The 144179-nt window shown below is 45.3% G+C and overlaps 1 protein-coding gene across 1 annotated transcript; it reads right to left on the reverse strand.

Annotated features, from left to right (window-relative positions):
* Positions 1 to 7543: 7543 nt before the first annotated feature.
* Positions 7544 to 106827, reverse strand: LOC142582614 (uncharacterized). The gene is made up of 6 exons (XM_075692513.1): positions 105833 to 106827; positions 23867 to 24232; positions 14852 to 15277; positions 12040 to 12057; positions 9009 to 9113; positions 7544 to 8124 (listed from the first exon to the last, which is right to left on the reverse strand). The coding sequence occupies exons 1-5, from the start codon at positions 105894 to 105896 to the stop codon at positions 9022 to 9024; spliced, it is 966 nt and encodes a 321-aa protein (XP_075548628.1). The 5' UTR covers positions 105897 to 106827; the 3' UTR covers positions 7544 to 8124; positions 9009 to 9021.
* Between the last annotated feature and the right edge of the window lie 37352 nt (positions 106828 to 144179).

Genomic DNA, 144179 nt, shown 5'->3' on the forward strand with positions numbered 1-144179 from the left:
TCCGCAGCCTTTGTCAAACTCGATTACGAAGCGGCAGCTTTAAATCGCATTGTAACATTTATGCAGGGTGTCCCAACTATCATGCACAAAGATTAAAAAGTATGCAAATGCCTCGTAGGTAGACAGAACCTAGGCAATGTTGCTTGCCGTCGTTTCAAAAAACTCAGATTATTATTTGCATTCCGTCTAATTACATAATTAGTCTTCTTTAATTAATCAACTTCTCAAATGTTATAATTTAATGAACTTTATTGATGAGAAAATTGCAGAGCAACATGAAAAACTACCGATACTGCTGTCTGTTGCTCAATAAGTGCTACATAAAATTCTTTTTCCGAGTGGTAAAGAAGCCCGCGAATGCACGCAAAGTGCCCCGAGCTGGCAGTCGCGCGGCTATTTTGCGTGTATTCAGGGGCTTTTTTTCACGCTCGGAAAAATACTTTTATGCAGAACGTATTGAGCAACAGACAGCTGTATCGGGAGTTTTTCATGCGCGGAGTTGGTAATACCTTGCAGTCAGGTGGTGACTGCTGCTTCGTTCACACCACCAGGATTGGGAGACCTGACATACTGCCCTAGTTACCTCCTCTGGAGAGACAGCTTAAAATATGAACGGTGCAGTTCGGTGGGAAGACGGTGCTTCTAGTGACGAATACATAAATACTCGTGTCCCAGTGCTCGTCACTCCTAAATAAAGCAATTGTCGGTGATTTTTGTTGGTGTCATTGTTTTGTTGAATGTTGTTGTTTGTAGGTGTGTTCGCTTGAATGAAACTTCAGATAAACGGAAGGCCTTTTGTTTTAAGTCCCTTCGAATACAGTTCACTCTATCGTTAAAGAACCCGCGTATGAATGCTCTTTTGCGAATCTTTCCTTGTTCATTTCAGTACCTTTTATCTTGCTTATTTGCTGGTACGCATATTAACAGGTCCAAGGTGATATTGTGGCGTGTGAATTGACGCCGCGCACACACACATTATATATATATATAAATGTGTGTGTGCGCGCGCTTGTGTCTTCGTGTGTGTGTCTGCGTGTGCGTGCGTGTGAACGAGAGAGAAAGGGACAGTTGGGAAGTTAAGGAAGTTACAATGAGATTCTTTACTGAAGATTTGACTTGCAGTGGTGCCAAACCACTGCTTTCAAGTTGCGCAAACGCTGGATATGTTGTTTTCTAGAACGTTATTCACCTGAAATGTGCTTATTGACCAACCAAATGTATGTACCTTTTAACGAGCATTTCATCATTCTCATATCATGCATGCTTTGAGAAGTTCTCTTGCTTTGTTTACTTGTCATACAGCCCTTTAAGCTTCAGTGAGACTTGCTTATACGCGGCGGCATTCCACGAGACACCAGCTTGGCTTAGACCTGTTCGCGTACAAGCAAATAAGCTATATATGTGGACGAAAAGAAAGGAAGCTGCGGGGCCTGAATATTACTAGTCAAATATATGTTTTCCTTTCGAGAGTCTAGGTGCTAGAATACTGCTTCTGGTAGCCATGAAATGTGCGTACTCTTTCATTAGGTTGTGCACGTACATACTTATGAAAATTTATTCATTATTTTGGGAAGTTGTCGCAAGAAAACGCGATACTTGAAGAAAGGGACAACACGAAGCGGTTGTTGTCCCTTAGTGTCTCGTGTTTTCTTGTGGTAACTTACGAAAATCATGAATAACCAACTGGCCTACACCCACACTCTGCTATGTAAAATTTATTGGTTAAACAGTTAATTCGGATATCTTCTTAAACCTCTTTGATACGTAAGTTGATTTAACCAGTGCTCCCGTACGAGTTTGGTGTTCTGATAGTCTATGATTTTGTTTTATCTTGATGTTTGGCATGGCTTATATTTTATAAGTATATCGATGTCCGAAATAGTGAGCTAATCATTTCTTGTAATCCTTGTTGAACTCGTCTTTCTACATTTTATAGACATCTGCTATATATACTATATGCAAATTAAAGCGGGCTCCGTGATCAAAGTTGGATTTGAGCAATATGGGATGTTTACCAAGGTTAATAATTGCCATTTTAAAAAATTACGACATTCAGCGAAGGTTAGGGTGATTTAAAAAAAAGAATAAAAAGACAATCCTGTCCTGTGTTGCTCATCATTATTTGTGTCTTTTTGCCCTCTCATATGCGTGTTGAAGAAATATAACCCGGGTAGATGACATTTTGGCTTAAACTACGTGGACGAGGTTAACTTAGGCAGGCTGTGTGATCTGCAGAATGTATAGTCGATGGTATACCTATGTAAACAAAATAAAGGTTGATGCCAAGGACAGGGATAAAGACCCAAAAGCGACCGCAGGTTGAATTTTGTCATAAGATTTTGAAAATTGTGAGTGTAAGCTATGTTCCCGTTGCAACACAGGCAGGGGTCCACTGCATTTCTTTCAATCAGAGCCACGGCGATAATATTTCGATGAGGCTCGAATGCAATAACACCTGTGTACAGTGCACTGGGTCACCAACAGAGAGCCCCAGCTGGTCAAAATTAAACCGGAGCCCTCCACCACAGCGTACCTCATGATCAAATCGTGCATTTAGTTACTAAAACGCCCGAATGTAATTTCATTTATACATCTGGAAAAGATAGTCTAAAGGTGACACTTAAGCAATGTAACATAGCTTATGAGAGGGATAAGCGGAGACGGCATACGCACGCGCTCTTGTATGTCGCCTCGTCTTGTCTCCTTCAAAAGGGCTGTTTCTTCAATCAAGTAGGTACCGAGCTGCCCAAATTAACACAAGTTTGATAGCGATGACACCACTTGCGATCGTCTCGCAATAATATTTGTGTTTGATATTTTCACGAGGTGCCTGTAAAGTAGTAAGGCTGACAGTGTTGCTTAGCTATTATTTCGTTACCCTGTCTGTCATTCAGTGCTGCCAAGAGTAGAAGCTACTTTTCCCGTACTTCCAATAAATAAATACCGTATAGCTGTCTCCAGATTTTGTTGTTGAATTTGTCGATATGGGAGGTTTCCGTAGTGATAATGTTCTGTTATGCAAATGGTCTGCAAAGTTACAGTATAGATTTATTTCTGACGTTGTTTTAGTATATTTAACAGATGAAGTCGATCGATACACTCTAGCTAAATTTATGACACATTACAAGTTGTGCTAGCAACACAGCCTACGGTGTGAAGCCATATTCAGAGATGAAGACGTCGATACGTTTCTACTTTGCTCTGCATACTAAAATATCTTAGATACCATCCAACTGTGCAGATTGACAAGGAACTTCATTCAGATTCTAAGAAATATGAGTGCCGGACTATTCTTACATATTATAGTATTCTTAGAACTGTGTTTCACTTCACGGCGTTATTTTGAAGTACGTGCAATAAATTTTTCTTGCACACCGTGACATACTGACGTGGCACCACTACGCTTACGCATATACGCACTTACGCGTCGGCTGGATGAATGAATGCTATGAGTGTCCCCTTTGATATGGGGCCATGGGTTGCGCCACTACGCTCGATATTTATGTTGCCTAATGTCTTGCTTACGTAAATTGTTTTAACAGGCCAAGAATTCCTGGCATCAAACTTTCTGAACATTTCTGTCATTCTCAGTGAAGCTCGCAGCTACACGGCCAATTTGTTTGCTTTCCTCTTTGCCAAAACTCACCCGAACGCGTGACCACTCGGACTGTACAACGAAGCCCCGCCGAAGGTTGCTCTTCTTATTGTTCAGCTCTTCAGTGCCACGACCCCCTTGTTCTGCTCACCATGCTCAACGCTAAGTACATGCATCCGCTTATGACAAGATTTGCCTGTATTGCTTTGGTTGATATTGCGCCGTACATTTCTCTGCCGGTTACAGATAAATATTTAATTGAAAGGGCACATAAATGGACGGCACAGCTAGCGGTGCTAATGGCAACAGCGCACTATCTGCGCTCCGGTAACAAGCCCACGGAATCCGCACCTTGTCGTTTCCTTGGCGAGATGGGTGCACTGGGCTGCAGTACGGTCAGAAGTCATGCTTCGCATGCTAGTGCGAAAGTTATTTGCGGTCACTAAAATCAAAACATGCCGTCAGGTCAGTAGCTCCACGCATTGGTCATCGCGGCAGAGATTTCTGGCGTCTCTGAGGTTTTCTTTCCTCCATGTCCTGGCGGAAATCGTTCCTCCTTCCATTACAATAAAGCAGGGGTGTTCAAGATGTTCAAGATGAAAAGTTACTGCTTGGTCCCTTAGATAAACACATGTATGATACACAAGGTTTAATTTAAGGTTCATGGCTTTCAGTCTATGGCGTATTACAGATCTCCTTCGAACAAAAAACGTCCGAGGAGGTCGATAGTGATTCATGCCTTTTGGTATCATGAAATCTCATGTTTTTCTTACAATGCAGCAATTTTCTTTACGGTGAGTGTCAGAATTGAAGAAAGGAAAGAAAGCTTCAATGTATTAAGCGCAAGTTGCTTCCTAGTATTCTGGTCTCTTTTGACCAAATGAACAGAGCCTGTACTGTGTTTCGCCTGTGTAGTGTCAGGAAAAAAAGAAAAGCTCGCGAGCAGAAATGAGCCTCAAGTATGCGGCCTATTTCAGCACAAAAAATCATCTTAAGCTTCTTGCACACCCTACGTACCAAGCATTTCAATGTAGACACTTCGTGTCGCAGTGCTCGTGTAATATTCACATCTTCATGTCATTGAACACACATGACACACTTTGGCGCATAGGCTGTACTTACGTGCTATTTTGTTGGATCCGAAATTGTACACTGAAATAGAATGCTACACTGGGCTAATTTACATCGCAAGTTGTTGCGGCAACAGCGCGGAGAAACGAGGACTGAGACACCCTTGATGTGGTGTGTGTCAGCGCTGGCGTATGTGTTTCATTCCCCGTTTCTCAACGCTGCGCCTACTGCAACATCGTATAGTACATGATGATAACGCCTTTCAGGGTGTCTGCCAACCGGGAAAATTGGGAGTTGGGAGTTGGAAAATTGGGAGTCTGGAAAAACTCAGGGAATTTGTGCCTCTATCAGGAAAAATTAGCTGTAATTTTATTGAAAGGGTAGAAAGTCCAAGTAATGCTAGCTCGAGTAACAAACACGAATCGTAATAAGTCGTCTTTGGCGCCCTGTCATTGGCTGGAGGAGTTGCCAGTGTACAGTCAACGACCGACTTTACGGATGCGCGATAATTTGGACGGCTTCGCGGCTCTACCACGTACCCGATAGCGTCAATGTATCAGAATGTCTGAAATTTTGTACGCAAGAACCCTTCAACGCCTAATTTTGCTGACTTTTTGCCATGACCGCAGGTCCGAAACGGTATTAATCAAAGCCACCACCGCTGCCGTTTTGATTACTTCGCCGCCTCGAACCGGCGCTCTCGCACGCAAATTTGCTGGCAGCCGTAGCCACCACTGCGGCAACGCTGGACCTAGCTGTTTCGACATTCGCTATTAAGCTTCTTGCCATTGGGTGCCGCATTTTTCATTGAAATAATTCGCTGCTGTAAGCAATGGCACCGACTCCGCCTTTGTGGTCCTCGCGATTGGCTTGGAAGCTTAGTGCGTTTCATAATGCCGGTTTCCGAAAGTAAGCTTTGCCTTTTAACAGCAATGTTACTTGGTGAAGCAAACCTACCGGTATTGCAGTGAAGTGTAACAAGCGTGGGAAGGGGCTCTTGCCACGGGACACAGTATGTATTCCTTAATTATACACGCGTGCACCCGGTATCTCCTGTCACAGCACCAGCACCGATATGCCTAAATACGTGTACTGAGAGCCCTTCACAGCGTGTTAGAATGTGCCTGTGGTGGTTGGAGCCCTTAAGGGCAGTAAATTACGTGCATTTATTTTTTCCATAGTACATGACCGGGGTTGTTGGAGAAGTATGGGAGAGGCCTTTGCCCTGCAGTGGGCGTAACCAGGCTGATGATGATGATGATGATTTTTTCCAACTTGCCGATTTTTCTGATGTTTTCGCAGCCCCTAGAGAGTACGAAAAATCGGACGTTGACTGTGCAACTGAATAATGCTTGAAATGGTCTGTAGGGTCAACGAGTGGCGGAAGGAGTACAACAACAGAAAGGACCTACGCATTGAGGAATGAACGGGAAAGGAAGCGTGCTGCTGCCGTTTTGAAGGAGCTTGCGCTCAACAACAACAAAAAAAAAATACTGGCTGATGCCGAGATGCAGGTGTCACTCATCCAAACCAAAACAAACGCTTTAAAGCAGTGAAACACAACGCTGAGGCATCGCGCGCGGGCTGAGAGTATGTCAGGAGACAGTTGAGGTTGACTTACTAGCTGTTGAACGAAAATTTCAATTGTGACAAAGTTCAGGGCTCATACCACTGAACTTTCTATCAGTGGATAGAAATAGCTCATATTCGAAAATATTCCCTTCTGTATGCATCTCCTTTTTATTCGAATTTGAGAATGTCCGACTCGACTTGCAATTTTTTTGAAGACTTTTTATTTGCTGTGCACTTTACTAACCCGTCCCTTTAACCTCGTTTTGAATAACATAAGCACTACACCTTAGTGTTCAAACTGGATGAAGTCATTTTTGTTTAATTTTTTTCATGTAGTTACCAGAGAGTGACAGCATCGGGCGGCATCGTTTCAGCCCGGCTTGACATAAAACATAATTCTGCGTCACGCAGCGAATTTTGCAAGGGCACTCAGGGAAAACCTGGAAAACTCAGGGAATTTGGAAATGTGAACTTGGTAGACACCCTCGCCCTTCCATTGAAATGCTCAACCTGTATGCCTCCACTCTCCTTGCGAGTAGTGTGCATCTAGTATAATACGTTACCGAGCGAGACGCTCAGTAGTAGATCAAGAAATGAGGGATGCACTAATGGAGACAAATATGCTCATTCTCTGAGTACCCTCGTTTCACTGCACCGTCCCCAAACAAGAGCGTCAAGTCTCCAGTAAACCTCTTTTTCAGTAGTCACAGTCACTCGTCACTTTCATTTCGTTGCTCAAAAATCTCGACACCTAGAGCGTAGTGCCGAGCTACACACACACTGTTCGTTTTCTTCTTTTCAAGCATACGTTTGCTGCCGGAACCCACCGTAGCTTCCACTTCGTACTATCAGCCTTGAATCCTAAGAGTGATTTAAGCTACAAAATAACAATTTATGATCTCTTTTCTACGTGTAACCAGTGTGCTGCAAGAATTTAGCACCTGATGGACTTAGTACTGGTGTTACCTATACATCTGCAATAATTTTGACTGTTAGTCACATCATAAAAAAAATAGAAACAATACCGTAGATGAGGTCGCTGATTAGTGAAACTGAAGATTGCAGTTAATTATTGCTCTGGCACTACCACCAGAAATATTTCCGTGCACATCAAGAAAAATGATATAAGCACCAAACTGCAACATTGTCATTAAAAAACACTTCCGATGAGTGGTTCAGCCAGGCATGGCCTTTTCGGCGAGAAATGTGGATATTGATATCTTCTCCATACTGTAATAAAGACAGCTTTTTGATGGATAACAACAACACAACAGGAATCGACGCAATACTGCCAATCGTGTTGGTTTCATAAAAATATTTATTATTTGTTTGTCGCGATTGCGGTAGTTCCCCAAGCCAGCCCGGCCTTCAAAATCGGCACTGCATGTTTTGTCCACGACATGTCCATACGCCAAAACAGTCGACCGATGTGCTCCAAGAGATACGTGCCTGTAGAAACAACCGTTGCATTCTTCTTTGGTATGCGCTCTTGGTCTCTGCTTCGGGTTAGCATAGAGTAGTCCACACAGCTAAGCAGCCATAAAAAGGAAGTAGTTATTTTGTCTTTGGTATTTGAACGAATGTTGACTACACAATGCGGGGCTGTTAAACATGTAGTGGGCTTCAACAAAAAACATAGTTCATCACAGTAAATGGACGATAACAACGAAGGAAAGCCACCATAATTGTGGGGTTTCCTCTTAAAGGAATGCGGGCGAAACAAAGAAAGCTGTAACCATGTGCCGCCTTTCTGTCTTATATCATTCTTCTCCAAGAGAGGATACCAGATAATTACAAATATATGTGCGTATGTACATCTTAATTACAAAACTTTGAACGTCCGACTAGGCGTCCTTCAAGCTTCTGGCACAGCTTCTTCAACAAACCTGCAACAGAGGTACGAACCAAGTGAGAAAGCAACAAAATTGCGACGTAGCGCGCTGTGACAAGGATGTCAGAAATGACCAAGCCAGTGATTGTGAACAAGATCTGTCATTAGCCTTTGGGCTGGGATACTGTACTATGCCTAATGCGCCGAAGATCACGCATAAAACGACCACATAACTCTCCTCAATTTCTGGAGCTTTGGAGCAATTGAAGACTTACAAGGAGCTCGACACACAGTTCCCTGGTAGGGCTTGTCAAGCACGCAGTGGCTTGAAGTCTTTTCACAAAGAATGCACGCATGTTTGCAAAACTAATATGAGGCCGTGATATCAGTTAGGGAGGACGTCTTATCGGTTATAACAAAGTGCTGCTAAAGTTAGCACAGTGCCTGAACTATTGAATTTCGAGGAACGTCTAAGCAGCTCTTGGTGTGTACTTAGATGAAAGGAGGCCTAGCGAAACACTGCAATTTGTGGGAAGATAGTAAGTTAGGCTCTCATCTTTGTTGTTTAACGGCCGCGAGCAGTAAGCTCCTTGACAAGTAATAACGTGAAGAAAAAGAAAGCATTCGATAATAGAGAACAATAATGTATTATCTTATGATGGGCAAAATTTTGTTTCAGTAATACTTGGTCGTACCAGAAAATGTAAAAACTGTTTTTCTTTTCATAAAACTGCGGTGAGATTATTTTTTTACTGTGCTGCTCAGCAGTAGGGAAAGTGAGGACATATTGCACCGCAAAGACCGCTTTGTGTGTGCATTTGGCCGTATTGGCAAAATTCACCTTAGTTAGATCATCGCTAAGGAAGCTTTATTAGATGGAGCAATCATCTGTCGACACAGACTTAACGTCAGACTTACGTCACAAAGTCTAGCACTCACCTGAGACTAGTCTTCAACTCGTAGAGGTATAGGTATCCTTTAAAAGCGTGAGGGCAAACACCAGGACCAGTAAGCTCTTTCTTGTAGTGATTTCTGGAGAAGCACCTGAAAATCGGAGTAATTTTTAAGACAAACTGTTTAGTTGTAAATACGTAAAAATTACAGTGTGGCCTAAATATCAGCAGTAGACACGCTTTCACCGGTCGCGGAACGTTCATATTAGACAAAAAGGCAATGGCGAATATATGCGAAGTAGGATACGCAACCTGAGTGCCGTACAAGTTCATTTTAATACACGCACACGACAACAGAACATATTGATAAGATAATCGTTTATGACAAAAAATTTTCCAGCAGATACCGCACACAAGTTGGAATCTATGTGTATCGAAGCTGTATAGAGAAGCGGTTCATTAATGGCTGCACAACTAAGGGTGACGTGAAAATTATGTTTACTTTCATACTTTGCAACGTAGCGTGTAATCTCGAACAAGTGTTTTAGTTTATCCACCACAAACGTCACAGCTGTAACTTCATCTAATGTTTATGCTTATGAACTACACCACCCACAAGCTGTGTCTAAATACAAGCACCAAATCAGGTGGTGCTTATATATATATATATATATATATATATATATATATATATATATATGGTAGAATTCACTCAACCAGCAAATGACCTAGCAGCAGCCAGCAGTCGCAAAAATCAAGCAAACGCGGGAAAGTAGGTGAAGAAAGGTTCGCTTTCAAAACCATACATAGCCGACAGAGCCCCCAGGGTACAAGAAATGAACTGACACGACGTCATTTATATGTTCGCGACACCAACACGTGAACACAATAGCAAGACACCTAAAGGTCGATATTGAGAAGGAGCCAAGAAGGCCATGCGCATTCATATTTTCTTTTAAATAAGAGAAAGAAGCAGAAGTATTAGGCAAGCTGTCAGTTTCATTTAGTAAGCCAAATTGCTCCTTCTGCAAGAGCACATCCTTCCTATTTCCTGCTCCAGGAGGAAATGTATTGTTTCTTTTTTTATATACATGAGGGCCGTGCTGCTTATGTGCAATTGTTTTATGTGGGCAGCCTTTTTCTCCATCTGCTTCATATACGGGTACTTTTTTATTAAAAAACGTGCAACTTTGAGTCAGGGCTCGAGTTGTGTATGTTAGTTTGCCGTCATCTGTTTTCGCACTGTTCATCGGATATGCGCATGCATATTACCGCGAAGCTACTAGCATCTCGGTGGTCGGCAGTTTTGGCCTATACGCCCCTAAGCAAGCGAAAATGGAATGGCTCGTCCCCCTCGTATGCCGAGACGACAAGCACTCGGCGAAGTGAAGCGAGCAGTGCATACATTCATTAGAATCATGCATACAACGTACGGAACATCGTACGCTTGGATAAAGAACAAGCTCAAAACAAGCATCCGAACCATCAAAAATTTGGCGGCATGTTTCACTCCTGTAACACGTGAAGGCGAAAGCCTGCTGCCCGAATGGTAATGCGTTAAGTCATGCGATCGGAGGAGCCAGACTTCTTGCAAGACATAACGAGCTGCAGTGTGCAGTAAACGTATTGCGCTGTAGGTCAACCTCCGCAACGACACATGCGAGTACCTAATGCAGTACCTAAAGGTTCTTTCCTACTTTCTTTCGTTCTTTCTTTCTTCCTTTCTTTCTTTCGGTCGTTCTTTTTTCTTTTATTCGTTAAATCTGTCTTTCCTTTGTTCATTCATATTCAGCCATTGCATATTTGCTTGCTTACGCGGGCATGAGCCATTCCAGTTGATATTTTTGCATCACTGGACTAGACGCTGCTTTTTTTGGGCATGAGCCATTGCTGATGACGATTTTTTTTTTCACTGTACTGGACGCCACTTTTTTTGAGTATGAGCCATTGCAACGGGCCACTTAAGGCTATCGCCTTAATAAAGCATTGCATGCCCGCCTCAGCAGTTGTAGAAATGGTTTTCCAACAGCTTCGCTGGACATCCAGTTTCACAGGACCGGGATGGCGACTCACTTTTTCGCCATTTATATATTAACATTTACCTCCAATCAATTAGCCTATCTGGCAAGTATTTCATACGAGCCAAGCTAGGTCATACTTGCAGCTGCAGTTCTCCGTAGCACTATATATGCAGTAAGCTATATCGTCAGAAAACCTGCGTTGTTTGTCCATAGTTACATGTTTTATCTTTGCACTAGCCACTTGTGGCTTGACCTTTACTGGTAACTTGTTCGTTAGCCCAGAAAGCCATTCCAGCACTCCTTCACTACCTGAAGGCAACCGACTTGAGTGCCCGGCTGTAGACATGTTAAAGTGCGGTACAGACTCATGTTTTCTCTCTCTCTCTCTTTCAGCCCCATCCTCCTCTCTACGTGTAGGGTAGTAAACTGGACTCAGTTTAGTTAACCTCCCTACCTTTCCTTCCTCCCTTCTCTCTCTCTCTCTCTCTTGTTCGATGTCCTACGCTACTGAAGATGCCACCAAGGTGCACTGCAACAGACGCCCGGAGAGAGTGGTGTCTAACAGCAAACACAAAAGCGCCCTTATCAGGTTGCTACTACTCTAGTAGAAATATTGTATTGGCAATGCTTCACAAAACTCAGAAAGCATCTCCAGTTGAGGCTACTATCATGACTTAGAACTTAATGTTAAATCCTCCTGCTGGTCTTCCTCTGACTGCACTGAAGCCTTCGAATAGATTGGGTAATGTTGACCCGTGATACAATCGGGCCTGTAGAAAGCCTGTAGCTTGAACTACAATCGAAAATCTCCGTAGCAAGCCCATTTAGCTTGAACTGTCTATCCTTTAGCGAAGATACTCATGCTTTACTCATGCTCATGCTTCAGCACTCATTCTCATGATTGAATGCTATAATTCCAATTGTGTCATGGTTTTCCCAACATCTGAGCAAATTGCTCACCAATGTCAAAGAATGAATGAGTTTAAGTCTCCTTTACTACATAAGCAAATATTGTATACTGCTGAGGAGTAAAATGAAATAAATAAATGTACGTACCCGTCAGGTAAAGATACCCTGGAATAAAAAGAAAGTGTCATGGTTAAAAATAGGTCATTGGGTGCTCTTGCTCAGTAACAAGCACAAGACACTCGATAGCTCTATATAAAGAAATGAGCCATGGCTTCCAAAATCAATATGGAAGTGGTAGAGTAGACGATAAGACAAGGCCCTCGGTACAAACGCATAAATGTATACATACACTTACCGGAATCGCTTTTAAAGAAATCTTTCAGATAAGAACAGAATTTAACTGTAGGTTTATTACGTTTACCGCTTTTCAGAGAACAAGGTATGTATTTTTGCTTTACACATAACTTGCCCTGAAGTCACTTCGAATGCGAATTTATCGCTCTTGCAGGAAACTACGTTGGCAACTATGTTTCATCTTCACTGAGGTTAAAAAATATCTAAAACAATTACAATATACTGCGAGTTGGTGAAGCGTGAAATTACTCTTGAGTGCCGCCCTTCCTTTTTAGTCGAGCAAGTAAATGACATAAATGAATCTCATGGTGTCATATTCTTAGATTGCTCTTCAAGCCTTATACCGTCGTTGGACAGAAAAAATAAGGCGCTGACACTTCCATTACCGACGCGTCAATCTCACGTTCACTTACTGTTTTTTTTTTCCTCATACACACATGACTGAAGCTTTCGTATTCTCCGTCACAATAGTTCTTTTTTTATTGGATTCTAATTACATTGACCGGCCGTGAATCTTTGTGATGGCATTTTAAATAACCTTATGGCATGTCCCGTTCGTGGTTAGAGCGCATCTTTAACTAAGGCGTGAATATATGCAACAATCAACAAAAGACACAGCTGTCTTTTTTTATTATTGCCGGTATTGGGAAAGTATTCTGTAAGAGTCCATCTAGTGGGCTGTCAATTTCGGCTATTCCTGATTGGCTAGGACCGCTCGTCTCCTCCTCGCTCGTACAGCTGCATCCACTCAGCAGCGGCCGAAATGGATACTCCTCTCGGTCGACTCTTACAGAATACCCCTCCTTTCTCGCATCCCGCATTGGCTCTTTACGTAACGGGTGTTTCAAGAAATGTGTCCGAAAATCCTGAAAAATAATGAAAACGCGATATTTGCTCGCTAACTTTGACATTACTTTTTCTGTGGCGGCAGACATCCTAAGATGAGTGGATACATTAATCAATTGCGGTAATTGTTACAGAAATTAAAATAATCAATTTTTTAACCAGGTGAGGCCCACGGTCGGGCCAAATGGGTAAATCGAAGCACTTTCTGCAATAAGTCCATGGCCATCTTGAGATGTTCCAAAAAGCGCGCATTGGTAATTTTTGCGGAGTGATGAAATCCGACCAATTTCACCTGCGAAACCGAAACCGAAGTGCTGAAAGGTGCCCGTCACCAGTTCCAACAGCAGATCCCGGTACTTGCGGAGTGACTTTGTAACGTTTCGTAATGACTACGTTGCCCAGACTTGCGCAGACACACACTCAAATGTTTATTGCGTGTACGGGCATGCACATGTTCCTATTTATGATGGATAAGAATCGCAACAAAAAACAAATCTGTGCTATTCCACTGTGTGAAGGTAGATGACCAGCAAAGCTGTGTATAGTGATGACTATATTGATTTAACATATGGTGATTACTGTACTTATTGAATAAACACCCATACATGCGACTTCTGGATTCTACCGTCTTTTATTGTATTTTGTTACCATAGTGATCATCGCTTTATGGTCACTATGGTAGAGGCCATAGGCTGAACAACGATGCTGGAAATATTTTCAGCAAACGTCAAGGCTCTACATGACCGATGACGCGTAGTTGGTACATTGACATGCGTATAGCATTGAATACCGAACCTATCTAGCAGGAACAACACTGATCACTTTCCGCCCGGTCACGTCAGATCGATGTTGAAATCACCTACAATGACGGTGGACATAGAGTCGACAGGAGTGATCCAACCGAACACGTCTGCTAGAAACGTCACAATGTCCCTCTTGGACGCAGCTGGTGGGATAGCATATACATAACGATTCCTTGGTCTACGCGAACCTCTTCTACGCACGCAGAAAAGAACTGAAAACTACCCATATGCAGCATCGTTGTAAAATAACGGGAGAAATACGGAGGGGGCGAAACGCAGCGCTGCTTCCTCTCACCGCTATCTTTCTCCGATTTTCGCACTGTTTTTTCGACCTTGAAACCAAACCAGCAAGCTTAGGTTATTATGATACTATGCGCATATGCTTGAAAACGATTAAAATATATCTTAGCTGTGGAACTATGTAGTTGAATGCGTCCTATAAGCTTACTATTAATTATTTACTTTCAAGGTAAAAATTCGAGGGCGCCTAATCATTTATGAGTTGTGAATGCGCAAGCATCAATATCCAATTGAACAGCGCTGAGCGGTCGTTCGAGTTATGAACTCTTCGCGGGACAGCGAGCGCCGTGATACGCTTGGCGCGTTTTGATTTGACCCTACCGAGGCGCAGTTATAACGCAGGCGAAAGCTTGCGCGGGCAAGGAACGCGCGGATAACGCAGGCTTCCGAGAGCGAGAGCGAGGGTGACCTGGCATGTCGGCGACTCCCTCTCCCCTCACGCAATAACGCGGCAGTAGATGCGCCCTTTCGCCCTCTCTGCTTCGTCGAGGCCCGAGCCAGCAAGCGCACGCCAGCGTCACGAGCGCACCTCTCGCGCGCTCGTGACGTGGTGTTGGAGCTAAGGGGAAGTTAGCAGCCATTTCGCTGCTACAGACGCCGCCGATATGTACGCTCAACGGGCCACTTGAGGCTTTCGCATTAACAAATAGGCTCACCGGGATTGTAGACAGTTCGCCGGCGCACCTCGTAGTCAGTGCCCGGTATCTCGAGCACGCACTCGAAGGTCACTGCGGGCGGCAGCTGCTCGGCGCTGAACGAGCGTGACAGCTCGATGTCGTACGTGCCGTTAGTTTTCCGTGTCCGAGGCCTTCCGCGCTGAACCTCGGTGCGGCGCATGTCTGGTGTGATGCTGAACAGCCGCAGCGTGGGACGCGGGTGCAGCCCCAGGGCGCCGCAGTGAACCTCCACCATTGTGCCAGTGCCACTGAAGCTGCCCGTGCTCGAACTCGGTCCAGTGGAAGTGGTGTCAGTGGGAACTCCCACGCGTGCGTGCGCGGCGGTTCCAAGGTATGGGGCGGCAGCGGGTGGCACAGCGGGCGCTGGTGTGGTCACGTAGGTCAGAGTGAAGTTTTTCGCTGGTACTGCGAGACGGCAAGAATGGTGCGTGCACAGGTTGAAAGATTGAGCATAATGCCACAAAATTACTGTTACCTCATATCTTTGACTGCACTAGAAGCTTCCCTCCAGTAGTTTAACTTAAGCCAGATACTTTACTTATACGAAAAGTTTGCGGTGGTTTCACATGAACGAGATGCATAATTCCCAGCGCCGCGTTGTCTACAGCAAAATGCGTAGTGTCGGCAAATTGTACTACGTGATTCAACGAAGTCTAGTAAGGATTGTAAGATGTGGTTTACAAAGTTTGAGCAGGTGATCTTTAAAAGTCAGTAGTAATACGCTATACAGCTTGATTTTCGGGCAAGCCAGCAACCATTTATATTTTCTCGATACGGCGGCACATAGAGCCAGTATGTGGCCCCCCCAGAAGCGCTGTCAGCTAAAAGAAACAAAGCAACGTGGTCAGAAAGGTCAATATTTCAATTTCAACAATTTTTCTAGCCTCGAAACAACGAATCTTTAATTCGTACGCACTCCGAACATGGCCGGTTTCTTATGAAAGTGCGTTAACTGGAAGGAAACACGAGCTCTTTAATAAATACGAACCTTCATAGATCACTTTCAGAACTGACAATATCTGTCCGGCACATCGGTACCCAATGTTTAGGCACGCCTATCAGGCTGAATTATTACGTACACTCCACAGCATGAAATGTCGTTTCGGGAAATGTGCTTTAACTGACGCTACACTAAATTTACAAGGGAAGGGAAAGAAGACAAAGTGTTACACGATGGCGACTTGGCCATGCGCACGAACTCTGTCCAAACAGGGGCGTCTGGCGATGGACGACGCAGTGGGTCTCAGATTCATTCGACCCGCGAGCACCCGCGTCGGGGTCCTCATGCATGAAGCTCGCGGGGCCGCCTTCGCTACGAAACTGAGCAAAAAAGAAGCTCTCCTCTACAAACGACGCGGAGAAAACGGATGTGCGCCGTTCCAAGCCTGCTGTCGGCACGTACGCTCACGCGTGCTGGTTGACAGTGAACACGCCCAGAGGTAGGGACGGTGCCTGTGTCAGTGTTGAACGTGTCAGCGCTACCGCTACGGCATTTCGCTTTCACTTTGTATTCCTGCTTCCATACTTGGGACCCCGCAAACGGGGAGCGCCTGAATGACTTCCCACACCTCGTCTGGAGGCCTCCAGCCCTCTTTTCTTTTTTTTTTCTTTTTCCTGCTTTTTTTTTTCGTGTCGCCTCATCGAGCAAACGTGGTTCACGAGGCGTGAGGATCCGAGGACCACGACGCCCTGTCGCAAGAGTATCATGTGTATAAAAGCAGGACGTGTAATTATTCCTTGCAGACGGACGAAGACAATAGCGCTGAGCAATACGCTATATGTGTGTGTGGTTACTTGTAGATTTTAGTTCTCTCTTTCGTTCACTTCGCCCTTGATGATGATACTAGCTGACATGAGGATGCTTTTTCATGTGGGTACTGCCACCCGAGGCTGCAAACAGAAAGTACCTCGCCGTCTGCCCGAGAACCAACGGTATATCTGCGTGTCCCTAAGGGGGCAGGAACTGGAGGGAGGAGGGAAGAAGGTGGAGGCTTAAGCGGCTCAGAAGGATGAAGCAAATATAACAGTGCACAAGTAGCGAGTAGCGGGTCTTTCGAGAGGCGTAGAAATAATAAATGAGAAGGTGACAGCAACTTGCAAACATCGAGACGTTCTCGGGAAGTGTGGCGAATGTCGTTACGCGTAGATGGCTTTCTCCTACACGTGTCTCATCTTGAGCAGTGTATGCGCACTGGTCCTGAAACTGCTGGCAGCATCATGCTTTATGCATTGGGAGTAGGCACCATCCTTGTCTCTCAGCAGACAACGTAATTACAGCCCTACGGAACTGCTCTACGCAGACTTCTTTAGTGATAGATTCTACTAAGCCCTCCCCTTCAAAGCTGTGCTTCCGAATAAAAAGAAGGGTACCATATATGAAACCAACAGAACGCTTGGAAACCGATGCGGGCATCGTCGTAATGTCGTATTTAATCGCAAACGTGCACATTATTTCAATATTTCATCTCATCTAGAATTGTGTCAACGTTCTATGAAATACGGTACGTGTTTTGCATTTCCCACTGTGCAATACAATGCCCACATTCCGTGAACCTAGCAGCGCTGATTTACATTTGAAGACACCAGAATAGACAGTTGTAATGAAGCAGGAAAAGGCTCGGAGGACTGGGCAGAAGCGACCCTACGCGACTCCGCCAATGGACCCTGATGCAGCTTGGCCTCCGAAAACCCACAATAATTTCAGATCTCGTTTACATGTTCACGCACGCACATTTAACTGTTGGTCAATGTGAGAGAGGGGAGAAAAAATTAGCGATAGTACAGGCTGTAAGCAAAATACAGCGATGTACCGCCTGCATCGGGTGCCACGAGCTAAGCAGTGTGAAGAAGAAGACAATATATATTAAGTTTGACGTGGTGGAGTGACTGTGGTACAAGGACGTTATTTCTTCGTAGCAGTGTTTTCGAGAACAGCAGCTGGCCATGGCTCAATGGCGGACAGCCGACAACACACCGGCATATCTCCTGCGTGTGCAAAGGCACCCTATCCCGTGCCTTGACTGAAGAGCCCACTCATTGCAGTGTTCTCCTGTTACGTCCCAGCAGCCAGATCTAACATGTATTCACATGTGCACACAAAGCTGTCTTCCTAGAATCATATTTGCAAAAATTACAATTTAATTTTGTTGAGCTCTGTCCTAATCGAAGTTGTTGTCAAAGAAGCTCTTTATGTTTACTTCGTCTAAGTATTGCAGCGCTGCATGGTCATCGTTTTAATGTTCTCTTAACGAATAAGCGTTTTGTTGACCCTTCAGCCCACGCTTTCGCCCGCAAGTAGAAGACGAAGGCATAGGGTGCAAGAAAACCTAGTTTCTCAGCAACACATAGCACCTTCATTTGCTTCACCTTATGCATGCCCAACGCACCACTTTACTAATGCGTCTTTGCTTGCACTAGCTGAATTTCTCGTAAGTTCTCCGACCTTCCTCTCAGGAATGATGCCGAACATAGCACGAACCAAAAACGTTATCCTGTTTACCGCGGCCCACTCATGTTACTCACACGCATCCCGAAAGAGTAACTATGCGAGTCTGTTTACACGATGCTTATTTCTGGAACCAAGCAGCTTCTATTTTTGGCACCTCCGTACCACCTAACACTCTTCGTCGCCCATTAGAGATTCTAAAGTTCTACTTTCACTCAACCTTACTTTTATAAGTAAAAGCATACCCCATTCATATTAAATGCGTGCATTGAACTTCACTACATTAGCTTTCATTTTCCGCTTCTTCATCCACAGCTTGCTAATCCTTTTTCGCGAGGCAAATGCGAGCCAGTGTGCTTCACTTAGTCCGTCCATCCAGGACGGGTGTGTCGCAGTCTGAGCCCAAACATGGCAGCGCAGACTCCTTCTCGCGCTTGTTTCTTAAGATCTCCTTCGCATCTGCCCATCTATAATTCACGTAGTTCGCATCTCTCGGTGCTCAGGTTGAGAGCCTCTTGCAGCATGTATTACTTTTTGCTTTGCTTGTGACATGCTGAGGCCTCGGGCGCAGCCATTCGCGGCACCGTGGAGCTTATACGAGGGGATTATGCGGTTTCGTCGAGCCAGGGAGTGACTGGTAATGAGCTATGAGAGGGGCTTATGACGGGTCGATAAGTTTAATAAGTGCTGCCAGGATAAGCATCATGCATAACACATGCGGGAGTAGAAACGGCGAGACAGAATTTAAAGAAAAAGAAAAGAGAGAGACCTTTGACGTGGTTGAAAAGTTCTTTCGCTTCAAACTAGCGGTTTAGTGAAAAGGCAGAACAGAACGGAAACAAGAGTGCCACCTGTTTACCACCACAGTGCTTTCATGCGTCATCTTAAGGTGCCTCATCTGTATAGCCACGGTTTGACATCGCCCCCACCGCAACATATTCAAAGCGAAAGCATATTAATTGGAATTTCAAGACTTGAAGTGATCGACAGTGGTCGAACAAGGGATGTTTTAGGATACAAACAATACGTTCAGCAAGAATTTCTTCATTTGAGGGCTTTCACGAGCTTTGGCGTTAATATAGCCAACTACAGGGATTCATTTATCATTTGCGCACACAAGTTCGCAGTAAAAAAGACAAAAAAATGCGGGGTCCCCATTTAGGAAGTAGTTATTGTGTATTACTTGGTTGTAACCCAAGGGTATTATCGCTATTATTATTTAGGCCCTCATGGTTGCCCAGCTCCTACTTCTACTAAAATGGTACTCTGCCTTTCCTTGGCTTTACGCAGCGTCTACAGAGTAGCTCAAGAAAGTTAGATAACCAAATTACAATCTATGTCAGCGAGTCATACTATGTACAGGGCGACGCAAACATTGATTGATTCGTAGGCTTCATCTTCCCGAGGCAGCGCAGAAGCTTCAGAAATACCGTAATCGATGATCCCAGACAAATTTCGATCTTGTGATTCTTGTAAGCGTGCACTTAACGTTAACGTACCCAAAGGAACTTTTTCTTTTCCATCCCACTTTTACTGGAATGCTAAAGCATCGGCTGAGAAATGAAATGGTGACCTGGCGCGCATCAGCCGATCAGCTACATGTAGTAAGCTACCGCGACCGGTAAATAGTAAAGAGAAATTTAACCGCTGCCTTAAGGCAGCTTTGACTACAAAGGCTGCAAGGGACAGTGCACAACATTTGGGATAAAGGTAGAGAAGGAATTCGCACGAGGCAGTGTAAGACTGAGCTCTGCACATGAAAAGTATGGCACTGAGAGAGCCCAAAACCGAGAAAAAAAAGTAACTACAATGAACAAGATCCCAACAAAGGACACCGAACTTGTTCCTAGAGGGACGTTGCCAATTGCAAACAAGATTGAAGCTCACTAGCGTAGGATATGCTCTATGCAGTAGCGAATGCAAAAGAAAAGTTTTAATTTCGCTCGAACTCTCCGCGTTCATATGAACCATCTCAAAGTGCCCCTTCGCGTGTTTGCGCAGTTCTGTCGTAGGCGGGTCCCAACCGAGCTCCTCGCTGCATAGATTGAGACCGAAGACAAAACAATAACAGACATCCGAAGAGAATTCAATATCAGCGTGAGAGTTGCCAGCTGTCGAAAGCTCGCGGCCGCTTAGGTTAAAGTCAGGCCAAGGAATTATTGATGTCTAAAGGAAAGCCACGAAACAGACAGAACGTAGCACGAAAAGTAAAGAATGCACTCTTTGTCGGAAAGCCTTGGTGGTAGAATGGACGGAGCAGCTGTTTCAACAATTGGTCGGCTCCTCTTTCGCAACGGCGACGTTGTAGCGTCCACGTATTTGAATTGCACCGCAGTGCCTCTACAAGGGCAGCTCGCTGGATTTCGCGTATACATTGGAAAGCTATAGCTTTCTCTCGCGTTGAACGCCCGGCTTTTATTACCACGCGAAGACTGCGCCCACAAACAACGCTTCAACGCACCATCTTGCCTCGTTCCCCGACTTCCTCCCTGAGCTTTATGTCCTTCCTTTTTCCTTTTTTTTTCTTTTTTACTGCTTCATGCCTACGAGCCCGTTGCGTAACACGCTACACTTGTCTTATTGTCATTATTTTACTAAAAAAAGTTCTCGTCTTTCGGAGGGTTCTTGTAAGTTGCTTGCCCCTTTTGCATTGTTCGGCTATGTTTGTTTCCTGTCGGCCCATTATATTTTCGGGCAAAGTTTACAAGTTTACACCTTTAGTTTCTTTTTTTTCCTTTCCCAGTTACATCCTCTCACCTCTGTGCTACTATACGGGATGGTAATTTTAAAGTTTTCTGGTATATTGAAAAATAGCCTCTTACAGATCAAATAGTTCCACTTCCTGAGCTGGATAATCCATTGAGGCCGACATTCCTTGCACGAGAAATCAAAACACATATTCAATTAATTAAAAAAATGTACTAATTACTATATTTTGAATTATTTACTTTGCGCTAGATATTGCAATTTAGGAATTGTTCGAGTGAGTTTGCACGGCGTATCCACTTGGAATTAATTTAGAGAATGACGCTAGTTTTGAGATATGCGCCATCAAACTTGCCGTAAGAAATATGCACTGTTGCACTTTCCTTTTCATCAGAACTCTCTTTTATGCATTGAAGCACAGAAGTAATTGGAATGCCCATGTATTTCGTTCTGCACTTTGGCAAATAATAGCGCGAAACTGGTGTCATCGTAGAATTTTAGTTCAAGTGGATACGTCTTGCAAGCTCACCGGCTACAATTCCTAAATTGCAATATGAGCCGTAAAGACATTAATTAAGAAGTTTACATGTGAATTTTTCTCAGTTAGTTGAACATGGGTTTCTCTTCGAATAACCCAGCTCAAATACAAAAATTATACTATCTGTCACAGGCAATCTTTAAAAATTCCATAAAAAGTATAAATGACTACCCGGTAGACTCATTTTTACTTGCTTCTTCCTTAACTTGGCTAGCGCGTACTTCCCTGCAGTTCTTGCTTGATTCCTGCAGAAAGTTCACGTGTCGCTTCACCTCAGCCACCTTCTACAGATCGCGTGCTTCGTTCTTACTCTTTTCGCTTGCTTTTCGCCAGTGTGTCTCAAACGGAAGAAGCTGGAACCGAGACTATGGGGACGGATTGGATTCTACATATGGACTGGAACGCTGCCCTCCAATAGTTGTGCTCGTTTTCTTTTGCCGCGCCAAGGGGAGGGCGCCTTACTTTGCATTCACTTTGTTTTTACAAGATCATTATTTTTTCCTTTAATTTGTTCTGACTGAACGCGCAGGAAATAGGATCTGTGCCACCAAGACATAGTTATAAAATAAGGCGACATGCTCACCGTCAAGGTACGGTTTCCTCGCTATATATATATATATATATATATATATTAGACGGAAACCGAACAGGATGCCAAAAGACAGTGCGCGAGCCCTAGCAGGACGTGTCTAGACAAACTCACGTCAACAATGGATTTTCCACAGTGTCTTTTGGGAGGATCCATATGTAAGATTACGTGAACAATAGTGACTCGGCGAATTCCGACGGCAAGATACTATGTGACAGAGAGGATCATCAGTTGGGGAGCGGATTTCCAACAGAAACAAATGATAAGGTGTTGGGAGCATTCCCTTGTGATTACACCTCATCGCACAGTGAGGATGTCAATGGGTTCTTTTCGGATTGTTCTCCGAGTGCCCATAAGTAGAGCCCGTATACGTCCCGCCTTATTTTGTCGTTACCTGTTGCTTTTGAACAGCTGGACAAGTAAAATATGCGGGAAAGAGTTAAGCTGCCTGCTTTCGGCGAACTGAAGTGGTCTGGTGACCTGCACGACCAAAACATAATGACTAGACGGCACATTCGGAACAAATAATTCGACGAATGAAGTCGTTTTCTTCTGAAGACAAATTTCTTCGGCTCTCTCACGTGCCTTTTTAGTGTATAAACTTTAACGAATGGGAATGTTGTCTAGCATATACGGCACCGTATTTGTTGCTTGTAAAGTTCAACAAGCTGCTCTGGGCTTCACATTTTACGATATCCTTCCAGCCCGCCCCCTAAAGCAGGAGATTCTTTTTTTTTTACTGCTCTTCTGTTTTATGGGTAAACATTAGCGATGTGAACGTCATGATTTCACTGCGCAACAACGGGATGCACTTACCAGTTAATCATTCACTGCACCATTTTAATGTGATTGCTTTCTTTAGTTACTACGCTCGCTTTTGATGGAGTCGACCAATCTCGCACAATATAAGTAATACGCAGATCCAACGCAACCATGAAATCTAAATGACGGGAAGCTTCCTTGAGTTACCGGGGTAGCAGTTGTAGCAGTGGGTGCAAGAAAGAAGCCTCGTCGTGTGTAGCTGTTACCTGTCCGCGTCATGAGGACGAAGGCAACGTATGATGCTTTTGAGGGAAGAATTTCGATAACAGATGCTTCAACAAAAAGGTACGACGCATATCTCAATGCATTTAAGGTTTCACACGCGTACTGTCACATTAGAACATCCATTCTAAAAGATAGGCCATGAATTGTCGCAGACTGATCCAAGCTGTCTACTAGTCAAACAAGACACAGTAGCAATTTGGCTGATCGGGCAAATGTCCAATGCCAAACACCGGGGAATGGGCGAAGAAGGCTTTGTCTTAAGAAGCGAGAGGAGAGCCAACATGGGGTGCTAGGCATGCGCTGGCTGCTGTTTCGAGTAGACAGCTTGACCCACTGGGTTCCAGCTACATTTTTCATACCCCCTTCGATTTTGTTCATTTATAAATTATTCTTTCCGATATACCAAGCGAGTCCTTTTTGACATCCCCGACTAATGCGAAGCAGGCAGTGTCGCCTTCACTGCAGCTCCTTGGTGGCACCTGCGCTGAAGCTAGATGTGACTGTCTGAGACAAGCTACATTCAGCAAAGTAGTCCTAAGGAAACAAATAATATCTTCCTTCAACAGCAACGTCTCTCCATCTGATCTGTTAGGGGGTGCCAGCATGGTATAACTTCACTTCGAAACACCTACAACTGTTCAAGAGGCGCATTTTCCGAGATGCACTCACCATAGACCATCATAGACTGCTGCCTCGAGTCGATTCCGGCCAAGGACGAGACGACACATGTGTATAGACCACTCATCTCGGTAGTGGGCCTGATGATCCGCAGCGCCCGGTACTGTGAGTCCCGGGGACCGCCCACAGTGAACGAGTCGTCAAGGCGGCCTGTGAGAATCCCGCTTGTTTGCCGCGAGTTCAGCTCAGGTATCCATTGGTACACGGGCTCCAAGAGGTCATTGAAGAACCACTTGACCACGAGACGAACATCGTGCTCATTGTACACGTACTCGCAGTCCAGCAGCACGGGCTCCTCGGTGCCGTTCTGGACCCAGCGAGGCACCGATAACTTCCAGATTGCCACACACCGAACGCCTGCAATCGTTAAAAAGAATGAAAGAAAGAAACAAAGAAACCATAGCGTCAATGCTTTTTAGCAAAAGAAAAATAACGCTAGACAGGGACAACAACACAAATAAAGTAATGTCTGCGAGAAGCACTGTGAAATAAGCCAATAAACTGCGCATAATAACTTGGCACACATTCTTCTAAATACATTGTGTCAATTCTGAGAGTCACGTGAATAAAATTATGTACCTCACTACATGAGTAATTTTGCAGTAGTAAAGGTGAAGCTTCTGACTATTATGTTTAGTGAGGATTATGTTTAATTGCTTTCGTTTGAAGCTAGGTGTACACACCACTCGCGTTGAACATGTTTTCAGAATACATACAGAAAGCTCATCGAGCATCGTCTTCATGATACCACTAGTGTGACACAAGATACTTCACGCTGCCAACAGTCGTCGTATGTATTTTTTCGGTCCTTTGGGTTTTGCATGGAAATCGGAATGAATTCTGGGACAAGTTCACTTTGTTACAGTCGATGCATCGTGCATTAGGCGGTTGAGTCGTGCCGCATCTGCACTTTAAGCTTACGATAGGTTCTGACTCAGGCACGGGACAACATGTACTCACCATTGCGCGTATGAGTCTGCATATAATTAAATTCATATTACTTTATGCCCACTTTTCGCATTACACGCCATTCCTTGTATCTCTTATGCAGTCGGAGACCGCATCCTAGTCGATAATCAGTCTGAGATTACTTTCTCCGTATGCTGCTCCTCCTCTACTTCATAGCTCGCTGCACTCCCGGCAAGAGCTTTGCAAGTATATACTATGAAAATTGCCCATCATTGTCCCATCAAAAATACAGGGCTTAGAAAATTGACTAGAAGGAGGCAGAGTCGCTGTATGTCAGGGTTGCCTGTGGAATATATTGTTGCGGCAGCTGAGATATCCCGTGTCGTTGATGGCGAGAGACCAGTACGTGCATCGCTAGGCTATCGTGCAAAGAGAACTTAGTGCTTTGAAAGTCGTTCCGTGTTTCCTAATTCTGGCTTTTTCCGCATATTTCTGGCACCACGACGGGGAATACAAATGTCGCAGCGTTAAGTAACGCCTATGTGATGGTTAGCTAAATCAAAGCAAACAAGCAGAGTCATGTAGGCAAGCCGTGCGCGTAGCCCAAACTCTGCGCCACTTTCTTTCGCGTAGTACGTTGTCAGAGTTTGAAGAACCAACCACATTAAGCTGCCTTCCTGTTTCTGTCCAAGCATTGTGCTCGCATTATAGCGTACGCCCATAGTCTTTTGCGGGAATCAGCCTTTGAGTAGGTCTTCTGCGATCTCTGTCCCTGGGAAGATTGATTGGCCCATGGGTCAAATAAAGGCAAGAAGAAAGAATGACAGCGCGAGTTTCTACGCACTTCCGGGTTTCCGGAAGGCAGTCGCACTACAGCTTCCGGGCACAAGGCCGTCCGGTAATTATGGCGTGCTTGGTGCCACAGAGAGTGCTATAAAGGCGGCCTGAATGTGTCTGTGAGGGCTCTTCTTGCTAGACAGGAAAGCGCGCCACTGCCCTGCAGGTTTATTCGTAGCCTCGGCTCCTTCTCCAAGCAACGATCATATTTTATATTCCATAGTCATATATCCCTATCTAAAAGCCAGCTATGCAGTCAATGCAAGGTAGTGGAAAAGTAATGGACGCCACGCCTGCCCCCCAGCAGTTTTCAAACCGTGATTGGGGGTCACTTGCCCGAAGAACATCGTCAAGTCAAAAGAGCAACGACATCTCTGCTAGCTGGATCAAAAATTGAGCTCAAATATGAAAGGGGGCATCACATCTTGCTTTCATTAACGCGCGTCGACACCATATTGCATTGCTGTGATGCAGCTGAAAATATTTTTACTGCAGCTAAGGAACTTGTCTTAGCGGATTTTTTTCTTGTTCAGGATGTCCCAGTGTCTTGCCATTGCACACTTTGGTAAGGCTCCAAGCTCACGCTGACAGATATCCAATATCTATCTGTTCCGAGAACTGCGCTTCATTCAGCGCTTTTTTAAAGCTTAGGTAACCACTATGGTAAATAACGGATTGGAGGAAGGTGGCTACTTCCGTGGCGCGAGCGCTGTCTGAGCCATATAATGTAGGGACTGGACAGGCATAATTGCTTGATTGGGTGCAGAAATTTAACTTCGGCACGCGCTAATGACGTACAAATGAAAAGCTGAAATGCTTCCGCTTTGCTATCACTGAGCACACCCTAAATTGCAAATTTAAGAGTAATGTTCCTCTCTGGCAACTGCTCACAGATAAGTATTTAGGCCCTTAACTATTTGATTCCCAAAAAAACAGCAACTGATGAGATCCTAATAGCATACTAGATTGGTGTCATATTTGGAAAATGGAACTAAACATAATAAGTGTAAGTCTATGAGGGTTTCTCAATTGAATACAACTTGTCCAACTTATTATCTTGACAGACATTCCCTTGAAAGCGCAACATCCTACTGCTTTATCGACGTCCATATAAGTAACACTCTGTCCTGGAAATTGTATACTGAACATATATCATCAAAAGCAAACAAGACACTGGGTTACTTTCGAAGAAACTCTTTTCTTACTCCATCATCACTAAAAACATTATTATATACCACCTATGTGCGACCACAAATGTAATATGCTTCATCTGTATGGGACTCTGGACCGGTCACGCTAGCACTCAAGCTGGAAAACATGCAGAATCGTGCAGCTCGTTTTATCTTGACTAACTAACATTGTTCGGCTAGCGTCACCAAAAATGAAAACGTCTTTAAATCTCATTCCACTGGCTGCCCGCCGAAAGCACACCCGCATTTGTCTGTTCTATAATATTTTCTTCTATAATATTGTCATCTTCCCTCCCGATGGATTCAACCAGCACCCTTCATTTTTCACCACCGAAATCATTCTATTCAATTTACAAATGTCCTTGCAAAGCTGATTACCCAATTACCGCTTTTGTGTTTTCTCCATTAACTGATTTTAGTGTCCTCTTTTTGTTCTCTGCCTAGTATTATTGTTCATCAACTGTCTGATAAAGTTGTTAGTATATATATTGTTAGTTAGCTGTTAGACAATTATGATAATTGTTAGTATTTTAAATCCTATTTCCTCTATTGTTGTGTAGTCTTGTATGAAACATGCTTTGTGTTTATTTTCATTGTTGTAAATTGCAGGCACGTACCCAGAATCTTTCCTTCGGGGGGGGGGGGGGGGACAATCTAAGGTAACTCTTTCTATGCAAATCAGGAGGGGGGAGGTAGCTTTACTAGTACAATTGTGAATAATGCCCCCCATTTGCCACAAAGACACGTAAACCCGCACAAGATAATTGAAATAAGGTGTAACTCACAGCTACGTCTGTGAGGTACGCCTCTCCCTTTCTTGGCAACCAAGGAACCACATCAAATGGACTCGCGCATGATAGAAGTGCAGGAAGAATGCTGCCAAGAACAAGTAAACAAGCGAAAGTAAAAAATAAAGATTTCTGGTAGCGTTTTTTGAATTGGCCCTGGAAAAATTACAGAGAAATATATAAGTCTGCTGAATCAATCACAGTTCTTTTGGATCGCTCGTTTACTGCTCTACCAATTTAAGTGCCAAAAACGAGCCGTGTTGCTATTTGGGATGTTGCGTAACGATGCGTGGTCGCCAGCCCCGTACAACTAACTACGTAGAGCGCCGGACGCTGCGGTTCTAGACGTACTGCGCCCACCGCGGAAGGTTAGAAAAACACTCACATTAGTACAGCAGAGAAGTGGCTACGTCAGGTGGCTCCACTGATAACTGTAGAAGCGTGATTCAAAACACACGGAATTATTATCCACTTCCGGCGGCGTTTTCTCTACTTCCTTTTCAAATAAACAGATAATCATCCATAAGTATTTTCACAAACAACAGTTAAATTTGTTAATTTTCGCTTTTCCTTCCTGTTTGGCTGTTGCCTTCGCCCTCTCCCTTAGTAGGTCGCTTAATTTCTCAACTCTTTGCGACACTTCTTTCCAGTTGCCAATTTCGCACGAAAAGTGCTGTACAATTACGAAAAAGCCAGACGAGGCAACGGGTGACAATAATATTTTTTATGGTTTTAACGTTTATTGCAGGGTCTGATGATGGACGCTGTTTCGCATTATTTTATTTTTCACCTTATCTAACCCATACCGCGGGTATATGCATCCGAGGATCTGCCAGCATAGCGGCGAGCTGTCGCTCGAGAAAATATTGAAATAAAAGGACTAGTTTAACGCAACTGGCGTTTTCTCTGGACGCAGCTCGTTCGACGAGCATACAGACCAGCTGACTACGAACCGAATCCCTTTCCTGGTCCCTGCATCAGTCTAAACAAAGAAGGTTGAGCTAACAAAGCAACAGCGATGCGCTTGATCGTTGAATAAAAAGATGGTGGCAACTGAACTCATCTAGATTTCATCGCGCTGGCACCGAATCGATGAGAAAACTGGCCTTCACACCCTAGGAGATGCCGATAACTACCGCCTTTCTAAAGGAGTGAAAAAATTTACGACCATTCCACTATGTGAAGATGGAATGGCAGCGAGAGCTGACGACAGTCAAAGCTCTCAAAGGAAAACCAAAGTGCTTCCCCTCCACAGCGCGTCGGCCTGACGGTAGTGAATATCGGGCCGACGGTAGTGAATATCGGGCCGACCCCCGGCCTGGCATAGATACAGTAGACATTAAGCACTCCCCATAGGTAGGCCCGTTCCAAAGATAGTGCAATACCGGGCCGACCGGCGGCGGAAGTGAAGCCGGCGTTAAGCACTCGCCATACGTGGGCCCGTCCCGAAAATTTCGAAGGGCGTGTTACAGGTTCCCGAGCCCACATGGGTATGTGCCATTGAGCTTGGACCCTTTTTGCACTATCACCAGGATCGGCCCACATTTTTTCTGCTGACGGATGACGAAAAAAAAACTGTGTGCTAGTCATGTACAGCTCTCGCTGTGAAAGGCAGCATAACGTTTACTGCCGAATAGCTTGATTTTTCAGCGCTTTAGGAATGCGTGTGAGGAGTGGTGGTGTGGGACTGGAGGGGGAAGGGAGGCGTACGCCACTTAAATTCAGAGGGGGGGGCGCCTCCCCCCGGGCCTCCCCCTGGGTACGTGCCTGGTAAATTGCCCTTCCCCTCTGAAATGTACTCTGTACCATAAGGGTAACATAAATAAATAAATAAATAAATAAATAAATAAATAAATAAATAAATAAATAAATAAATAAATAAATAAATAAATAAATAAACTTTTAAAAAATATAGACTCGGACCTACAACTTCGGACTTCGCAATTCCACGACAGAAGCAGATATGGTTATTCTGTAATTTTTTTCTAATGTAACTTTTCATGAGAACACACCCTAACAAGTATAGTGCACATTACCACAAGAAAAATAATATTTCATGATGTTTCAATTTATGTACGTATAGCGCATGAAAATTCATTGTATGAGCTTCGTGCACGCAACCAACTTGCTAAAAAGACTAATATAGGCTAATAGAAAGGAAGCTGCTCCTAATAAAATTTAATTGTGGGTTAGCACTTGTCCTGTGTCTGCCTTTCTTTCCATCCCGTTTAAAGCTTGCGTTTTCCTTTATCTCACTTAAAAGAAGACGCGTTGTTCACCTCGCGGATTAAAATAGTAGCGGTACAAGCACTGCATGCATGCGGTCCCTTCTTCTTCGTGCCATTTGTATACGTGCAGGAACTTTAACGCCATGTCCTTCTGCAACTAAGCATTGACAGTTCACCAGTCATGTATGCAACTACGTTAGGTTTCAATGGCTTGCCCTTAAGATAAATCAAAATGGCTGTGGCTTAGCTAAGGTTAAGCCCAGAATGCGAAGCATACTAGCCTTTATTTTAGTTGTTGAACCACTGTTTAGCCTGGTGAACTGCAGTTGCTTGGCTATATTTGGTTCGGCTAGTAGAAGAAACAACTCATGCGTTACTCTGCTTCGCCTTCGAGAGTGGAACGCGACAGCGTTCCCGTCGACCCGCCAAGGGGTGTAAGACAATGGGCTACGGCGCAGCGACTACGCGCCCCGCATTGGACGCGGTGAGCGTCGAGCAACGCAGCGTTCGGCGCGGCAACGAAATGTGCGCCTGAGCAAGCGACGCACGCCTGAGCCTTAGAAACAGCTCGTTTCTAAGGCAACACCGCATTCACTAGAGGCGCTTTTGTACCGCTTCGAAGCATCGTACTCGTGGCTCAGTGGTAGCGTCTCCGTCTCACACTCCGGAGACCCTGGTTCGATTCCCGCCCAGCCCATCTTGCAAGAGTTGAGCCAAAGCCACCTAGAATATAGCGCAGCTGCGACACGAGCTCCTTAACGCTATCGCGTTAAAAAGCGCAGCTGCTATATTATATACCACCGCGACGCCGCGAGCGACGGCGCGAGTTGGAGCCCCGTTTCTCCTCTGTCGTGACGTCACGGTGTCACGTGGTATTGAAGGCGACACCGCCGCGCCTGAGGAGCTGGGTTGAGCTCTAGTAATATGCTTCGCATAAAACAGAAATGGCGCATAACGTAGCATGGAAGGCTTACACTGGAGCGTCAGATTCTAGCTTTCAGTCATGGAGAGGTGTTACGTTCACACGGGTAGCGCGGAGCCGATTTTCCGCATCGAGTAAGCTCCCCAGCGGGTGCGTTTCAAACTCACCGTGCTGTGCTCATCGTTTGCAGGCTTACCGACTACCAAACGGGTTAGCGTGAAGTGAATTTAGAGTCCCTAGTTGGCCTTAGACATTTCTGACTCGTGCTTGAAACTTGCTTGCAAACTCCCCGCCTAAGTTGCATCGCTCGGCTGCCTTAATTGGAAGGCTTTTAGAACATTGAGCCGGGGATTATCTGCGTACTTTCCAGAGGCGAAAGCCATGTTTGAGAGGATTTAAATCGTTCGCCCGTATCCGTGTTCGCAGCCTTAACAAGACCGAGGCGCAAGCTGTGGCACATCTCTAAAACTCCGGATAGTATTAAACTAAAGTGGCCTGTTCGTTGTTATTTTTTAGGTTCTGTGTCAGAAATGTTTGCGTGGGCTACATAGATTTGCTGCGCTCAGTACATGCGCTTTTTCTGAAATGATTCCCCATAGTGAGTGACGCTTTAATTGGTATAAGCAACACGTTGGTTTTAGTTAGTGGCACTCTGACAAGCTACAGAACAGGTATTCGGCTTTAACTCAGGAAGAGGACCTTAGTGTTGAAGCAATGAACGACAATCTTGTGGGCATCATTAAGGAGTGTGCAATGGAAGTCGGTGGTTACTCCGTTAGGCATGATACCAGTAAACTATTGCAGGAGACGAAAGATCTGATCAAGAAACGCCAATGTATGAAAGCTTCTAACCCTACAGCTAGAATAGAACTGGCAGAACTTTCGAAGTTAATCAACAAGCGTAAGACAGCTGGCATAAGAAAGTATAATATGTATAGAATTGAACATGCTCTCAGGAACGGCGGAAGCCTAAAAGCAGTGAAGAAGAAAGTAGGAATTGGCAAGAATCAGATGCATGCGTTAAGAGACAAAGCCGGCAATATCATTACTAATATGGACGAGATAGTTCAAGTGGCTGAGGAGTTCTACAGAGATTTATACAGTACCAGTGGCAACCACGACGATAATGGAAGAGAAAATAGTCTAGAGGAATTCGAAATCCCACAGTTAACGCCGGAAGAAGTAAAGAAAGCCTTCGGAGATATGCAAAGGGGGAAGGCAGCTGGGCATGATCAGGTAACAGCAGATTTGTTGAAGGATGGTGGACACATTGTTCTAGAGAAACTGGCTACCCTTTATACGCAATGCCTCGTGACCTCAAGCGTACCGGAATCTTGGAAGAACGCTAACATAATCCTAATCCATAAGAAAGGGCACGCCAAAGACTTGAAAAATTATAGACCCATCAGCTTACTGTCAGTTGCCTACAAAGTATATACTAAGATAATCGCAAATAGAATCAGGAACACCTTAGACGTCTGTCAACCAAAGAACCAGGCAGAATTCCGTAAAGGATACTCAACAATAGACCGTATTCACACTATCAATCAGGTGATAGAGAAATGTGCGGAATATAACCAACCCTTATATATAGCTTTCATTGATTACGAGAAAGCGTTTGATTCTGTCGAAACCTCAGCAGTCATGGAGGCATTGCGGAACCAGGGTGTAGAAGAGCCGTATGTAAAAATACTGAAAGATATCTATAGCGGCTCCACAGCCACCGTATAGTCCTCCATAAAGAAAGCAACAAAATCCAAATAAAGAAAGGTGTCAGGCAGGCAGATACGATCTCTCCTATGCTATTCACAGCGTATTTACTGGAGGTATTCAGAGACCTGGATTGGGAAGAATTGGGCATAAAAGTTAGTGGAGAATACCTTAGTAACTTGCGATTCGCTGATGATATTGCCTTGCTTAGTAACTCAGGGGACCAATTGCAATGCATCCTCACTGACCTGGAGAGGCAAAGCAGAAGAGTGGGTCTAAAAATTAATCTGCAGAAAACTAAAGTAATGTTTAACTGTCTCGGAAGAGAACAGCAATTTACAATAGTAGCGAGGCACTGGAAGTGGTAAGGGAATACATCTACTTAGGGTAGGTAGTGACGGCGGATCCGGATCATGAGACGGAAATAATCAGAAGAATAAGAATAGGCTGGGGCTGCGTTTGGCAGGCATTGTCAGATCATGAACAGCAGGTTGCCATTATCCCTCAAGAGAAAAGTGTATAATAGCTGTGTCTTACCAGTACTCACCTACGGGGCAGAAACCTGGAGGCTTACGAAAAGGATTCTACTCAAATTGAGGACGACGCAACGAGCTATGGAAAGAAGAATGATGGGTGTAACGTTAAGGGATAAGAAAAGAGCAGATCGGGTGAGGGAACAAACGCGAGTTAATGACATCTTAGTTGAAATCAAGAAAAAGAAATGGGGGGGGGGGGGGGGGCATGGGCAGGACATGTGATGAGGAGGGAAGATAACCGATGGTCATTAAGGGTTACGGACTGGATTCCAAGGGAAGGGAAGCGTAGCAGGGGGCGGCAGAAAGTCAGGTGGGCGGATGAGATTAAGAAGTTTGCAGGGACGACATGGCCGCAATTAGTACATGACTGGGGTTGTTGGAGAAGTATGGGAGAGGCCTTTGCCCTGCAGTGGGCGTAACCAGGCTGATGATGATGATGATGATAATGATGATGATGATGACACTTTAAGGCATCCCTTTGAGATTAAAGCGACCAGCTGCTTCATGGCGTCGTCTTTCTACATATATAGAGGGTAACTTTTGTGACGTATCCATGCATCCACAGCCCTTGAATGTAAACTATTTTTGCCAGATATGACAGCCTCAATTATTTCACGGACTTGAACATCTTTTTTTAAGAATCAGGCGCATTTAACGTGCACTAGGTGCCATATTTTGTAGAGTTATGCAGCAAAAACCCGCTTTCGCAGCTGGTATTTATGCTCGGTTGTCTATGTTGATTATTATACGCATCCTTGAAGTGGGGGGGGGGGGGGGGAGGAGCGCGTCTTGCGTGATGAAGCCCGCTTTTGACTGTTGTGTCTACGTGCATGCATTATGTCATCTGTACATGTTCATCCCCTGTGGGCCTGTTCATCTAAGACCACATCGCGGCCTCGTGTACGTGTTCGGAACTCGATTTATACCAGTTGTCGAGACTGATAATAGCGTGTCCTTGCATGTTGGAGTGCACTTAAGATTGTATGCGGATTTCATTTGCTCTTATAACTACCTCCCCTCTAGATCTTGTGAACCTATGTTCTGAACCTTCGAAGGATATTTCGTTATTATTATTATTATTATTATTATTATTATTATTATTATTATTATTATTATTATTATTATTATTATTATTATTATTATTATTATTAAACGAAAACAAGTAGCCGTGAACATTAGCGGTTACTTAATACCGTTGATTTACTTTTATTTCAATAATAAAAAAGAATATTCGATGACGATGTCCGAATGTTTTAGGTATCTTTTTGGCACTGAAAAGTTCATGGAAGTGACGTTCTCGTTGCGATGTAATGTTCGTTGTCACTTTGTTGGTGCAAACTGAAAATAAAACGCTACTTTTTAACTCGCCATGCTATAGACAACCTCACCTGAAATTTCTCTTCGCCGACGCCAGTGGTGGTATTTTCCCTATACCGGAACGAGGCGAGCCTACACAGGTGCTCAAGTCCGTCCCTTCACCATCTCGCCCCTTCGCTAGCTCGCTTCACCATCTCGCTTCACCACCCCCGGTCGCGTTGAGCGTGGCCGCTTCTTTATCAAATTTTGGTGAAAATATCAGCAGTTGTGGAGCAAGAGATGTCTTTCGAGCGAGCCTTTCAACAACGGAATTTGCCTTCATGGAGCCAAAATATTCCACGGATGCTAGATGGAAGCATGCGGCCGTGAAATTGCCAAGTGCGTGTGTAGAGTAAGATTATAGAAGTCGAACTGTTCAAAAACCGAAGTACTTAGTCGTGTTAGCGAGGGAAGTGGGGGGGGGGGGGGGGAGGGAGGGGGTGTACGGGCCGGTGCACTTGATTCTTTCATGTGGTAGCAAGAATACAAAACTGACAAGGATCTTGAAGTGTAAGTCGGCCCTGTCAATCCTGCGGATCAAGTGTTTTACAAATACAGAATAAGGAGATACACTGTTTTGAAAGTTTAAAAAACAAGTATTAAAAACAAATTTTAGAAGAAAAGTTAACAGTAAGATGCGCTGGCGCGCAAACGTCTTTCCTCTTCTGTGTTTGAAGTAAGAATCCATGATCGTAGGCAGCGCAATGACTTAGAGGGACACTAAACAAAGGAACCGAACCACCACAAGCACTCATTAGTTTCCAAATGCTTGTTCTGAGCTAAGGAAGCGGCATGTGCAGGCTGTACTCACGTTGGCATTCGTTGCTTTACATCGGCATTTTGTTCTCCACTGCTTTCGCGCATTCCGCGCTATCTTTCTTCACTGACTGCCGTCGAGAAAACTCCGGCGAGTGAGAAACTCAGGGTATCCTGCATAGCAACTCTAGATACGAAGTCGTTGCTTTCATTTCACATTTGGTCTACTTACTCAATCCACGTTGCTTAGCACAAGGGCGTGGGTGCTATTCCCAGCCACAGCGGCCGAATTTTGGTGGAATTTAAATGCGAAAACCCTTGTGCACCACGCTTTTGGTGCGCAGTCAAGAACCTCATCTGGTAAAAATAATCCAGAGGCCTCGAATACGGTGTCTCTAATAGCCCACTTGTAAGCTTCTGGGCGTTAAACACGACAAGTTCTTATAATAAAACACTTCTCACAGTGCAGTGAAGTGGAAGAACAACAGGCCACACTTTCAATGCAGGAAAGCGGTGATTTAATTATTGTCCCTCCGCATACTGTGTTTAATTTTACGATATATATATATATATATATATATATATATATATATATATCGTAAAATTAAACACAGTATGCGGAGGGACAATAATTAAATCACCGCTTTCCTGCATTGAAAGTGTGGCCTGTAAATTGAACAGAACGCACATTAAATCAACACATACCTACATTTGCTGCAGGCTCCTGAGAGTGAACATAGCCTCCTGCTGACCCAATGCATATTATTTTGAAGCATTAAGTTAGCGTGAGTGCTTAAAGACCAGGACTTAATGACCAGGAATCTGAGATGCGCATTGGTACTATATGTGTTCATAAATGTCTCTGACAAAATAAGGGTCGTTATCATATTCTACACGCATGTTATACTTGCGATACGTTCACTCACTTCTATCGTTGGGGGATGCATTAATATCAAATAACCAACGTTCTAAACAAACATGTCCTAACCAGAGTATCTTGTCTTCTCTTTTCCCTCACCTCAATTAGCTAAACTGAGCTGTGAAGAAGTGTGGGTGGAGAAGCTTGGTCTCTGCAGCTTCATTTCACTTCTGAATACAGACAAAAACTATAATTCTTTTGAGCAGACAAAGTACATGCTACACCTTCAGAAGGTGAAGCCATATCTCTACCATTGATTTCTGCCTGACTCAGTGAAAGGAATCCTAAACGACGTTAGATTTTAATCACACGTCGTTTAGTGTTATTTTCGTTGCTCCAGAAAGAACATACCACTGCGATTGAACATTTCTCATACGAGGGCCTTTAGTTATCAGAAACTTCGAGGCAGAGACTTTAACGGCTTTTTCTTCTCTTTCTCGTATAGCAGGCTAACGTACAAGTGTTGAAAGCAGTCATTAATAAAGCAGCAAATTACACGAAAACATTCCTCCTATCTTACTTCGTTCACCGTGCGTCATTTAAGTTACCGCATTACATTAAAGGCTTGCGTTAATAATGAGCCAATTTTTTTAAAGGCGAGAAACGTGTCACTGTGCAAATGAATCTGGTATGTTTCTTTTATATTTATTTTCTGCTCATAAGCGTAAGAGGCCCCCCCCCCCCCCCACATTTACGACCAAGAGCGATGTACAAGAGTCGGAGTAGAATATCGCCATGGAAATTGACCTGTAAAATAAACAGCTTATCTGAAAACACAATGAGCAGGCAAGAAGAAATGAAAAGAGGGAGAAAAACGACGGTGAGAGCATAGACAGAAAGAATAGACGAGCGAGCTGTAGTCGTAAACTTGTTTAGGGCAAACTACATAGCAACTATCTCGGCTCGTCAAATGAGATTCCGGCGAACGCACCGAGTTCTTGATCACGCAACTGCTTCCGCCTTGACTTCGCGAGCTCGTTACGCGGCCATTTCGAGCGGCTTTCGCTCGTCAACCAAACTGATCTCCCGATCCTTCTTGCGAACGAGCTTTCCCGCCAAATAAAGCGTGGTAGATAAGCGCGCAACACAAAAGGAGAACAAAGGAACATCGTTGCGGTGAAGCTACCAGGAAATAGGAACTACAGCAAGAAAGAAAAAAAAAAGGGGGGGGGGGGCAACTTGTAGATGGGCTCTAAGGTCCACTGTAGAAGGAAATAACAAAAGCCAATCAAAACGCTCAATTTTCCTCCCAATTTGCTGCGGTCTTCGGTAACAACTACAATCTGAGTCATCTATGTTGGCTCAATAAAAGACGTCGCACTATTCTGAGCTCTGTTTGAGTGCCTTATGCGTCTCTTGGTTTCTCTTGTTCAGATTAGTTTCTCTCGTTTTCTTCATCTTGCTGTGCACTTCTCAAGAGGAAGAGCTTTCGCGCTTATTTGTAAATCGCATCGAGACTGGTAGTGCGTTGCTTCCAGGTGGTGCTTATGGTCTGCGCTTGTCGCCCACCTGATGATGTCTCCAGTAAAAGGTCTCTGGCGTCATCAAAGACCAAAACCGCACCAAGGTCCACACGCCACGAAACTAATCAGGGTTCCGCTATACCCTGCGTTGCTCTATTATTTTGAGGTAAAATCTAGACAGCGACTTCCTGTGCGTTATCGTGGCCAATGAAGAAACATAGAATGAATGATCCATCTCGAATACCAGGAAATGCAATTGTTACGTTTAACCGAAATGCTGAAGTAAAGGGAAGAGAAAAGAAAGTGTAGGAAAGGGCAACCTGCCGAATATGGGATCAGAACCCACATGCACTGCAACCACGCATGCATGCAGCTACCTCGAGTTCTCTAGTAATTGCTGACCCACCAGTTTCAGTCATACGAACGGCTGAAACATGCCTACATGTTTATCGCATCCTAGCTCAAAAGGAGAAGCATTCATTAAACCTCGCACTTAGCGAACAACAGCAGAAGTCACGATGTTGTTCCGCAACATCCATCATTATTACCAAGCTTTTAATTATGCAAAGTGGATTTTGGCAACCCTCCGTGGATTTAGCAAGTTCTAGAATATAATTATCGGTCGAGGCAATAGTAGCTAAGAGAGACATAGTCATGTAGCCGCGCAGCAACTGGCACTATTCAAAATTTGCTCGTTATATCCGCAGTACATGCACGTGTGTACAGACGGTTCGTGTCATACAAATCCTCTGTTTCAGCATTCGTCATTCCATATTTGACGCTAGAGCAAATATTTAAATTATCCCGAGATACATCTTCCACCATGGCAGAACTGTTTGAAGTCCTCTGTGCTTTGTACTTCATAATATCAGTGAAAAAGGCGCTAATACTTGGTTACTCTTAGCGATTCAGAAGCAGCTCTCACTTTACTACAATGCAATAAGAAATATTCTTTGAATGCTTTGCTATTGTATGAAGGGCTCAAAGAATACACAGAAGCAAGCGCTATGAATCACATAATTGCATTTGAGTGGATAGCCGGGCACTGCAATATTCCTGGTAACACTGCAGAGGACATTGCTGCGAATCGGGCGCACAATAAGGCAGAGAAAATCAATCTTCCTCTTTTGCAAAGTAAAGGCCGTCTGCTTCCGAGACAGATATCCTGTCGTCTCAGCAAAACTACCTAGTTTGATCAGCAACCTAAGGACTCGGAATTATACTTCATAGACCAATGTATTCACCTATAATTTTCGTTAAATCTGACAGACAATAAAAAACTCGAAACATTAGTGCACGACATGCGGCTTGGTACTGCATTTACGTGACACATTTTATAAAGGATAAGATGTGCCTCCAGTCCGCATTGTTTTTGGCCCATCCAGCAGATGTGTATCATCTCCTCCTCGAGTGCACAAAATATGATTCACACACGAAGAGCATTGAAAGTAAATTTGTTGCTTTTAGATAGAAGACCATTCACACCAGAAAATGTACTTGGCCCATGGTCAACTGCTGGACTCCACAAAAGAGCACTGCTCGCTTTGAAAAAGCTTTTTTGGAAGACACAAACATTTTGGGGAAATATTAAACTTCAGTTCATCCTAGTGAGCTAAACGAGTGATATAAATGTTGTTTTGTGTCCAAAATTGATTTATGTTGTGAACGCGTTTTTCACGCTACGTGCAGTAGTTATTCGCGTTCTTAGTTTTGCAGAGTAATTACTTGTGTTCCGTGCCTCGGCCATTGAAAATGTTTGACTTTATATACGCAGGTACGTACTGAAGTCATGCACAAAACTTTGTGATTCATGTACTGTTAGACTGTATTGTATTCATATATCTCAGGTTGTAGTGAGCCCAATATTTCGTGACACTATTCGCGCATTTTTCGCATATTTGTTTCCTTCGCTAAGTTTATTAATAGTTTATTATACTCATGCTGAAGTCATTGAGCTCAATGCAAAGCGCCTGAAAAGACACCGATGGAGAGAAGTTTTCACAATCATTTACATATTATCCGCTTTGGCGCACAGTGTTCTTTTTTTTATCTCAATTTTTTTTATACCTCAAAGATCTCGTGGAGCATTCCATCGGCCAAGTCGTCATGGTTCAGCGCCCTCTTTCGTCGCTGAGGTATTACCTCAAGCACCAAAAATGAAGTACAGTTGCTGAAAGAAACTTTCTTTTTTTTTTCTTCACCTCACAGCTCCATGGAATTATTCTTACTATTTGCTTCTCTTGTGTTCACTGTCTCGAACTCGCGACTTCTCTTGCCAAGTTAACGGTCGCGGCTCGACACCTTTTATATAGGAACGCAAAGTTTGAACTGAGGGCGCGATGGCATTGCGCTGTCGCACAAAGGAAATAGAGGGCCGAGCGAAAAGATAACAAAACGTGTTTTGAGAGCCCCTTAGCGCCCCGATTCCCCTCTTTTTTTTTATTATTCCTGCGCTTTTCCGATGAAAATCCCCGGGGGCGGTTCCCAACGACCCCCCCCCCCTCCCCCGCTCCTTGCTCTCGGAGAGAGTTTGAGAGCCCTGAATCTGATTTCATTCCACGTGATCATCACTCAGGAGCACACTGTGACATCTTCCCCGTCTTTCGTGAATCCCACCTTACGCCCCTGCGTTCGGATTAGCACCGCCTGCACTGATAGCCTCGGGGTCTCGAGACAGCGAGATGGCTCAATATAAGGTGGAATGGCACGACCCCGCCGCTACGGCTTACCACATTGTTTACTTCTCTGAGTGGAGAAGGCGGGATTTCGATTGCGCGAGGCGTCGCTGCGGTTCGTAAAGCACGAGGTGACGGTGGTAGCGGGTGCCAAGGCGGTTGCAAGGGTGAACGTTGCACGCACCTTTATTTGTTTTGAGAACTGGAAAGAAATAAGGTCCGTTAATGTGCTTCATTTCACCAGGTTATAAACGTAGCCAAAGGATTCAAGTACGCGAGCAGCAAAGAATGTACACAATACCAAGCCTTACGGTCTCCTTATTTTTTTTATTTCGTCTTACTTTTTTTTGCGTAACTGTTATTAGGGGGAGGGGGAGGTATTGGATGTAACTCGATCGCGCTATCAGTGTGTTTGTGCTAAAATAAACAATGAATATTAATTCGTGTAGGCAGAACTTTGTATGAAAGCCAAGACTGGTGCCTGAGTGAGACTGATGGCCAGGAGGATTATTTTTGTTCATTTATTTAGGTTTGACATTTTATCTGCTTGTTACACAGAAATGCCCATTCTGCATGTGTTCTAATGCGCCACTTTCTGTCGGTTAGATACATATCCTTGAGGCATTGATAAGACTCTGCATCGTAACCCCAGTGATTTAGCCCTGAGGTTATTTAGTTATGTTGACAATTCCTTCGGTTTTAATGTTTGTGGATAGCTCTTGCTATAAAGTAGCACTTGTAGATGCACTTAAACTTTTAGAAGGATGCGGTAAAACGCTTTGTTTTATCTTACAGCTACCTATTAAAAGGCATCTGTATTTTTTTAGAATGTTGTCTTTACACAGGGTGTCCCAGCTAACTTTAGCCAGAGTTTAAATATATACCGATGCACTCTAAGACGACGCGACCAAATGCATGCTGCTGACTATTGTATGGAGTACGTCACACCATTCTTCGTATTCTGTTTAATTGCATAAACCTAGGGTATGATCAGCCGCGCTGCACCTTCGTTTTAGTTATTCCTGTTCTTTTCCTTCTTCTTTTTTTCTTTGGCTCGGCTCTTGCTCTCTTCGGGTGGTTTATATACGTTTGCAATAATATTAGTAACAATAATAATTTGGTGAACTGCCTCTGGAATGAGGACGCTTAAGTATAATGATTACCACGAACTTCAGTACTTTCTAGACGAAACAACAGATAACCCTGGTAGGCGCTGTGAATTTATGAGATGTGCAAACGCCTTCTCATTACTCGCCGCCTGCCAATAACTATTATTATTGTTCATTCAATTTTGTGCCAAGAATCAGACGCAACGCTCTAAAAATTGCAGTTCATGTCCCAAGCATCCCCCAATGTACAGTCAGCGCTATTTTTACGTGCTGCGGTATCGAAGAGAAAAAAGAATAAAAGAAAAAGAACTAATATTTCTACAGTTCCGGCACGCAGCCTAATATTCGGATGTTCAGTTTGTATGGTAGTATATGCAAGAATCATAATATTCCACAGCTTTTCAGAGGCTGCTATTACAAACTGTTCGGCAATTCAACGTTTTTCAGCTCTCACAGTGCGCGAGGTTTGGACGCTGACAGCGCAAGTAAGGCGGTCTCCTGTACAAGCATGCACATTGCACGCGCCAAGAACAAATAAAAAGGAAGATCTATATATCGAGCCGCACCGTCCAGCCGACAGGCTTAGCTTTCTTTTTTTTTTTTTCGAAACATGTCTTATCGCGTCTCGCTTCTCTCGAAGTGTGCCGGCACTGATTTGGTCGTGCAACGCAAACCCAGTTCATGTTAAATACTTGCGTTGCACGTCATGCTCTTTTTGCTCTTATTTCGAACGCATACAAGCAGACATGGAGGCGATGGCAAGCCCGATTAATGACAGTACATTTTGCTCTCTCATACTGTTTACACATGCCCTTATCACGGCAAACTTTAAACAGGCGCCCATTTTCAATTTCCTAGTCAATAGCCGCACTCTTATCTTAAGTAATGGGAATAGCCGGGTCTGTGCTGGTTTATTTTTTAATGTTGAATCTGAAGGTGGCATTGACAGAAGCAAATAAAATACAAATGCAACGTATCTGTCCATAAATTTGTGCCTATAACGCGCTTTCGAGGATTAAACTTTCAGTGAACTTATTTAACCGCTACATAACCCATGAAAATTAGGTTCGCATAGCTCCTTTTCATTCATTTGCGAATACCCTGCACGGCGTAATTTATAGGCACAAGATTAAAGTTAAGAAGAATAAAAATATGTACAATTATAAAGCTGTACAAATAAGTACTCTTCAGCAAGCTTCGACACAGTCACATCCTAAGCTGCTTCGTTTGTTTTTACTACAAGGTTCGTCTACCAAGGTATTCATACACGAAAATTGGCTGTCCACTCCGATAAATTCGCATTCCTAGAGCGCGGATATAGTCCGGCGTTTCCAATGCCAGACAGCAGCCGGCGAAGTCGGATACGTTATGCTGACGACGCCAGGATCGTCGATGTTTCGGCCCCTGTATAATCGGGAGCATTGAACTTGGCCCGCAGTAGTGCGGCACTCAGCTGTTACCGCAGCGCATGCGCTCGAATGAGCGGCGAGCGAACACTTTTACTCTGGCGAATGCGCTAATTCTGCACACTCTCCTCGGTGTGCCCGAAAAGCACGCCAGCCAGATAGTCCGACGGCCAGCCAAGATATCCATAGATAGCGTGCAATGCGCTCCGGTCTAACGGCTCCGGTGTGAGATATGACCAATACGACATGTTCCATTCCCGCGCTGGCCACGCCAAAGCCCGCCGCTTAGCACACTGGCAGCGCATTGACGCTATGCGCTGCCGTAGCGTAACCAGCGCAACAGTGCAGCCGGGTTATATCCAAGGTCGATGCAAATGGGTCGCGAAGCTTCGGGCGAATAGTGGTACAGTACAGATTGTCACCGACATCAGCAAGGGGGTTTATGGGAGCAGCGATTGGAGCGCGACTATGTTTGGAGGGAACAAACATTGGGAAAGAAAAAAAAGCGTTTTCTTTAATTCAAGCGAGACGCAGTTAGATTCACGCAACGAAAATAAAATTCCTGGTCAATTTTATATAATCGTGCCGAATTAAGAAAATGCAAGTTTATTCCATTTTATTGTTAATAATAAATGCATTTATTTTCAGCGCCCATCGTTAGAGGGGGCGTTGACGCCACTATCACTCCCAATGCAATGCACGTCTTGAAATGGGCAGAAAGGCGCACTCGTAAAGTTCACCTGTTGAAATACGCCCCCCTCACAGTTTGTGCTTTCTTGCTTGTCGAAGTTTGTCTGAATTTGGTGACGCGGGTAGCTTCATCGCTTCTTAATCTGTTCAGTCAAAAGTAGTGAGTTACGACCACCAGATAATTGTGTAGTTTTCGTGCGACTGCGCCAGCCGACGGGCTTGGCGTCCGACGATAGGATCAGCGCTCTACACCTAAAGCTTTCGTCGGCCTCCAAAGAAAGTATGTTCTTTGCAGGGGTGCGATTTCAACAACCGTACGGCTGGCTTTTTCCTGCATCGCTTTCCGCGCTGAAAGCTCGAAACGCCCATCAAGTCGAATGGCGGGGCATTTGAATGGCGGGGCATTTGAAGCTCCAAAAGCAGGCCAACAAAACAAATTTCGCACCTTCGAAAACAACAGGACGTCACTTCTGCTTTTAACGGACATGGCGTCACATTATTTTTTCTTCCGCCGGAAGTGTTCCCACCACATACAGATGGCGCTAAGCCCCATGAACCGCCGATGGACCGCCATGTTTTGAACGTATGGGCTCCTATGGAAGCTTCGCTACCACGTATATTTACCTTGTTATATCCATGCTAAGTGTACACGTGGTAGCGAAGCTTCCATAGAAGCTCATGCGTTCCGGCAATGGCAGTTCATCAGATGTTTATGGGGCTTAGCGCCATCTATGTGAGGACGGGACACTTCCGGTGGAAGAAAAAATGAAACGGAAGTGACGCCATATTCAGTAAGAAAACGAGTCAAGTCATTTTTCTTCTTTTTTGTAGGTGTGTTATTAGGGCCGCATTTTTAAACATACTATAACTCGACACGAGGTCGCTTTGAACTGGGCAATGACATCTTCAAACTCCGCTCGATGACGGCTTTTCTCGCTTTTGTCGCAAGACTAATGATCGCTTTTTAGACCTAAAGCCTCATCAACTGCGGACTCATGTCATGTCGGAAGTTAATGAAATTTCGCCATGCTGCAATTCCGCCTTGGTTTCGTAGCGAGAATTAGTAGTCTGCGTGTTGGTGACCTTGCCGTTAACTTGGCCCTTGATCAATATTTATTTTACAGCCCGCCAAGCCCACCCGATCACGTACCGTGTGTTTTTTACAGCGAAGCTGTTAAGGGCTAGTCCCAAAAGATTGTGCCCGTGCGTAGACACAAAACGCCCATACGTGGGCCGATCCCGAAGTTAGTGCAATACCGGATCGACCCATGGCGGAGGTGACGCAGGCGTTAAGCACTTCCCATACGTGGGCCGATCCCGAAAATAGAGCAAACCCGGGCCGACCCGCGGCGGAGGTGAATCAAGCGTTAAGCATTCCCCATACTTGAGCGGATCCTTAAGATAGTGCAATGCTGGGCCGAGCCGCGGTGGAGGTGAATCAGGCGTTAATCATTCCCCATACATGAGCCGATCCCGAAGATAGTGCAATACCGGGTCGACCCGAAGCAAGGTGACGCTGGCGTTAAGCGCTTGCCATACGTGGGCCTATCCCGAAAATAGTGCGATGCCGGGCCGAGCCACGGCGGAGGTGACGCAAGCATTATACCCTCCAAAGACTTGGGCCGATCCTGACGATTTCAATCAATCAATCAATCAATCAATCAATCAATCAATCAATCAATCAATCAATCAATCAATCACTCAATCAATCAATCAATCAATCAATCAATCAATGGAGCAATCAACCAACACACGAAATGTATCATGACAAGCACGGAAAACAGTGATCGTACGAGAAAACAGCGATTTTTTTACAAATGAGTTGAAGTCTTGCATGTGGGGAAATTAGTCATCAGAACGTGCCCCTTGCGTACACTGAGTAACCTCACGTGCTGCTCAGATGCGAGTCCATCGGTCACAGCATTTTCACGGAACCGCTAAGGCCGACACTTCTCCGGTGTTCCTTACTTGATTCACGTGAAAACTATTCACTCAATACTTTGACTGGTGATGTAACAGACCTCGCAAACACCGAGCTCAGCAAGCGTCACAAGAAATAATGCACAGGGGCAAAACACCAAACAGTTGAGTGGGCTGTATCATAGCAGACGAACTTTACGAGTACGTTTTTCCAAAGAGGCGTGAACGCCCCCGTTTCCCTGCATGGGCACTAATAAAGATATATTTCTCATTGGTACTAAAATAAAAGGCGATCGTTCTTTCTTTGCTCATCACATCTATCTGAGACTAAATAAGAATTACATTTTGTTTGATTAAAATTGAGCTTGCCATGTTTTTTTTTTACTTCAAGATATTATTTTTTTGTTAATAATGTTTTCCTCCTCACTCACATAGTCGCGCCTCAATCGCAACTCCCATAACCCTTCCTTGTGGATGTCGCTCACAATTGGCACTGAACCTTTTTTTGTCCTAAGCTTTGCGACCACGGGAATTTACTTGCTATATCCTCTGCTTTAGATTAGATGTTAACGCCAGGGCAATGGTGCGGCTCAAAGTGATACAACTTTTCAGTTATTGCCAAGTAGACTGGAAGCAGGTTGCAGGCACTAACAGTTTCACTGTCGCTGTCGCCAAACGATGATAATAAACAACTAGAAGCCAAGCTACGCTATTTTCGCTGCGCGTCATAGGGAGGGAAGGATCACAAGGAGTGCGTACACATAGCGCTCCCCATCACATCTGCACTCGGCGATTGAGGCCAATCGATGTATGCACACAGCCGGTAAGTCAGAATTTATATTACTACACGGCGCAGCAGTTCTGCTTTATGGCTACGTGGGTTCCGGTAAAAAGGTGAACATTAAGCAAAGTGTTTCTTTGGACAAGAAAGTAAAATAACATCAGGAATGAAACAGAGAGAGAGAGAAATAATAAGGGAAAGGCAGGGAGGTTAACCAGGCTGAGCCCGGTAGGCTACCCTGCACTGGGAAAGGGGAAAGGGGATTGAAAGAGGAGAAGGAAGAAAGAAGTTAGTTATATAGGTGTACAAGATGAAATACGACTCCCAACCACTACGGCACTTACAATTCAGCCGCTTAGCATTCCCTAATAAAACAGCCGCAACTGCTTTCCGTGTGCCTAGTTCACCCCGCACCAACTTATCTTCCCCTCCTCAGCGTGCGTTACATTTATCTTGTCATTAATAGTCAGCTGCCATCTGGTAACACGTCCTAAGCAATACGTATAGTGACAGAAGGCGTCACCTGCGAGAAATTTATGCAACAGCATATAAGCTCAAACCTATAAGTTGGAGGTCTAAATTCATGCCTCACCTACGTTTGCCCCACATACACAAAACAAACCAAAACATCGAAGCCTGCGTACCTACGGCCACAAATATGCAAATTTTGGTGCCTGTAATGGCTGGCGTGATAAGAGTGCATGCATAATTTCCCGCGCTGTCAGGTCGGCACCAGAAACTCTTACTGATATGGGTACACAGACGATCACGACTGTCCAGTAAATGTGCCTATTCTGTAGTTCTAACCAAGTAAAACAGCCAACAGTTACCGGTTCTCGTGTAAACGAAAAGCACTACCGTGCTCTGTACGTGGGCGCCATATAAGGTCGCATTCGCGTGTGTACAGTGTGCAAACTCTCGTGTTGCCTGAGCAGCCGTGGTCGCTGATGGTTGTTTAGGGGGAGCGCGACAGCGAGTCAAGCCAGCTACTCGCCCCGCAGTCTCGATAGCGAGCCGCGTACATTATGTAGCGCACATAAATCAAGCCACTGACCTAAAGGGCAACGCACGCAGGCGCGCAAAGCGTTTTGCTAATAGCGCCTCGCCGTCACCGAGACGCGGGCCCCGAGTTCAGGCGGCAACGAAGGGCGCACGCGGCCAAAGCAAAGGAAGCAAGGAGAGCTCGGTCTTGTCGTTAAGCGAAAGGCAGCCTCCCTCCCGCCATCAACCCACCCCACCCTTTACCCATCAGCTTGATAGCCGTTGCGCTTGATCCCCGAGCCCCATCCAAGCGCCTGCTATTAAGAGCGAAGGGCACAAGCTATAACAAAAAGCGAACCAACAAATGCATCCACGTTTCCCGGGCTCCGATGGCTTTGACGAGCCTTGCCGGGAAACGAGACGGCAGCGGGGCGGCGCGAGCGTCTGTTTTAATTACCAAAGCGAAAAGTGAAAACGCGGGAGCAGCGAGTCTTGATTAGAGAAAGGGCGAGAAATATCTCAAAGCAATGAAATACCTATAAAGAGGCGTTCAAAAAGCGGCCTTCTATATGTTCTCGTGGCGGCGTACGCAACTAAATCTAAGCGCCACCTAATTATTTCCCGTATATTTGTATTCTTTAATGATTCTTCTTGTTTTTGTTTTCTTTTGTTCCGCACCGCGCAACCTCGCCTCCCAAACATTCCCGACTCTGCCATCCTCTTGGTTCCTACTTTGCTCCGTAATTCGTTTCCTCGCGTCGAGTACGTTTTTCTCGGCCTTTATTCAGGAGGCTGAATTCTTTGTTGCCTTTCGCCTTTTTCTCTTCTTTCGCATTCCCTTATTCTTCGCTTTCTTTGAGTTCCACAAGATGTCCCTGCTCTTCGCACATGCATATACCGAACCTAGCCGTGCTGCTGATTACTTCTCGCCTTTGTTTTCAGATCACCACTTTTTCTTCCCACAGTGCTGGAACTCCACCGGCCCTTTTCGTCCTCTTTTATCCGAGCACTACGAAGAAAATCATTTGTATCTCTTCCGCTAATGACCGGAACGGTGTAAGAAAACTGCACAGGACCACGGCCCATTCTTTGATTCGCAAAGCCCATGAAGCTTCCTTGTGCGCACGCTGACTTCTTGTTTGCTTCTTCTGTTTCACTGTTTTCCTCCTCGACCTTGAGCAGGCAAAATGGTTGTGCTATCTTCTGAGCTGTTTATTCATTTAGCACACTCATCCTGTTCTGCGAATGTGTAACTTTGTACTTTGAAAGAGCCAACTTTTAAAATCGAGACACGAGTAATAATAATTCTACTAGAAATACACTAGTCACTTAGGCTATGAGTGCAAGCATCTGCATAAAATGTCCACAATCACGCAATAGTATTTCCTCTGATTGACTGATTTATTCCAGGTCTGTAAATAACAATTATGATAACAGTTTAAATAATAAACCCTAATGCAGGGTATGGAGCGCAGAGTAACCAATATCCACTGATTGAGGGGCAGGAAGAACAATTCAAGCAGCTGTTGTTCGTAGTTCAGCTTCAAAGAAATCTCAAATGTCTTACGCACAGAGAAACTGGCTATAACAGGCGATGTATACGCAGTGCTCTACTTTATAACCGCTGATCACGAATCGGTGCGGTCAGCCGATTGTGGCCTTCTTTTAGGCACTGCCCTGTCCGATATGTTTTCCTTATTTTTCAATAGGTTTTCCATATCTCTCTATATCCACGATACCGCCAGCAGTATATTTAACCCCTTAACGCTAATATAGTTTAGTGTTGTAGAAAATGTAGTTTTCAAACATTTCTTGAAACTTTACCATCATTGAAAAACACAAATCTAGAACATATCCTGTGTCTAAAATTTTCAGCGAGTTGTGCTGCGTCAGTCCGAACGCTGACGTGAACGACAGTCGCCAGTGCTGTTTAAAAGTGGACTCTGGCTGCACCTTATAGCTCATGCGAGGAAACACATTTAACCATTTAACGTGCAGTGTACTTGAACCACGAAAAATGATGAAAATGCATTAGGATGGTTGCCTGAGGTAATTCCTAACTGTAAGAAAGAACAACATGATTTACGAAATAACGACCCACTGCCAGCCGAAACGCCCAGACGTCTACGTTCAAGCTTTTCCATTTTTTTTCTTTATGGTACTGGTGGTGTTTGAGCAACTTAAATAATTTGACCTCCCGCCCTCCTTCCCTCTCCCCTCCTGAAGCACAGGTTCAATAAAATTGCTTTGCTATGTGCTTATCACGTCTTAAATGTCAATATTCAGTATTAGTAATGACGTGCATGACAGCGCATGAAGATTGTAGAACGTCATTCGTCGCTAACATCTTCAGCAACAAAAACAAAGAAAAGAAACCTTTCTCAAGGATCCGGCTCCGCGTAAGATCGTTTGAGCTGCTGAAATCTTCCTAACTCAACCCTCGCTGCGGAAGTACTAATGTGGTCGAATCATGAAGTGGTATAATCCCGGATTGGGCAGCTCTCAAAGGCTTGCGGCTCCTCAACGCTTCGAAGACACCAAACTTTCGATAAGCGGCCGCTTCGGTGCGAGAAGAAGGCGCCTGCATGATGTGGGAGTTATATTTAAGGTCGAGTTCTTGTTAAAATCGGCTTATGACCTTTTGCGAACTGCGGCTTAATTACAATCATTCTGATCATTGCATGTCGACCGTAAGGTCGTTCCGACTATAGATCCCAACGAAGGAGATAGAAGTCGCTTCGCACGGCAGCGCGAGTTCCTCCGCTGTGAGCGAGCGCGTTTTATCAAACTTAGTCGAACGCACGTCTCCCCCGCCTGCACGGGCATGCATGCTTCTGTTTGCTGCAGAAACCATAGGTCATTTTCACACATCTCTCTTCCCTCGATTCCGCTGACAAAAGTGTTATCCTACACGCACTTCTCCGAGGGACGTTGAAAACAGTTGCTAAACCTGTTCAGCTGATGAATGCTTCATGTTGATTTTTTTATGAAATATTCGAAGAAGTCACGTAATCTGAATTTTGCTTTTCATAGAAAACCACCATAAAGAACGCTCTTCGTGGTCAGTGCCTGCTAAGCTATGCCATATTACAGTTTACATGGCTAGTTTGCCGCATTGCTGCGACCGTACATGCTATGCAAATACTACAAGGTAAACGTTTTCGGTATTATTTATGTTTGATAATCACCGGCTAACATGAAAATATTGTGAGCACTATATTCGAATCTCAACTTCCTCATCTGTACATATCATGATCACCACGAGCCGCGACTTCTTTGTCATCGTGGCGCGGTATCTTCGAGTATATATACTTGTCTAGTTGCGTCATCAACTTTTTTATTTCTTTTACTTTGCGTTTATTGCCTTCAAATAATTTCCTTTAGCTACCTCCTGGCGCCCGATTCTTGGCCTATCCCCCTCAGTGGGTGCGAATAATGGCAAAAGTTCATCATCATCATCATCATCATCATCATCATCATCATACAGAAGTTCCTCGGAAGTAGTGGCGGTACGTTCGTTTACTGCGTGCGTTTACAGTTGTCTCTGTATTTCATTGTAGCCGTCAGCGGCAAATGAAAGTACTGCCACTAACTTGTGAATTTTGGTGAAATGAGATATTTATAACGTTTCCCGCTACACTAGAATCTAAAGAAAGAAGATACTGAGAAAAGTAAGAAGAAGAAAAGTACATTCTCTAAAAATTGGAACCACACTTTATGCGCAGGAAGTAGAGGTGGTACTACTACACCAAAGTCAAATTTTTTGTTCCTTATGGCATGTAAATATAACTAAAACTTTGCGAGAGTTATTTACCTAACAGTGAGACACACACACGTTGAACAAACGCAAACATGTTACGCAGTACAATGAAAGCTCAGAAATCGGGCTTTCTGACGGTTGTTATGAAACGTTGTAGGGCACGTTTACGTTTCTTTGCAACGTTTCTTCCTTTTCTTTCTGGATCTATGCTTATTATACTGTTTTTCTGCCATTATTGTGCCCAAGTTATATGCAAAAAATGGCTCTCTTATAAATGCGGAACCTGACGTTACCGCCGAAAGCGTATGTCCCATTAAGATTGCGGGTAACCGCTGTGCTGACCAAATAGATTTATGTTGACATGGACGCGCAGCGCTCGCATCTGCCACAACGTGTAGTCGCTGCAGTTTGCACCCTGCACACGCCTGCAGTGCAAGACGGGCGTAATAAAGCGCTGGTGCTATTCACATTCCTGCCGACAAAGAACACATCACTACTCGTATTTTTATGTGAGAGCCCTTCCGCGTGCCATCGACCGCCATTGCGAGAGCTGTAGCAGACGATCTGCATTCTCAGACAGAAGTGGGTCATTGGTTTGAAGAAACACACAAATTACTATGCATACGTATGCTATCAAAATAAGCAGAATGCAACGGCATGTTTCAAGCATTCCCGACGACGAAACGTGGGTAGCCATTCGCGTAGCTCGCCCGACTAACGTCAGGCACGCCCTCCTACGTAGCAGGTGACGGGGCAGCTGAAAACTCCGGGGAGCGCCACCTCTGCGATGGGTAACGGTACAGATCTTTAAAGCTTTATAATAGTTCGCACTATTTCTGCGGAGTGCTTAAATTTTTCACTTTATGACCAGAAGGACCTACCCTAGCGACTCAGTACGTCTGTACGAAATTGTCAAAATTGTTACAGCTTCTCTTTAAAGGAGTACTCGCGTGGCATTTAGGTATTTTTTCTGTTGTAGGGAAGTCTCGGATCGAAAAAAAACCTTAACGAAAAGACTTGAGAGAAAAAGGTGATGATATCTTTTCGCAATGGATACCAGGTCATTGCGGTATGATTGTAAATGATGACGCAGATAAGGCAGCTCGGACGTCAAAGAAGACCGCTGCGACCTCATTCCTCTCTCAAGGACCGACGCTGCGAGACAACTTCGCATTCTAGCACGCACACTCTCCTTAGCAGAGTGGAATACCGCTCATGGAAGGCGCCACAAGACTGTACATACTTAAGCCTTCACTGCAACTCAGGGCTCCGGCCGGACTGCACCGACGCGAAGCGTCTCTTCTGTATCGGTTGTATCTGGGAGTAGCCTTCACGAAGGCTAACTCAGCATTAATTGGAATAACTGGCAGTCCTGCATGTAATGTTTGCGGATGCTAGGAGAATATTGACCACTTATTGTGTCACTGTTCTCAATTTCAAGCAGAAACACAATCTTTGTCCAACACATCGAAGAAACTAGATGATGGTCCTCTGAGTGAACAGACGGTACTAGAGCACCGTCCCCGCCGATCGTCGGCTCAGAGGGCAGTGAAGGCACTTTTGTGCTTTCTCAGAACGTCTGGTTTGCACGAGCGGCTTTGACTCAATGGTTGTCTGTGGACGTCTATATACCCTCTCTCTCTTCCTTGTCTCTCTCTCTCTTTCCCTTCTCCCTTCCCCCAGCGTAGGGTAGCCAACCAGACACTTGACTCGTTAACATCCCTGCCTTTCTTATATCCCTCTTTCTTTCTCTCTCTCTCTCTTAGCAAAAAAAAACAAAGCAATGGCAAGCCTCAGAGCGTCGTAAATAGAGTACCAAATAGATTTTCTACGATATAATTTTTGCTTCGTTTCCCACCAGGTGCATGTGTCGTCATGCCATGACGCTAAAGGTGATCACGTGGGATAATAGCATGGCGTAGTTTTGGCACTCACCCTGTCTGGCTCGCTTGGTCGTCGGTTATGCTGCTACATTGAGCCGCGCAAAAAAGTATCAGCCTAGCCGACGACCAAACGAGCCGGCGTGGATGTCATAACCACACTATGTCCTGCTCCCATATGATAAGCTTCTGTGTCATGGCGTCACAACACATACAATTCTCGACAAACGAAGCCAAGAGACGTCTGCAGAGAAGCTCTAACTGCCAATTCTTTACATCGAAGCTGTTAGCCTCTAGTTGCTCGGAATTATTGTGTTCGCGTCTGACAGTAAAAATGTGGGCCGATCCTGGCGGCAGTGCAGCGCTAGGAGCAGTGGCTCGTACCCCCGTAAGGCAGAGGCTTCAAGCAGTAAGCAAAGCGAAGCAGACAGTTCATACATTCTTTGGAATCACTCATGCAACATACAGAACAGCATACCCACCTAAAAAAAATCCACGCTTATTTAATCGTGCGTTTGCTGTTCTTTTACCCGCCTAATCTAAGCGTGACAATTCTCCACGATTACCGATCATGCCTCCTAGGAGTGATCAGCAACTGCTCTTCACGCTTAGCAGACGTAATAAGGGTCCCTGTTCCCACGCTTATTATGGCGTGACCAATCTCCACGCTTAGAGAGGGTTCCCGAGGGGGCAAGGAGGTTGGAGTCAGAAGCATGCCCAATGCCCCCTCGCGCCTTCTCTGCATGCGTTGGAAGCAACGAAAAAGCACCGGTCTTTGTCGGCTTGGGCGCTTGTCTCGCTTCTCTGAAGCGAGCTTTGCTCACCAAGCTCTTTGCAGTCCTCTTCTTTAACTTCTGCTTCGACAGCGCAGACTATGACGAACCAAGACGCTATGACAGTGGCAGCACGCCTGCGAAGTAGAAGCTGAGTATGCTGCAGAGAGATTGCGCAAGGCGCTCCCGCCGGTGACACTGAAACTAATCCACTAAGAAGGGGCTTTGCAAAGCCCTGGCGCGTTTCAACAACGCTAAGGAATGTAAAACGCAAATAAACTCCTCAGCATATCCTTGCACAAAAGGACGAATGCCCTCTCAACCATGCTCTGCGGCGCGGCGCGTTCGAAGATAGCAAACCGTGTGTAGGATAGAGACGTCAGGACAGAATTTCTCACATTAAAATTATCGTGATATTGCACTCCTTCTGCGACTGTTGGACCAAAATACTTGATCCAATTTTTTTTCACTGGCCTCTTTCTCTAGAAACGACGAATATTCTTGGCAGCGAGGAAAGTATTGCGCACATATTTCTTCCTGGGGTAACTCTTTTATTCATGATATTCATTCCCCAAAAGTATGATACAACGAAACGTTGATGCTTAGAAATAAAACTTACTGAGTTAAAGCGTTTTCATATCGCTCAGTAAGCGTATAAGTCTTTATACGAGTTTTATTTAAATGCGCAAAGCAGTGAACAAATTCTTTAATCTTGTTTGCGCCCATAATATTTCTTTGCTTCCTATTCTTTTAAGTTTGTTGCGCAAGAATTGGCTATATGCCGCCGGATATGTTACATATTACATACCATAAAGGTATAGGCACATCACTAATGCCTTTTCCAGGCGCTTGCCCTCCCACTGATCTCACAACATTCCTGCTCACAGCCGCAGATAAAGAGCCTTGTTCCCCCCCCCCCCCCCCATAGAATGCATGATCGTATAAGGTCACTTAGCGCGATCTGAAAAAAGAAAAGGAAAGTGTCTTAATACCGAAAGTATAATACTTTAGAGGTGAAAACATGTTTCTTTTAGACTAAATGTGGTAACGAAGACCGCTTGCGTTTTCGCTGCTTTAACACTGGTTGCGCTTCTAACATTTCTCCTGCTGACTGCTCTTAAAATGTTGCGGTTTGGAAGTTTTTAGAAGTAGACGATAGGGGAAAGATGGTTAAATCACCGCAGTAATGAGAGCATGCATTGCAATAATAAACTTGAACTTGAAAGCGAACTTGAAAGCCTGGGTCGAAGCACGCTTCTAAAGCGACTATGAAGGCTCAGGAAATTTGACTATTTGCGATAAGATCAGAAGAAACATTTTCAATTGTTCATTTTCATTAATCCTACATCCAAACCTTTATTCCCTTTCTAATATGACCTGAAAAACAAAAGACCAATGTGCAATACGCATTTAGATGAGACGCATAGAAATGTTTTGACTTGTTAAAAGTCAAAACAAGTTCTGACTTTTGTGGAGTTCTCACACCCATGCTCTTGAGACAAAGGAACAACACAGTAGTACGAACAATCACAAGTCCTACAAGTCACAAGTCGGAAGTCGTACCTTTCATAGATCAATGCCTGCTAGCCGAGTTGTTATCCACAAAACATGCCGATGGGCGCGCGACAAATCTAGAAGTCCGAATCACCGCGACCGGATAGCGAGCGAATATGTTAGCCCCATGCTGAATCCCAACGCCTGGTCGTTCGCGCGTACTGTCACGCCAACGGTGGCGCGTTCGAAGGCGGCCACGCGAGACGGTCTCGCAGAAGCATGGATCGGCGCACGCGCAGCACGGCACGTCCGCACTGCTTGCTGTCCCGAACCAAGAGAGCAAGCGCCTTGTCTTTTGGCGCCCAAGTAACCCCGCCTGTCGGCGGCGTTAGCACCGCAACACTCGCGCCATCTCTCGTACTGCGCCTCAACCACTCCGACCGCCACGGGCGCCAGGCCACGCGGCGAAGCCGGATTACAGGAGACGCGCTATGCGGTAAAAACATATCAGGGGACGCGCGAGAGTCGCGCATCCCCGCACTTTTAACAAGTCATAACTTGTTAAAAAATGACGAGGCTGACTGCTCTCCATTTCAATCGACGCTACTTCTCCCGCAAAAGGTTCTCGCTTTCCAATGAATTCACCATTACGGCAAATTTTGCGCCGTACATCATACAGCCACATACCGGAAATCATGACAAATTAGCAGTTAGCCACTATTTCATAAAGGCGAACCATAACTAATGTCTTTACTTGTATATTTAAATCGTCCATGAATAGCAGGTGAGCGACCGCAACCTATCCATTATCCATATTGAAATGCTGCTCTGCAGCCGTCAGACCGCGGTGAATCGTCTCTCGTAAACTCGGCACAGTGCACAATGTATGCAGACCACCCGCGTTGTACGGCATGAATGTCTGTAGAAGTGAACGTGGCGATACACACGAACTCTGACAATTAGACCGGAAGCTCTACGCTGCAATGAACGAACGTCGCTCGTGGCAGTCCGCCGAAAAATCCACATCAAAGTTGGCCTTCGAGCGCAGCCTTCAAAACCCCACAGTCTCCTTCAGCCTCCCCAAGAAAAGTTTCGCATTCCCCGCAGGGCAGTGAGAAAACGCAGAGCGTTGTTCTCCCTCGCCCACGCTCCGCGCAGATCACGTGATATATCACCGACCCCCCCTATTTCGATTTTTATAAGCGTGACGGAGAGTTACCGCGCGAGCACTCCGCGGGATGTTAAGCGCGTAATTTGCGTTTCAACACGCGTACGCGGCTCGCTCACGCTTGCACAAGGCACAACCATGGCAGGCCGTCTTGCCCTCACGCTTACATGAAAGGATGTCACGTTTATTTTCGGTCACGTCGAGCTTGAAACGTGATCCGCGCCTCATTTACATGCGTGTCACGCTTAAACTTACAGTTTAGCGTGAGATTAGGCGTGGAATTTTTTAGAGTGTACGTTTCAATAAAGAACAAGCACAAAACAATCATCTGAACCACATAACTGATGATAAGGGGCTCCTGATAGCAATGCCAAGCACGTAGCGCTCCCCATATACGTTTCCCAGTAAAGATTACTGTTGCGCAAACTGCCGTGCCCAAGGCAGCTTGCGACGTGGGTAGTGAGGTCCCTAGGCTTTCGTATATGAAAGCACCAGCCTACATCAACTGATTTCTATGTTGTTACAGTACCGCTATGGGCGGCGGCGTGCTGTCAAAATTATCATTACTCCCATTACTACCATTACTCTAAATTACCATTACATCCATTACTCTGAAGCGACAGCGCATTGTATACCATATCAGCCGTTGTAGTGGTGGTCTTCAACTGCTTCACTGGACATGCACTTTTGCAGTGCCGGGATGGCGAGTAAATTTTTTAGCGACTCTGAAACTGGCTTGTATTTTTATGGAGTTTCCAAGTCTAGCATCGTCATCGCAAAGTCGACGCGCCATGTAAGAGCAAAAGGAGCAGCAGGCTGCAGAGCTTAAATGAAGCTCGCGACTTGAACTGCCGCAAGGTAAGTATTATGAAGGGGAAAAGATTCTTGAATGTCAGCAATTTCCGGTAAATGTAACTAACAGAAAAAACAAAAAATAACGAAATTGAACCTGTCATACCCACTCCTAATCTCTGTGACCAAATTTCAATTAAGGAGGATGATTGTGCGCGTAGCCGTTCATGTGCCCTTAGTTAGCTTTGTCTTGCTTTTGTTTTCGTTCCACCTAACCCTATTTATCATCCTTCATTTCTTGAAGGGGACCTAAGAAATGAAACAGACTTTTTCTTCATATAGAAAGACTTCCAACAACACACTTCCATACAACGTATTTCTGTTGTGTACTGTAAATTAACATGAATTTGCCGTCTAATTCACTCTGTTAGTGTAGTTACGTTGGTTTCAAGGCACTGCATTCAAGGCAGTTCACACACTGAAGTGGCGTTAAGCTCCCTTCCCAAGCAAAGGGAGAGAATTCCTAACATGTTGTATGTTACTGAGAGGCCATTTAGAATGCATCCAAATATTACGTAAATGCTAAGTCAAGCATTTAGCCGCTGATGTGTGAAAAAGTCCACTCTGGTAGACTGCTAGAACAAGTGCGACACTTGAAGCCAGGGAGGGAGTTTCCGGTATAGATGTTCTCGTGGCCTATATAAACTGATTCATGTGGTCTTCTAGACCGCAGTAGAGGGGAGCACGATAATATGTTTCATGTTTAAAATTCCTGTCACTGCACCACAGAAGAACTTCGAACCATCCAACACTACATAGTTAAAAAAGGGCTTCACACAAATATATTTGTGTTCATATATAAAAACTATAAATTTCGGCAAATAAGAAACAGTGCTGCGCAATTGCCGTGTAAACAAAAAGAATTCCCTTTGGAGTTAACCCCTAGTCGACTTCAATTCTTGCCGTGCTCGTTTTCACAACGTATTCATTTATATCTTTAATTTCCGGCTGCGCATGAAGGATCACACGCCTTATTGAATATTAAGTTTTACTAATAAATCGGCGCGGCTACTTCCCCATGTTCTAACATCGCCCACGGCCTGCCCTTCACTTAACTATGAATAGCAAACGCACAAAACAGTGTTCTGAGAAAGTATAACAAGATCGCCAATCTGCCAACACCGCTTCCGCGTTTTTCTTTCCTCCAGGTGGAGAATAGTAGGGAGGTTTGGCATGTACTCACAGAAGGAAAAAAAATAAAATCAGGAAACTCGTAACGACGGGAGAATGGGCACGGTTGTACATACACGAAATAAGATCGCATGATAAAGGGAAATGGAAATAATTTCGACGATAACTCCCCCGCTCTTCCGCGGGCTACCACGTCTCCCCTTTACGTTGCCATTTTCCCCGACCGCGTTTCGTTTTTGTACCGGCCACGCATTTCCTTTTCCCCTGCCTTTGTCCTCCCTCGGCCGTCCCGCGCCAACAGCGTGAAACGGCGTCAGAGATTAATGGCTCGGCGCCACAATTTTAGTTTCCTCATTCCCTCTCGCTTTCCTTCACTCTGTCTTTCTCTCTCTCTCACTCACATACGCGCGAACAAGGGCACGTGTGCTCACGTAGACGGGAGGGCGCAAAATAACAGTGACAACATCCTGCGAAAGGGACGCGAAACTGCCGGCAGCACCGCCTGGTGGCCGATGCTATGGCTGCTGCTGCACCCCCATCGAGCGCAGTTAATCCCTCAACTCTGTTGTTTGTCTTTTTCTGTTCCCTTTCCTTTTCGCTGCTGTTTACTGTTCGTTTCTTGCTTCGTTTAGTACGTTTCGTCTATCGATGGCGTCGTTGTGGACCTAGAAAGGCCAAGCGCCTCCTCGTCCGCTATGCACACGGGTCCAACGGCGAACCGTTGCCCTGTTGTGATGGAAGCTGAGGAAAATTAGTCATCCCGCTTTTGAACAATGCTAAAGAAGAAGACTTCAGTGGAAGGATGCTCCTTCTTGAAAAGCTGTTTACCCCGGCACTTCACTATGAAGAATGTCGCAGATTTCTAATTTCTTTTGCTTTCTCTCAGACCTTCTTTCTAACTCTTCTGTGATGAACGACCGTGGCCACGCACACGTTTCTTCTGACAAGCGTCGGTGGTGAGGAAAACGACAGCAGCGCAGCGTTGGGTATTTGTCTCTCTTTTGTGAGTACGTGCATAGAATTACGTGCACGTTGAAGCCGCGAGACGTGTATAACTATGCAGTACGAGATAAAAATGTATTTGCTGGCTACGTCGTAGTATCGTTTTGGTTCCAGCGCATGCATTAAAAAGTCCATCGAAGTCCTTCGACAGATCACTTACAGGCGTGTGCGTTTGAGCAAGTCCGAGTAATTTACAATTTCAAGAACATGTTGTGGGCCGATGCAAGGGACTCTCAATAAATTATTAGCATTCTGTCCAGAAATATATAACGACTCTGCGTAATTCACGCGTACAGCAGTTAGTCAAGTACTACTCCAACTATATTGTCCTAACTCCCTATACGCAAAAGAAGAAAGTTGCAACTCTGCGAAGCTTTTAAACGAGCAGGTTTCTACAAAAGGCTGCACAGAGGGGGCTGAATGAGAAACTTTGTGTCAGCGTAAGTCACCACGAGAAGCAGATTCTGAAGGCCATAATCCGTGACTTTAAAGTTGCAGACCTAACTGCAGATAAAACGCAGATGTCAGAAAAGCAGCACTGACGAGAGCATTTAGCTTGCTTTGCAAGTAATTGTTTGCAAGTTGTTACAAAGTTGCCCACGCTGTTCCGAAGGACATTTGTTTTCCGATTTCTGGTACCGACAGGATTGGAAAGGCGCGTCAGCAATATGAGAAGGTTGGCGACAGCGGTAGGTCCAGTAAAAGCGCTGTTGCGTTTCGCCTGCGACACGCGGTTTTGCCGGCGCGACTGCGGCGGGGCGGCAGACATTTTGGCCCGTTCGGCGTCGCCGCAACGCTCCCCGCCAGGTGTTTCCAGGCGTTTCCAGGCGTTTCCAGGCATTTTCCGATGCCACGTGTCTTCATGTGCGTGTGTGAGTGTATGTGCCATTGTGCCCGAACCAGGCGATGCGAAAGCAGGGGTCACCCTCTCCTTCCAGTCATTGTGCCCGAACCAGGCGATGCGAAAGCAGGGATCACCCTCTCATTCCAGTCATTGTGCCCGAACCAGGCGGTGCGACAGCAGGGATCACCCTCTCATTCCAGTCATTGTGCCCGACCGGCAGCGCTACGACAGTGTGCGTCACCATTAGCCCATTGTACATTCACGTGCTCGTCTATTGAGGGGTTCCTTCTTGCCCTCAACTGCGAGAGTATAAAAACAGCTGCCCCCGGACGCCAAAAGGAGGGCTCCGATTTCTTCTGTTGAGTAAAGTGCTCTCCCGTCTCTCTACTTCGGTCAACCTGACCGCCAACTCTTTGCGATGTTAAAATAAACAAGTTGTTTTGTTGTTACCAGTCGACTCATGCTTTGCCGGGACCTTCGGATGCTTCCAGTTGTACCCCAGGCCGCCAGGCCAACGCTACCCTTGGGGCTTGCGACCCAGGTACAACCACGGGCGTCAGCGCCGAGTTCCCAACAACCGATGCCATCGGTGGGATCCAAACATCTGGTTGGCAGCGGTGAGATCGCCTCCGACTTCAAACAACTGTCTGCCAGCGGTGAGATCGCGACAACGGAGGCCAGCAGCGAAGATATGCAGTTGACTGTATGCTGAGCAGCTCAACGACGATCCGGGAGCAGTGCAACGAGCCCTGTGTGATGACTGGTTGCCTGCAGCGGAACGACTGCGCTGAACTCTTGACTGCGAGGTTTGGTGAGTGCGGGACTTTCTTCTTCTGAGCTTTGCCAGGCTTTTGTTAGTGTCAGAAACAGAGCTGGTAATTGTGGTTGTCGTTGCTGCCGGGTTAGTTTGCGGCAAGACAATAGTAAGCAGTAGAGAAAGCAGCATTCAGAGCAGCCATGGATTTGAAGTCGTTGCGCAAACCGAAATTGTTGGAGCTTGCAAGAGAGTTGGGTCTGGATGTCTCAGACAAACTCAGAAAACCAGAACTGCTAAAAGCTATTCTTGAGTTAGAGGCTGAGGATGACGAGCTGTCGGAATGCCTTGAGACCATTGAAGAGAGGGAGACTGCAAAAGAAAAAGAAGAGCGTGAACGTAAAGAACAGAAAGAGCGAGAGCAACAAGAGCGTGACCGTCAACACGCTTTGGAAATGAAGCGTCTTGAGGTAGAGATGGAACGCGCTCGTAATGGAAGTCAGGCACACGGTGCAGGAGAACGCGTATTGTTCAAAATGACTGACCTGATGCGGCCGTTTAAGCTTGGAGAGGACATTGGTTTGTTCCTGGTTAACTTTGAGCGAACGTGCGAGAAGCAGGGGTTCTCTCGGGAAACGTGGCCACAGCGCTTGCTCACTTTGTTACCCGGCGAGGCGGCCGACGTAGTCGCTCGCTTGGATAGAGAGGAGGCAGAGGATTTCGACAAAGTAAAATCGAGTCTGCTAAAAAAGTACCGGCTGTCTGCGGAGGCGTTCCGTCGGAAGTTTCGGGAAAATGAGAAAGGCAGAAGTGAGTCATATACAGAGTTTGCGTATAGGCTTATGTCAAACATGCAGGAGTGGCTCAAAGAAGAGAAAGCGTTTGGTGACCACGATAAAGTTCTGCAGTGCTTCGGGCTAGAACAGTTTTATAGTCGGTTACCGGAGAACGTGCGATACTGGGTCTTGGATAGGCCAGACGCTTGTACGGTGGCTAAAGCCGCTGAGCTAGCCGAGGAGTTTGTGACGCGTCGAGCTCGCGGAGCTAAGGACGGTCAAAAGGGTGAATTTGGCTCGAAGTTTGAGAGGCCGAAGTTCACGCCCATGAGATTAAAGGGGGACACGCGTAGTGCGGATGCGAGTGAAAGCAGTCCGACCAGACGTAAAGAGACGGCGGCAGCCAAACGCAGAAAGCGGTTCGAGATGAGGCGAGCGGGCGTTTGTTATACGTGCCTGAAGCCGGGTCACTTTTCGGCGCAGTGTCCGGAAACAACACCAAAAGTTGTGTTTTTTTCAATAGGCAGCACTGACGAGAACATGAAGCTTCTCGAGCCTTACATGCGAGACCTCCTCGTGAACGGGAAAGAGTGCCGAGTGCTTCGCGATTCCGCAGCTACGATGGATGTAGTTCACCCGTCTTACGTAGAACCCCATATGTTCACGGGCGAGTGCGCATGGATCAAGCAAGCCGTGGAAGCTCATAGCGTGTGTCTGTCGGTAGCAAAAGTTCTTATTGAAGGACCTTTCGGAGCACTTGAAACGGAGGCGGCAGTGTCATCTATGCTGGCCCCCCAGTACCCGTACCTATTTTCAAACAGGTCCGATCACCTCCTGCGCGAGAAGGGACTTTTGTTTGGTGAAGCTAGTGTTCAGGCCTTAACCAGATCGAAGGTTCGGGAGCTCGCTGCAAAGGCGGTAGTTGCGGGGCCGACGTTATCAAACAACGAAAAAGGGTCAGAGGCGCAGCAAGCTGATATTCAGAGCACGCCCGAACTGAATAAACTTGAGTCTGTAACGTTAAAGGCGCCAGATACTGGAGAGGAAACGCCCGACACGGGAAAGTTAGAAGAGCTATCTACTGATTTGCTCATCGCGCGTACGTCAGACGGACTTGATAGGTTGCTAAAAGTCAGCCGGTCGGCTTTGATAGCCGAGCAAAAGAAGGATGGTAGCCTAGAAAACGTGCGCTGCAATGTCAAAGAAGGTATCGCCAGGAAAACTGCGCGTTTTGTGGAAAGAGGTGGAGTCCTGTACCGGAAGTATCTAGACCGCAGAGGAGTGAAGTTCGATCAGCTGATCGTGCCTCAATGCTATCGTCAGGATCTGTTGCGCTTGACGCACGGGGGTTCGTGGTCCGGACACCTTGGAGTTAAGAAAACTAAGGACCGTCTCTTGCAAGAGTACTATTGGCCAGGGTGTTTTCGGGACGCAGACCATTTCGTGAGGACATGTGACACTTGTCAGCGGGTGGGCAAACCAGGGGACAAATCAAGGGCGCCGTTGAAATTGGTACCTATCATTACGGAGCCTTTTAGACGGCTCGTAATTGATACAGTGGGACCTCTGCCGGTAACAGCCACGGGGTACAGACACATTTTGACTGTGATCTGCCCAGCGACAAAGTTCCCTGAAGCAGTGCCGCTTAAAGAACTCAGCTCAGTTGAGATAGTCAATGCACTACTGTCCATATTTGCGCGAGTTGGTTTTCCTGCGGAAATCCAATCAGATCAGGGCACAGTGTTTACTAGCGCTTTGACGACAACTTTTCTCGAAAGGTGTGGGGTAAAGCTGCTACACAGCTCAGTGTACCACCCACAGTCGAATTCCGTTGAGAAGCTCCACTCCGTCATGAAGCGCGTGTTGAGAGCGTTGTGTTTTGAACATCGAACTGACTGGGAGCTGTGTCTGCCTGGGGTGATGTTTGCATTAAGGACCGCGCCGCATGCGGCTACGGGGTTTTCGCCAGCTGAACTGGTGTACGGTCGCTCGCTTCGATCTCCGCTTCGCATGCTTCGAGAATCGTGGGAAGGTAGGGGCGACGACCCAGTCGTGGTGGAGTACGTACTTAAGCTCCTCGAACGCTTAAGAAGGGCACAGGAGTTGTCAGGTGAAGCAATGACAAAGGCCCAGCAGAGGGCCAAGGTTTATTATGATCGGACAGCAAGGGCCCGTCGTTTTGAGGTGGGCGATAAGGTCATGATATTGCGCACATCGCTAAACAACAAACTAGACGTGCAGTGGGAGGGCCCAGCACGAATTGTTCAGAAACTGTCGGACGTTAACTACGTGGTAAGTCTGCCAGGAAAGCGGAAAGCACAGCAAGTTTACCACTGTAATCTGCTCAAACCTTATAGACAAAGGGAAGCAGTGGTGTGCATGATGGTAAACGTTCCTGAAGAGCTTCCGGTCGAGCTTCCGGGACTAGGCTCAGTGACGAACAGGGAAGACACCGGTCAAGTCATTAGTGACCTTATCAGTAAAGCACCGCTGTCGCCCGAGCATAAAACCGAACTACACCAGCTATTACAAGAGTTTCAAGGTCTGTTCTCTGAGAGGCCTGGTAGGACTTCTGTCCTTACTCATGACATAGAACTTACCTCCCCAGAGCCAGTACGATCCAAGGCGTATCGGGTGTCACCCCGCCAGAGCGATATTATGGAGGCTGAGGTAAAGAAAATGCTACAGCTCGGTGTTATTGAGGCAGGTGAGAGTGATTATACCTCCCCTTTGATTTTAGTTGAGGTACCGGGCAAGGAACCTCGTCCTTGCGTCGACTACCGCAGGCTTAATTCCATCACTAAGGATCAAATTTATCCGATCCCTAACATCGAGGAGCGCCTTGAGAAAGTTAGTAGCGCTCAGTTTATTTCCACCCTAGATCTTGTCAGGGGTTATTGGCAGGTTCCACTTACAGAAGAGGCTAGTAGGTATGCGGCGTTCATTTCACCAATGGGAACATTCCGTCCTAAAGTGTTGAGTTTTGGTTTGAGGAACGCGCCATACTGTTTTTCAAGCCTCATGGATAAAGTGTTGCGGGGACAGCAAGAATTCGCTTTACCGTATCTAGACGACGTAGCGATATTCTCCGCATCCTGGTCTGAGCATATGGCACACTTGCGGGCAGTGCTAACCCGCCTGCGCGAAGCGGGCTTGACAGTCAAGGCTCCTAAGTGCCAGTTAGCACAGGCCGAGGTTGTCTACCTCGGTCACGTGATTGGTCAGGGTCGTCGCCGCCCCTCTGAAATAAAAGTGGCCGCTGTGCGAGACTTTCCGCAACCGCGCACCAAGACCGATATTCGGTCGTTCTTGGGTGTCGCCGGCTACTATCAGAGGTACATCCCTAGGTACTCTGATATCGCGGCTCCCCTGACGGATGCTCTAAGAAAGACAGAGCTTCAAACAGTCGTCTGGGACGAGACAAAGGAAAGAGCTTTTAGCGCCCTAAAGAGTGCCCTAACAAACCAGCCTGTGCTACGATCGCCAGACTATACAAAAGGGTTCATTGTTCAGTGCGATGCTAGTGAGCGAGGCATGGGCGTTGTACTGTGCCAACGGGAAAATGGAGAAGTAGAACACCCCGTCCTGTATGCTAGTCGTAAGCTGACCAGTCGTGAGCAGGCGTATAGCGCCACCGAGAAAGAGTGTGCATGTCTCGTGTGGGCCGTTCAGAAATTGTCATGCTATCTAGCCGGCTCGAGGTTTATCATTGAGACGGATCACTGCCCTCTCCAATGGCTGCAGACCATCTCTCCCAAAAATGGCCGCCTCCTGCGCTGGAGCCTCGCTTTACAACAATATTCCTTTGAGGTGCGTTACAAAAAGGGGAGTCTCAACGGTAACGCCGATGGCTTAAGTCGAAGCCCCTAACGTAGGAATCAGCCTCAAAATTGTTGGTTACTGATGTTTTTCTTCCTGAGGCAGGATTTTTTTTTAACATATTGCTTTTGTTTAGTGTTTCAAAGTGATGATATGCTTTCTAGTGCAATTTTCCAATTTGTGGACGCGTTCTGAGTGATGCTAGACTACTGTAAGGAACTAGGCAGTGGTATAAAAAGGGGAAAGAGCCTGGCAGGGCTTAGTGAGGGTTGTGCCGTGCTTGCTGACTGAGCGGTTGAGTTTCAGCGTAGTTCTAACGCTTGCCGGGAACGAGAACAAAAATGTGAACTCTCCCGAAGTCACTTTGCAGTGTCCCGTGCGAACCTGAACGAGAGAACGAGGCCTTCTCTGTGCGCTGCGCTCAAGAAACGTCGAGGGACGCCCGACTTCGGTTATGAGCATCATCGAGCGACATCCCTCCGGACAGCGGATGCAGTCCCCTGTCCATCGGGATCTCCTTCCCCCGGCGGGGCGGTCTGTTGCGTTTCGCCTGCGACACGCGGTTTTGCCGGCGCGACTGCGGCGGGGCGGCAGACATTTTGGCCCGTTCGGCGTCGCCGCAACGCTCCCCGCCAGGTGTTTCCAGGCGTTTCCAGGCATGTTCCGATGCCACGTGTCTTCATGTGCGTGTGTGAGTGTATGTGCCATTGTGCCCGAACCAGGCGATGCGAAAGCAGGGGTCACCCTCTCCTTCCAGTCATTGTGCCCGAACCAGGCGATGCGAAAGCAGGGATCACCCTCTCATTCCAGTCATTGTGCCCGAACCAGGCGGTGCGACAGCAGGGATCACCCTCTCATTCCAGTCATTGTGCCCGACCGGCAGCGCTACGACAGTGTGCGTCACCATTAGCCCATTGTACATTCACGTGCTCGTCTATTGAGGGGTTCCTTCTTGCCCTCAACTGCGAGAGTATAAAAACAGCTGCCCCCGGACGCCAAAAGGAGGGCTCCGATTTCTTCTGTTGAGTAAAGTGCTCTCCCGTCTCTCTACTTCGGTCAACCTGACCGCCAACTCTTTGCGATGTTAAAATAAACAAGTTGTTTTGTTGTTACCAGTCGACTCATGCTTTGCCGGGACCTTCGGATGCTTCCAGTTGTACCCCAGGCCGCCAGGCCAACGCTACCCTTGGGGCTTGCGACCCAGGTACAACCACGGGCGTCAGCGCCGAGTTCCCAACAACCGATGCCATCGGTGGGATCCAAACAGCGCTCGTAAGGTGGTGCCGGAAGAATGGTCCAAGATCGCGGGATTCGATCCGCGACCACGGTGGTCGCGTTTTGATGGGTAGAAAAAATTCTTGTGTTTCGTGCTTTGGGTGCATGTTAATGAACCCCAGACTGCCTAAATTATGGGAACCCTGCCCCGCCTCCACCTACATGATGTCTCTCTTAGCATGTGTGTTCCAATGGAAAATTATACCTCACCATCTTCTTTTTTCCCCGTCTGTAATAGCTTTCTTGTTAAATTTAGTCAATGGAGTAAATTATGACAGAAAGATGTTATTGATCAGCCAAAAAAAAAAACACCATGCGAACAACGGGGCCATAGATGTCGGCAGTAGTAATGAGTCGGTAGAATTATCTTCAGATGGCCTCCACCTACATGATGTCTCTCTTAGCATGTGTGTTCCAATGGAAAATTATACGTCACCATCTTCTTTTTTCCCCATCTGTAATAGCTTTCTTGTGAATTTAGTCAATGGAGTAAATTATGACAGAAAGATGTTATTGATCAGCCAAAAAAAACACCGTGCGAACAACGGGGCCATAGATGTCGGCAGTAGTAATGAGTCGGTAGAATTATCTTCAGATGGCCATTAACAAACAAAATTCGGTGAAAATAATTTCCTTTGATTCCCTCCAGAAACGTGATTTAATGCTCTGCACGATTCGCAACTAATGCTTATAGTAACCACTAAAAGCGTTATTATATAATTTTTTGCGAGCACTTTCCTAAATTCACTGTTACCGAAAAACTGGGTATTCGGACTGGTATTTTACCTACTTATATTGTATTTCATAGGTATCATAGGCCAACTACGAGATGATGATAAAAGTTGGTAAAAAATAATTCCGATTATACTAGTTAGGTATAGGGATGAAATAAGTATACCGCACATATGCATTGCTTCCAGGCATATACGAAAAAAGAAAGCCACTGGGAGTGTTACAACTTCATGTCACATTTAACAACCGAGACAGTTTCCGCACCTGTCTTCAAGTCACGTATTACCTGATAGAAAATAGCCAAACGAGCCTTGGAAAAGTATTTGTAAGTATTGGAAATTGTATTTGGAAAAGCGGTGTGATTGAACAGTTGGCGCTTTTAAACGTGGCACCAAAGTGCTGGTTCGGTGGCCGTTCATAACATTATTGCCAAATTTATTGCCGTGTAAAACTTTGAACGATAGTTGTTAAATGTATTACTTCGCGGATTAAAATTTCTGGCCAGGCTCTGCCCACGGCAGATAACCCAGATACTCTGCCAAAGCTGTTGTGGTCGTGTGCCATCCTGTAGAAGAGATTGCGATCACTTGTCAAGACAATAACGCTATAGGAAGAACTCTTTCATGTTTCTGTTTGGTTAATGAACACAACTTTTTTACGCTCTAGAGCCGGCTTACTACATTCAAGGAAGCATTCGTTTTTTCGCATGATTCGCCTAACTAATTTTGGGAAAGCACCGAAAAGGAGAGTTTGCGCTCACACACACCCACCCACAAACGCATGCACACACACACACGCAAGCAGGCCCGCGCGCCTCCGGAAACTCTTTTCTGGTGTGCGGTTTCAATATGTTTTCCGTTCTTTTTTGTTTTTTTTTTACAAGTAGATATTGCACAGTAGCCCCAAAGTAACTATTGCTGAAGCCCGATATAGCGATAGCGCATGCAGTAAAGGGTCGTCGTGAGGTCCCTAGATCGGTTCCAAGGTAGTGCCGTTCTCCTTTTCCCTTCTCCTATATTTCTCCTTCTTCATAGGGCGCCGTACTTTGAAGGTTCTAAACCTGTCCACACGTGCGCAAAAAAACAAATAACTTCTAATTTTTGTTTTACCCTGCATTTAATATCAATATTCATCTTGAAACTATAGTGAGTGCAGTAAATCCTTATTCATGCAAGAGCTGTTGTAAGCCATGAAACATGCAAAAAACTGTCGCACATTTCGCATGCCACGTGATTACACTAAGCCAATAAGGCACGAACAATGGCAGAAGAGTACGAGGCTAGACGAAAGAATGCTGCCACCTTGAAACTTTTCTTTTTCTTGGGCAGAAGTTGAAAGTTCCATGGAGCACTTGCTCCGGCCACAGGAATATAAAACTGGAATGTTCATTTCTTTCTAGTTTTTTTTTGCCAGTGTGAAATACTCTAATAAATAGCAATCTCTCAAGACAGCATTTCGCAAATTGTTTTTCAGCCAGGCGTGCTGCATCGAAGGTCGTTTTACGGATGAAATAAGAGAGAAAGCGGAAATGAGGCGGTGTCGTGTTGGGTCAGTGGCGGGAAATCTTGTCGACAAGAACACTTGGAAAGAAAGTAAGAGTGTGCAGCGAATGGAGGCATCCTCGTGGGACTAGTTGTCGATTGGCCCTCGTCGACCCGGAATCCAGGGTGGAGGGCTGAAGCGGCCTCGATGTCTCGACCACAGGCGACTAGTGGCATTCCTTTTGGCCGGAAAGAGGTGGCGACCCGGAAACAAGGAGAAACTCGCTTCCGTAAGCCGTTCCAGTCATGTCACCGCCTTTGGCGCACAAGCTTGCAACGTTGGCGACTTTTATCGGGCGCAACTTTTTCTTATGTCGAAGCCTACATTGTGAACCAAAAGCAGCAATCCAGGGGGAAGAAAGATTTCTCGTCGTCGGACATAAAGTAATTAGCGAAATGCGGTTTACTCTACCCAGAATATTTCTCAACTCTAACGCTCTGCATAGGTGGGAGGTCATTGGTTATCGGTCTCAGTTCCCACTGATGTGTTGTGACGTCGTCGCGTTTTACTTATGGCGCACTTCCTTGTTAGCCCTCAATATCTCCTGCATACTATCTCTTCTTCTAAATAGGCTGAAGATATAACTGTGAGTTACTTCATCACTGCTTCCTAATTTCAGAATAGTTGGTGTGTGCATATTGTGCTTATCTCTAGTTAAATTCATAACTGAACCACACATCAAGCTCGTGACCTTGAAAAGGAGTAGCTCGCACTTCTCCGTTAATCACCTGCGTATTCATGACTTGGCTGCGACGGAACTTAGTGCACTAGGCGTTTTCGGTAATGTATCGAAACACAAAATTTACTGAAAAAACCCGGAACATTTTACTTCGCCAGTGCTGTCGATGTGAAAGTACGCGTTGTCTCCGAGGTGCTTCCTCTTTTCACTATGCAGATTTTTCTCAATTACATCGAGCAGTGTGATATTTACTCATACCGATTATTATTATTATTATTATTATTATTATTATTATTATTATTATTATTATTCGTTTTGAACACATATACAAACAATTAACAGGAAAGGGAAAGCGAGGAGTAGGCTTGCAACTGCCACTGGAAGGGGCACAACGCCCTCTTACTCTTCAGAAGAGAGGTGACAGCAACACAGAAATGGAAGACAGGAAGGAGGGGAGGTAAGAGGAAAGGAAGAGCAACAGGACAAATCTAAAGAATAGAGCTGAACACAGTACACATCACACAGTAGGGCCGGTCACTGAACGTCACGCTACTACAGAATGTTGAATAAAATAGTTTCGACGCTACAAACGTGAACCTAAGTTAGTTAACTCTAGAAAAGTAAGTAGAGCGCGATGAGCCTGATCACGTTTAGACGCACAACCTATGGAGTACAAACATTCGTCGAGTGTCGTACACCGCAGGCCAAGGAGATGATAGTCTCTCACTAGCGACATGCGCTGCGCACTTAAATCGGGACACTCAAATATAAGATGCTGAAGTGTCTCGCAGCGACCACAAGACGTACACAATGGACTCGCCACACGTCCTTGTCTCTATAAACGTTCGTGCACGTTCACGCAACCAACCCTCCGCTTGAGTAGTTGTGCTCTAGCGCTTCGAGGCAAGCCTCGACCGCGAACACGGGGCGGGGACGTTCCATTTGCGACGCGCTGGCCTGGATGCTGCTTGAGTAGGTGGCGACGAATGAGCAGACAAGCGTCATCAAGCTTGCACAAGATTTCTGGGCCGTCACAGTTGTTATGCGCGCAACTTTAAGCGAGCCGATCAGCCTCTTCATTTCCGGCGATTCCTACGTGTGAAGGTATCCATTGAGCAACGACAGATACCTCACGTGATGTAATTTTGCTCGCAGAGTCATTAATGCTGCGCACAAGTGGACAATCAAGCTCACTGCGTTGTAACCTGCTAAGGGCAGCACGGGAGTCCGTAAAGATGACAACCTTCGATGTAATTAACTCCTCTTGCACGTATTTCAGTGCAACATTAATCGCTGCTAGTTCCGCAGTTGTTGACGAAGTTGGATGAGGTATTTGAAAGATACGTCGTACTTGAGTTGAAGGGCAGTAAAAAGCTGCAGAGGCGCCTTGACCGTCGTTGTGTACAGATGCATCTGTGAAAACTTGAAGATAATCTGGAAACTTTTCGAAAACGTGAGACTGAGCCAATTAAAATATTGCCGAAACAGCCATATCAGACTTTTTGTGCATGTCAGGGATTGTGAGGAAAATGGGGAATACGTGTTTCGTGATACCTTTTGGAGGCGGAGACGTATCTGAAGTAGCATGTGCAGAAATGGTAGTGATATCCATAAATAATGCCGCCATTTTTCCCATGCGAGATAATGGGCGGTGAATCAGACGATCAAGGAGCGATTGACCATTCGATGCGCGGTGCAGACGCTCAATATGACATAGAGCTCTCTGGTCTGCTTGCAGCCTCAGGGGTAAATGATGCGATTCAGTGAGTAATGCAGCAGATTGCGCCTCACGAGGTAATCCAAGCATTAGTCGAAGGGCAACACGATGATCTCGTTCCACTTGGGCCATCAAACTAGGTGGTATGCTCAGGACTGGCAACGCGTACATCATGCCTGAGAGTACATATGACTGGTACCCTTGGAGAGCCGTTGTTTGGTCGCAGCCAGCACCTCTAGCAGTCAAGGCGGCCACATATTTGAGGAGGTAGTGCGATTTGCGTCATGCACATTTAACGGCAGGACGCCAAGAGATGAGATTATCTATAATCGCACCCAGTTTCTAGGCGTTTCGCCAAGGTACAGTCGCCTCATTGTTCTACGAAAGCGCTGTTTAGGGTTATATGCTATTGCAGCGGACTTAGCAGGTGGTAGCAGCAGGCCAACTTCACCCAAGTACTCCGAAGTAGCGTTTAGAGCTCTTTGCAGGCTTGCAAGAAGCCGCGGACCAAGGTGCGAAGGGCCGCTTATCCACAGAGCAATGTCATCTGCGTAGACAGCTACGCTCACAGGGAAGTCACTGCCATCCCGAGGCAAAGGACTTGGAAGCGCGGCGAGTACGGTCTTAAACAAAAGCGGTGATAATACGTTGGCCTGTGGGACACCGCACTTCACATTTCGATATTCACTAGTTACTCCTCCGACACGCACTTCCATCCGGCGCTCCGATAGAAAATTATGTACAAAGCGGAGCAGACGACCCGAGATTCCTGCGGTTGCAAGAGCGAAAATAATTGCCTTATGCGGAACTGAATCGAAAGCTTGCTGTATGTCTAGGAAGAGCATGTAGGCGGAATGCTTGTTTCCTTTAGCAAATTAGAGTGCTGAGACAAGGTCTGATATGCTGTCCAGAACGGAACGGCGGCGACAGAAGCCACTCATGACATCAGGGAAAAATTCAGCTCCTCTAGGCTGACATCTAAGCTAAACAAGACCATTTGCTCCATTAACTTGATGACATTTGAAGTTAGGCATATTGGCTGGTAGGACTTGAGGTGTCTTGCAGAATGCCCTGCCTTTAAAATTGTTATCACCACGGACGATTTCCATTCAGCAGGGATTATACCGCTTCTCCATACTTCATTATACTCGTCCAATATATGGTCATGAAAACTCTTGTCACCGTTCCACAATGCTTGATACGCCACACCATCTTCAGCTGGAGCAGTGCGGCGTTTGGAGAGGCTAAGCTTGTGTCGCAGCTCCTCAAGAGTGAAATCGGTCTCGTCCATTTTGCAGGTTGGAACGTAGGAAGCGGTTATGGCGTTGTGACCTGTCAAAGAAGGAAGGTCGGATTTGTGGTGTCACTGGATGCAGGAGAGACGAAAATGTCTGCAAATTTCTCCGCTATAACCTTTTGTGACTGGCCAGTCGCTATGCTCAATGCAGCCATAGGATTCTTGCAGATTTCAGGAGTGCGGATAGCCTTCAATATGCGCCATACACTTCCAAAGCCACATCTAGTACGCAACGAACTACACAAAGCTTCCCAGCTCTTGCGACGAAGCTGTTTTGTATGCCGCCGTAAGGCTGCATCAATGCGATTATATATAGTCCAGTCAGTGCGTCGTTTAGAGCGCTGTGCCCGTCTATAAGCGCGCCGTCGACATGCGCGCACCCGCAAGAGCTTTAGGTCAGGGTTTGGTTTACCGATACTCCGTCGTCGTTGTACTGTAGCATCTCGTAAGCACTCACTGATAAGTTTAAACAGGCTGTCTTGAGTTTCGATGGGGGCGAAATGCGAAAACGCCCGTGTACTTAGATTTAGGTTCACGTAAAGAACCCCAAGTGGTAAAAATTTCCGGAGCCCCCACTACGGCGTGCCTCATAGTCAGAAAGTGGTTTTGGCACGTAAAACCCTATATTAATTTTTTTTTCAGATGGTGCCTCTGAGATCAGCTGACGGAACTTGTCCCACTTAGTCACTGTATAAAGTACATCCTGGCGACCCGCAGTATGTGTTGGTGTTGACCAAATGGGTAAGTGATCTGAGCGCCACGGGTCAGGTTCACATGACCAGGCTAAACACACATCTGTCGTTGATATCGCAAGGTCTATAGTGGAATACATGCCACTTGCATGCCAACTTTTTTTGGCGAACAAACTATTGTCCATTCTTGTTCATGGATCGACAAGAATCCTGCTTTGTATGGCCGTCGTGTCGTCGAAAGCAGACGTCGAATGGCAGGCCGTAAAGCGGGAAAGCTTTTGACTGTTGCGCAGATTGACGAAGGGACAGGAGTTGAGCGAAAAAACAACACACGACACCTGAGCGCAAACTTTCAATCAGTTTATTTTCCGGAATTTTCCGGAAAACTTCGATAGTGAGAAAATTGGTGGGGTGCTAACGTCATACTTACTTAGTAAAGTACAAGAACTAGTAACCACAAAACAAGGCCGAGTGTATGGATGCTGTTTCAGAAAAAGTTTGTTCTCAAAAAGGAAAGGAAAACACGGTACTAAATATTTTTATCTATTCATTTCTGCGCTACGATATGTATCCGGAGATTCTGTTGGCAGTAAATCACATCACATAGAAACCGTCCGCGGTGGACCATAATTTATTTCCTGTGGTTTTTCTTTCTGGTTCTGTCTTCTCCTTGAAGCGAGGAAGAAAAAGCCCCTGACAGATAATTCAATGTACTACCAAAGCAGTCTCTGCATGAGTTCCTTTTCTTTTAACTTTTGAGTAGAAGTGCAGGCCTTGAATGGCTGCAAAGCACTTTCTTTCCCCTTTCATTGCTCTCTTTCTTTTTTTTCTGTGACAGCGAGGCCTTGGATCACAATGCATATGGGAGCGCGAAGCATGTAGGAAAGAGACATCAATTCCATGGCGCCATGAATAAGCTACGTCTGGCGCCAGCTTTATCTTATCCACTCGTTACTGGGGATGTTAAGAAGAGCAACTGCCTCTAAAAAAAGATTGTCAAGACATAGGTGGATTATTACTTTTAGTAAAAGAGGCTACTAAAGAGCCGATCTCTTCAATGTCGAAGACACGTTCCAGCGTGAAAGTAAAATGGAAAGATGTGGGGAGAAAATAAAGACGACAGAAAAGCCAGAGCGCTGGACTCTAGGACTCTTTCCTGTAATGACGCGTACCCACATGGCTCAAGCAAGTTTTCTATGCCAAAAGGACGATCATCAAGAGTCAGCATTTTCGTTCTCAAAGCGTATCCTTGCTTTTAAAACTTAGGACAGCGCATGGGAACATGTTCTACGTTCTTCAAAGAACGGCCGCACGTGCAACAAGCCATAACTGAACGACGTATACGATACAAATAGCTGCCGGTGTAAACCCCTTTCGACCTGAGACAACAAATCTGATGTATCTGATGAACGAAAGTGACATTGCATATATGTAATACTTTGTCTGTCCTTAATCAAGAATGGATCCGAGAAATGGAGTGGCACTCTGTGGTACGGAAGTTACATAAGCAGGTACAAAGTGCCTAAGAAAGGCTGGTGTTTCTGAGGCACTTTATCCCTGTTCATCTAACTTCTCTACCACACTATGTCCTTCTGCATTTATTCATTTATTTTGCATAATCTGATTTACTTCGTCGACTGACTTTTGTTTAGTTGCAGAAAGAATTCAATGTGCCTTCTTATTGCTGTATTTTTTTATACAGACTGTTAAGCATGATTAGAAATGAGCTTTATTGCGGGGACCTTTTTTATGCCACCTCATGTTATCTTCCCCCCTTGATCACTGAGCAATTTATTTTTGTGAGGAAGCTGGCGGCACATTAATTACCGGCATTTTCAGCTTCAGCCAAATAAATCATTCGCTCGTAGGTTATGGTCGTCGGCGTGGAGGAAGACGAAAAGAAGAGGGGGAAAGACAGGGAAGTTAGCGAGTTGTTAAGATGTGGTTCGGGGGCCAGGTTTAAAATTCTGTGAGTCAGAGACGCCTCCGAGGGCAGAAAGGAACGAACGACAACAATCATCGCACACAAAAGTATATTAAACCATCCAAAGGAGAAATATACAAACAGAGGGCATGGGGGCAAGCAACATCAGCGTCCGTATACAGCGTTCATCGCGACTACTTCCGCGCACTCACATTTTGGGGTTTCGTCGCTCGGCGAACGGTAAGGCTGGAGGCGGCAGCCGGGCTCTCGAAGACAGGTTGGTTGGCTGGTTGACGGGGGCGGAAGACGTGTCGATGAGAGGTGCGCTCGTGTGTTGACGCTCGACAGGGTCCCTCCGACAGCGGTTGGCCTCCCGAACGTTGACGCCCGACCCAAGACAGCGCGTCTTCCTGGCTCCTCTTCTCAGCTGCGTCTTCCTGCCGACGGGGTCTATTCGCCTTCTCTAGGCTGCCTGAGCCGCGCGTTTCTTGTCGATTCGCTGAGCGCTATGTTCTTGTACTTGCCAATTCGTCGGCGTTTTGCTTCTTTATTTTTCTTCACTGCACGTGCGACACCGGTCATTTCGCGCTTCCCCGCTCGAGCCCGTGCGCAACCACGAGCAAAAAAGGAAGGAAGGAAGGAAAAAGTTGAGAAGGAAAGGCAGGGAGGTTAACCAGTTTAACTTAACCGGTTTGCTGCCCTATACATGGGAGCGGGATGGGGGGATGAAAGATGGGGAAAGGTGAGGCAAAGTTCACTCCTGCTGGTGTGCCGTGACACGAGGTCCAGTTTATGGCGCCCACTCGGCCGGCGCGCTAGCTATTTTATCACACCAGTATAAGTACCTGCTGGCTACCCTATGCTGGCGAAAGGGTTAAAGGGGATCAAAAAGAAAAGGGGGCACAAGTTAAAAGAAATATAGATAAAAAATGCCGGTCCACACCAGTGTCCTAGGACTCTCCCCTTCGTCAAGGGCCGATCTTCCAGTTTGTCAAGCATGGTTGAGAGCGCTTTTCTTTTTTGCCACACTGTCATGGGCACAATCACAGAGAAGGTGCTCAATCATCTCCTCGCAGCCGCAGTTGTCGCAAGTAGGGTTGTCGGCCACTCCAATGCGGAAGGAATAGGCATTCGTGAACGCCACGCCGAGCCACAGGAGGCACAGAAGTGTTTCTTCAGCTCGCGATATCCTTGGTGGAAGACGGAGTTGCAGAAATGGGCGCGAGCAGAGGAGACGCGTTGGGAAATTCGTTTGAGTTACCCTGAATAAATGCAAGCTCGCGCGCAAACAAGCGAAGCCCCATGGCTGCATCTGTTATCGACAGTGGCAGTGGTATACAGTGGGCGCCATCAAAAGCGGCATACGGCGGCTAAACTTCCATGCTGTGGCAACTTATCCTTCACGCCAGATATTGTTATAAACATCCAGAAGAGCACGCCGAGCTATTTGGACCGAGAATGCCACGAGCCGCGTATCTGATCCCGTAAGACCAGGACGAGGAGGAACGTCTGAACGTTGCCAGCGCTACTAGCAACTCCTCGATGCGAAACAGATTCACCATACGAGAATCCCGCGCGATTGGAGCGTCACGTGGGTTGCGTGGGATGCTAAGAAACATGGGCGCGATTGGTGAACTTGCAAAACCACGTATATCAATAGCAAAGGCATCCTTGTAGTTAATGAAAGCTGGTAGGAACAGAATCGTAACCTGTCATCGGAGAGCCAAAAAGACAAAAACAAAGTAGACTGAAGCAGTCATTGAAAAACAATATCCGTGCCGTCATTCTTTCTGGAGGAAGCGTCATTGAAAACAGTGAAAGCGCATTTTTGTTTAATATCTTGATGCATTGACTCATGTAAGACAATTCTCTTTGTGTTTTGCGAAACTTGTACTTGGGCTAGTAGTTTTGTACTTAAGGCAATAATTTTAGCTTTAACAATGCGTAACACACAGAAATGGCGTAGCGGAGGCTCTTAACTTCGATCTCCCCACAGCCACCTTACTTTACTATGGCAGTGGAAGTTACTTTTCGGAGGCTTCGGACCAGGGTCTCCCTACACCGACTGTTCCATATGCATGGAACTGGCCGTACTTCCCGCTGGGTGCACCGTGTTCATATTGTCCCTTTTCAGTGACGGAAGCAGATGCTTATCATTTAGTAAGGATTTGTCCCGGCTCGCAAGCGGAACGAACCCGTCTCCTACTGCAAGCTAGCCTAGTGTACAGTACCACTACCAGCTGTGATGACTGGATGCGTGAAAACAGATACAGCAAAACCCTGCCTGAATTCACACACAAGACAGGCCTTACAGCACACATATATTGCACAGCATACATTATAATTTGAGGCAAATATTGAACTAAAACGAAAAACAGACCAGTACTGACGACGGTCACAAGAAAGGTGCCAAGACGAATGCTACAAGACACTACAGGACGAATATGTTCATCACTGAGAGCACTTGCCTTATTCGTGTGCATACATGCATGTGCGTGGAAGCAGGAGTAAGATAGATTATTTTGATGACATCAGTTATACTGGTAAGCACGTTTAGGGGAACCGCGATGAGCAGCATACGCAAAACGGCACTTCCTGTGAAAACACAGAGGGGCCACCACACTTGCGCCTACCTTGTCTTTGAGTCGGCAACATCATTATAAGTTTAGATAATTTAAATGCAATGCAGTCAAACAGAAAAAGTAGTGCATTGACGCTGGCTTAGTGCACTTAATGGGACGCCTAGGTGCTCTTATTAAAAGCGACGAGCGTGGGCCGAAGACCGAGTCAAAATTGGAACATTACGAAAGGTTACCTTTTCTGTGTTACCAAAATGTGTTACCAAAATGTCTTACAAAAAAAAAATCGAACATGAAGCGACAAGCACGAGTGTCTGTGCTCATCCTGTGAGGTCCAATTGTCGCCAATCCAGCCGCGAGAAAATTTTGATGTACAATTCCTCCCTGATAATTGAAAAAATAAATGTGTTGCTGTCTTACTTTATTTTCTATTGCACTTCTTATTTCTTTTCTGATAGATTTGCGCGTATAGCCAAGAAAAGCGTTCATTACTTTTTGTTCTTCCGGCCAAGAATACGCAATTTACTTCTCTTCGGCCAGTTCGTTGCTGCTGAAGTGATGTGTGTACTACACATTGGGAACAAGCATGCTGAAAACTGATGAACATTCTCGGAATTGGTTTGCAGTTTCCCCACTCACCCGAAATGTTAAGCATTCCAAGTGTATACACGGCTCTTAGGAAGCGACACACTTGCTTGCGGCTATGCCTGTCATCCGCTCCTGGCATATCGCTGTAACATGCCATTATTAATATTATTTTTCCTCAAATCAATCAGATCACACAAATTGCTAATTGCGCCGACAGTTTTTCCACGAAATGCTACGCATGCCCTCGCCAAATAGTCAAAAATGGATAAAGTGTTCGCCACGAATAGTAAAAACGCTAACGCTATGGTCAAGCCAGTCGAGCTCTACACGTGTTAAACCAATTTATTTAAGCCCGTGTGGAGGTCCGAGTAGTAGGCAGATGTATCAAAATCACGTTTTCTTCATAAGCTCACGTCAACACAAATGCCTGAGCCCGCACATGCGCGTATTTTCACCACGCACACAAAAAAACGCACGCACGCACGCACGCACGCATGCATGCATGCATGCATGCCAATCCTCTGTACACTTCCAAAAGAAGCAGAACCACTCAGATAAGCTTAGTACCGAGGAGGGAATCAGAGCAGGCCACGCGGTATAAAGGGAAAAAATAAAATAATCCGTCAAGAGTACAGCACGTGCGATATAACAACTGAAAAAGTATTGAAGGGAAGTCAAGGCAGGCAAACGTGGGGTTTTGTGAGCAGGCAAGCCCGCCAGCAAGCAGTCATAGGAAAGCCGCCGCCTGCGAGGAAGCGATGTCGGAATTGCCGAGCCTCGCTGTCGGCGCGAGTTGCGTGTTTTGAGGAGAAGCGCCACGCTGAGCGGATTCTTATGAGGAACTGCCCAGTCGTGAGCAGAAATGCGTTTCGCGTCTCAGGTGAACAGTAGATACTTACTGTATTCTCGCAAAAATGTGGTACAGAGGTAAACAACCACACGGGCTGGTGAGAAAGAGGCCAATGAGGGCAATTGCTGGTGTGGAATGTAGGATGTGGAAGGGGCAGGTAAACCGGCTCAATGTTTAGCGGAATCTAGGAAACTTTCATGCTGCTGCCAGAGCGAGTACTTCTAGGCATTCGGTTTGGTACCTGGAAGTTTGTCGAGAGTACTAGGACGAGATGAACATAGGGGCAAAGAAGAAAAGAAAAGAAAAACAACGCTGGAAGAGCCGGGCTGTGTGGATAAACCGCTATATCGAATCGGCGAAAAACGAAATAATTTTATTGCGTCCTCAAGACACACTCTTCTGGATGAAAACTATAAGACGCCAGGGATTTCACGAGATATAAACGCTGAATCGCCTGCCTGTGTTTACAGCTTTAACTGAGCCTCATATTGCTCAGCTCCGAATGTGCGCCCACAGGACACTCAGTTTATTACATGCTATTTTTCGACCCTTAGCCTCCACCTCCCCACGTAGGCTTGCAAACCGCACGTGTGCTTCGCTGGACTTCCCAGTTTACTTCCCCCTTCTACCTCTGTCTGTCCAAATGCAATCGGATCATTCTAAGATGTCGTCGTCGTCTCGTTCAGAAAGCTCGATTATATGTAAATGAAATTCGATTGCGACTCGACTGTGATGTAGGAGACGACGACTATCCCTGCTGACGGTAGCTAACCCGATGCTATGAGTGAGGTCACTGTGTTTTCTGTGGTTCCTCGACTTATGAGACCAGGAGACCAAATCGGTAAATTGATATCCGCCGAATTCGAGCGAGCTCCGTGGTAACTTGTAATCCGGTGTTACCCAGATCCAGAGGATCGAGGATGGTTTCCCGAGGCGTACCCAGCTCTAATGGCGTCCGTAGTTGCCAGGGATGAGATCGAAGAGACTGCGTGAGGGCCGCTAGCTGGGCTTTGATCCGTACTAGCGTCACCGCTACTTGTCCGGCGGGCCACGCTTCGACATATACCAACCGGCCATTTCGCCCCACCAACGCGTCACTACGAATTGACTGAGAGTACGTGGGTTGGGCGTTACTCAAAAGTTGACGTTATCTGACCTTCGTGCATCCTTGTGCAGGCTGCCCTAGTTTACTTTCTTGTGTGTCAGTTCTTCTTAGAAACTCTGAGACTCCTCTTTGTAAAGGCCGCTTAGTCTTATCGCAGGTAAAGTTCCAACTCGCCTGTTCAGGTTGTGTTCTTTTTTTTTCCTTTTGCAGTTCTTGTGTTCTGTTGCATGCCTCGCCCAACTATTCTCCCTGTTACATAGTCTGCAATATAGTCCAGAGATGTTAGCGCCTCGGATGACTACCTTTAGTCTGTCGTTCATGCGACAAAATTGCTATGCTTAAAGAATGAGCCAACTCAAATACAGGGTAAGGAAGACGTGTTGTCATCAATACAGAAAATTTGGCGATGTTCGGACAGATGCTAACCTAGCGACATGTCTGGCATGCTGGCATCAAAGGTTACGATGCAACCTCTTCCTAAGTAGTGTGTTTTCATAGCATATGCGCTCCCGTCTACACATTGCGTGCTGTAATAAATCGCCGTTCGCATCACTCACCCCCCCCCCCCCCTCGCACACATTTGTGGCCTATTACGTTTGCCGCAAGTGAAGCGTCCAGCTACGCGTTTAAGCAAAGGAATATATTTCCATGTAGCCAGAATGACGTTCTTCTTTATAGTCACTGACGCAAAAGAAACAATTTTATCGCTTTTGGCATTCTTTTAATCTTTCCCAGCAAGAACTGCACGCAGTGTTTTGCAACTAATAGAAATTCAGGCCGTGCCGTGGCCGTCTTGAATTGAATTATGGGGTTTTACGTGCCAAAACAACTTTCTGATGGTGAGGTACGCCGTAGTGGAGGACTCCGGAAATTTTGAACACCTGGTGTTCTTTAACGTGCACCTAAATCTAAGTACACGGATGTTTTCGCATTTCGCCCCCATCGAAATGCGGCCGCCGTGGCCAGGATTCGATCCCGCGACCTCGTGCTTAGCAGCCTAACACCATAGCCACTGAGCAACCACGGCGGGTCCGTGGCCGTCTTGCTCAAGCTATCGGTCTCTCCTGGGTGCGCGAGAAGTAGCGCGCGATTCGAGAGTTTCTGATCATCACAGTGACCAGAATATAATTGACTGTTTTCTCAGTGAATTTCATCATAGCCAATGTAGTACACGTAATCTGACCACACGAAGAAGCGCAAGCGCCACCGCGTCAACAGAAAAGGATGGTATAACAAAAGTGAGGAAACTGTGTCTGAGAGCAAGCCAACTGTCTGATGAAAGCAAGAATCAGCGACGAAGGTTTTGGTGGGAAGAGGCAGGGTTGGTAGGAGCGTCTTTCATTAAGCAAGCAATAACTTCTTGTTGGTCTTGCACCATCTAGGAAATGCTCTTTTGGCCAACGTAACTTTTTTATTCGAGTTTTTTGTCAATTTATGTTCTCGCAATGACGTATATCTCTTTTTGAACGTAAACAAAAACAAGGAAATTATCATTCCTTGGTTAAAAACAATGGCTCAAAGATTGCTGTTGCATCCACAGGGTTACGTCAGTTGTGAGCTGTAAGTCTCAGTTTTTTTCCTGGTGACCAAATTGCAATAAGTTTTTGAACATGTCTGGCTTTTTGGTAAACGGCAGGTTTGGATGTGTAAACTAGCTCGCAAAACAAACACGCACATTATGTCCCGTTCATTTCCTTTTGGGCCTGATATCTAGGAAATGAAGAACTTCTGTTAATGCGCTTTGACAGGTATGTTACCTATGCAAGTTTGTTCGTGCGGATTCGGAAACTGTTATGCTATGATCTTCAGCGTTTACCTGACACTGGCTTTGCACAACGCTAAGTGCGGCATTATATGAACCATGACGGAAAGCGGACAGGGAAGCACACACAAACTTTGTGTTCTCTTTCACAATTTTTCACAGCTCATTTGTGCTTAAGTCGGAGTGGCTGTACGTTTACAAAATCAAAATCGATCAGTGCGTCTGCGGCTTATTTATTATTGCGTTATATAACACGTCAGTTGAGCGTTTTAAGAAATATATGTATGCATGTTTGGGCTGAGAGAAAGATTACCTTTTTGTTGGCTTCTCTAGGAATACAGAAACTGGGCACGCCCGAAGAGGGGAAGCATACGGTCTAAGATGGGCCTCACGACGCACGTAAGAGCACCCTCATGCAAGCAGCCAAACACAATTCTGCATTGCATGGACGCGAGCAGCGCATTCCAATCTTGTCTTCTACATAGACCGGTAGCCGAATCCAGGCCATGTCTTGGAGAAGAGCTTGCTTCCATTTCCGTACCTCTGCTTTAGATCTGTTTCTTGCCTTCATGCGGAAGGAAGTAATGATAAAAAAAGTACTCGCTGCCCACCTCGAACCCCCCAGCAGCTTTCTTCTATGTGGCGTATCAAGTACGAACTCCGCTCGGAGAAGACGGCTCGATGCGCAGCCGCTATCAGCGACGAAGCAAGGATCTCTCGCGGATTGACGGCGCTGTGCATGTTTGCTTGGCGAGAAAGGAAGGAGAGGCGCGAGGCGCTGGAGTGCCGAAGAAAGAAGAGAAGCTAATGCAGAGGCACAAGTCGAGGAGCAATGCGCTCTGCTGACGGAGAGAATGGAAAGAAATTTATGCAGCGCGGCTTTGGGTAAACCGTGCCCCGAGGATTGGTCCGGCCTTGCGGCGGATCTTCTTGCCTCTGCTCAGCTTCTGCCATTCCATTTTAAGCACTTTTGTTCTCGCGTTGTTGTGCCTCTCTCGTTTTTGCGGTTTCTATATTTATCTTCAGCTCCCCGAGTTCTGTCACTAGCTGCTTCATTCTGGTTGTTTCGACTTCTTTTTTTTTTCTATTTCCTTCTCCTGCACGACGTGGTTTCTGTTCCCACATTGGGAGGCTCTGTGGGCTTCTCTGAATTCCAGCTATGCATCTCGCTGCAAATGTTTTCCTCGATTCTGGCGTTGTCTTGAGTCTCCTGTTCTTTTCATAAATGTTGTTGTACCGCTACTGTGAGTCTCACACTCAGAACAATAATACAGCGCCTAATATATTCAAGTAGTCAAACATTTATAAGTCCTGCAAATGTAAATTTGTAGCATTATCCGTCTTCTGAAGATTTTCTTTTTGGTTATGCCTCAATTGTGCGAGGGGAAGTGGTGATTAACGTCATGGCTATTAGAGACACGAACCATTTTGATGCGAAGCTAACACATAGAAGCTACAAACTCTCGCCCTAACGGGAAAATGGCGGGAAAGAAAGGTGGAAACCAGCGAAGAGTAGCAACGTGGCGTTCAACTCACAGATTGGCTGTTTGTTCATTGTTTATTCACCCAGTGAGACCCGTAGGTAACGCGGACCTAGCAGAAGCGCTTGAATTTAAAGATGGAGGGAAGTATCAATCGGTCAGCAGTCGGAATAAGCAAGATACGTTTACAGTATTGGTGAAAAAAATAGCAGGAAAGAGATTGATACGATCAGATTCGTTAGAGGAATAGCTGACGGTATACAAGGCAGATGAAGAAGTTTTGAAGAAGAAAAAACAAAAGGATTAAACAGATGTATATAAAACTGCTAGAACGAAAAGCATGTATAGCATACCTGATTAGTTCAAGCAGACTAGGTGTTTATTTGTCACCACCAGGTTTCAAACTGGATGCCATAATCATAATCATCGTCATCATCATCAGCATCGGTTGGTTTGGCCACGTTTGCCTTCTACATACGTCGGTTAACGCGTGAGGTGATGCTATGACAACGTATTCGGTTTCTACGGATAAGATAACAATAATCTGTAAAGCCTTCGCTGCCGTATGCGACGAACGGATGACGCTTATTTTCCCCGTTTTCTCTTATTCAGCAGAGGAGTTCGATAAGAGTAAAGCAATTGAAAAAGTTGCTGTCGAAAGCCGTCAGATGTTGCAGCGCTTGGCAGGCTCGCAAACTCAGCAAAAGCTGAATCAGCAGGTGCCACCTCTCGCGACCTTTGAAAGTCTGTTTTTTGTTGCTTGCGATTTTCGGCACATCGGATTTCCCGGCAGAATGAAAGCTGGCTGTTTTGATTATGGCGCCAATCCTTGCAAAATAAAATTCTATTTTTGACATTTTATACTTTGTTTCTTGTCTCTTAGTAATTGCTGCGAATAAGGTTTTTAAAAAGTAATATAAATTCTGAAAACTTATATCGTCTTCTTTTGCTTATTCAGTATTTAGGCTTTAGAAGTCACGCCACAGCTAGCTCGATGTTGGTACTTGAAAACCAGTCAACTTAGGTATTTCTAGTGAACTGTTGCTCGCGTTTTGATAAGCGATTGTGGACTTAATTTCTCAGCTGAGAGGCCACGCGACGCTCATTGCGGCAGTAATTTCACCCGTGAACTATAGGGCTGCCATTACAGAGCACAAGCAGTTACACTTAGGCAAATGAAAACACAGTTCCATTATTCACCTGCACAAATGAAGCAATGGCATTACTTTGCAGACATGAATATTATGTGCAAAGATTGCAAAAAGAAGATATGCACGCTTGAACATATGCCATAAACATAAGCTTTGGGAGTGTGGTTGGCTCCGCCCTCTCATTTCCCGGAATCGGTTTTCAGGAATGATTAAATCCAAGGGTCATATACCTCAAGTCCTGGCTGTCCAGTACGTCCGTGATATGGCTAGGAGGCTTCACTTCTAACATGGGACTAGCTAGGCAGGTGGCAACAACATGTACAGGACCTGAATAAATTTTTTCCTCCTCCTCCTCCTGCTCGTTATGCGAGGAGTGATCATGCCTTCTTGAATGCAAGAGATGGTGTCGTGTTCTAGCCAAGGAGGTCTTAATGTGATTCCGTCCCACTGGATATCTCGGCACAGTATTGTCTAGAACGTCTGCGTTGTACCTGATATGAATGAAAACGGGGACACGTTAAAGCCTAAGGTGAAGTGATAAGAGGCATGCCATAAAGCGTGGGGGACATTTCTGCGAGTATACTGCCACCGCAACTCAGTGTTTTTTTTATTAACGAGAGGAACACGTATTGGCACCCATATTATGACGTCAGGCACACTTGACTCCTTACGTTTCAAGGCGTAGTGCTCAGCATGCATGAGTTGGAAATCTTGCCCAAGAAACCGCCTATTTCTGCACAGTTGACACGTTCACATCTAGAGACTTCGTAGTTTCCGCCCAAGGGTACACATTTATGCACCAAATGTGTATTAGGGAAGGAGAGAGACAAGGATTGAAGGAAGGCAGGTAGGTTATCTACGCTTTGTCCAGTTTGCAACCCTACGCGTGGAGATGGTGATGGGGGAGTGAAAGAGAGAGAAATAAAGAGAGAGCTCGTATAACTTCGTGATCATTCACACGCGCTTACCTGGATACATCATTACAACTGCAGTTGCAACCGAATCATTCACAACGGTGTTTTTAAACTGTTATTTGTTCTTCCACTTAAAATTACACTTAGCTACCCCCTCTTTCCCCCCCTCCCACTTCCCTGTATAGAGCTGAAAAGGTAAGTTCGTGCTTCATACTAGATGACAACATAAGGTCGTATTGCTTTTTACTGAAAATTCAGCGTTTGCTGCACGTGATGTTTCCAAGCAACATCTTTTTATACAGATGAATATGGGTGGTGAAGTAGCTGCCGCCTTTCGCTGGAGATGTGTACTCTTTTTCACTTGGGTTATTCACTTTATATACAATGACGTTAACTGGAGAGTTATCGTGCCTTTGCTGGTGACAGTGAACTAACTGTTGCTTGTGAAACTACCAGACAAATGCAGAAGTTGCGTGTTTGTATATATATAGCAACTGCAGTTTTTCGAACTGGTGCAAAATATGTGACTTCTGTCCAATGAGCGCAGTCAAATATAGATTACAGAACCGATCACGCTGCCACTGAAGCCCGCAGTATTGCTACGAAAGAAAAGAAAGGTATTGCGTGAGCGTCATATACAGAACGATGAACATATGTCAGACCACTCACCCTTCTTCTTTGAACCCCCAAAATCCAAGCTATGTGTCACTATTTGTTATATATACGCCGTACAAAGCTCGGTTTTCAGCTAACCTGCATGAAATTAAGTGCTCAAAGCGGCGGCCACGTTGCGAGCTTCTCGCAGAGGTATAGCTGGAGAGCTTAAATTTTTCTCACATGGAACTTCCAAAAGGAAAAGTGCAGTTCCACGTCAAGCCCACCCGGCATATCGACCTGAAAACTTCTGGAAAGTTAGGAAATCATACACAATGTGTATAATCAGGCATAACAAAAAACCAGGCACCGATTATATTGATTAATGTGACGGAAGTTCTTCACGTGGCAAGCGAACCGTTATCGATCTTTTGAGAATAGCGGCGGCTTTTTATACACTATGCCAACGTCGAGTACAAACGTCCATGTCGATCTATCTACGCGCCCATCCACACGCCACTTTCTGTGGGCAGAGCCTACCTCGTGAACATGTAGAAGTATAAGACAAGTTACTGGGATTGGCGTCCCTACAGATGACGAAGAATTGCATGTCTGCCCGCTTCACCTCTTTGTCACCATACCAGATAGAATGTTTTCTTTTTCAATGGTAATATCAACGTAAATGCTAGAACTACGACTACCACCTAAAAATTTAGGCAATGTTTTCAGGATCAGGCCAATTTGATAACTGTATGGAATAATGAAACTCTGGAAGTGTGGTGCTGCTTCTGTTTCATAGTGACTGCCATTCGTAAACTCCATAAGTGTAGGTATTCGGACTTGGTGTAACATTTTGCAGTTTCTTCCTGTAGCGCAAATAACATAAGGACGTCCTTGTGCTATTTGCGCTACGGGAAAAAAAGTAGTGCAAAACGCTATTCGTAGTCTACTGCGCCGACTTTGGCTGGTTGCTGCTCTCTGATATCTCTAGCCCCTGAAACGTCCCTCTCGGTAGTGGCACCAAAATTAATTGCGTGCCCGAGTGAGGAAAGTGAGAACGCACGCTAATCTAGCGCACAATGAACATAAACCTCACACTTGAAAAAGGCGCCAGCTATGCAATCGCGCTAAAGTTCACTTGAAGTAAGTGTCAGCGGGACAAGACTGTAGCGGCGGTTGGGAGGCCTTGTTTAGAGCAGCATTCTTTGTGGCGTCCCAAGTTGTAGACGCTGTCGTCTGTGGTGACATTGTGGCTCATGGGTGTATCATTTTGATTAGCCTTCTTAGCCTACGTCCTCCACTGCAGATAGTAAATAAAGATGTCATAAGCAATACAGTATGTATTGCTGACTTGCAATGTACACCAGTGTGTACATTGATTTAATGCTAAGGTCATTGTGTGATGTGTTCTGCCGGATTTCTTTTTTTTTTTTTTGAGCCTTTCACAAGTGCTGCAGACTTTATGTGCGCGAAGGATGTCCTGAGCCCATTTCGTGCTACAACTGCACACGGTCTTACGCCTATAAAAAGCATCAGAGGAAACAGAGATAGCTCTCTTTGATCTTTCTTGAAAGCAGACATAGTGGAGAAGTAATGGGCCCTTTTCTTGAAAACTCGAGTCTCGAATGTTTTCGTTGAAAGCACTGCTTCGTGATTTCATCCGGCCAGCACTGCGCAATGAGACCTGTTTTCTTTCGCACTGACCCTGTCTTACGGGCTGTGGTCATCGTTTCCGGATGATATAGCATAAAGTGGTGCAGGCGGACTCGAGAAATACAGCGATAATGCGCCATTCTAATTCTGCCACGTCGTTCAGGAACCAGTTCGAACGCGTTCGCCCTGCTTTGCTGGGCTCATTCTCTGTGTGAGGGCAGCATGTGCCTCACCCAAGGAGCTTCACGCCGGCGCTGTTTACATCCATGAGAGATTTCGATCATGGCCAGGAACGACTCTAGCATGCACTGCCGTCAAAGGGAAGTGGTGTTCTGGACGTGTGACACATAGGTGGGAACCAAGTGTTTCGGCTGTGCAGTTTCCGCACATTTTATTATTCGCCGCAGAGGTATTCCGCGCAGTATTAATTTACTCGCATTGACTGAATTTTTGTGCCTCAAGTGAATTATTTCAACTGCCAAATAGGTATTTGTATATCAAGCTAGACCATGTAAAATTAGGTTCGCGTCAATTTGAGTTAAAGGCAAATATCTGTATGCTTTACACAAAGAAACTGAAAGGAATGTATAGTGCAAAAAACATTATCTGCATGCGCTCTAACCGCACGTCCTTCGATTTGAAAGCCGGACAGCCTGCCATCTTATGGCATCGTGTAAGGCAGTTGGTGCATTAGTAATTAGTGAATTTTTTTCTCATATTTTGCCGAGTGTTCAGTTGCATTGAGTGCTCAGGCTCCACGGAAAATACTTAAGTAGTCACATCATTTGGAGCCAACCGAAAATGAAGCCAATAATACCATAGGGAAAATCTACTGTGTTTTTAATTAAAATGTGGAAATAGTAAGCAAAAAAGGGGTAATGAAAGTGTACAAAAAGACAACTTTCCGCCAGTGAGGGTCGAACCAACAGCATCCGCATAGCGTGTGTGATGCTCTAACAAGTCAGCTATAACGACTGCTATCCTTCCGTACACTTTTTAGGCGTTCACGTATGTTTACCGTAGATGTGGCCCTGCGAGGGTTAGTCAGCGCCACATATGACCACGGCAGTGCATGGGGCGCGCCACTTTACTAGAGGAGCCACGTAGTACGCAGCTGTAGGAACAGGCAGCTCGCCCAGAAACCCTCGTATATGCTAATGAAGGCCGACACGATTTTGTTATAGTACGTTCGCGGAGTGGCGATGACTGGCTAGAAGTTAATATCCTCCAAAGTAAGGTGCGCCTCTTCACATACTACTCCAGCGCCATGCGCGCCTTCATGCATTCCGAGAATCCCAGCATCTGCTACTACCTTTCTGTAAACAATCATTCCGCGGGGATGCTCTCATTTCCAAATTAATTAACGAGAAGCTGTGAGTTCCCAGCGTAACCCGTATCCAAACTGCACGTGCACTTTCATAATCCCTATCGTACTCGGCGCTCGCAATACCATCCTAACCCTTTCGTTCCGTCCGGTATTCCCCTCGTTTCCCCCGACACACGCATTTCGATATTCATAGTTAACAATCCGTCAATTAAAGCGGGACTATACGTAGCTACTTCTCTAAAGGCGTAAGCAATGCGGCAGTCCGCTGAACACCCATCTGCATTAGCCAGCAATGTTCGCTGCTAGGCGTGGCATCAGCCTCACTCACCCTTTCTCGCAGAGTGATTGCCCGACGGAGACTCGCCCTTATTGAATCGGCCCGGGTTGGCGGCAGAAGCGATTGCTCAGCATCAGACGCTTGCAGCGCGGAATAGGCATGAGCTGAGGCCGCGCTCTCCTCGCCACTTAGGCTGTTTCTTGTACAACTTCGGCCTCCGTCTTGGGCTGACGGAGGCTGACTTCATTATCATTCCTTTCTTGGCGTTGCGTACGGCGTTAGCGTGAAGGAACCGCTGTTGTGTCGTAATGACCGAATAGTGCAGAGTGCAACGTCGTGCGCTATAGCTGTGTGCAGAGTGTCGCTTTGTGCAGCGCAGCACGGTGTACGCGCACTTTATTTCAACATCGTATCCCCGCATCGCGGCATGCTCTTGGCGGTTCCCCTAAGCCAAACCAATAGGCAATACCGTCGAGCGCGCTGTCGGGAACTGAATGAACCAGCCTAACATTGTCTAAGCAAGAGGCATGAACTGTTGGACTTTAAGTTGTTCTTGCGTAACTCTTGGGAACAATTGGCGCTAAAAGAGACGCACACGTAGAAAGGGGGCCGAGCACTGCAGACATAGCTCCTTTTGCGGAAGAAGCTTCGCAATTATGTGCAGTGAGAACAGTGCCGTGAGTTACGAGTCTCTAAACTTTCCCTCACCTTCCAGGAAAATGCCTGCTGCATCTGTGGAAAAAATATATGCGTACGCGCATGTGAACTGTCGATATTATCGCAATATAATGAGAAAACTTTACGACAGGGACAGCTAACGCATGTATTTTATAAATTGCTCAACACGTAACATTAATCCATATACAATACCTCGGCTTAGCTTCCTCTAATACAGCGTACGCCCTGCGAGCCATGTGCTCACTATACACTCACGACCGTCTCGAGCTATGCGTTCCATCCTAGGTAGGCCACAGTATAATCAGTTTATGTGTGTGTATATGTATATATATATATATATATATATATATATATATATATATATATATATATATATATATATATATATATATATATATATATATATATATATATATATATATATATATATATATTACAATTTACAGCTTACTTTCTATAATATAAATTGAACTATGTGGGAAGGTGTATGCGGCACATACGAGGCGTCGCGGCATATTCGGCCGCGACAGCAGATGCCTGTACTCACAGGCAATTTTCATTACCTGCAGCTGCACACCGATTTGACTTTCTTGTATTAGTGATACAGAGGAAAGTTGGGGGGGGGGGGGTGCGGAGGGAAACTTGTAAGTGAGCCCGCGCAGCAACATACGCAGCTAACGTCCTGCCCTTAAAAGCACACCGCCGACGTCTGTCTCGTCGTGAGCCACATGCTTGTAACCTCACGTATGCGACACATCTCGAAGTAGCCTTAAAAACAAACTGCGCGATTGGAGAGGATGCGATAACCGCTCACGCGCGAGCCGGCGAGACGTTTAAAAAAGAGGGAAAGACGGAGAGGCATTTCCTTCACAGAAGTGCGAGTACCCAACGCATTCGCAGGCTGATTGCTTCACATGGTCAAAAATATTGAATTTCTCACTTCCTTTCTCTTTCTCCCATTCCATTCTTGGGGGAAATGATAGTGATAAAGAAACAAAACAGCGTTCAGAAAGTACGCACTTGACCGACATTCGAGCGAGTGGGAAAGGGAAGCATGAAATGAGAGAAGCTAAAGGCAGCGATTATGTCTGCGGTGAGTAGCTGGCGTTTTCATTGCCGTTGAACGCAGAATCATTCGTCTCCCCGAAACTTTCTTACTTAACCCGCGCAGGGCAAGGAATCAATAAGGACCAGGCAATGGGCTCTCACTCCGTTGAGCACGCGCACATCAGCCACATTTCCTATTTTCTTCTTGCTTTTATCTTTTTTCAGTCCACCTTCTCACTATTTTCCACTATGCTTCCCCAGTACGCCTGGGACGAGCAAAGAGCCGATGAGGCAGATCGCAAATCGTGGTGAAAAAAAAACAAAGAAAAAAAAAAGAGGACGCCGTGGAGATCGGTGCCACGCCCCAGCCATTAGGCAGCGTGGTGGCTATACCGCTGCTCCATGTTGGGCTGCCCAAACACCGTGACGGTGTTTGTTGTACGCTGCCCAAACTGCAGGCACCTGCCCCGCGCTCCTTACGCTCGCGATTCTATTTCCAGTCGTGTGTTTGGCCTTATCTTCCCCCTCGTTTATTTCTGCCCTTAAATCGAAGTGCGGGGGTCGCGAGGAAAGAATACTATTGCTTCGTAGTAGCGCACACGAAGCCGCAAAACAACGGGATCGAAAGGAAAGACAAAAAAAGAAAAAGGAAAATACACGTATTCGCGTGAGAGAAGAGCATAGTGGAAGAGTTCATTCCGGCTACTGCAACTGATCGCCATGTTGCGTTCACCGAAAAGGAGATCAGGCAGTGCAGATTGTGCCCACTTTCTTTTTTAACGCCTGTACGTGCCCTTCAGTCTTCCCTCTGATTTTGTGCTTTGTATATTTCTACAGCAAATCCTTATCTCCCCTTCCCCATCCGCTCCCGGCAGCCCTGCGGCTCGTTCGCGCAGCGAGGTCGCATGACCCTGCCCCTCCCTGAAGTCCCTATGTGGCTTCCCATTTTTAAGTGAGTATGGGCCGCGCCGTGACGGCCAGAATAGCCGCCGGCAGATACCGCCGATGTAGCGGCGAGGTGAGGGCAACAACCTCGGCGGTGACGACCTGCTGCGAGCAGCACGGTAAAAAAAAATATAAAAAGAAAGACACGTGAAGGGGTGGAAAGCCCTGTTTTACGCCGGGTGGTGTTCAGGACGTAAGGAGGCGGTGCGGAATAAGCCCAGCCATGGGTCCAGCTGTAAGCCTATATTGCTTTGGGCGTGCAACAAAATGTGCACTTAGAGGCAAAATTTCAGCTCGCCTGCGAGGCGAACTCTCTTCTAAATTGATACTTAAATCTACCCATTCGAGGCGCACATTGTGACTGTTGATGTCGAATGCACAACGGAAGCAGAGAAATTCGTCGTTTATTCGAAAAATTTGTTCGCAGAGTCCAAACGCACGAGCTTGTTCTTGTGCTTATAAAGGAACCTTTCTCTTGGCATGCAGCATCAGCGATTCTTATAATAAAAACTCTGAAAGAAAGGCACCATATGGCGAACCACCGAGAACGACCGGCACAGTTTCATGGTGGGAAATGCTGTGTAAATTCGGTAATGTTATGATGTTCTCTACACACAGAAATTTGGGATTTCGGAAAGCTAAATTACTGCGAATCCTTGTCCTACATTAAGGGACAAGCAGAATAAATGCATGAGATGAACGCCTGTGTAATTGTAGCTCTATTGTTAAGACGAGTAATCATAATCACCTAACAGGAAGTGAGTGAATATAACTGCCCTTATTTGTGTATGAAGCAAGACTGGTGTGTTTGCCGCACAATTATCAATGAAATCAAAGTCGATTCTCTAATAATGCTTGCGTATCTCTCCTTATGGTCGTATTAGGTCCCGAATGGGCATGAGTTCATGGTTACGTTGTTCAGAATCCTTGTACAAACTATACCTGCAAATGTTTGTAGATTTCAGGGGAGAGAGCAAAAACAGAAAAATTAGGTAAGAAAATTCGCTAACTTTCCGTATTTTGTTCTGATATACAATGGTGAGTGTGGAGAGATTGAGGCATGGAGTAGTTCGACTACTCCATTAGTTTATGTTCTAGAGGAAAAAAGAAACACAAGAATATCAATTTACAATATTACAAGAACAGGAAACATATTTCTGGCTTAATTTCTATGTACTAGTGTTTTTTTTTTTTCAGTTTTGCGAGGTTTAACGCACTTTTGTGTTTTATTGAGGCGGTCAGGGAAGTAGCTTGTCCTTCATGCACGGAACAAGACAATCTAAAGTGGATATAAAGCGCATTAAAACATTTATAAAACACAACGTCGTTTTTGTTTCAGCGAAGTTTGGTCTAGGTGATGAGTTGTTTCTTCTATGGTGCATTGTCGGTGAGTCACGGTGTCTTGCGCAATGTCAAAGTATCACACTTGAGAAATGTTCAGGGATGGCAAATGCTACCGTACTCATTGCGTAACTGCGACAGGCAAAGGCTCACTGAATAAGACATTTATTATGAGATGTAAAAAGGCGTCGCTTTCTTCTAACATATAATAACGAGCAACCCTTCCGCGTGCCTTTACGCCTACTATCCAGATACACTGAAGCTTGAATATTCTTAAAATTTCTCCGCGTCTATGTACAGGTACCGCTACGCCAAAAAAGAAAAAGAAAGAAATGAATGCTTTAGTGAAGCGCATGCCAGTTTTATCCGTTGAGGGCGCTTTCGAGGGGAACTTAAAGAAACTCTACGAGGAAAAATTTTCTATGGAGCTCTTAAGCTATTGCCATAGCATCATATAGTTCATTGAGCTTTAGATGATATCGAGATGGAAATCGTATTACCTTAAACCTCAGATTACCTTATTTTCGGTCGCTATTTCGTATCACATTTGTCTTATACAGCCGTACCAGTACAAGACCTTGACCAGCACTTCTAAGAACACCAACGAGTAGTCGTGGAGGCGTAGCCGCAAGCAACGCTGCGCTCACTACAGCTACGACGTCCGACTGTGCCGTCGCATCCTGGGAAAATGTCGGAGTCACCATAAAGTTTATGCCGCATTAACTCTCCCCCTGGTTCTAAATTAGCGCCATTTTATGTCCCATTCCCACGACTGCGCTGTCCGCGACGGCTCTCGCCAGTAAACCACCCTTTGTCTCCTGCTCGGCGCAGCGGATGCTGCAAGGAGCCTGGTACTACGAAAATCCCCCTTCGCTGTCGTCTTCCACGACTGCTTTCTTGCCAGCCGTGTCCGGCTATATAACGCCGCAGTGGCGCGTCCCTCATTCTACTGCTGGCATTGTGCCGCCCGTGCCTAGCACTCTCCCTTCCTCTGCTTCCTCGAGACGCGTCCGCGAGGCTATCGACTCTGTTTAATCTTGTTTCTCCGAGACCCCAGGAATGGCGACGCTGGGTCCGAGGCCGCTGGGGTGAGGCGGAGCGCGCAGCGATATTGGCTCGGGGGGTTAAGGCTGTCTCCTCTCCATCTTCCCTGATTTTCTTGCTTCGTAACCCCAGCTTTCAGCGACAACCGAGACACGCAGATGCGTGCCCCGCCCCGTCTCGACCCACGCGCCCTTAAACCTTCGCCCGAGGAAGAGAACGGGCTTACACGAGGCTCCGGTCCCTTTGTTCTTATTTCCTGTCGACACTCGTGGCTTTCATTGGAGATGCGAGATGCGCAGCACGCGGTCGTTTTTAAATCTAGCTGCAAAATAAGCGAAAAAGGAAACCTGGCTTTTGCAACACATTCGTCGGCGTCCTTCTTCGGTGAGCGTGGTCTTCTTTTTCTTTTCTCTCCCTCTCTTATATATATATATTGCCATTGTGTTTGAAGCAGCTTCCCTGGACGTGTTTATGACACAGCACAAAATCAATATTTTTCCAAACATTGAAAGAGAAAGTAAGCTGTGAATACATTCCGTATTCGGAATGAGGGTAAGTTTAATGCCACTCTGGCACGCAAGCTAGCAGAGGTGACTGCGGAGTGTCGGTAACTCTCTAACTGCATGCAGGAGAAGCAGATGAAGCGAGCCATGTAAGTTTAACAATTTTAAGAGACTACAAGACAATTAATGTAGCTTCAGGTTGCCTTCTTTCTTTTGCCCGCAAGCCCGGCCCCAAGCATTTCGTACCACCACCTGAAACTGTGAGCAGAAAGAGGCGGTGGTAAAATTGATTTCAACGGCACTATTTTTCCTTTATGCATAAACATTTCGAGCGGTTTCCTTAATCTGTCTGGCCGTCGCAATGTCACACAGTAATAGGCACTGCTGTTACTTAGTTGTTTTCCGCAGTTGACTGCTCCAATAACCAGTGCACATGTATAGAAATCGACAAAAAAGGTACACCAAGAAATCATTCTTTAAAAGGGCCCCTCAACCGCCTATGGCATTGTAAACGCGCATCAAATAAAAACGCATATGTGTACATAATGACGTGATGATCAGCTTTCTGACAAAAATGGCAGCACTACGCGCCCTTGAAAAGCCACACATATTCAGGAATCAATCCTCTTCTCCTCTTCGGGCTCTTCCGCTCCCGAACGTAGTGACAGCTGCCACCATAGAATAAATTTTAGAGGTCAGAGCGGTCTAGGGGCTCTTTACGATTTATTACAAGTAGATGCAATTAGGCTGCCTTGTCACACATTGGAAGCTTTGCAGACTTTCGCACACAAACATCGTTGCAATCCTAGCCGAGTTGAACCTAAAGAGTTCATCCGTTGGCTGGTGGCGCATAGACGTAGCGGGAGATTCCTACCTAACTTCTGCTCAATCTTGCCTTACACTTAAAATTTGGATGGTATTAACAATAATTTCTAAGGTGTATCAAATGATGCGTCTGATCTTTTTTCTTTTTTTCGTGTGCTAGCGTATTTTTTTTTTTTCGAAACTACGTTCCGAGTGTACATTACAGCAGGGAATACTCCCCTGGTTTCAACATATACGTTAATAAATTGCAAGTAAACATTCATCACAATTCTTTCCTCTAGCTACGTACATTGTGGTCTATGTGCTTTATACAAATCAATGATGACATACATCTGAAGTGTAGGTGATGCCCATTTAGTCTTCAGCATTCCTTTTTTTACCAATAAAGGAACATCTGAAATATTCCTTCCAGTGTATTCTAATGACACTAAGTCTTTAGAAAGAACTAAACGCAAAAGGAGGCTTACAATTACGCCTCTAAGGTTGAGAGCCTATATATATGTATAGGAGCTTATGAGAAGACGCAGGTACTATATTTCTGCCTTTTCCAGCTCCAAGTTCTGTCTGTCTTACAAAAAGAAATAGCTAAGTTTAAAACTATACATTACCATGTAGAGATCATTGATGTGAAAATGTAAAAAAAAAATAAATAGCTTCGCCCGAAAGGCGAACCAGTGAAAGCAATAGCAAAGTATTAGACAACTACATTAACTTCGTAGTTTCATTGGCCGTATATGTTGCAGTGAACATTCGCTTACTAAGAAAATTAACAATCGTGTCACGCATGCACAGGGAAACATGAATACATCTCCCGCGTTTACCACTATAGCACCTGCTGTTACAACGCTGACGTGGTGAAGACAGCGTGAGCGAGCGCTTCGTGCTGCCTCGCGCTTCACCGCGTCTCCGAAACGTTAAATTACGCGACCTTCAACACTAGGCGCATGGGAAGACAGTGCGCGTGAGGCCACCAGCAAACTCGCCTCACCTTTGCACCCAGCGCAGATTATACCTACAAGGAAAGGCGGGAAGGCCACCTATGCACTCATCCGCGCGGAGGGCCGACGCAGCTACGAACAGGTCATGAGAACACGCGCGCTCTCCACCCATAGCGCACGCTTGATCACGCGACCTTTAGCACTGTGCACGAAGAAACACGGCGCGCCTCAAACGGGCCCGCTTTTAGAATCTCCCTCGCAAGCTTTCTCTCGCACCACACAGCATTGGCGCGCGGAGCGCTATCATAACACACTTGTATTGTGTGCGGAACATCATGGCTACGGCAAAAATTTGCCTCGTGTGTCCATATAACTACTACCGCAGTAATACGCAAGAACTAGTAGAATATCCTGTAATCTGAGCGTAACAGCTGCCTAAGTAAGGTATCGTTGATAATTAATGTTATTTAACTGCGTATGTTGTCTCTGACTTTCCAATACATTGAGAAGTTAAATGCAAAAAAAAAAATAAGAAGTCACGGTTTCGCCCGGAAGGCCAACCAGTGATAGCGTTAGCAATTATTAAGCAACTACACGGGGTCGTGAGCCGTGTAAATTACAGTGCACATTCGCTTATTAATTAAATTAACACGAATTCTGTCACGTGCGCACTGGCGAAGTGAGCAGGCGTGACTCGATCACCTTGAATACTAGAGCCGCAGTAGCGGCGAGCTTCGTACTGCCTCTCTCTTCAACGCGTCTCGGAAATTGGAGATTGCGCGGCCTCCAACACTATAACAAGGCGCCCACAAAGCCACCAACCATCTCGGCTCGCCATCTTGCACTCGCCGCAGATGAGCTCCAAGGTAGGGCATGCGGGGCGTGCTCTGCCGCGCCAGGAAAGAAGAGGAGACGTGCTCTCAATTACCCCTTTCCCTCCGCCCTACACTCGTCAAGCGGCAAGACGGAGCGCATCACGCCGACGCCCCTTAGATAACACAAGACAAGTGCATTTAGACCCATGACGTCTTGCTACCTAGTCAGACTTCCATAATATCTAATGAGAACGCTCTGGAGTTCTCGAGTAAGCCGCGGGCGTTTTGACGTCCCCTATTTCGTCACTTTGGGATTGGCAATGAAAATTTCGGTCCAAGTAGCGTGGCGTCATAAAAAGCAGAGTGCACAGGCATGCTATATAGGAGCTTTTGATCATGCCACCATCCTTCTTTTTAAAATTTGCTGATAGATGTGATCCAGGGAAAACACGGGAAAGGATTGAAATTCAAGAGGATGCGCAAAACTAGAACAACGTAAAAGCGGAAGCCAATGTTTCGACAAGTGGCCTGGTCGAAACGTTGGCTCCCGTTTTTACCTTGTTCTCGTTTTGCTCATCAGATAGACGTGGTGTCAGCCATGCATATATATCTCCGGGAGGCTAGGAAGCGAAATAGATTTAGAAAACTCCATTAACGATCTCGCTAGTTCGCCGGAATGCAATTAACTACACGATTGATTTCACGCCTTCCAGCGAAGACAGAAATCATCACAATCGATAATCAAAATATGCTTTGCTTTGTTTCTTTCCAAAAATCTTTTGATGGTGCGATGACACTACGACGCTGGTCCTCTTATGTGAGACATCTCGGGCGTAGCGGATACCGTGGCGAAACTACCACAACAATTCTAAGCTCGCTCAATTACTCCTGTGGCTTCCGCATTCTTCCGCCGTGACACGACAATAACCTTTGTGACAGACGCGATGGAAAGCAGTGACGGTCCCTTTAGAAATGGTCGCTTTAATACGTCGCATACCAAGAACTTGCGCAGTAAGCTTATTATCACTGGTTTTATCCTCCTATAGGCAAAAGCAGAGGGCCTGCATATAGCAAATATTTAAGCGCTGTAAGTTGAACGTGCCTGAATAAGCTGCAAGATAAAAGCTGCTGAAAGGTAATCCTCGTGAAACAAATATAGTGAGGACGTGGAAAAGCAAGCATGAAGACAATAGCGAGCGTGCCGAGGGCAGGCCTTTCCACTCGAATGGCGCTACCTGAATGCGGCACTTGGCCTCAGCGAACCGTGGAAAAGGCGCTGTGCGTGTCTTTAATAGCCTTTGCTTAAATAATGGAAACAATCGAACGGAGAGAAGAGCATGAAGCTTCCTGAAGTGGATGCTTCTAAGAAAACTATAAGACGGCGCACGAAAGGAGAAGGTGCCCGGCGTTTAACGAAGAAACCCTTTAGCTTTTCGAAAAGGTTGAAGAGGGTGTAGCGGTTCTGCCGACAACGGCGGCCCACGAAAAGAAATAGAACGTAATGGTGCGGAGGAGCTCCTCGCCAGGATGTAATCACTTAAATTTTCTCTCGTGGCGACCAAGACGACGAGCGAAGCTTGCGCTTTTCCTGGCAGCGTGAACTGGCGTATCTATGAGGGCGGAAGGCGCGGAAGCTACAGAGGAAATGTTTTTGCGAAGGGTAGCTGGGTCGCCTCAAAAGAGCCGCCGCGCCTGTTCCACGATCTTGCTGCCTTGCCAGCGCAGCTTGCGTTATAGCTATAGCGGTAGTTGCAACCTAGACTAGCTGTTCCCCCCCCCCCTTTTTTTTTAGTGTTTAGACGGTTACTCTTTTTTTTTTTAGAAGTAAGTAAACTTTAGCTTTGAACGGCCAAATTTTTTCGCACCTTCCTGTGCACTTTCTTGATCAACTTATTTTTTTGCTACTGTTTCTGCTGCTCCTACTGTTCTGTTCGACTTCCTCTCTTTTCGAGCAACCAAGAGGAAGTCATGAGGCGCAAATAGTAGGCACGCTATACTGGACTGATGTAGTTTGTGCCCGCTTGATATTTTGCAGCTGGGCTTCATTGTCAGTATCTCGGCGCTGCTGCAAGCTCTGTCAATAGCCCGCGCTCACGGTAGTTTTCCTTTTTTTTGGCAGTTTCTTTCGACACACTAGCGCTACGGCAGGCCTGAGGGAACTTCATTATTATTCTAGCCTTTTCATGGCTTGTTAAGGATGACAAATATTTTGCTTAACAAGCAATGATACAGAACAAAAAGCGGGAGAATAAGCTGCAAAGTAAGTGCTCTTAGGTATGAAAAAAGGCATTCAGCGATGATTGTTGGTTTCACAGAAAGATGCATTCGTCTACTGAAATAGGTGGCACGTATATGAGAAGAAAAATGCGTATATTCTTAGACGTCCAGCGCAATAACATACAGTCGCATACTGTTGAAAGCTTTGCGTCCAATGGGTAGATAAAATAAGCGTTCTCTCTGTTGTCAGTGTCTAATATCGGGCGTTTTCAAGTCTACTTATTTGATTTACGTTGTTTAAGCCACCTGTGGGCTCAAGTTATCCTATACTATCTTCATTCTAAGAGACGTGCGTTTTATCACTGCAAGAATTTGTTTTGATACGCTTGATGCATTTATTTACTTCAATTTCTATAGAATTCGCAATGATGCAGCGAACAGCGACACATAACTCGTAATATGTCCAGCTTACAATTATATATATATATATATATATATATATATAATAAGACATCATAGAAGTTCGCGGGGCCCCCTCAAGCAGCAAACATGTTTCCATTGGCCGGGGCAGATTGCTAGCCTTATCTTTCATGCAAGCTCAGTGAAAACATGTACCGGTCGAGTGATCCCGAATTATAGGGCAATGTTAAACGCCTCCAGAAGACGCAGATGCTAAAAAACATGAGTGAGCAGTGAATTCTAAAAACTACCCGCAAGACAAATGATCGCAAGCACTCACATGATATAGACAAAACGCAGCCTACGAAAGCATGACGCCGGAAGTCCGACGACTCAAAAGCGCATTCGTCTAGACGGGTTGGCATAATTCATATCTCCACTTACATCCACAGGTTTATGATGCTATGACAGCGAGGAGGACGCACTATATGAACACAGCGGCCAACATGATTCGAGCAGAACTAACGATAACGAGACAAATAAACGAAGCTGGTTTAAGTTCTCAATCAAGAACACGTTCAATTGCTGACTTCACTTTCAAAGCGAGTTCCCACTGGCGAATGCATCCTACTGCGGCATTTTAAACTGTCTCTCGCAGTCTTGAGCAAGGCATCAAGCATGCCAGTCCCCCTTATTAAGTATTAACGATTAACTATCTTCCTTATGCATACGCGCCACTTTAGTGCTCTGTTTTGGTTTTTGCTTGAATGATAATAAATGTCCGTGAGTAATCCCTTACGTCTTGCGCCCATACTTGTAGCACGGGGACGTGGGGACACCGTATGGTGGATGTATTTTGGCTCCTTTGCGGACCGTGGTCTCTCTGTTTCTTGGACTTCCCAGTGTTGACAGACGCCCGTGAAACATAAAGGTTGAAGCCCTCGTGCGAATGAGAGACGTCGGCGAGCTCTTGTTGACTACCTGGATACACTGCTAACATTTATTTTACCACAGGAAGGATTTAGAGTCTACAATGGTTACTTCTTGCCGTCGCAGCCTCTATCTGGAAGCATGGCTCCTTCAGAAATAGTAAACAGAGCGTCAGTCACCTTTACAGCAAGAAATCATAATTATTAATGATTGCTTTTTTTTTGTTCAATGCAAGAATATGTCATCGTAGATGGAAATATTTCCCCGCAGCGTGAGATTGAGTAAAACATGTTTTCTGTTTCTTTCTTTTTGTGCTAGTACCTAGTTCTGTATCAAAATTTTCGATGTCATTTAGTAGCTCACTGCCAGCCTAACCCTTCACATTAAAATTTTACAAACTGTACTTAGCAACCTTTTCTTGCTGAAGTCAAAGACCGCTAGAAAATGAACGTAAATTCAAGAGAGCCTTTATAACTGGAGATTATAGCATAGATGGGGCGCTGGTTAAAGAAACAGTTTAGAACAACAGGAACTCATCTGTTCTCTTTAGGTATAATTCTTAGACCGTGACCTTCTATAGACCTTGCAAGGAAAGCTCTACAATGCGTTGATAAATTTTTGTTTTGTTTTTTGCAGCCTAGATTCGCAATACCGAGTCTGTGTGGGCTTGAACTTTCATTTATTTATTTATTTATTTATTTATTTATTTATTTATTTATTTATTTCGTCCTAGCTTTTCAGTGTGACGTCATATTGTCCAACATTTGTTTCTTTTTATTATTATTCACCTATTCTTTATTCGAGCAATTTTCATAATTCATAGCACCCTAACCCACAAACAAGCGAAATAAATCAGCGTAAAGAAAGCCCGTGCTTACATCCTGTCTAATCGGATCCCCTGACTAAAATCTAACACTCTCTTATTTACATTTGCACATCGTACCTCCACTCCTCTGGAGATAACAATGTAGTTCTTCCCACTTTCCTGAAGTATTCAGTCTTTAGCGTCCAGCTTCTCTAGGCATTATTTAAAGCGGAAGATACCTTTCGCACGCTTCACTTTACATCAAGCATCGCAGATCTTTATTCGAAAACTTATTGCGAACTGAGAAGGGACGCATTGATTCCAAAACAATTGTATTCTTGGTATTGAGTTCTTCTGCACATTGAACAAAGGGGGATCCAGTTTGACTGCTAAAAACAAAAAATCGGAACCGAAGTGCTAAGAAGAGCGCAGGTGCACATGCACCCAATTTCATCCGTTACCCTTGAGCAAAGCGTTCTGAAATATAGTTGAGATAGGCGCCTTGAAACATATTCTACAGTCATAAATTTAGGAGGCAGATACGTCGACGCGTATTTTCATGCCAGTATGTTTAATGTTTCTGAGGATATTCTTGTGTCATGTCTTCAAAAGCCTGCACAAACCGCCTTAGCATTTAGTGGTGTTCATTGTGCTGCGCGTTATCCTGAGCTGTGACAGCGTCCGGTGTTCGTGACCAGCTAAGATTGTGTGTCTGCGCTCTCTGTCTCTCTCTCTATTTTCTTCGTACGTTTCTGCCTCCCTCGTCCCGTTACCCAGTGAAGGGTAACAAGCCGCATTTTCCTTTTCGTTAACCTCCCCTCTTCCCTCCTTTCTTTCGTTCCTCTCATCTGATGATTTCGCCCGTAACAGTGAATTGAAACACGCGTTACCCCTGTCGTTCATATTCTTTTCTTCCAGCTTAGCCTTCCTCCCACATAGGGTAGCAAACCAGGCGAAACCTGGTTATCCTCCCTGACTTAACTTTTTACCTCTTTTCTCTTGCCGTTTTCTGTCTGGTAACAACGCGCCATCGCTGCTAGAAAAGCAACACAATGTATTTTCAACAGTACTAAAAGCAATTTGGCGCAGCCATGGGAGAGTGCGCCCCAAGAAGTTATTCTTTTCACAAATTCAATCTTGTCACGTGTTCTCTTTCGCTGGCATTTAAACGAAACTTAGTTATTCATTTGCTCATTCTCAGGAAAATGTTCCATAGAATCTTTCATTTTCGATTTCCTTGCTCGCAAGTGGCCTTGTTCTCTCATTGGAAATCGAAAATATAGGTCGTCATTACAACTTTCAGAAGCGGTATGGTGGTTAGCAAGCAACACGGAGAAGGAAAATTTACGACATCGTCGTTAGAGCGGATGTTCGTTCGGCTCTCAGCCGTTTTCGTGCAGCGCAAACAAATAAAGAAAAAAAAAGGAAGAAAAGAAACTCGTATGCCTAAGCTCGTAATCAAATTCGAAGTCTTCCGTCCGCGCTTACATTTCTGGCCTGTGCTTTGTCAAATCCAAACATACAGGAAGCGTACGACCGCTTGCTTCTACAAACATTGACAGCTGGCTTCGGAAAGTGGTGACAGAACGTTTTCTACGAAAATTAAATTATGTTTAGGCGCCGTGTTTCTTCATTTCTCACAGTTAGAATGACTTTCCGAACGCTGTCAAAATCATCAAGCCCTTGTACATCCATTTGAATGATAAATGTCTTTGCAGTGAGGCTTGATAGAATTTATATTAAATGTAAGGTTTCCATGTCTTGTCGTGAATAAAAGAAACCACGCTCTCCTAATGCTGAATTTAGTTTCATTGTAAAATGTATTTTTCAATTTCCATCCATACGAAAAGAACTTGGTGCAAAAGAAACATTCTTTTGCAGATTCACACGAGCCTAAATGGTCGATGTCATTTTGTAATTTCGTTCACGCCGTGAAAGGGTGGAGACAAGCATTAGGGATTCCTTTTATCTTTTACATTCGAAGTGTTAACAAGGTTTAGGTGCCCTGCCACCCAATGTAAATAAACATTTTTTTTATCTACACTATATTATCTGGTTGGAAAGTAAAATCGAGCGCATCCTCCTCGCCCACATTCCCCTTCACCTGTCCACCTTAAGAGGAAGCTTTAGATCGAGTGCACCTATCTAAATACACCTAAAAGGTTGATTCGTTTTTCTCGGCAACCACTCCATCGAATTTGACGAGGTTTGTTGCATCTAAAAGAAATACTTAAAATCTAGTAACAGCTGGTTTCGAATTTTTCGTTTAGATCGGCTACTTTCTTAATAAAAATTGAGAAGTAATTCAAATTTTCAGAAAACGAAACTGTCAAGTGTACAACTCTGTAACTCAGAAATGACGAATGATATCCCAATTCTGTCAATTGCAGCTAATCAGACATGTAAAGCGGACAAAATTGATATGTTACACATGAATCGTAAGAACATTGCTAATACGTAAATACAGCTTTTGCAGAACCCTCGTACACAACGTAACAAATTCACGTAAGATATAAATTGACATAATCAATTCGTTCGCTTTGAATGATCTAATGGGTGCCGTTTAAAGAAATACGATAGCAGTACTTGATGCAGAGCAATTCAATTGCGAACTAGGTGTTTCTCGTTTTTTTCGAACTTCCAAATATTTGAGAATTCTTTTAATACCATCTAGGCCCCAAATCGAATTCCGCTTCAAACAGTCAGTAGAATTTACCTTTCTCTCTCAAATGCAAGAAATTGCGCGTTTCCGCGTTTTACATGCATTTAAATAGGCTGCGTCGAAGTTGTATGTGTGTGTATATATATATATATATATATATATATATAGAGAGAGAGAGAGAGAGAGAGAGAGAGAGAGATTTGCTTTCTTTTCGGGAGGAAACAAAATGGGAACATGGCTGTAAATCATAATTTTTATTCCTGCACTCTTACTCTCCTTTCATTCAGGTTACAGCAATAACAATATATTTGCAAAATATTTCCAATTAGAGCTAATACGCTCAATTATAGATTGAGCGTGTTATAGCTTTGCTGACCCGCGACGACATCACGAGGTCGCTTTTCAGCGTTATTGATCAATACCTTTTACGTCATTGTACATCTCCATGACATAAATCAGTGAAAAAGATTATTTTCTTCCACGTGGACAAGACGACTCCCTTGAAAGGACAACCACGTTGGCCACACGTTGTCGCTGACTGCGATGCATTAAATAGAATAAAACCTTGTGACTGCGCTTATTTTCTTCTTGCAACTTAGGCAAAGAATGCTTATATCAGAGAACACTTATCACTGTCCTTAAAATGAGATTGACTTTCTCTAACATAAAGAGTGTTCTATGTGCACCCAATTAACTCATTTAAATACTGCCAATGTCGCGTGTATGGTCTACTTTTCAATTTCTGTGAAAGTTTGTGATGTTTTGCACATGTGCTCGCTATGACTTTAGTGTTTATGTGTTCACATTCGACGAATCTGTGATCTGCTTCTGTGTTCCGCTGACGTTTTACAGATCTTCTGCTTGCTTTTATTGATCTCACTTACGTTCCATCAATATTCAATTCTGCCGTTTACTAGGGTCTTTCGTGGGTAGTGGCACGCACGTTTATGAACATGTGTCCTTGATGAACACACAATGCTGTGCCTGATGATTAATATAACTCACTTGCATAGGAGAAAAGAAACACTCTGAAAAGAAAAGAAACAATTCCTAACACGTGTGTACTTACATATTCCTTTTTTTTTTCGTTTCCCGTTTTATATTACTTCTTTTGTTGTGAAGTTGCCAGTTTAATATTGGCATAACTTTTCACCTCGTCGTCACCCAAAGGGTCAGCAACCAAACCACTCGTAATAATCTAGAAGCACGTAGCCTCTACTAAATGCCAGAACACGCTTACCTTGAAGCGACAGGCAGCCTAAAGTCCAGCATAGTAGCCACCAGAATGCTCTTGAGACGGACATAATCCGTTCTGCGCAGGAGAGGCCTTTCACGCACGCGCACGACAGAGCGCGGCTCTTGTACGGTCAGCAAGTGCAATCACCCCGCAGTGACAGCAAACACTTTCGCTAACGGCGCGCTCAGCGGCGTTGCCGCACTTCAGCGGACGGCTCACACTGGGCCAGCCGGCGCGAATACAACGACGACGTGTGAGGGCGTACGTCCTAAGCGACCAGGCGCTTCACGACGCCAACATCAACTGTCTGTCTTCTCCTCCCGTATCGATGACAAGAAAAGAAAACGCGCACCCACGCGCGCCCGACGGCACAAGGAAAAGCGTGGAGAAAGAGGGCGTTGGTCAGTTCAATAACACAACTGTCCGGCAGCGATAGGCGAAGCTTCGGCTCTGCTGTCCGTACTTCAAGGAAGGTCTTCTAGTAGTCGTAAACTAAATTTGACGATACTCCAGTGAGAGCTGTTTTCTTTGACTCTAAAAGCAGCACTGGGCGATTCTTCCGTGCAAGTTTGCGACCATCAAACCGCAGCGAACCGCGGCGACCTCGGCAGACCAGACAGGAATTCCGGCAACAATAGAATCTTCCGTCGATAATTTGTCCCAACTTATTTCGACACTCCAAGTGCAGCGGAGGAGGGCCAAACGCTGGCGGGACGAGCGCGAAGTGAACGAAAAGATCAATTCCGGGCTTTGGCAGAAGCCGCCTAGGAGTGTTCGCGAGAGAAGAAGTAGTGGAGACCACGCCGCGGCGAATTTCAGGCTTCGAAAGAGAGCCAACGACACTGGCTGGCCCGGTAGGCAGTGGCTTCGGCGTCTTCGTCCGGGGAGCGAGACGGCATCGCGCCGCCGACAAGTTTCGGGAGCTGCGTTCCGCGCGCTGGTGCCGGGGGTGAAGCTATCGCTCCACTGGCTGCGACCCGAGGAGAGCGCGACGCAAGCCGCGAGCCGAATTCGCTACACACGGCCGTTGACGCCGCTAGCCACCACGCGGGCGGTTAGGGGTGGGGCCCGGAGAGAGAGGAGTGCGCCGACGTCACCACGAGCTCGGAGTTTGGGCCGGCGCTTCTGCCGCCATCTGCCGGATGCCAAGAGCAGGTTCGCGAAGCCAGGACCCTGGTCCGCTGCGCACTGTTTCGAAACGTGTACTATTGAGTGCGCGTTGATGATATGGAATGCTGTATAGACGAAGCCATAGTAATTCGAGTGGAATGCTCACATTGAACACATCACCACAAAAGCATGCAAAAAACTTGGTTACCTGAAACGTCACTTACACCTTTCTAACACAGATACCAGACTTCGCGCATACAGTTCTCTTATCAGACCTTCTTTAGAATATGCGTCAATAATTTGGCACCCCCATCACTCTAATCTCAAGAACCTACTCGAATCAGTTCAAAATAAAATTGCGCGGTTCATCCTAACTTCATACTCTCGATATCAAAGTGTGTCCACCTTAAAGAAATTACTTAATCCCCCTTCACTAGACATGTGCAGGAAATTATCACGGTTGACCTTCTTCCATAGCCTTTACCACAGCAACATTGCATTCGCTCGAGCCCATATTCTTCCCGCTCCCCACATCTCTACCCGCACAGACCATGTTCATAAAGTAAAACCTATATTTGCCAGGACTAACGCTTATCGAAATTCGCCTCTAGATTTATCTATTGCCGAATGGAACTCGCTACCTGCAAACATTGTCTCGCTTACGGAATCATCATCATTTCATGTAGCACTGCTAACCTTTTTAGAGTGTGTCAACCTGTCCGAACCCACATTTCCTTGAATAGTTACTTAAACAGTGTTTTCAAGTGCTTGGCATTGTATAAAATTCATTCCGTTTCATCTTATATGTATCTGTGTAGGCTGTTTACCTAAATCATTATTCGATTGTATCCTTAAACTCTTGTTCTGATGGGTACTGATTGTTTGCATCGCATTTTAGTTTCTTATGCATGTTTCACGCTACTAAGCTTTGTATAAACTTCGTTACCCTTTTCTTTCTTTCTTTTCTTTTTTTTTTTTTGCTTCTGCCAGATGTTTTTTTATGGTTCCTAACGCCTTCATATATTTACATTGTACAGATATCACTCATGCTTGAACTTTTCCGTCCCCCCCCCCCCTACGTAATGCCCTAACGGGCCCTTAGGATACTCAAATAAAAAACTCATATGCTGGCTGTTGTAACACACAAGTGGCTGCGTTGGATGACGAATACCATGCAGTTGATGCCGACGTTGCAATGTAATCATAACTGAAGACGCCTTCAAAACAACCTAGGACAAAATGGACGCGAATGTAAACAAAAGTAACAGTGATGAAGAGCCCGTAAACAAACCGAAAATTTTGACGGTATGTGGTGAAACTGACCGACTGTGATTGTATGCCTATGCTCCTTTCTTTCTTTATCTCTACTTTGCTATCAATTTACATCTCCTCCTCTCTTTCTCCAGCGTAGGTTAGCAAACTGGATCGTCCCATCTGGTTAACGTCCCTGCCTTTCCCCTTTCTTCTGTCTCTCGCTCTTTACATCAAGGAAAGGGATAGCGTAATTTGACGATATCCAGCTTTTCCATGTGTCTCTCCCATGTTTTTCTGTTGTCCATGCCGTGAACCTCGGTGCAATAAGGTCGGCTGCAGTCACCGTTAGACGAAGCGTGCGCGAATTTTTTTTTTTTTTTACTAATTTGATATGTTCTCTCAAATTTAGCATAAATAAGTGTTTCTGATTGTTGAACGTTCTTTGAGCGATTTTTACAATGAAGTGATCGGTATAACGAAGGAATTTGGAGCCCCCAAGCACTTCATTTCAAAGAAGGTCGACTGTATGCCGTTCGGCTCGTTCAGCGCTATACAACTGAGCCTATGAAGTTCTGAAGTCGAAACGTAACTAAACAAGGTTAAAAAAGCAGGCTCAAAAATAAAGAGACATTGCGTTCTCTCATCTACATTTGGAAATTTACAAAACAGGGCCAGCATGACGTGTTTTCGGCGCCTACAATCGCTCCCGGCTGCCACAGCACCCGAAAGCACGGTCCCTGCGATTCGTTTTCACTTTGAGGTGGCCATTGCTACTGGACACAACGTCGCCAGTGGGTACGATTGTCAAGCTGCTTATTTTGCAAGTTTCTTTTGGTCCTGTACAGCAAATAATTCGGCAGTTCTGCCCTAAGGCGCAGCTTAGAAAATGATAACAAAGTCTAGCACTACGCTTGAGCTCCTCACATGGTGCTGTAACAGAAATTTGGAGGACGCTTAGGCTTCGCCTTTAAGAGTGGAACACGATTGCATTCAAAGATCCCTGGCTGCTTTTCATGCTCCACGGCAACTGCAGCTTATGTAACCGTAATGCTTACCGGGAAAAGCTGGCGGCAAAAGCTCTGCGCCAAGGCATAGCGTTTGCATTTCTTTCTCTTTATAAAGTTTGTGTATATATTCACTTGTTTATAATAATTATAACAATAATCCATTCTAGATTGAGTTCAGCAACCAAGGAGATTCTAGAAAAAAATATGGATTGTTTAAACCACTTCGGCTGTAACCAAACAATAGTGTGGAAGAACAGTTAATTTGTCCTGGGAATCTGGCGAAAATCTCCGGCGAATACGGCACTCCCTAATGCGTAATTTGACCGCAGCTTTTTTCATTTCGCGATATACTGAGGCAAATAATTTGACACCTAAATAACTGCACCTAACCGACTGGCAGTGGGTGAGTGCCGTCAGCGCTTCAGCAGAGGTGTAGGGGCAGTATGGGAACGCTGGCACGATGAGCGGCATCAGAGCCAGCTGTAGTAGAATACTACGATGAACGCGCGAGCAGGGGCACCCGCGCGTTACTGCGGTTACGCCGACGCCTAACCGAGAAACGGGCGCCTAGGAGCTGCGTTGTAAAACAAGCCAAGTGAGAAGCAATGGTTCATAAGAAAAAGACAATCGCAGGCCACAGTGCTGCTCCATTACAAGCAGCCCACGGATGCCCAACAGTTCCTCTTTGCCGCAAATTGAAATTCCGTAAACAAGAGTTGCCACAACAAACGCGTAAGCTTACACATGCCTGTGTTTGAGAAATGATATCAGTTTCTTTCATTATATTATATGAATTTGGACGCTCCGCCCACATAAAGCAAACGGAAACGTACTCATCTTTCCTCGCAAGAGAGAGTGCGAAAAGGGAGCAAAGTTCATTTTGACCAGGTGCTCGCCTTTGCCGCGCCATGTGTGAAACCACCGTGCACAAACCATTGACGATGATCGTCAACGTAAGCAAATAGCCGAACGCTTCAAGAATCCGCTTTACTGAAGCAAGAAAGCCCTTGATGACATATATGTGTGGCAGCGAAGATATTTAAGTAGCATTCGGTATTCATTGCGCAACTCCAGTTAGGATTTATTAGTGCATGTATGATCTTTCACATCTCTAGCGTAAAACATTTCTCATCTTTTCCCCTTCATTGCATTTGAGATGAATACAACCGACCGCTGACTACTAAAACAAAGTTTCCTCTACCGCTTCTTTGCTTTCTTGATGAGAATAATAGCGACAGCCATAACACAATAGAGATGCAGTCTACTGAAATTCATAAAATACTTGGAGTAAAATCATACCGATAATCATGGCGACAATTCATCGCATATATGACTTGACGAACGCTTTGCCTATATGCAGTCTCAGACGTTGCACATTGGAGCTGCATGACTTCTTCGAATCTTTCCAAGGCACTAAAACGCGTACCAATACGTTTCTTTTCCTCATAACCTTAGTCAGCCGACATCGTAAGTCAGTCACGTGAGTATAGTTTATTTTGTTTACGGCGCTCTCACGAAGCAACCACTCAATGCGACGTTCGTATTGGTAAGTTTCAGTTCAAAATCAGACGCTATCATGCTATACCTCATTATACGCCACTATTTTCTGTCTTCATTTTTTTTTATTGATCGAGGACTGTATAGGCCTACCCTTTCTCTTCTCCAACTGCTCTTGTCCCGTATATTATGCCGGTGCTCGTGTGTCGGCTTTGCCGCACAGACAGTCGCCGTCCGCGATGGGTTGCTGTTATGCGTCGCGTCTTTCCGACCGCTTTCCTTTCTCTCTGCTTTCGTCCTTCCACTTCCAATTTATTTTCTTCGTGTCGCTTGCACGTTGCAAGGTCTCTTTCTTCGTTTTACGCTTATTTCTTCCGGCGCACGCTAGTCGTAACTCTTCCCCATAAGACTCAGCTCACCATTTCGCCAGTCTCTCCCCCTTCTTTCGCGCTGCTTTTGTCATCCTGCTTTTATTAGTCCTTTATTTCTTCTTCCGCGACGCGTTTTGGGATCGATAAATCTTCTCCGGCTGCCGAACGCGCGACAGGGAAAATTTTTCAGCCTGGCAACGGCCACACGGACAACGAAGAAAGAAAGAAGAAAAGAAATGGACATGGACACAGTACACCAGGGACGCCGTCTGAAACGGAAAATGAAAGCCTTCGGAGGCTACGACGTACGACGACCAACACACAGCCGAGGATACGGAAAAGTCGTAGCTGTTTAAAAGACGGACGCAATGGCAGATCGTATACAGTGAGGGTGAAAGTATAGCGTGGAGCGGCTCGTTTCCTTCTAGCTTGTTCCTTCGTGTTGGCGAGTGTTCCAAGTGTCCTCAAAGCGCCTGTCTCGTCTTCTCTGTGTTTTCAGTTTTTCATGAAGTGTTCTCGTGCTTCTTGCATTGAGACGAAGTCATTTTACTCATCGCTGCCCTCGCACATTGCCGGGCATTAGTCGCGTATTGGTCGTTTGCATGTTGCATAAGTTTGTTTGGTAGTGACGCAGAGAATTGGTAGACAGCTTTCTGTGAGGCCTGCAGACTATCTATAGACATCACGCGGTGCTGCGGCTTTACACTATTTGTCTCTGGACATGCTACACAAGATTGTGTGGTAGACGAAAGTCCTTTTTAGCGGCTATATTGTCGATAAACACATAAGTCATTTTGTAACACTAAAAAAAGGACATGCATATAAGAACGGCTTACGAAGGGAGATATACTAAAGAAAATCAAGGCAGCCTATAAGATGTGGATCTGGAGCTTACAGATTACGTAACTCATTACGTAGTTCATAATTTGAGTGCATACGTGAATGCGTAAAAGCTCGCACTACTTTCTCTTCAGTGACTAAAGTGCCCCTCCGATATTGGACAAGTATATGTACAGGCAAAGCATTCTATGTGTAGTTTTTATGCAGTGCATAGACTTCACAAATCAATCTTCAGAGATATGTCTATAAATCAATCTATGCAAGAAGCTGCGTCACATTTCTCTCTCACTCTAGTGGGTCCACACATCACCACTTGGTCTACCCACACGCCATCCACTCCTGACAATCCACTTCCCTCAGCCCTTCCAACACCCAACCCCCCTTCTTTTTTTATTTAACTACGAATATCCCTATCTGTTCTCCTGTTACTGTGAAGTAGAGCAACGTACATTTGCACTCTCAGCTCCCCTGACGTCATTACTACGGTTCCTTATTATATTATTATAACTTGCGCGCTGCACACGGCTCGGCCGAAGTGGCTAGCTGCGAATTCTGAGTCGCCTCGCAATGTGGAAGCAGAGGAGTTAGTAATGGGAGACTGGTTGCCCGCGCAAGCCGAGTCCTGCATGCAGAGCTCTGGTGACACTTTCCATCAAGTCTGCACGTTACGCTGCGTTTTCGGGACCCTCTTCTACGTGTCGGAGAAAATCCGCTTCACTCTCTTGTTCTGAATATTTGTCGTGCTATGAACGTCATTTCACGGCGTCCTACGTTGCCACGGCGACCCTAGGGGAATCGCAATACGACACGCCGGGAGAGGTGGTACAAGAAGCGAGAGAAGGAAGGGGAGCCAGAAAAAATATGATGTTAAGAGGAGCTGTAGCAGCCTTTTTCGTTTCGCTACAGCGCTGTGATACAAACGCGAATACCTTTTTTTTTTTTCTGTGGGGCTTTTGCTTCAAAAACTTATGCGCACTTCTCGCATGCGCACCGTAAGAAACTCAGTGCTGCGGTTATTTCGCTTTTTTCTAACCTTTCTTCATATATCCGTTAGCAAGCTTCTATCGTTTACTTGTTTAATTTTTTTTTTTTGATAAAGGGTTGCGTCCTTCTACACTTGCATTTCTTCTTACGAGGTTGGTTTCGTAAGGGTGAAAAAAACGCCGTACGACGCCGCTGTCTCGCCGGGCGAAACACGAAAAGCGTTTCTTACGGCATTATCCCAGAAGGCGGGAGGTGACAAAGTCGTTTCTGAGAACATTGTTCTCTCGGCATGTCGCGAGCGCGCGGGAACAATTTTGGCGCGAGTTGCAGCGTCGTCGCCGCCACCTCGGCCCAAGCTGCCGAGCTGCGAGAACACGATCACTTCGTCGTCGCACAGTTTCCGGCTGTCGTTCTCACTTCGGCGGCGTTTGCCATTTGCGCAAAACGGATTTGAAGAAGTTCGAATACCTGATGCAACTGCGCACATGTGCGTCGTGAATGGCAGGCCTGTTTGCAAGCTTTTTGTTTACCTCTTACATTTTTTTTTCGCTCTACGATGCACTTAGTTTTATACGCATAACGAAAGAAAAGGAACGTGAAGCAATTGTGAACTGACGTCGTAAAATAAAGACTCAGTACATTTTTCTTTTCAGCAGGGTCTGCTTCAGACGGAGTGTCCTTATGGGTCAGTTGTCTTTCTTTTATTTTTATGTGAGATTAGTGGTTTTCTCTATTCTTCGTATCAAAGGAAAACTACAATATCGTGTACAGTCTTCTAGTACGTGTGAACACTGCCTCATTAGTGTATAGCTCACGGAAGATTAAAGGCATCGGCTGGTTGTTACCTTGGTTTGTTAGCAACTAAAGCAAACAAAAATTGATGACAACGCAGTTTTTTATACTTCCTCTGGTGCATGAGAGCCCTGTAGGAAAAGCGCAGTGCTTTTGGTTCGCCAGTTTACTAGACTTTTCCTTATAATCTATACGCAAGTGAGAGTCATTGCGAACACCATTAATACTATACTGTGCGCCATCGGTTAGAGCAAATCAGAGGTATCGATTGACTACACGCTACGACACGATTACTGAACACGTTCAATAGCTCAAGCTAACCGGTGCTCATTCACCGTAACTGGACAACCTTCATGTACAAATCGGCTTGGCTACTCTCTCTAGCTTCTTAATAAACAATGTCGGACGTAGCTGGCTTTAAAGCGATCTCATTGTGCAAGGCTTAGATTGTTTTCATATTGGCGCGACACACATCGACATCGATAATTTGACAGCTCATCGCAGCAAGGTAGCATGGAAAAGAATTACAGCACAGCAAATTCAAGACAGCTAAAAACGACGTAACATTTACGCACTCAGAGCACACGCTTCGAATTCGACTGTGTGAACGCTGTACATGCCCGTTTATTAGAGATCATGTAGCTAGGCTACTGTGCTGGCGGAGTGTACTATAATAAGTTATCCTTCTTCATGTGAAATAAAATATTTATTCCTCAAGGTTAACGACGTGTTAAAAAAAACGGAACTATATATCGGGCCTGAAACTCAGCTAACCTTTGTATAACCATAAAATGAAACTTCTCCTTGCCCCCTGTCCCCACTTGTGCTCACTGGTGTCTTGTTCTTAGTGATCTTCATGTAATTCTGACATTTCGTTCCCCCAGCTATTACACGAACGTTCATGTTGTCTATCTTATCGGCATGTCACCTCATTTCGTCTTTTCTCTTTTAGCTGGTGCTAAGCAGGGCGTCACTACGTGACTCCCTGCCTAGCAGGGAGTGACGTCATGATGCAGGGAGTCACTACGTCATGATGAAACGTCTAAAGAAGGGACGTCAGGGTTAAAAGATTACCTCGAATCACTGCGAATGGATCTTCTATTAGCCAACGCTTGTAACTTGAGCAACACGTCATCCGTCAGCATAACGTCATCTTTTACACTGGCGGCGAAGCTTTCATCTCCCCTGTGGTGCCTGCGACAGCCTCAAGTGAATTTTGCTATTCCTGGAATTACAAAGAAGGCCAGTCAGCCATCGCCGGCTCTGAAGCAACTTACGCTCGTTTAACTGCGGCCGACGTATCATGACCACATACATATATATAGTAATAGTTCGACCTCACCTACCAGATCAACTGCCGCATTCGTCGTTCCGGCTAAGCAGGTTACAGTTAGACTCCAATTGTCACACATGACTACATCTACGTTGGCAGAACTTGGAGATGAGCAGTTGATTAGCTAATTAAGACTAATTATATAATTAAGCGGAATGAAAAAATAATCTGAGTATCTCCAAGCGATGGCATACATTACCTTTGTTCTGTTCAGCTACGTGGCATTTGCATATTTTAAATGTTTGGCTCAAGTTTCGGGGGACATTCTGCATATATGTAGAGTAGGAGCGTAACAGCGGGAAATACATTGCAAAGTGCGTTCTCTAGTATCGCACATAACCTCAGCTGACCATGGGGCTTAGCAGGAAAACCATTTTCTCTCACGTGTCAACAAGAAGCATTAATTTCCCGGCTGCAGCACTATCACTACGCATCATACTGCCGACATCGATTCGACAAATTTAGACACAAGATCCCGCTAACTATAGCAGCCTTTCAGCTAAAAATTCATTAATTCTAACGTTGCGCTGTGCTCACAGTGTTTTCTGTGTGGATTACAGACCGTAGTTCGCAGAGAGAAAGATAGAGAGAGAGATGTGGTAAGCAGGGAGTTTAACCAGGGTTAAGGCTCAATCACACCTGCGACTTCTGGCGGTCACACGACCATTTGCGACTGCCCACTAAAAAGCAACTGAACGCGATCGATGCTCACAGCGACAAGCCCGGGCGAGCGCGACCTGCAAGTCACAATCCCGGTGACTATCGTTCTCAGCGAGAACTCTAGGGATCTACGCAGTTCACGCGCACTTCGCCGGTTTCGCGTTCAGGCAACAGCCATGGATTTGGTTCGAGCGAAGAGGAAGAGGCCGTCACTGTGCTGATGTGCCGTGCATGGTCTCAGCTGTGGCAGCGCGGGAGTTTCCGAATCAAAAGCGACGCTAGTGTGTGCGCCCGTGCCGCCGGTGGTGATAAGCGGCAGGCCAAGCAAGCCGCCTCCTGCTCGAACTCCGCGCGCTTGACGAGGAGTAACATCGAGAGTAAGTTGTGATTTTTAGTTCACGTTGCGCGGGAATCGGTGCATACCTTTTGTGCTTTCTTTTGCTGTTGTTTAGTTTCCTGCGAATGCTACCGCGTACATTCGACACGTTGCTGGTACTGCTGCGCCCAAACATCACGATGCAATCAAGACACCAATTACATTCCTGTAGCCTGCCATGATGGCGTGGACTTTGTATTTGGTGCTACAAAGTGGGTCGCCGGATTAAAACACATGCTAAGATAACTTTCCGCGCGCCGCTGATTGGTTTAGCAATTTTTCGACCACGTCGAGCGACTGAAAAATCGAGCAGCGATCGACTGGCCCAGAATAGTCGCCATTTGCGACCATTTGCGACTGGTCGCTTTGCGACTGACTTGGTCGTACGACCGCTGTCAGTCACCGGTGCGAAGGAGCCTTCTGCCCGGTAGCCTACTCTGTGATGAAGGAAGGGGAAAAGGGGACTGAAAGATGAGAAGGAAGGAAGAAGTTCCCATTTCGCACGGGTACACACACAATCAAGCATTCATCATTCAGTTCATCACCATTGGTCATACAGGCTGGTGCATCTCAAGAATCGCAGCAGCTCTTTTGTGACTTTGCACATCGCAGGCCCCATGAGACCACAATCCCAAGATATATCTTGTGAAAAGCCTGTCGTCTAACTGCTCTAACGCTGTCCGAAGGGCAATCCTCCCATCTTCGTACGTTGGGCAGTCGCACAGGATATGTTTGCTGGTTTCTTCTACACCACATGCGTTCCACTTGGCACTGTCTGTCATTCCAATTAGTAGAGAATAGGCGTCTTAGAAAGAAACTCCTAGGCGCAAGCCCGTAGTCGGGAGACACCATACAAGATTAGAGCTTCGGTATATAAGGCGGCAGAAAGCATACAATACACAACGCGTTGTTGGTTTTCACCGTTTCGTTATGTGAGTTTCGTAATTTAAATAATGAAAGTAAAAGTATTGATTTCAGACTCATACTGAAGACACAGACATGGTATTATGCTTAAATGATGGTCCTAAGTCTATTAGTGGAAATAGGGAAGAGTAACCAAGGTATGTGCGGCTCATAACTACGGAAGCTTCACCCGCGAAACTCCAAGGTTAGAACCCAAGAGATTGCGGAAAAAGTAACGAACCAAGGAGATGACGCCGTTTGATTACTGGCTTCGATCATTGGCTAATGCCAAATAGGCACTTAGCGCCCTATCTAGTTGAAAGGCACGTAGGGCGTCGCAGATCGCCAAGGACATGCTCGCTCCAATGTTCACGTCTCCGGAAAAACAAAAGAAATAACAGCGAAAAGATATGAACTCTCGTCAGCTTCGCCCAAGTTGTTGCATAAGTTAAAATTAATGCTAAGACTGTCTGCTGCACACGTAAGTAGAAGGGTTTTGCTGCGAGCAACTGCAAGAAATAGCTTCGCCTGACACTGGCTTACGAAACAGGCGGCGACAGGTGGTGGTACGCGTGAACTTGTTGAAAGAAAAGGAGGTCTCTCTAAGCAATCAAAGAAAGTCCTTACCCTTTCTTTGCGTAATGCGCGAAATCCGTCTGATAAGGTTACTCAGAAAGCCAATTTATACTTATTACGTGTTCGCCCACAGTTGCATAATCTTCATTAATATATCTTTGTCAAGTATGACATTTAAAACAACTCTTTCGTAATGAATCAATTATCTTTCGTCCTGCTTTCGAAGGCTCTTCTCCATCGAATATTTCATATGAAGTTTAACTAAGTTGAAAAAGGAATTTACATGGCGTTCACCTTTCATTTGCTTGAACGTCATTTAATACATATCGTGGCACAATCTTCGAAATAACTAATCTATTTATTTTCTACACTGTTTACAGCGACATTTTTAACAGTCGCCTGTCAAAAGCGGTACATCTTGAGTGGTTTTTGTTCTAGAAAATACGTGAAAGGAAAATTCGACTAACTTCTTCACCGCCTTCGATTTATGTATTCAGGCTCTGCGAGGAGTTCTTGCTTAATTGGAAGCTTTTGCTCGGGGGCTCCTATCAGATTCATGGTAAAGGAGAAATATTTATTTTTTTTTTTGCAGTCACTGCACCAAATGTGATGAGGTTTGTTGCATTAAAAAGAACGTTAAACTCAAGTGACCGTAGGAAGCGTATTTTTGATTCAGGTCGTTGATTACTTCACAAAAATTGTTGAAAATCGCAAATTTTCATGAGACAAGAAACTATCAAGTTTAGAACTCTAAGTCAGCAACGAAAAATGACATCACAATTATGTGAATTCCATGTAGTAGTACATTTAAAGCGTACCAAAATACACAATTATTGCATGTCGTGAGCATAGGATTTTTGCAACGCCGTTGTAAACTTTATGACAAATTCACGTAAGATGTGAATTGGCACGCCATTTTCTTTATGTTCTAACGAATGCACTTTTTAGAACTATGATATCTGTTCACGGGGAAGAGTTACGGACTTTAAACTTCGTGTTTCGGTTCTTTTTTCGATCTTGTCAATTTATGGCGATTCTTGTAAAACAATTCAAGTCCTAAATAAAGCTTGTACTTGCAACAGTGACTAGAATTTGACTTTCTCTCTCAAATGCAAAACAAATTCATTAAGCTCGGTCAAGCGGTTATCCATTTAAAAAGAATATTTCTGCGTTTTGCATGTATTTGAATAGGTGGCGTTGCGGTTGCGCCCGAGATAAAGCTTCGTCTGGAGCTTTTATTTTTTTTTGTCAGACACATACACGCACCTGGGAAATAAGTACACTTAAGCTTCAGCTAGCTTCAAGTTAGTGGACCCTTATAGTTCCTTCTAAAGGCTCCGTGCTTATAGTTTGGTACTCGCCTATTCTTGCGAAGAATAGAATTTATGTGTTAAGAACATAATTTTATGTGTTCGTCGTGAGTATGCTACTGAGAGTCATGAGAACAGTTTGTTTTCGCATACAGAATGGTACTTTAATTTTTTTTTCTTCAAGCGCTTTCGTGGACAACGGGGAAAGAGGAGGGTTGTTTTTTTGCTGCAGGCGAACTTCCAGCTTTGCAGACGACAAGTGCTGCGCCTGAGCTTAGCTCAACAAGTCCACTAGGGTACGTCTGCTCCACATCACATTAGAACGGGTAACACAATGAATCTGGTAAATAAAACCGGAAGCTCCGGTAATGCGAGGGAAGACGAGCATCGGTTACGTATACCTTACTTTGAAAATGGTGTATTCTGAGTTTTGGTAAGAGAATTTTCCTTTGTTAAATAACCATTGTGCATCAGTGAACTTTTGTAAACCACAGCCTATTATGTATGAGTGTTTTTGAAGCATTATTGACCCTAAAATTATCCGGAGAATTGAATTGACAGTGTCAAAACAAATAAATAAATAAATAAATAAATAAATGCCAGGACGAATTTACATCGGGGCGCTACACACTGAGCGACATCCCCTCCATGTTGCCCTGGTGTCCAACAGACAGGCTTCGTCATCCACATTTCAGCTCGGTATCAAGGAGGAATTCGAAATGGAGTCAGTACTCGGTATTTTTCTATGCCCTCTCTCGGGTCGCATTTTTCATGCTGAGCCACAGCCAGCCACTGTATATATAGTGTGGTTTTGATAAGCGTTTCCAGCAGGACCACAAGTGGTGCATGGTTTACTTTGCTGGAAGAGGTAAGTGTAGACAAATGTGCGCTATACTACTTTTCACTTAGGTGTTCGACTGATATCGACACATATCCGTCTCACCTTTTGGAGCAGCTTCATTGTGTCGTACTAGTTAAATATAAGAACCGCGCTAGAACTGAACTTTTAGATGTGGCTGTGTCTATACTTGTTTTCAACATTGATTCCTTTTCAGTTCACATCCTAAATATCGCAGAACGCTTGCACCTGCTAGTCCCCCTCGGCACTCTCTTGCTCCTACGGTGCCTTTTCTCAAGACTATTCCTATAATAAAGGAAGCCTCTTCAGAATAATATTTCTCACTACAAGGCAAAATGAAAACCTGACGCCATTTTTCCATAGAATTTTCGAAGATATGTGTTCACGGCCGCCTAACTTTCGAAGCTTTGCTGTTTTCGAGGGTACAATGGCGTCGTGATTTGCATAACTATTGCTATTAATAAAGATTATCTTCTCGATAGGCGGTGTAATCGCAACATTTCTCGGCAGCGTCACGACAAGGAAACTGCTTTAGTGCGGTCCGAATGTTTTAAGCTTGAAGCGCGCACTCCCGTGGATCTGAGTGCGAATTAGTACGGAACTTCATCTTTACGTAGCCGTTTCGTAAGCGTGGTAAGAAAAGCCTAGACAGTGCAGTTACCACTAACATCGCTCAGTGGCCTGTGCTACGCTGCAGCGACGGCAAAGTCCTTACGCCTCAGGGTCGCTGTGCCCGATTACCCGTGGGCCGTCGTGGTGATCGAACGTTCGATCTTAACGTAACGCGTTCCTCATTCGTAATCGAGCGTTTGACAGGCGCTGTGCGATGTTATTACGCATGTGTCTGCTTCGAGCATGATAGGCCAAAATAAGCGAATAAATAGGGGCGTAGTCAGGGAAATGAGATACAAGCCCCCTGCCATGAGCTGGAACCACTCTTCCATCACCGGTTTCTTGACGTGCTGAACAATGAGCGATTGGAAGGTTGCCTCGTGCTTAGAATTCGAAGTGTGACGCACCTTCTTGCTCCCAGTACAGGCTTCTTGTGCACCGGGCCCACTTGGTGTTCGTGGTGGAAATGTCACTTCAAGAAGTTCGATAATTGTCATTGTTGTCTGAGAAATTTATAATTCAAAGGTATTAGAAATGTATCTGTTGCACATATTTTATTATTTAATCGTTGCCATCATCAGCAATATAATAAAGCTCACTATACAGGAAAGACCTCTCTCAACTACCCCAAGGAGCGATTTGCTGCGTGAACGGAAGGCAGCCTACGCCAGCCAGTTTTCCAATCTTGTCACCCTGTTTAATTTTCTGCACTCCACAGCTGAATTTTTCTCCCTTCGGCGGTCATTCTGCAAGTCTGAGAGTTATCCACTCCACCTTCGCGTGACTCGCCTAGCTACGTTTTGCTGCTGGCGCTTCTCCTAATGAACTTCTTTCTTTCTTTCTTTCTTTCTTTCTTTCTTTCTTTCTTTCTTTCTTTCTTTCTTTCTTTCTTTCTTTCTTTCTTTCTTTCTTTCTTTTTCGTTATTCAATATCAGTGTAAAATTTTGTTGGGAGACATGGCTAAAAGCTGAGGTAATGCTTGACTTGACCGTGCCGTCTACAGCCCGATAGGAAGCAAGAAAAAAAAATACAAAACACAATATGACAAGCCAATAATTCTGCTAGACAAGTAATAAGAAACGGGAAAACAAAAGTGATTTTTAGCTATGCATATATTCAAATCATGAGAGAACAGGTGGGACTAAACAAAATGTTTGAGACGCTATTACACAGTGAAATATGTGCAACGCTATAAATTTATAGATGCCATGAAAAATTTCCGATTCCACAGCCACCAAAATATAAAAATATTTTTATACAATATTTATGACTCTCCACACTCTAGTAAATGCAATATGGAAGTGCATTGGTTGCTATTCGAGAAATTAATTGTTAGTCTACATATTTAGTGTGTGTTCGAGGTTTGTATGCTCTTAACATTATTTAGCGTTGACAAGTCAACCCCAGCAGATTTTGTAGTACACTGTAAGGAATGCCATCTGGAAATCTTTTTTCTACAACTGCCAGTTGAATAACTTTGCTGTGCAAATTTTTTTTACATAACGCAAACTTCTGTGACGGCATGTTTTCCCATCCTTGCGCCACCCGCTCGTGCAGACTTGCACACTTGGCCTTATAAATATGTTATGTGCTGTTCCGTGAACGCTTGCGCGGTAATGGAAAGTTAATGATTTCAGACAGTATCTTTCAAGACAACAAAACCCAACAGCCTAGGGAAGCGTATGGAAGCTCATGTTGAAATATCTAATTGAACTGCTGGAAATTATGAGCAGCATTATATTTTTTTAACAGTGAGAAACTCACCTATCGTGAGTTGTGCTTTCTGTCTTTGCTTGAGTCTACTTTTAAGGCAGCATTCTAAACGATGAACGCCGCCATGACGGAGGGCATGAAACAGTTGCTTTTGGTAATCCTGAAAAAGAAAGGGGAAAGCGCAGGGTGGAATCTTTTGACGGGCCTTACAAGCAGCTAATGTCAAAAACTCACTGTCACGTCAAACTTAAAGTAATGGAATGCAAATCGCAATGCCAATGCAAAAGATTGAAAGGTTGTCAAGATCACAAGAAGAAGCAATGAAAATTGTTTGAAAATTGTAGTCCTGCTACATTGCAAAACAATTCTTTCGGGTGCATGTAGGGATCGGTAACGAAATCAGAAAAACTAGTGAGCGGTATTTTTGTACAGAACACAAGTAGTTTACTTTGGTGCGGTTGCGGTTGGTTGCGGTCTTGCTGCTCAACGGGTCGATCAGGTTACGAGGTGAACCGCGAGACACTGGACACGACGATAAGGAAAGCAGTCAAACTCACCATGGGCATCACAGTCTACTCGTCAACGCAGAAGCTGCTGGACATTGGTGCACACAACACGGTGGAAGAGCTGGTGGAAGGACACCTATCCCACCAAAGAGTAAGGGTGAGCCGGACTGAGCACGGCCGGTCTGTTCTACGCAAGATAGGATGGCAAATTGAACAGCAACCGACAACGGAGCCGCTCCCCATAACGTGGAGAGACATTAAAACCAAGCCCCTCCCCTGGAACATGCAGCCTGGGAGGAACGACGAGAGACGCTCTGCACGGGCCAAGGCACTGGCTCGACAGCTGGAAGAGGACCCCGCGGTTCTCTACGCGGACGCCTCGCTTGCCAAGCACGGCACCAGAGCAATGGCGGTCGCCACCACCATCGATAAACTGGTCACAGGCGCGTCAATACGGACGACGAATACAGCCGAAGCAGAATAAGTGGCCGTGGCCCTCGCACTCGCCCAACCGGGAGTGAGGACCATGGTCACAGACTCCAAGACCACCTACGCAAGCTACCGCAAGGGTAACATCTCTCCCACGGCACTAGCGATCCTCACAAAACGCAAATCACCGGGACGGGCAGTTGAGCTCGTGTGGGTCCCGGCTCACTCGCAAGTGGAAGGCAACGCACTCACCGACCACTATGCACGAGAACTGTCAATCCGGGCCGAGGACGAGCCAGAGCTACCGCACCCCGTGGCAAATTACAAAGACGTCCCCTAAATGTACAGAGGCAGCAGATGTAGGCTTCCCCGTCCGCATCCACAACTCAGCCGAAGGCAGCAAACGATCGCGCGACGCGTGCAAGCGGGGTCGCTAGCGCATCCCATGCTCTTGCACAAGATGTTACCGGCAGAGCATTACACTTCATGCCCGTTTTGCAGCCGATCGGAAGGCACTCTAGCACACATCCTTGCAGAGTGCACTAAGGTCAAGAACCCTCCACCATCCCTACTCACCACCCTCCCCAGCCCCAACCCCCCCGAGCAATGGGAGACCTTGTTGTCCAGCCCCGACCTACTGACCCAGCTCGCGCTGGCGGCAAGGGGCCAGGAGCTGCTGGACGCATATGGGACCTGAGAAGAAGGTTCCACCCCATCTGGTGCCAGCGCGCACCAATCAACTAAGGGCCCAGTAAAAGTTGATTTTCTCTCTCTCGCAAGTAGTTTACCAACGGAAGGCCTCACTGATTACTAGGCCTGGATGTGAACCCTATGTTTAAGTTTTATCAGAGTCCATGCAATGATCTGGAGGTTTGCATTCCGCTCAGTTGAAATGCGCACGTAGTCAACCGCAATGCAAATTTTGTCTGATATAAAGGTTCTGCGCTCTAAACACTCAGGCATATCGTTTCCTGTTCGAGTAATTCTGTACAATGTTCACACGGCCAGTGTTAAATGCAACTACCATAACATTACACCAAGACGACTACGTAAGAAATCAGCAAACTTTTGTATCGTATTCTTGTGGTGATCGAGAAGCCGAATTTCGTGACGCAAATTCAGGGGTTGAATTCACTAAGAATTTACTTCGTAAGAATTGCAAGCCTTAGGCTATGTAAATCAGGCAACATTAGAATCATTCTCACAATGACCGCTGCCTCGCTTAACGAGTTGATCTAGCGTACGAATTGCTATGTGAATTCGCTGCCACCTTTTTCATTGCACTAAGAAGCATATTATGTTGGTCCTTTAGAGATCACCTTGCTTTCTCAAGCATTGCAGTGCGATGCCTTGCGGCTGTTTTGGATTACGTATTGAAGAATATGTAGGAGCACATAGGAAAGAAAGCCTATTATTTTAAGGATCTGCAGTCTCTGAAGCATAATCTCAAATTTTCTTTTTGCGGCGAGGTACAACATTCTTCGAGAAATGGAACATCATTCACTTGAAAGGATTAGAGCATTGCTATACATTTGTTGCTCTGCGTTTGTTTTCTTTCTTATCTAAATGCTCATTTAGAATCGCAGCCCGACATTTGGCGCCCTTCTACACTCCGAAAGAACCAAATAGTGATTTAAGTAAACCTCACCGACTGTACTTTGAGGCTTACGGAGCAGACTGCTTGGTATATACATGACTGATGTGTTTTGTCACTCGATAGCAGCTCTCAGACACACAGCAGCCGTGGATATTATGCGCCTGTGCTTTTTTTTCTGTGCGTTTAAGTGCCCTCGCTACATTTTATCTCAAGAAAGAGCAGGCTGAAGAACCCTGTTAGATATCACTTTTTGCACGCCACACTCTAAATGCATGATCGTCATGCGATGTACTCTGCTCGCCTAACCACATACGTCAGTCTTCGTTTACGCTGCTGCATTATCATCGCTAGCGTGCCCCGCGACACCGCCACGAGACACCGTATACGTTTTCTTATTTGGCCTTCTTCGCTACCGTGACGACACCCGAGAAGTCGGTGTGGCAGATATCCGAGATGTACAGGCGGCACAAAAAAGAAAAGAAAAAAAAAACATGAAACACGTATGGGCCTTTTGAAAGAAGCACTAAGAGCCAGAAAAAGACTGACGTCCATGACGTACGTAGACTGGACATCGTCAGTAACTCGACGCACGAGCTGTGGGACGGCCTGTCACCGGTCATACGCCTCTTAGCAAAACCGGACGTGCGAGACTTGGGAAGCTGGAAAGATGAAATGGGATAGACAGCGAGGAAGAAGAATGTCAAACGAGAAACTCGGGGAAAACGGCGAACCAAATGTCTCCTCCTATCACGCCTAATGTCCACTGCGCAGATGTCACCGAGTCTGTAAGACTCCTCTACGAGAGGCTGGGAATACACCTCGATGTCTGTTATCTTTTGCTGCTACAGCTTCCTTTCGAAGCACATTTTACTTATACATGAGCGTGAGCGCCAGCGTGCTGCAAGAGGAGCACGCAGCGTGGGCAATCATTCTTCTGAGTGCACTTTTCTTTAATTTATTCTCAATTTTTTCTTGCACCTGAGATTTTTATCACTTCCTTTTTCTTATGGAGAAGATTGCGAGCACTGCTGTTCTTACTTTGTCATTTCTCGCGGAGTTTGTCTTTCCCTGCTTCGCGTTGCAAGATGTGATGCTTTTATACGACTACTTCCACAGTTTATCGGCATAAGTATAACATTAATGGCGGGCATGGATGGAAACAACTGCTTAAGAAGTAACTAGCAGAGACCAGGAACGCAAGAATGGTTACTCCTCTACAGACGTGCACTCTGGTCCAGCAACGCATAATGCAAGTTGTTCTTATTCTCGTCATTTCTTTCTTTCCTTATATATACCGTGAAGCCCACGGCATCGCTTTGTTCTATATACTTACGCTGTATGGGAACACTGGGGACTGCTTGCGACACTATGAAAAATGACACGCTGCCTTTCCCAGCTTCTGTCATGGCCTGTTCATTTCCACATTCATCTGAAAGTTCTCTAGTTCTTAGAGTGATGTGGAGAAAGCGACAAGAAAGGGTGTAATGCGAGCCGTCCGAACAGAATCGCGTTTGCACGGAACGTATTTGTACCACATCAGTGCTTGCCTCATCTGCGCGCATGAGCATTTGGTGTTTCTTCAACATCATTCCTTTTTTGCTTATGAGAGCGTTTGTCGTCCCACACTGGCTTGCGTATATTATGCTGCAGTATCAGCTTACGTGCCAATGTTCTATACCCTGGAAAATGGGCAGAATGAATTTCAGACTTTTTTTATTTTGAGTTATTTTTATGCAAGTAAATACAACTGATTTTCATTTACAGATGTACGGTGATGTGTATCTCGGGAATCTAAACGACTTTACGTTTTCCTCTGTCTGTCAAATCACCCGAAAAAAAAAGTAGTTTGCTTGGTATTAGAAAACATTGTCGTTTTCGTGGGAAATGATTATACGTACGTTACATCATGAGAATATTGTACTACGCTATCTGGCCTGCCGTGTAGATGTAGTGACCTTGGCATTGCGCTGCTAAGCCCGAGGTCATGGGATCGAATCCCGGCAAGGCCAGCCGCATTTCGATGGAGGCAAAATGCGAAAAACACCCGTGTGCTATACATTGGGTGCACGTTACAGAACCACAGGTAGTCAAAATTATCCCGGAGTCCTCTAGGCGAAACTTGCAGACGCATCGTGCGCAATGCATCGCCAAATGTCCTGGTGACTGTAGCTTAGGCATAGCTTTAGCTTAGATTTCTTCAAAGAAACTGATGCGTTGGCTAGGTGCAGATCTGGAAAAGCACGTGAAATTTTGGAAGCGTATGTCATGCTCAATAATGACTCGGGGAACCACGTTAGCCCATTTTCTGTGGCGCTGGGTGAAACAGCCTTTAAATTCATAGACGGATGTTAGATCAAGCCATACTTGTCATTGTTAAATCAGATGTGCGCAAATTGGCTTCTTTTTTGTCTTTCATTTCGTTTTCTTTTTCGTTTTCGTTTTTCTAAGTTCACATGTTACATGATGCCATCGGATAAAAAGGGACGTTGCACATCCGCCCGTCGTAGCTCTAAGTAGCGCTGGCTGACGCACCCAGAGCTAGATCTAGTAAACATAAATACACAAGAAAGTGGCCGGAACAATAGCCGTCGTAGCAAAATTAGTAGTGCCACGTACGTGTAATGCGGAGATTGTGGGTTCTTCTACCACCGGCGGCAACTTATCCTTTCGACCACTTTAGTTTGCCTTTCCTTCATTGTTTTCTACATTTCAATTACAACCACAGCTAATTTCCCCTATGATTTTCTTGGATACACTGTATGTTGGCTTTATACGATCATAAGGGGAATATGACACTTAAGCGATGCCGGAGACGGGGAACCAAGATGAAAGCGACTTACGTGCTTTTCCTCGTGGCCTTCGCTGGCCCTCCTAACTGGCATTGCTCGAGTTTTCGCACTATGCGTGTCACGATGTGTTTATAAACAAAGTAGGATCAGTAACACTTTGCTGGTGCTAAAAGAAACGCAGTGCAACGCCACAGTTCTTGTAAGTTTTAGTCATGCGCGCTGATACTTCGAGCTACATTAAAGTTTCTTTTACCCTCAAACAACATTCTCGCGGCCATGGCTAAACTTCACTGCCGACAGCTGCAGTTTTTTTTTTTCTTTCTCGACGGAGTCTGGCCGCTGATGCGGACAGTAAATGAAAGAAGCCACACTGATGACACTCTCGCGAGGCAGAAAAGTAAAAGAGTGCGCGCAACAAGAAGCGGCGAATAACATAGCTAAAACCAAAGGGCCATGGTGGTTCACGAGCGAGGAAGCCCCCGTCGCGCGCATTCCCAGATGAATAACTTCCCCTCATTGCGCAAGCTTTTCCTTTCTCCTCCCATCCTGCTTTCCCCATCTGATCTTACTGTCCACCTCGCGCGCGGTACCCGCGGCATTTCGTGTGTAGCTGCAGTAGCCACGAAGCTAGAAAATAAATGACTGAAGAAGGACGAAGAAGGATAAGGAAATGAAAGTACAAATAATACATGTTGACCATAGAGTGACCTCTGAATTGGGGAGGAAGTCCGGACAGAGAAGAGTGCGGATGAATAAAGCACAATGACAGAAAGCAAATGCACAACGGAAAGATTACTAAGTGGATTGATCCTGACGACGACGACCCCATGCGACTGCCGCCGCGACGTCGACCCCACTCCCGGAAGCTTTCATCGGAACATCCAGCTAGCGCGGCTGCCTCACGCGACACGCGAACACGAGATAGAAAGCTGCGGCGCACATTTTTTTTAAGCTCTCCCTATAAAGGAAATCGAGGGCTGGTCGCAGTGGCCGAGAGTTTCGCCATGCAAAGTTATGTATATTTATGTTTTGCTAGACAGGTTTTTTCTTTCTTTTCTTTGGAGGAGGTGGGGGGGGGGGGGCAGGGGAGGGGCATGTGGGAAAAGGGGGCGAGGTGGGTTCAACTTCAGGCCAACCGCGCTGCTTGGGAAGTGAAGGAGGAACCGTTAGTCATGAGGTCGTTTAGAATATCGCGCCTTTCATGTGCCATAAAGCTTAAGTCGGTCTTGCTCATCTCGTAAATTTGCTCCGCTAGAACCCGAACTTGCCTCTTTGATATTCCTTTCCCTCCCTCTCGCTGCGCTTGCAGTCGCGCTCCCTAAAAAGTCAAGTTACCAGATTACTTACATTCCGGCCCCTCAACAGCAAAAAATAGTTCTTGTTTTTTTTTCTAGGTGTTCGTATAAATGCAATTTTGGATGGGTCGTTTTATTTGAATCGTGCGAACATCTTACAGAAATGTTTCGATAGTATGCTTATTATGATTAAGTCAAGGTCAATTGAATATAGGCGTATATCTAAAAAAAAACGCTTTCGCTTGTGTTCTTTTATGTAAGCAGTGCTTTCGAGCGTTCATCATAACATCATTATTGGCTTGCGAGATAGCATTCTCCGAAGGGTGTTTAAGATTTGTTGGCTATTGTCGTTTGTCATGTGTTGACGCATTCACAAAAAACGTTACGTTTAGTGTTCATAAGCTTGAGCCTTTTGTGCTCACACATGGAAATATGCATCGGACGATTCGTGTACGAGTGAGGTAAAAAAATGTTAAGGCAGTGGCAACGAGCACCTACGAATGAAAAACTTTCTAAATTCGGCCCCAGATATTGAATCTACCCTGCAGACATGTTGATTTTGGTACCCTGGAGACCACTCAAACCCATGTCTTTGATCAAAGCACCATTTAGTAATAGCCTCGAAGACATACGTCGTAGGTAAACGTCTGCAGCTCTATTAAATATACACAAGCGCGTCTTGCGAGCTACCCTGAAATGCTCGCAACACGGCTACGCACTTCTTTTTATTGCTTATCAAATATGAGAGATTCGAAGTTTAGCCACAGTTGAGGCCGGCTATCTCAAACTCATAGGTAGGATAGTTCCTGCACCACAAGTCCCATGAAGTGCCCGCGCCATAGTACTAGCACTAGCATAGCATTCACATTCTCGCATTCGTTTACGCGCTGTATCAGTTAGAAACCTCGCAATTGGTACATCTCGGTTAGGTTTCATTATGGGAATTCCAGGAGCTACTGCAGTCTTGCCTTATGACCTTTGTCAATTCCGCAATGTGAGCGTAAGTGTTCACGCTAGCAGCTACACATTAGTGGCATGTACTGATGTATTAGCCCAGATTATTTATTGTTTATCTATAGAAAAGTCAGTTCGTTAAAACGGCGCAAAGTAAGAAATTAAATCTAACCCAGCCGAGTGACTAGCGCGGAAAGGGGGGTGCGTAAGGTGAACATGTTAGAAGCATTTGCTTCCTTCTACTATACTACACTTCTATATGGACAAAATGGCTATTAGTGCTAGAAGTTAATAAAAAAATTTAACCGAGATGCAAAAACTGAAAACAAAGTAGTCGTTGTTGAGATATTCTCACACTTGAGCATAAGGTTTTAAAAAAAGTACGAACATCGTCAATACGTTAAGGCTGAGTCGCATGAAACAAAACATTTTCGCACAGCAAACCATATATTGTCTTTCTTATAATATTTCTAGAAGGCCGTGGTACAAGAATAGTTCCTAAAGAGAGCTTAGGGTTCTCCCTGCATTGTTCTAATAATTCAATCAGTTGTAGCATCACTCCGATTTAATCGCATACAACCAATAGATTACCCGTAACGTCTCAGAATTCGATAAAGACCAAATTATTTTTCGTCCTATTAAAAATCGGTTTGAGTCAGGACAAAGAGATAGCAACAGCTTACCGCTCAGTCCTTCATGTACGATGAAGCTCCGACTATGTATTGACATTTGTTGAACTACACAACGGTAAACGGGTGATAAGACGTGAATTGTAAGTTTGAAGTAAGCAGCTGTCACTCTACCTCACCACCAATTTCGTTCCCTCGATCTTTTCATAGCTCTCGTTGGTTCCAGTTTCGCACCGTGCTTGTTTCATTCCCGCTCTCCGGCAGACGCTCGCGCAGTCGCTCACAATGGCGCGCATTTGAGCAAAGAGGAACAACAACACAAAAATGCGCCGAATGTCATTCCTTTATCACATTACTTTTCTTGTGTCATCCGGCCTCTCGCCGCAGGGGGAATGGCTAGCGGCGGAACATCGCTATAGCTGGCGATCTGCTGGTCCCAACGATGGCCTGTCGAGAGCCGCCGGCAAATTGCCCGGGCCTAATGTGATGTCTCCGGCCAGCAGACGGCGGCGTCTGGCAGCCGCATTGGGCAGCAGGAACGACAGATCCGGCGGGGGCCTGACGTACGCCGGAACGATTGCGCCATCGAGCGGAAGCGAACCACGCGCGTCTCGTTAACGGTGCGCGCCAGGGGGAGAAAGAAGTCGGGTGATCGGGGAGGAGGGGGGGGGATGCCTTAACCGCTCAGGCCAATGTCCACTGGCCACACGACACTAGGAATTCCAAGCTCATGTAAGATAGAGCACGAGACGAGCCGCTGAAATACTGAAGGACATAAGAAAAGTAGAGCGACTAGGCTAGAATACCACGGTCGTGAAGCCAACAGGCAAGCAGTGCATTACGTACCTACCGTATGTTTTCGCGTACACAGTACCTCGAGGAGCATAGAGCATTTTTACGAAACTCCGTAGAACGTGTTCTTACAGCCTTCGCCGTGTTTTTCACAGTCGAAATGCGAAATGCATAACTCGCTTTCACGAGGACCTTATAGAGTGAACAAGAACAATAGGCCCCGCTTTTGCACGGGAAAGCTGAGCTATTCCGATGTTGTGCTCAAGGGTTGCTCTCCTACAAACCCATATACAGAATAACGGCATGCACCATGTTTCTGTAATGCACACCGAAGATTCCGTTTGAATGCGCTTGGCCGACTGACTCGGGGAGTAATTGCTTACAGCGCTTCTCAAAAAAATAATAATGACAGTAGAGTTTACGCCAATCGTCCACTGGTACTGAACACTTAAAGGAACTCGTGTTCTCCTAACCTGATAGTTATGTGAAGTTTTCTTTGTCCAGAGCTTGAAGTTGTTGACCGTTGCTAGAAGACGGAATTTTTAACAAGCACTAGCTTCTAGTTAAATCGACAATCGGTGACACTAACATTACTTATCTCCTCGTGGGATAAGTACATAGATGACAATACCGATGAACCGATAGCGCTGAACTTACTTGAATGACATTTCAATGAGAAAACGTAGTTCTTGCTATAAGTGCGTTTTTCACTCGTATGGCTTTTGAACAGTTCTAAGCTCACAACAATATCCTATACTCACTAAGCTTGTCTCCAATTGATCCATGCCTCATTACAGGTAGCAATACAGCTTGCAAGCTTTACAGGAAGTACAGCCAGACACAAACGCATTTGTCAGCGAATCTTCTTTTAAGCTGCAAGAAAGGTAAGAAGACAAGTTCAGGGTTTGCAGTAAAAACTTAATTCTGCGTTATATTTTCGATTAAGCAGCTTATTATGTATATGTCCCGTATTTTTCTTGTTCTTATTTTTGTCGTCATGCCCGCGACGGGCGGCATGCAACAGCAATAATGACTCTAAAGGCGCACTTTCACCTCTCTGTCTGCCTGCGTGGCAGTGTGCGACACGTCACTATGCGAGGCCCGAACTCCACTCGACCGAGTGAGTAGGCTGAGCGCGTGCCTAGTAGACACGCCTGCCGAAACAGGCGGAAGCCATTCGTCTTTGCGCCCTCTTGCCCCCATGGCGCACTGCAGTTTCGGCGTTCTGTTCAGACATCGACATCGGTGGAACCGAACATGAATCACGACAGGACCCATACCCGGAACCCGTCACAGATGATTCATACTGTACAGGTCTCCCCGTAGCTGGCCCTGCTTCGCTTCCAAAATGAGAAAAACTGAGAGCCTAACCATACACCATGACTTGCGGGCAGGCCTGAGGCATGGGTCGACCATTAACCTCCAGGACTTCTTGTATCTTTGGACGTCATTCCAGATAACGCTCAAGGGAGCAGCTCACTTTGAGGCGCTCTGCGAGAAGTAAACCTCAGCTTTGTGATTAAGCCCATGCTTTCTTAAATAGCTCCAAAATAAGGCTACTTGAACAGATAGGGTAGGGGATATTGGTAGCATGTGTTGGATGTGAGGTGCGCCGCAGGAAAACGAGAATGTCAAGACCCATTGATAAACTCATGTTCTCAGACATTCGTCCCAGTAATCAACACAGTGTACACGGTGTCTTCTCGTACAACTATTGATGTACAACTTTTTGCATCAATCTTATTTTTGCGACCTTTATCCCTTATTTGTTTCCGGGATAATTATGACGTAGCCACAAGGGCAGTTCGTGAAGGTGCTTTTTATACGTAATTAAGTTTTCCTACTACCTAATCACGGTGCGTGTTGCATTTGTCAGCGACTCCAGGACTTTGAAAGTTACCTTCCAGGCTGCATATCGAAACAATATTTTTACGCCGATTGCACGAAATTGGCACCACGTGTAAGTGCCGAAATTTCAATAATTATTCGGGCCAATAAATAAGGAGGTATTAATGAACTGACAGAAAATGTGTCGTTGTGACAGCTGAAAAATTTTCCTTCTATCAGCACGCGTCGGTAGGGACAATCAGCCTTCTCCACTGTCCTTAGATTCAAGGTCGCATCGGGACACACATTGTCCACATGCACCCTCATACTGACTGATGCAGGCATTCTGTCGCGACATAGTGACCAACTAATAATGAATGTGATAGAAGGCTCCCAGAATAAAAAAAAACTACAACTAAAGAAGAAAGGTGTCTCAGCGAAGCATAAATGCGTCTTACAACAAAAAGAAATATTGGCACAGCCGTTATGTAGCGAGATAGTGACCAACAAGCGAAATGATAGAAGCCGTTCAAAATAACGGATTAAAAGACATCTGTCAGTCCGAAATCAATAGCCCTTTCAACAAAATAAATTCTACGCATTGGAAATTCCAGCATTATATGCGGGAACTCCGCATGATATGACAATATTGGTCTACTATACCAACCTACCTTATGGCTTTTAGGGCGCATGCCCCTGCTTTGACCATTGTCGCTTACCACCAAAAGCATCACTTCTGCGAATTCTCCCTAAATTTAAACATTAGTTTTTCAATGAAAAATCAAGCTTGCCAGGACCGCGTGTTCTGTCAGTTGAGTTTTTTCTCCCTTTATTTTGTTTATTTTCGTCCTCGTCGCACTAACAACAGCAGTTATGAATCCACTTTAACACACACACCTTTCTGACATTTTGTAATAATACTGTAGCCCGTTAACAATTGAATAAAAACTGCACATGGAAACGAGATTATGGTGATATGGTGATGAGTTGCAAGACCGACAGCTGCAATGCCAACACTCGCTTCCTGTAACGGTGTGCTGCTGCTGATTTACTATAATTCAGTTACGCCTCCTCAGCGTTCCTGTGGGTCTCGCCACGGGCTTCCAAATCCCCAACGCCCCCTCATCTTCGTGTAACGGCATCCACCTCTTCTCAAGAAGCAGCGCTTACCTGTAACCCGGCTGCCTTACTCTACACCGAAAGCTACGACGTTATTTCGGTTTCCCGTCCCTCACAGTGTAGGTCGTCTGTTTCGCACACAGCCAGTGGTGTTAGAAGTAATATTCTTTCTTTCCAAGCATGACGTGCAGAGATCTCGTAAGTCCCTTGCACTCTGCTCGACAGCGCCCTTATGAGGCTCGAGATAACCCTAGAATCGTAGCAAATCTCTGGATGAGCAGTACTGAAACCCAAGAGAAAAACGGGTGAGCACGTCTGCTGCCCATCGCCACCGGAGCGAAACACCCGTTATCTTGCGTAGCGCATGCGGCCAGCTGGTCATTTCGGAAAATGTATTTCGCTATTTCGCGAAGCTGGACGCAACGGCTCAGTTTGCCACAGCAGAGAAAATGCGCTTCGCATTTCGTTTAGAGCACCCTGCGAGATGGCCTGAGCTACTAGCTCGATCTATCTTCCTCGCCTTCCGGTAGGGCCTCACGTGCGCGTGTTTTCTTCGTGGAGAGGATTTGACTGTTTACGCTACGGGGTGAACTTGGAGGTCGTCATCTGAGGCTTTTCAGAACAGGAGGATGAAGTACTTCGGCGAGAGCTATAGTCAACTGACATACAGCGTATTTGCAGTACAAGTAGCAAAACGTGTGGGCCGTTCCTTCGGTAATGTAGTTTTCTTTGGCGAGTTTAGATAGGTTCGCGCTGGTCAGTACAAAAACAGCAACACACGTGAGGCAAATATCAACATCCGATTGATTATTGTCTGCAACAAGTTAGCTGCACTGAACTCATTTAAAATATTTATTATACAATTCTTCGATGCCTGTTTAGAAATATTTATCTAAACTCAATGTTGGACAAAAATAGGGAAAATATAGTTGAAAACGTCAGTCTCGTGAATGGGAGATGTCAGTGGCACGAGATTGATTGATTGATTGATTGATTGATTGATTGATTGATTGATTGATTGATTGATTGATTGATTGATGCAGCAGCAGCAGCACATAGCACCAAACAATGTTTTTGTGCATTTCCTGCTGTTCCAAAAATGGTTGCTTCTACCCGTGGAAAATTCCGTAGCTGTTGTTTTAAAAGCAAACATAAGTGCTCCAGTTGTGTTTGTGTCATCAGCATGCATTAACATTCAGGCCGCGTCATTACTGAAAACGTAAGAATCATCGGCTCAGAAGGCAGTGAAGGCAATTTTGTGCTTTCTCAGAACGTCTGCTTTGCGAAAGCGGCTTTAACTCAGGTACTGTCCGTACACGTATCTACACCTTCTTTCTCCCTTCTCTCTCTTCCCCTTCTCCCTTGCCCCAGCGTAGGGTAGCCAACCAGACCCTTGACTGGTTAACATCCCTGTCTTCCTATATTCCTCCCTCTCTATCTGTAAGAACGAGTTCAATCACTTCAAGAATGCCGGCTGCTGTAACTAAGACGCGGTGCTGAAGTGCCCGTATGTTCTAGTCTATGTAAAAGGCGGCGACGCGAAAGTGCACTTTACTGGAGCATAAAAGGTTGACAGGCCTCGTCATTTGAGAGAAACCCCTCTGCCACAAGTTACAAAGGATGTAGTCTGAAAAAGGAAAACGACTGAGCAGTCTACTTTCCAAGTCGAAGCATGCCATCATCGAAATTCTAAGAAAATAGAGTGTGCGGCAGAAATAAGCCCAATCTCATGCACTTCGTATAAACGCCACTCTTGAGGATTGACGACATGAACTGATTACTACGTTCTGGGAATAAGCGCGTTATTCAAGAACGGTTGCATCACGTAAATGGCAAGCCTTCTCTCACTCAGCGTTGCTTCTCAAGCGCCCCTCTCGAAAAGCATCTCGTAAAAAAGAAAAAAAAATAGAGAGAAAGGTCAAAGAGCATGCTAACGGAGTTTACAATACTTGTGATAGATATCTCAAAAAGAAAAAAAAACTCTTATTTCCCGAGTCTTCGCGTCGAAAGGGACTCTTATTTATGTCTTGAAGAACATGCGTCGATTACATCGCCCGCGCAGCAACAGCGATGTAGAAGAGTTTATGCAGCCCCTGAGAATCTCGAGATACAAACGATGCCGGGGTCTCCTCGCATTCCTCTCGTGTAGCTCGCCATGGTCGTACGAAAATGACGACGTCGAATGACGCAAAATGGGTCGTTTCGTCACTCGGCCGCCGCATAACTGCAGCGTCTGAAGGGAGCCACCAAAATGAAGGACGGCGCATAGCTGCGAGCGCAGGAGGAAGTTTACGCGCGAACGTAAGAGAGCGCTCAGAGAAAGAGAGATAGAGAGAGAAAACGAAAACTTGGGGACGAAGCGGGCGTGAAAAGGACCGTAGTGGGGAGAATACTGCAACGGGCGAGCATATTGTGAGCGCCCAGGCTTTTTGTGCGGCATTGAGAGCGAAGCGATGACGCGCCGCGCTTCCGTCTTGCGCCCGCGTACGCGCCGTTGTTGGCGGAAAGAGCCTCGACTTTGATCGATGCGGTCACTTCGATCGCCCGCTTTCAGTGCTCCTCTCTTTCCCGCTCGGTTTCCAAGTCGAAAGCGAAACAAAGCGGACGTGTTGGAATAGAAATGCTTCGATGAACCTGCATTCTCCGCTTGTTCTTGCGTTTTCTTCGATAGATATTTCCATGCATATATTTTTTTTTAAATCAATAAAGATGATGAGGCCTGAAAATGAAGGCGAGCCACGTGTGATTAAAAAAAAACACGAACCCTGCATGATTCGTAGTCCGTGACCCTATAGATCATTCTCGCAAAATTCTGGTGAACTTTTTTTGCCCGCCACGCTTGCTGAAAGTGGGTCGAGTTCTTGCAGAGTATAGCCCGTTCGACTACGTTGATCGGGTCATTACGCACCAATATTACTTTTTTCTTCAAGAAAGTTTCAAGGCTTTTTGAGGCGCTTTCGGCGTAAGGGTTGTAATACTCACCACGCCGCTGACGGGGTTTGAGCAGCCAGACGCTGCAACGCGGTTGCTAGTAATAACCACACTCGTTCCGCTAAAGCCACCAGGATGCATAATGTGCAATTCTCTGCTGTTTCCGGCAGTGTGATGACGATCATCTCCGTCCCTTGAGCACTCATTCATTTTTCTAAACTTTTTACCTTGTATGTTATATTTTTTCTACTTCCACGTCTTGTCCACTTTGAGCGAATAAGGTTAAGAATTATATGATTTGAGGCTTTTTTGGCGCATCTCACTTCTTTCGAACTTGCGTTCAAACTGTTTTGTGGTAAACTGAAAAACAGCTTCAGCGATGTTTCTATACCATGCGATGGTGTAGACGGCAGAGTTTGTGGCACAAAACCTGCACTTTGAGGTCTAATTTCTGGGTAGGTGCATGCGATATCCGAACTGTTGAAATCAGCTCTAAGCAGCAACGCTGTGCCGAAAAAGTTACAGTGCTTTTTGATAAAGTACTGGCAGGTTTTAGTACTGTTCACTCACATAAGGTGTGAAAAAATTAAGTCACTTTAAACTCGGACATTTACCTTGGCCCGAAAAGCTATTAAATTAAATAAAAACAATGTGAAAATAAACAGTGTGAGCACACGACTCATCCTGTGTTCACACCGCCATATTCCTACTTTATTTAATGTCGTTCTTGTTGGGGGGGACTCGTCAAAGAACTCGCAGGCACAGTCTCGATCTCTCTGTACGCAGATGACATCTGCATATGAACGACGAGCTTAACACGCTTGCAAGTGCAACCGATGCCACAGCGTGCAGTGTCAATGACGTCGACATACCTAAACAATCGCGAACTACAGCTCTCACCGACAAAAAGTTACATTACATTTACATTTACACGTAGGTCGATGGCCTGCTACCCCGTTATGATTGATGGGAAGATAATACTTTCGGTAACCCACTACAAGCTTCTTGGAGTCATCATAGACCGTGACTTATCTTAGTCGAAGCACATCCCTGCAATAAGAAAACAGCTGGACAGCTTTACTCAAGTTATTCGATATATGTCTGGAAAATCGTGGGGGCCATCCGAATCATCTCTTCTGCAGCTCTACCAGGCACTTCTTGTTGGCTACCTCCGCAACAGTGCGCCTGCACTTTCTCGGATTAGTACATTTGCCGTACACACAACTGAAAGTGCTCAGGCTCGCGCACTGAGAATTTGCATAGAACTACCGCGATATGCGTCTACTTGGGGCACTATTGCAGAGGCACGTGCGTTCCCAGCTCAAGTTTGTCTGCAACATGAGCGATTGCGAGTGCATCTAAGATTACTGACTAGACACAGGAATCATCCACTGACGAACGTCACAAGCATATGGCCTGTCGTCGCGTTGTCGCAGCAAGACTTACTGCCATCGGACTTCGAAATACATGACATACACGAAGTTCCACTCTGGACGATGGTAAAGTTAACGGTGAGACTGTCAATCTCCGGAATAACGAAGAATTTGAAAGTGCTGCCTGCTGGGCTCAAGCATTTCGCGTTATCCTGCATTGCTTACATGTACGGATATACTGAACATGTTTTTACAGAGGGTTCTGTGACGCGAACCTCTTCCGCGGCAGCTTACACGGTACCTGGAATGGAAATCGCGCAAAGGTTGAAGATAGGACATAGAACGTCGTCTACAGCAGCTGTGTTGACCGGAGTTCGAGAAGCAGTGCGTTGCATACTGCAGCAACGCCTGGAGAAATGGACAGTGTTCTGTGACTCTAAACCAGCACTGCAACTCATCAGCAATTATATGAATCACAGAACCACGTATATTCCTCTGGTTTATAAGATCATGTCTCTGCTTGCTGAGGCGTCTCATTCCGGGCATACCAGCGTGCTGCGGTGATTCCTAGCCATTGTGAAATATGCTGAAGTGAACAGGCTGACGCGGAAGCAAAAAAGGCGCACACTGACGGGAATATTATAAGAATTAATTTTTCCCGGTATGACATCAACGCCTTGCTCCATAACTCGATGAAAATATATATGGCGCGACAATGGAACAACCCCGAGCATTAGCAAGAGCGCCTCCATAGACTTGACGCTGGTTTGCGAACCCGGCTCCCGCTTCAATTGCCGAAAGACCAAGAAACACTTACCCATGGATTACGGCTTGGTATGGCGGACGCTCACAGATATCTTCACAAGATTGGACAAGAACGGGACCCTCACTGTGGCGCCTGTCACTCTCCCGAGACAATAGCTCACGTACTTTTCGTGTGCCCTCAATATGCGGCCGAACCAAGAACACTTAAGTCTAGTGTTGACTACATGGACTCCCGCCCTTTTTTGGAAGAAAAGATTTCAGGCGCGTGGAGAATTTTTGACCATGTCCAACGTGTCATAAAGTCACTCTTGAACTTTCTACGTCAGACTGGTTTAGACCATCGCCGCTAGAAGCTGTGAGACGTGCAGACAGTGCGGAAATGTGTTTTCGCGATAACTGTTGTGTGGACAAGATCACTCTTGCATGTATTGTGTCTACAGCGCTCATCCGCGTATTGGAAAACGTGTATATAGAAGTTCATTGTACCAGACCATAATCCCCTGCCACCTACCTTTCGCTGTATCTCCCACTTACCCTTACACCAGTGAGGAGTAGTGGGATAGAGGCACGCTCTCCAGGCCGACCTCTCCGCCTTTATTTTCATTTACATCTACTGCTCCCCCTCCTACTTGCAATCGAATGTAGAACGTGTTAACGCGAAATCCAGATCTTTACAACCGTGACAATGTAAACAACTACCTGTGACAACGCGTCGTGAGTGCAGGGTATTTATTTTTCTGCTTGAGTAGCTTTTGCAACAAATGAAGTTTCTTTCGGTGAGGTTTTGCTTTTGCTAGTTGCTTTCACCACTCCTGCTTTTGTAAGCCATGTTATATTTGCGGTGTTGTTTGTTGTTTTTAGCTCTAGACAAATGAGAATGTAGGCTACGATATAGCCCGTTATCTCAAGACACAGTAACGACATTGGGGTTAACCGTTTCGTCATACTACACACATACACATGCCACAACCTTACAAAAATACTGTCTACAAAACACACACACACACACACACACACACAAACAAACACACACACACACACGCACACACACACACGCACACACACGCGCGCGCACAGACACGCACGCACGCACGCACGCACGAATCGCGGTTATGTATGTATATAGGGTACCACAGGTAAAATTGGTAAAAAGCCCAGGTAAGAAACAAGAAAAACAGAAAAAAGAAACAAAGTTTGCTGTGGTACCCTATATACATAAATTTTCCCATGGTTTAAGGAACGTGGCCAATAGGTATGACGTCAATACAGTTTTCCCAGCCCCTCGCAAGTTGTGTAACATGTTCCCTACGATAAATAGGAAACTTGAACAGGGTGGCAAAAAAAGAAAGAAAAGATGACTGCAGCGTTAAAAATGTGTCCCCTTTAGTGCCTTGCAACAGCGGTATAGTTTATCTGATTCCACTCGAGTGCGGGAAAGCTTACATTGGACAGAGCGGCAGGTGCATTAACATTAGACTAAAAGAACACAAACATTCACTAAACAACCGTAATGCATCACATTTAGTGTCACATTGTTTCAATTGTGGTTGTAAACCTTTCTTTGAAGACACAAAAATTCTTTCCAGACACAAATATCAAGCCACACGGGAAATTATCGAGGCATTCCACATCAAAAGATTAGGAGACACTTGCGTTAGCCATGCATCGTTGTCTCTGTTAGATTGCGAATTTCAGTATCTTCGAAATACGTGTACTAATCTGAAGTAATCTTTTTTTGTTTCCTTCTTTGACTTCCATACCTCCTGATGTGTTTAACTGATGTTTTTTACCTTGTCATGTTCTTATGCTGCGGTTGACCAATGCAGTAATAAACGTACTTCGGCGACTCGCTGGCAAAACGTGGGGGGGATCAGTCTCTTCACTACTACAAGTTCCATAACGCACTCATAAAACAAAAAAAATATGCTTACTCGGCACCTATTCTCCATGGCTTATCGCAAACTTCTCAGGAACTTCTTCAACGTTTACTGGCAAGAGGGCTGCGAGTGTGTCTTGGGGTTCTGCAGGCTACCTCGTGTTCTTTAGTAATTGCTGAAGCTCGTCACCGACCAGTTTTCCAGTTTTCCAGATTTCCAGTCATACGAACGGTTGAAACATGCCGACATATTTACGCATCTTAACCCAACACGAGAAGCATCCATTAAACCTCGCGCTTACCGAAAGAAACAGAAGCAAAATTCACGATGTTGTTCGAGAACAGAAAGCATCAATATCAAGATTTTAATTATGCAAAGTGGATGTTTGTTACCCTCTCTGTATGTTAACATGTCCCAAAATAGAATTTTTGGTTGACGGATTATATCTAAGAAGGACATGTTCATAGTAGCCGCACAACAACTGGCACTCTTCCAAATTTGCTCCTTATATCCCCAGTATATCCACGTTTATGCAGATGGTTCGTGTCATGAAAATTCCTCGACTTCAGCCTTCGTCATTCCACATTTAGTGCTAGAGCAAACGTTTAAATTATCTCGAGAGACATCTTCCACCGTTGCAGAACTGTTTGCAATCCTGTGTGCTTTGCGTTTCGTAGCATCAGAAAAACATTCGCAAAAATGGGTTATCTTTAGCGATTCGCAAGCCGCTCTCACATTACTACAGAGCAATAAGAAAAAATCTTTGAACACTTTGCTATTGTATGACGCACTCAAAGAACTTACAAAAGCAAACGCAATGAACCAAGTAATTGCATTCCAGTGGATACATGGGCACTGCAATATTCCTGGTAATACTGCAGTGGACGCAGCTGCGAATCGTGCGCACAATAACGCGGAGACAACCAATCTGCCCCTATTGCGTAGTGAAGTCCGTCTGCTCCTGAGACAGATTTCTTGTCGCCTCAGCAAAGCTACCTGGTTTAAACCGCAAACTAAAAACTCGGTGGTATACTCTATAGACCCATACATAAACTTATCAATGCCGGAAACTCTAAGAGACAACAGAAAATTTGAAACATTGGTACAGCGGCTGCGACTTGGTACTGCATTTACGAAACACTTCTTGTACAGGATAAAACGTGTCTCTAGTCCGCAGTGTTCTTGTGGCCATCCCGACGATGATGTGCATCATCTTCTCGAGTGCACGAAATGCGATACACGAAGAACGGTACTGTAAGCAAATTTGTTGACATTAGACAGAAGACCATTCACTCTAAAGAAGATACTTGGCCCATGGCCAACTGCGGGCCTTCAAAAAAGAGCGCTTCTTGCTCTGAAAAAGTTTTGAGATGACGCCAACATTTTGGGAAAATATAAAGTATCAGATGATCCGAATGCGCTAAATGAGTAACATAAACGTTGCTCGTGGTTCATAATTGGTTTATGTGGTGATTGCAACTATTACGCAATATGTGTAATTCTGTTCTGTACTTGCAGTGCATTACATGTGTTATGTGTTTTGGCTGTTCAAAATATCTGACTTTATATATGCGTACGTGGACTGAACTAATGCACAGAACTTTGTGACTCATGTACTGTTGGACTGTATATTTTTTATTCATTCAGTGTTCAATTGACTGCCATATTTTGTGTCGCTATTCTCCCTTTTTACGCAAATTTGTTTCCTTTGCGACGTGACAAGGAGTAGCCGGTGCCACCATAAAGGTGCCAACCTCTCGTAATATTCAGTTCAATAAAAAAAAATACGCACACACGTGAATGTCATCGCTCAAGTAGTGCTGAAAGAAAACATTTCTAACTAATTAGCTTGCCGTCCAAAAAAAAAAAAAATCTGTGGTGGTGACCTAATTTAGGATCGAATGTACTGAGATTGCAATTAGAGCGTCATCACATCAAATAGCCTTCCAATGACTTTGGGAGCTGTTAAATAGTTCACGCAGAATTATCGTCAGCATAACATGGACATCATTCAGTTACGTAAATTGGCAACAAATCATCCCTTCTAAATGCGACATTCTCGCAGAAATGTTATTCACGTTTCTTTTTTTCTGGAAAAGTTGTCATTAACGTTCTCATGTATTGCAGAGTGCTGACAAAGAAGTCACGATGCGAGTGAAAGCATAAAGCAACAATATAGCGCAAGTCTGCGGATGATAATCCCTGCGAAAAACAGAAAAGAAAAAAAAAAAACGTCGTGCAACAATGTCATCGCGTGCCCCTCGACTTAGCGCCCTTACCAGACGTAAACACATCCAGTGTATTAAATGCCACTCTTGTTTTGACGGCAGGATCGAGCAACTCTCGCGTCCAAAATGCAAAATAACTATGTTGACTACAGCAAAATATATACATATATACACGTTGCCTGAAGAATGCTCTGTGCCCACGCTTGTGTTTGTTGTCTTTCTATTGTCATCTCAGCTCGTGTGCGTGGCATGTAAACAACTGAGGATTGGTTCGCGAGGCGCGAGTAAATTAATGTTTACCTTTTCGGGCAGAACGCTTTCTGCGCTGTCTTTCTGTCTTTTATTGGGAACAAGGAAACATTCTAAAGGGCCCTTTAGAATATATCCTCGCTCTCCTATATCCTCGCTCATATTTCATGCTTCTGGTGTCCTGCTTCCATAATTACATTTTTTTTCCCTGGCATCGGCGCCAGACCGCTTCTAACTGCCAGGAAGCAATTGAAGAAAGAAAGCAATCCCGCTTCTCTTGTTTGACAGCGCTCGTTCAGTGAAAGAACAATGGCGCTACAGTGTTTCCCAACGATTGAAACTCGGCACTGTTTGAATGCTTCCTTTGCTCCCGAAAACTTGCTGACGACAAGAAAGTCCCAATGAGCGCAAAGAGCGCCGCTTTTTTTTCAACACACTGTTTGGCCTTTTGATTACTACACTTCGTGGCAGCGCATCAGGATTAATGTTTGCTCTTCGCCTGTGTGCTTTGTTAACTTTGTGCACCAGCAAGAACTTCCGGAATCTCCCTAAATGCTAGGTTCTTTCCTTTCTTTGTTTTAGCCTAGGCTCACTAGTTTATACCTCATTGAAACTTCCTTGGTGAAACACGTTTCACCAGAGGTGAAACGTCTTTCACCAGATTTTCTTCGTGGATTGTGTGAACGCCGTCTTATGACCAAGAATTCTGTTGATTTGCTTGAGTATAGCAAAAATAATAAAGGCAGAAGGTAATAGTTCTCCTTTTGTCTAGACGATAACGAGAACGATCAGT

Source organism: Dermacentor variabilis, chromosome 5 (assembly GCF_050947875.1).
Source record: "Dermacentor variabilis isolate Ectoservices chromosome 5, ASM5094787v1, whole genome shotgun sequence".
NCBI classification, from domain to species: Eukaryota; Metazoa; Arthropoda; class Arachnida; order Ixodida; family Ixodidae; genus Dermacentor; species Dermacentor variabilis.

Bases quoted from the DNA above. Each gene is read 5' to 3' on its own strand.
- LOC142582614 (XM_075692513.1), bottom strand. From the start codon at position 105,896: ATGTCCGTCTCAAGAGCATTCTGGTGGCTACTATGCTGGACTTTAGGC. The intron at 24,233-105,832 runs GTAAGCGTGTTC...TAACGATTGCAG, and splicing joins AGGCTGCCTGTCGCTTCAAG to GCGTTCGGTGTGTGGCAATC. The intron at 15,278-23,866 runs GTGAGTGCATCT...GCCGTCTCGCAG, and splicing joins GCAGTCTATGATGGTCTATG to TACCAGCGAAAAACTTCACT.